General features: G+C 48.8%; 1 protein-coding gene, 1 long non-coding RNA gene and 1 pseudogene across 2 annotated transcripts; 2 read left to right on the top strand and 1 right to left on the bottom strand.

The window, feature by feature from the left end:
* Positions 1-39,101: 39,101 nt before the first annotated feature.
* On the top strand, positions 39,102-79,075 carry LOC104670816. Its single transcript, XM_030941099.1, has 6 exons — positions 39,102-39,166; positions 42,268-42,408; positions 57,631-57,777; positions 58,409-58,487; positions 60,195-60,284; positions 76,758-79,075. The coding sequence occupies exons 1-6, from the start codon at positions 39,102-39,104 to the stop codon at positions 77,205-77,207; spliced, it is 972 nt and encodes a 323-aa protein (XP_030796959.1). The 3' UTR covers positions 77,208-79,075.
* A 7,473-nt stretch (positions 79,076-86,548) lies between these two features.
* LOC104670815 lies at positions 86,549-87,846 on the bottom strand (annotated as a pseudogene).
* Positions 87,847-127,135: 39,289 nt separating this feature from the next.
* LOC115900336 lies at positions 127,136-132,264 on the top strand. Its single transcript, XR_004059968.1, has 4 exons — positions 127,136-127,298; positions 131,007-131,215; positions 131,408-131,582; positions 131,800-132,264. It is a non-coding gene; the product is annotated as an uncharacterized LOC115900336 (long non-coding RNA).
* Positions 132,265-135,238: the final 2,974 nt, after the last annotated feature.

The following is a 135,238-nucleotide window of genomic DNA, read 5'->3' as shown; positions in this document are numbered from 1 at the left end:
GGCCTGTGCCAATGCTCCGGGCAGTGACTCGCTGACTTTGTCAAGGAGGGAAAGAGGTGACCCAGGACAGGGAGCAGGGCCTCGTGGGCCCTGGAAAGGGGTTGGGGTTTTATTTCTTGTGCAGTGAATCTGTTCAGGTTGGGCAGATCCAGGATATATTTTGACATGGAGGCAACAGGACTTGCTGGTGGGATGGATGTGAAGAGGAAGCTCGAAGTAGTCGAAGATGACATTTGAGAGTTTGATCAGAATGACCGGGTGGACAGCAACACAATTTACCAGGATGGGGAAGCCTGAGGAGGGGACTGGGTTTTTTTTTTTTTTTTTTTTTTAAGACTGTAATTTTGCTTTCCAATTTTTGTTTATTTATGTATTTATTTATTCATTTTTGTGGGAGCATGGTGGGTTCAGGAGAGTTGGGTAATGTGTAGACACGGAACCATCTCACTCCTGAACCCACACCCTTTTCACGCCTCCTGAACTGTGGGGGAGGGCATGGGCCCTGCTGCATCTGCCTGCTGGCTTTGCTCCAGCTCTCTACCCACTGGGCTTGGCTCCCAGGACCCCGGCTTCCCAGGGCCCAGCAACTACCTGGCCAACCTAGGACTAGCAGAACCCATGGTATTGATCTTTTTGCCAAGGATGATTTCAAAACAATTATGGCATCCTCCTCATTTTCCTTTAAAAACCATTCTTTTTTTTTTTTTTCACCTCCCTAAATATGCACATAGTTTACTCTGGTATGTGTTTTCCATTGCAATGTCCTGTTCCCGAATAAATAGCATTTCTGTTTAGAGACACTGTTTGTTATTTAGGTTGTCAAAAATTGCATCCAGGCGCTTCCAGAACCCAGAACTAGGCTCTGTCCCTGCTGCGCTACAGGGACAGATTCAGGACAGAGGGAAGTCTCTCCCTGCCCTGCACCTCCAGGCTGGCATCCGTGGCCAGGGAAGGCACGCTGCCATCTAGTGGGGAGTGCAGGGGAGGCGTGTTCAGTGGTGGCCAACACTCCAGGGACATTTTCAGGGGATATCTTCCTAATAGTGAAAATAGGTTTAAAGGTTGTTCTCAATTATTTTAAAAAATAAGTTTCTTTTAACTCCTGGAGAAGCCATCAACCAGGAGCAGAATGGCCATCTATGCAGGTGCCCAGAGCTGTGGCAGGGGATCCTCACTGTGAGACGTCAGTGCTGGCCTGTGTATGGAAAGGTAGACGGTAACCTCCAGGGTGGGAAGCCAGTGCAGCCACAGGCCCACAGAGGAGGCAGCTGAACGCCCTTCATGTAGGTAGGCTGGGTACCCCCTTTCCCAGCAGCTGCCATCACAGGGAGGCAGAAGGCCCTGGTAGGGCAGCCAGATCGCCTGGGTCTACTTTCCTGCCCTGCAACATGAACTGTATGGCCCTGGGCAGGCTCTTCCATCATGCTTCTCTCTAGTTCTCCATCCATATGGGAAAGTTGTCAGAACTAAAATGAAGTCATTTGTACTAAAAAATAAAATAAAATCCATGACAAATAGGGCTAAGAAAGGCTACAAAGAGAGGGTTTATGCCTATATGCCTGGTAATAAAAATATCACAAATAACTTTGCAAAAACCACAACCTTGCACAAAAGCCATTGCAAATTTAACACAAAAAATACTTCCACAGGAACATGTGCCCAAGAACTGCCTGCCCAGCCTTGGACTAGTGTCACCCTTGCTATTGATCTGTTTAGACAAGGGTAATGATCTCAAAACAATTCCCTAATCATTTCTCCTTTAAAAGCCTTTGTCTTCTATTACCTCCCTGATTATGCACATTACTATGGCACACATATTCCCAGTGCTGGGCACTGTTCCTGAATAAGTACTGTTTTCTTTTAGAGAGAAACTCTCTGTTGTTCTGGTTGACACATACAAAGGAATTTCTGTGAGGCTGCTTTGAGGATTCAGGGAGATACTATGCATAAGGCACTTTGCACAATATCTGACATAAGTGTGCAATAAGCGTTAGCTTTCCTTAGAAAGGGGCTGCTCAGTCCCTAAGACACTCCTGAGAAAGCATAACCCAGTGAAAACCGAATTTCCTGAGACCATCCACACAATGCCGATGAGTGGGAACATGGGGATGACAGGCCCAGCTCTTCCTTTGTACTCATGGAAAGGAGGAAAATGGCCAAGAAGCCTCTTGGGGGAAGAGAAGTCATCCTGGGATTAGCACATGGCCCTGGAATTAGATGTCAGTGAACATACTATCATCAGATCAAATGAATGTATCAAAGGGCCACCTGGGAAGATTAAGGAGGATGCAGAAATCCAACTGCACCCCAGGCGCTCAGTGGGGAAGAGCACACGACCCTCCCCAGTACCCAGGGCACAGCGTCTGCCTGGACTGTGCACTTCAGTCAGGCTACTGCACCATCACAGAAGGTCCCCTGATGCCTAACTATTGTCAAATAACAGGAGATTTTTAAAAATGCTATAGCCCTTCCACGAACCAACTGCTCTACACATGTGATTTTGCATAGTTAGGTGCAACTGTGGCTGACCATCTGTAATATGAAAATCCACACCCAAAATGCTTCAAAATCTGACATTTCTTGAGCACCAACATGATGTTCAAAAGAAATGCTCTTTAGAGAATTTCAGATTTCAAATTTGCAGTTTGGGATGCTGAAACATAAGCATAATGCACACATTCCAAAACCTCAAAAAATTTAAAAACTAAAATATTTGTGGTCCCAAGCATCTCAGTTAAAGAATACACAGCCAGCACCATATTGGCTCCATGTTAAACTGAGAAAGTAGAGGCTCAGAGCAGAACACTCATCTGGTCAAGGCGACACAGGCAACGTTTGCCTGAGCCAGGATTCCAGGGCCCAGGCCTACAGGCTGGCATCCTCTCTCAATGCAAGGTAAACATACCCCTCTGGGCAAGCTACTGGTGCACCTGGCCAGCCAGGCTCAGATCTCCAGGAGCTGCCACCATTTCCCAGGAGTAGCCTTGTGGGCTTCGGGTCCTGGGATCTCAAGGGAAGGGGAAACTGAGGCTAAGATGGGCAGATGCAGCTGTGATGGCAGACCCAGTCCTAAACCCAGCCTCACTGAGGGGGAAGCCCTGATCTGAGATGCTCTCTTGGGATTTGTTATTCCCCGATTGGCAGATGAAGGGAGGGGTGGCCGGGCTTCCCAGTGCCTCCTTCCACTTGTTCTCATGGCCTCTAACCCCACCGGGTCCAAGGGAATGGTTGGCAAGGGCTGGGAGGCTTGGCTAGCTGTGGGGAAAGGCAGCACTGTGTGGGAAATACGTGACTCAGAGGCACCGAGGAGACAACTCACCAACGATAGTGCTTTCATTGAAGATAAATCTGCAAATAACTTCATCCTGTTTCTTTAGATTCTGAAAGCCATTTCCATGAACAACCACATGGTAGGGTTCTGCAAGGACAACGTTCAAAAGTCTGAGTGAGGAAGAGTAGGCATCTGCCTCCCCTCTGACCTCCCTGTTCCTGGAGATCCAGCCCCAATACCAAATTCGCAGAGGCTCCCGTAAGGAAAGAGCTGCGTCTGAACCAACATCTATGTGCCCACTGGGTCAAATCTTCATCTGGTGTCACTGAGTGTCCAGGAGGAGGCGTCTGGGCCTCAAACACTCAAGGGCCCTCTCCCTACCATTCCTGAACCAACACGCTAAGGAAAGGCCTTGGTCCCAGCACAGGTAGGCTCAGAGTGCTATTCTTGCCCTGAAATTTGTGGTGCTCCCTCGGGCCCCAGGCGTGCAGGCTGTGCACTCAGCCAGGCCCTCCCTGATGTAAGGTGTAAGCGGAGCCATAATGCTGCCTGAAGACACCATGTCTCATGCACCCAGCTGGGTACCCAGGCCTGGATGCCTCCTTCAGGGCTGCTGAACACTCGGGGTCTCTCCTCCCTGTCTTACTGTGTGCCTGTGGCAGGCAGGACACCCATAGTGGCAGGGCCAGGACTCAGGTGCAGCAGGCGAGTCACCTAAGACCCTGCTCAGGGGAATCCATCACAGAAGCCCTGTTTTAACTGTGATTCCAGAGACCTACAGGTGATTCCTCATCTCCTGCTCTTCCTGAACCAGCGAGGACCACAGGACACCCCCTCTGAGGCTCAGGGAGTGTGTCCTTCCACCACTGTGGCTCCTGCCATGAGCCAAGGACCACAGGGGACACATGCAGGTGAGGGCTGGCCCCAGGAGCCAGCCGGGGTTACCATAGGTCTGAAGCTGCCTAGGGCATTGGCCTCCACCCCTGCCTCCTGACCCAGGCCCCACGCATTCCAATCCCTGCTGATGCCTGGGGTGCCCCCGGTTCATGCACCCAAGGAAAGCTTCCTCTGAACCCTGCTTCCTGCCTTCCTGCAGCATCACACCTTCAAGGCAGGCTGTGAGTGAAGCTGGCCTGCTGACATGCTTTCTGAGGCTTTCAAAATGGGAGCCGGCAGTTCAAAGCCTGAACATTTCCCATAAATATCGAGATTTCCAGCTTTCTTGGAAAATGGGAAATGTAGGCCTCAGTGGGTTGTGTTTCTCCATGTCAGCTCCTGGCTGGGACCTAGGGAACCACGCTCCTCAGATGAGGAGCTCCGAGACCCACCTCACTTCAAGGCCCTCAACGCTGACTGCTGACATCAGCTGGCTGAGCCTGGCCTACTCTTCCTGCTCAAGGTGCCAGCCCGGCCCTCATAGGCACCCACATGATGGATATTATGCTGCCCTCAGAAGAGCCTGGGCCTGGTGGGGGCACTGAGGCTGTGAGAGACAACAGGAAATGCCAACTTGGTGCCCTGTTCTGAGAAACTAGACGCGGGCCCCCGCAGGGCAAGCATGGAGCTCTCTCCCACCGCTAAGGCTGACAACAGCTACTTCCAAATCTGATGCTGCCAGATACTCTCAACGTCTTCCCCACTCAGGCTTCCAAAAAGCCCTGGCCAGCCGGACACTGGGCTCAGTGTGTGCCCGGCAGGGAGTAACTGGCCTGTGGCCTGCGCCCCTTGGTCAGCCCAACTTGGCCACTCCAAGCAGGGCTGAGGGCTGCCCCAAAGCTCCATGGACTGGGTAATTGCAAATTACATCCTGGGCTGCGTTAGGACTATGTATTCTATGTATTGCAAGCAAGCATTTTTTTTTTCAAGGTAGATGGATAAAGAGAGAGAGAGAGAGAGAGAGAGAGAGAGAGAGAGAGAGAGAGAGAGAGAAAGGAACATGGCCAAACATATATTGTAAAATCCCAGTGGTGGATGTAGGTGTGTTTGTGTTCATTGCACAATCCTTTCCACTCACCTATAGGTTTGAAAATTTCAACAATAAAAGGGTGGAAGAAAACCAAAGAACTAAATAAGAAAATTATGCTTAGACATAGACAACCAGAACTCATGATACATCCTGGGTGACAAGTGGGTGACATCCTGATGAGAGGGACAGACCAAGCCCTTGGGCTTCAGGGAGTCAGAGGGGCTGGCTGGTCATCAGGGAAGGCTTCCAGAATGAGGTGCCCTTTGAACAGGGCTGTGAAGAACAGGTGGGCTCAGCCCTTCAAGGTGAGGCAGGGCTTGCAGAGTGCCTATGCCCCACCTGGTCACACCTCTGCACAGGGCGCCCAGAGCAGGGAGTGGCCCCTGGAGGGCCTGGGGTTCCTGCTAAGAGCCTCAGACACCTGCCAGGCTAGAGAGGGAGGTGCCTGTCAAAATCCTCCAGCATGTGTAGGGGATGGGCTCAGGAATGGCCTGGAGCAGTGAGGCCAGCTAGAGGCCTCTCCCAGGCTGAATATGAGTCCAAGGCTAAACGGGGGAGTCTGGGCTACGTGCCTCCCCACCTGGCCTCCTTCCTGGGCTCCCTGGAGCCCTCCTGGCTTCTCGGCGGCAGCCTGCTGACAGGGCTCATTCTGCTGCATTTGGGTTTCAGGCTCCTGCCTTGGCCTTTCCCTGCTGTGACTGTCACCCTCCATGTCGGGCAGCTTTGCCCAAGTTAGCCAACAGCTGACAGTTCAGGGCTGTGACTGCCAGGCCACATGGGCAGAGGCAGAGGGCCGAGCTGGTGGGCAGAGGGCACCTGTCACCTCAACTCAGCTGCTTCCAGCTGAGGAGTGACGACTCACATCCTCACCTGGGGTTGACAGGGCTGCTCAGATGCCACAGCCTGTGCATGTCCAGGGGACATCATCAGAGGAGCACAGCTGTCACAACTGCTGCACGGCTGAGAGGCTTTAAATCAGGAACAGCAGAAAGAGACCCCAATGGGGAGGGGAGCTTTCTCTACTCCACCCCCATCCTCAGCTCTGCATGGGGGAGAGGCAGTCTCGGGGACAGAGCCCAGGACCAGTCATGGAAATGTCAGCCCAGCTCCTGTTTCAGGAACCCACCAGCTCCCAGCCCTGTGCCAGTCCTTGCACAGCCCAGTGCCTTGGGACTCACGACAGACCCCACAGCATCTTTTCTGTTCATGGGAGGCACCTCACTGACAATGGGCAATTTGTTCCTGGTCGTGTGCCCACGGAGAGCAGAGCTCAGACATGGACGGTGTGTCTGTCCCCACAGCCTAGTGCCAGGGCACCCTGCAGTGAGGAACAGGGAGGCTAGAGCCCAGCTGCTGGAGGGCCTGGTGGTTTTGCGAAGGGCCTCGTGCTGTCCCCATGGAGGGAGGACACCCAGGGCTCCCTTCATCTCCCGCAGCCGCAGTTGTGCAACTGCCAGCCATGCAGAGCCCCAGCCTGCACAGAAAGATCTCAGCACAGACAGAGGCATCACAGAGGCCCTCACAGGGCTGTCACCACCATGCTGGGACCCCGGCTGGCAAGAGGACATCCTCACTACGTCCCAGACAGCATGGACAGGCACTGGGATTGATCCTGTAGGATTGAGGTGAGCCGAGGGTGTTTGTGTGGACGCCTTTGTCGGGCTATGGAGGTTTCCTTCTGCTTACAGGATGCTGTGGCATGTTGACGCCCCCACTTCTTGTTCTTCATCCCCTGAGATAACCTCTTGGTTCCTGTTTCCTGTTTTGTTGAAGTGGTAAATTACAGATATTTCAGCTCCTGCACCTGCCTGGCCTTCCTGGGAGGAGCCCTGGCTGCTCCAGGCCTGTAGTCTGGGTTACCTGCTGCTCCATGCCATTTGCTGGTGTTTCCCTGAGAGCTTCTCACACATGTCTTTTCTTGCTTTAAACTTATTGTTGTGAGGTAACAGCACACTAATTGTGCACAGGTACTCATATCCCCACCCCCGCATATTCTCCCCACACCAATAGACACTCATGTTCACAGCCTTGTGGGCTACACATCCATACCCACCCACCCATGCACACTGCACCACAAACACACTCAACCCACCCCGTACCACACACATCACACCACACACCACACACCCGAAGCATACACACCCACACACCACACACACACATAAATAGCAAACACACATACACCAAAAATACCAAAGACACATCACACATCCCATACACACACCACACACGTCAGCAACACACTCCCAACTCCCCATATGACACAAACACACACTGGACTCCACATACCTGCATACCAGACAGCCTTCCCACACACCAGCAGCCTTCCACACACCAGGCAACCTTCCCACACACTCCCACAAAACCCTCACTCATGCCACACACACACACTGCACATACACCACACACACATGCATATATGCCCCCTACATACACTCACACCCCCACATACATATTACACAGCACCTCAGCTCCCAGACAACATACACCCCACAATACAACACACACAGATGCATCACTCATGCATACCCCACACACCACACTCACAGCACATCTACACACTCCGCACAATCACACACATTTCCACAGCACACAGACCACATATTACCCTCTCCCGCAGACTTCACACACATCAAGCCTCCCACAGCACACCTTCCCACACAAACTACACACACTCTGCACCCACACAAACTACACACACACCCCACACACACCAAACACACACACATCACATACACACACCACACTCACACTCCCCACACACATCCTCCCCCATATACATCCTCCCACACACACATCCTCCCCCACACATACCAAGCAAATGCACACACTCCATACACGATTGCACTCATGCACACCACCCTGTGGCTACCTCAGGGCCTCCGCAGCTCTCACCTCCTACACACACAGTGGGAAGCTCCACCGATGTCACGTCAAGACAGACCTTTGACGTGAGCTGGAACACAGGAGGGGTGGGGCGGGGCAGGGAGAGTGAGCTTCCAGCCACAGGAGCCAGGCCCCCAGCCCCTCACCTCTGCCCACTCACAGCATCAATGGTGTTTCTCATGGCCTTGAAGCCATTCTCCACTGCAAACACGTGGTCCGGGCTGTCTGCAATTGCTGTTATCTACGGAGAGCAGAGCTGGTTTGGATCCCCGCCAGGAGGTGAGGATGCAGCAGACCCCAGGCCCAGGGAACAGTGTCTTGCCCCCATGCTTTGGGGGCAGCAGAATGTCAGGCTCTGAATGTTGCAGCCTTCTCCAGCCAGCAGCCCACTCTTGGGGAGCGGGGAGCTCTTCCACCCTCCCCTCTGGCGTGGTGGGATTTGTACAACACGCTGTCAATCACTTCTGCAGTGGCCATGGGTTGGCCCATCTCACTTGGGGCAGCTTAGACAACCGTCCTCGGGGTGGCCCTGGGAAAGCCACCTGGGACGCCTTTCCCCACTAGGCTCGAAAGTGGCACCTGGTCACCTGTTTGGAATTACCTGGTCCAGCTTATAAGTGGCCACACCCACGGTGTAAACGTTGGCCCCCAGTTTCCGAGCCTTTTGAGACTAAGGGAAAGAAGGCATTGAGTATTAGTCATCAAAATTCATGGAGCAAAATGCTGGTAAGTATGAACTGGACTCACTTCTCTGAGAGTGTCCTGAAATGCATGTGCCACCAGTTCTCCATCAGTCATAGCAATAATCATGCTGGGAACCTTGTCTGTAGAAGAAGCAAAGAGTGGCCTGCTCAGCAAAGGCACCAGGAGTGACCTCCAGAAGCTCCGGAACCTCTGCAGGTGGCTGGGCCCACAGCACTGCCCACTCCAGGGCATGGCCAGGTGCCCCCACCTCATCTTCCAGAGGAGAGGCTGCCAAGACCCAAGCACCTGCCACGCAGAGACCCCCTAGAGTAAGGGAGGTCTCAGCCCAGCACCCATTTTACAGAGGAGGGGCTGAAAGGGGCACAGTCTTTCCCACCAGGCTGCCTGAACCCTCACCCACTAGCAGCCTGCACCACCTCTGCCTGAGGGCAGCTCCAGCCAGGACTCAACAACCACAGGCCTGTCCCACGGGCAGGAGGAGGAGCTGCTGGGCCCTCCTGTAGGAGACAGGCTCAGGGAGGCTCTCAGGGGGCTGGGTCTTGCTGTGAGCAGAGCCTGCAGGCAGCCCTGCCAACATCTCTGGGCCCAGGAGTTCAGGACTCCAGGTCAGTGGCACCTAGGCAGGGAACCCCACAGCCACCTCAATGCCTTTCCTCACCAGCCCTGCTTTTTCCTGACAAGAGCTGCAGCGACACGGTGGGGAGGGGAGTTGGGGGCCCTAGACAGCCTTCTGTACCGCATGAGACAGGTCAGGGAATGCAAGTCACTCGGAGGGGAGACATAGAAGGGAGGAGGAAGACTAAGGTGCGTGCAAGGGGGCAAACCCCTTGGCTCTTCTCTTTTCCTTTTCACACAGCCCAGCTGGAGGGCAAGCACCTCAGGGTTATGAGCACCAGGGGTGCACACGCAGATCCCACACAGTTCTCAGAACTCCATGGGGCAGGGGCTTACTATGCTCATTGCACCAGGGAGGGACCTGAAGCTCAGAGCAGCTGAGCAACTTGCTCCAAGAGGCAGGGCAGGTGTGGCCTTGCAGAATCTGCACACAGAGCTCTCTGAGGCTCTCGCCCAGCTGTTTCCCCTTATGGGACCACCATGGGGACGGCAGGTGCTTACTTCCGGAGTTGAACGTTTCAATCTGTTGAATTGCCTGCAAGAAAATGAAGAAATATTGAGCCTGGACAGTGAGATGATCCCAGTGATGCTCTAAGATTTTGTAGGTTAGGGTTAGGGTTAGAATTAGGGTTAGAGTTACAATTAGGAGATCAAGGGGTCTATATCTTTCTAAATCCTGCCTGCATGAATGTGTGTCCTTCAGGTACAATTTTCCGAAGCTGGTCAAGACCATTTTTCATTCTATTCCTGAAAAAAATTTGAAAAGGTGGTTGACCTGGAAAGACATTGACTGTTAAAAATCAGCTCCCAAGTTCTCTGGGAGCCACTGTTCTTTGTGCAAGACCTCCCGGATGAAGGAAGGGGCCAGGCAAGGGCTTTGTCCTGCTCATTCCTCATCATGATTTTGACCAGAGATTTCAAGCCCTTCTAAGCTCATCCCAATTACAGAGAATGCAGGGCTGGGGAACTTCCCCAGGGCCCTGCTTGGACCATCTCTGGTGACAGTGGGAACTTCCCATGGATGAGCAACTGTGAGTCAGGAACTGCACTGAGGTCGACATTCCTAATCCTAACCCTAACCCTAACCCTAACCCTGAACTGGGAATGGGCAACTGAGAGTCAGCCACTGACAACAGGGTTGACATTCCTAACTCTAACTCTAACTCTAATCTTCACCCTAACCCTAACCCTGAACTGGGGATGGGCAACTGAGAGTCTGCCATTGACAATGGGGCTGACATTCCTAACTCTAACTCTAATCCAAACTCTAACTCTAACAAGGACTCTCTTGTGTTGGGCACTCCATCCTTTGGCAGGTAGGGCTGCATTTGGGAAAAGTCATCCTGCTAAGCCCCCAGCCCTGCACCCAGCCCTGACGGCCCCAGACCCCTGACCCTGACTCAGTTTCCTGCTCTATCTTTACCCTGACACAGGAAGTACCAAATCTGCTTAGTTAGACTGCCTGGCCTCCTTGACTTTCTGTGCCCCTGAAACAAAAAGACCAAAGGCTGGAGAGGCAGCCCTGACGGCTGTGCATGCAGGGGCCGAACACTATCTGCAGGCTGGCTGGGGGATGTGTTCTATCAGCTGCTGTTAAAACAGACAGAATGGGCTGGGGCAGCCAGGACTGGCTCTGGTGGCAGGACTGGGGCAGGCCAGGGACTTAGGGTCAGGCTAATCCAATGTGACAGGCTGAGCCTGCACAGCAAGGCTGGGCAGAGCATGGACCCCGAAGGATGGCTTCCCACTGTGGGCAGAGCATCCCTGCCATGGCCGGAGCTCTAAGAGCCCTGCCCTGCCCAGCCCAGGAGGGGAGGAGGCCAGGCCCATCCATACCCAGAAGAGGCCACGGCCTGGCCTTCCTCTGGCCATGCCCAAACCCCACTCCCTGTCTGGGTCACCCACCACCGTCCTCCCCCATAGACTTGCTTTTTACCACCTCACACCCACTCCAGTCTCTCTGACAAACCCACAGCGCAGGACACACAAACTCAAGCTCCCCTACCCTGTATTTTCTCGAAGCTACAAGTGGGGCCCAGTCCCCCATCCAGTCCTCAGTGTCCTCACCTCTCTTCTGCGCTTCACCTCCTCTGGGCCCAGTTCCAGGCATGTGCATTGGAAGGGCCCTCACCTCCCACCAAACAGGAACTCTGCAGTGACCCCTGCTGGGCCTGGGCTCCAGCCCTCTGAGCTTGTTCCTCCTGCCTCCCTCCATTTTCCCAGCCTGCCCTGGATCTCAGAACCCCACCCAGGGACTCCCCAGTCTGGGCCTGCCAGCATTCCTGCACTAAAGCCCCACGACTCTCACCACCAGCTCTGACCCTGTCTCCCTCCCGCACTGGCCAGGACAGGGGGAACAGGCACAGAGCAGCCACCTGCACAGGTGTGTGTTCACAGGACACCCCCATCCCTCCGCCAGCCCCTGCACCCCGGGAATCCTCACAGCCACCTTTCAGGGAAGGAGGCAGGGCAGAGAGAGGGCAGGGGAGCGTGAAGTGGGGGAGGCTGAGAACTGGAGCACAGGGGCCTGCAGGTAACCTTGCAGCCATGGGTAGCAAGGTGCAGGGGAGCCGGGGCTAAGGTCAGGTGGGTACTGTGAGTTGCCCTGACCGGCCTGCCCTGGTTGCTGTCAGGCTCCCAACCAAGGTCTCCGGGAGCCCCTCAGCTCCCTGGAGCTCCCTCTGGCCAAGCTCACCAGACCCCTTGGGGGATCCAAGCAGCATTCACTTGTCTGAGGTGAGTGGCAAGACAGTCTGGCCGTCTGTGGAGTAGGTGATGAAGCACATCCGAATATGTGAGCTGTGAAGGAATCATGTGCTGGTGAGAAGCCAGAGGCACCGGCTCAGAAGCCAGGATGGTGAGGCCAATTCCGCACCTCCTGCCCCAACTCTTCCGCTTTGGAGTCCCTTGCTGGACACAAGGAGGTGAGATAAATGTAGTGAAGGACTCTGAGGCCTGTGGAGACAAGGGCTCCATAGAAGAGAGAGTCAGGATGGCAACTCACTGCATCCTCACACTCCTAACACCCCAAAGACACTTGCACACACACATGCACACACAGGCGCACACACACATGCACACACAGGCACACACAGGCACACACACATGCACACACAGGCACACACACATGCACACACACATGCACACACAGGCGCACACACACATGCACACACAGGCACACACACGCACACACACATGCACACACAGGCACACACACATGCATACACACATGCACATACAGGCACACACACACAGGCACACACACATGCACCCACACACATGCACCCACACATGCACACACTCACATGAACACACACATACAAGGCACCCACACACGGGCACATGCACACACACACAGACACATATACTTTATAATGAACAGGCAGGGAGATGCACACACAGCCCTCCCAGCTGGCCTCCCTTCTACTGGAAAATTCTTTGCCTCTTCACCCCATTCCCTCCTCCCCCTCCTCTCCCTCATTTCTCCTTCATCTCAGAGGAGAGACTCCCTATTGGCAGCCATGAACACAGCCTGCCTTTCCTCTCCCTGACCCTCCTTCCTGCCGGCTGACCCTCAGTGGCCCTCAGTGACAGTGCTGTCATATGTCCCCAGAGGAGCTCCTAATGGCTCCTGCCCTATTGCCCACTCATTTTACCCACAGTCATCAGACTTTTCTTCCTTAAGTGCCATCTAGATCACGCCACTCCTCTGCTCAAGAGCCTTCTCTGGCTCTCCATGGCTCACAGCAGGAAATCTCAGCTCCTTGGCCTGGCACAATGAGCCCCTGTGGCTTTGGCCTCAAGCTGACCTGCCCAGTCCTCTCCCAGCCCTCCCTGAGCTAACCTCATTCCCAGCCAAGCAAGACCACTCACTCCACCACAGGTCCCTGTCTTTTCCATCCTGTAAGACCCAGTTCAAAGACCCACATCCTTGGAAGCCACCGTTGACTTTGTCCTCAGGAGTTCCTGCTTTTTCCTTCAACCTTCCAGGTGAGTTCTTTGTCCCCTACTTGAGCCCTCAGCACTGTGTAACCCGGGGTTCCAGGACTGAGTCACTGGTTTCCCCACCTATTGTCCCTTCCCAGCGTGTGATGTCCCCAAGGGCAAACTGCCTCTCCTGCAATATGCCCGGGCTTACAGGCAGGAGCCAGCCAAGGCTGCTGAGACCCGACGGAACCAGTGAGCGCTGGCCTCATTCCTGCTTCAGAATGCCACCTTGTGCTCTGTGTCCCCCACTGAGGGACTCCCACGCCCACCCCATCTGATGGGATGTGCCTTCTGCCTGCCTTCCAGAGGAAAAGCTCTCTGCAGCTCAGGGGAGGCTGCCATGTGGGAGATCTGTACCTTTGGAACCTCGCCACTGTTTCCTCCACCCACATATAAAGGTCAATCCAGTTGTTGTTCACGCTGCCAGACCTAAAACAAAAGGACACAGGAGACGTGGGTCAGGGAGATGAGTGCATCTGTCAGGTGGGCAAGTGTCTGCCCTGCCCCCAGCCCCCCAGCAGGCTCTTAACAAGCTCGCCTGACCCCAGCACAGCTGAGGCTGGGGTACACACCCCAGTGGCCACTGGATCATCCGAGGTCGTGAGTTTCACCAGTTGAGTGGTCAGCATAAGGTGACCACCCAGCCCCATCTGCCTGGGACTGAGAATCTTCCTGGGATGTGGGGCTTTTGCTGGCCATCCAGGTGGCTGATCAGGTTAAGTGGGGCACTGTGTAGAGTGGAAATGGGAGAGAATGTATTGGCTGGAAAAGCCCCCAATGAACAATCCAAATATGGAAAATCAACCAAAAAAGTTTCGTGTATGATAGCATCAAACAGAACAAAATACTTAAGAATAAATTTAAACAAGGAAGCAAAAGAAGTGTATACTGAAAACTGTAAAACATTGCTGAAAGAATTTAAAGACACAATAAATGTATAGATATTGCATGCTTATGAATCAGAAGGCACAATAATAATATTGTTAAGATAATGTAATCTGTATCAAAATCTCTACAGCATTTTTTTTGCAGAAATAAAAATTTTGCACTAAATTACATATGGAATTTCAAGGGACATTAGTCATATAACAAAAAAAATCTGAAAAAGAAGAACAAAATTGAGGATACACATTTCCTGATTTCAGAATTTATTACAAAGCTACAGTAATCAAACTGTTATGGCACTGACATAAGGACTGACATGTAGATCAATGAACAGAATAGAGAACTCAGAAATAACCTGTCATGTCTGTGGTCAAATGATTTCCAACCAGTGTGCTAAGAACACTCAATGTGGGAAAGAACAGTAGTTTCAAAAAATGGTGCAGGGAAAATTGGATGTCTACATGCAAAAGAATGAAGTTGGACCCTTCTATAAACCATTACAGAAATTAATTCAAAATGGGTCAAAGACCTAAATGTAAAGGCTAAAACTTTTAAACTCTTAGTAGAAAACACAACTTTTATGACATTAGATTTGGGGATTTTTTTGGATATGGCACCAAAAACACAGGCAACAAAATTAAAAATAGAAAAGTTGAGACTGTATCCAGATTAAAAATTTTGTGCACCAAAGACGCTACCAAGGGAGTGAAAAGATAACCTGCAGAATGGAAGGAAATATTTGCAACTCATATACCTGATAAGGGATTAATATCCAGAATATACAAAGAACTCCTACAACAACAATGAAAAAGAAACAACAAAAAAATGCAACAACAACAACAAAAATGGGCAAAGAATTTGAATAGACATTTCCTCAAAGAAGATACGCAGATGGCCAATAAGCACATGAAAAGATGCTCCACACCACTAGTCACTAGGGAAATGCCAAAGAAAGCGGCGAGGAGATACAACTTGACACCCATTGGGTGGCTATTATCAAAAACCAAAAAATAACAAACGTTAGACTTTTGTTGGTGGGAAAGAAAAATGGTGCAATCCCTGTGGGAAATAGCTTGGCATTTCCTCAGAAAGCTAAACATAGGATCACCATAGGATCCATCAATTCCATGCCCAGGTATATACCAAAAGGAAGTGAGAGCAGGGACTCAAAGAGATACGGGTACACCGGTGTTCATAGCAGCATTATTCACAATAGCCAAATGGCAGAAGCAACCCAAGTGTCCATCAACAGATGAAAAGATAAACAGGCCGGGCGCAGTGGCTCACGCTTGTAATCCCAGTGCTTTGGAAGGCCGAGGCGGGGGGATCACGAGGTCAGGAGTTCAAGACCAGCCTGTCCAATATGGTGAAATCCTGTCTCTACTAAAAACTACAAAAATTAGCCTGGCCTGGTGGCACGCCTCTGTAGTCCCAGCTACTCAGGAGGCTGAGGCAGGGAGAATCGCTTGAAACCGGGAGGCAGAGGTTGCAGTGAGACAAGATCGTGCCACTGAACTCCAGTCTGGCAGCAGAATGAGACTACAACCCCAAAAAAAAAAAAAAGATAAACAAAATGTGGTACATATACATACAGAGAAATATTATTCAGCCATAAAAGGGATGAAATTCTGATGTATGCTACAACATGGAATAACCTTGAAAACATTGTTAAGTGAAAAAGGTCAGACAGAAAAAGTCAAATATTATATGTTTGTATGATTATATTGTGTGACTCCACTTACATGAGGTACCTACAATAGGCAAACTCATAGATAGAGAAAATACACTAAAAGTCACTAGGGCTTGGGGAAGGGAGGAATGGGGAGTTATTGTTCAATGGGAATAGAGCTGTTTTGGGTTTTGGTGTGGATGGGGTTTGAGACAGGGTCTCACTCTGTCACCCAGGCTGGAGTGCAGTGGTGTGATCTTGACACACTGCAGTCTTGACCTCCCAGGCTCAAGCAATCCTCCTGTCTCAGCTCAGCCTGAGTAGCTGGGAGTAGAGGCACACATCACCATGCCTGGCCAATTTTTATATGTTTTGTATAGACAGGATTTTGCATGTTTCCCAGGCTGATCTTGAACTCCTAGACTCAAGCAATCCTCTCACCTTGACTCCCAAATTGCTGGGATTACAGGATTGAGCTACTGCTCCCGGCTGAGAATAGAGTTTCAATAAGCAATGATGAAACATTTCTGGAGATGGATGGTGGTGGCTGCACAACGCTGTGAATGTACTTAATGCCACTGAATTGCACACTTAAAAATGGTAAATTTTTGTTACGTATGTTTTCCCACAATTAAAAAATTACTCAAAAAAATACAATGGGTCACTCCCACTTAGAGGCCTAAAAGGTCACCTGGCCAAGAATAGAAGCGCATGGGAGGCTGATTCATTTTCTTCCAGCTCAATCCAATGAATGAACCAATGAATAATGAGTCTCATGAATAAGCTGGACATGAATGACCAAAAAGCCTCCCTGCAGGCAGTAGATGTTGTTCTGCCAGGAGGACTACTGCAAGATTCTCAGGGTCCTGCCCAGCTGCATGGTCTTTGGATGGGCTTTGGAGTCACACAATCCAGAGTTTCAATTCAGCGCCGTGGATGTCTATCTGGAGGCTGTGGTGGGTCATTTCCTGGCCATGGCCTGCCTCATTGCCTCCTCCTTACAATGCGGCAATACCCTTTACCCCTGGCCTTGTTAGGAAGAATCATTAAGGTTGCTTTTGTCTGCTCCCTTTACATCCATTCTAGACACTCCCTCTGCATCCCCCTCATGCAGTCTGTCTGGGATTGCATCAGGGCCTCTGCATTTCCTATGAGTTTCCAGCCTGTGACCCTGCCTTTCCTGGCAGGTCCCTTCATCCCCATCCTCTCTCATTGCCTCTGACCTGCAAATTCTCCCTTCATCCTCATCACACTTGGCAAGGTGAAAATGAAGATACCCTTTTTACAGATGGGAGACACGAAGGCACAGAATGATGAAGCAACTCGCCCAAGACTATGTGGCCAGTGAGTGGAGTCTGCCTGTCTCCAGAACTGAGCTGCTCCTTCCCCAAGAGTAGCAGAGCAGTTACAAACCATAGGAATTGGTGGGCTGGGGTGCGCGTCCCCTAAGCATCAGTATCCGGGGGAATGAAAACATTCAGAGGAACTTCAACCTGCGATGCTGGAAAGAGTGCAGCACAGGAAGCCGGAGTCTTGTCACACCAGCTGTCTCTGGATGCTTCCCCAACCTCCAGGAGCCGCCCTTGTCCAGGAACCAGATAGAAAAATACCTGCACTACTCACAGCCCAGGATTGTGGTGAGGTGCCAGGAGTGCAGGGAAAGGGCTTTGGAGACCAGAAAGTGCTTGCTTTCCAGAAGACTGCACCACTGCTGCTACTGAATAAGCACAGAGAGTATTCCCACCTAGCAGGAGGAGTGGGAAAGGGAACCCAGGCATCTCTCCAAAGCTGAACATTGCCTCTTTCCTTCCTGGTGAGCCAGAAGGTGCCTAATACACAGCCCAGTTTCCCCAGGGCCACCCTGAAACAGACCCAACTGTTCCTGAAAGTGCAGGAACTATCACGTGGCTCCCCAAGTTGTAGAAGAAGCACTTAGAAGCAGCCAACCAAAGGCCTTCTCCAAGCAGTGACATTAGAATGACCAACACAGGCAACAAAGCAATCTCTCTGGGGCCCAGTAAAATAGAAGTTATTTGCATGAAAAACAAACAAGCAAAACAACACAAAAATCCCAAACATCCACAGTGCGCTTCTGAGAACTGCTGAGAAGCAGGTCCAAGCAATCAGCTGTTGCAGCAGCCTGAGGATGAGGATGCTGCCCCAGCTGATGGGTGGATAGGGGATCGTCCAGAACCCCTTTGGTGGCTTTTTTCCTCATCCAGGGGAAGCACCAGGGAAAAGACAGCCATGGCATTCTTTGTGCCTCAGAAAATCAGGAGGCCTAGGTCTGGTCTGACCAAAGGGCTGGCCCTGCTTCTATGACGGAAGCTTGCATCTCTTTGAGTGGCATCCTGTCCCTAGTGAAAAAGAGGTGATGGCTCCTGAGGGTGACCCAGGGCCAGAGCTGGAAGGGACACTCACTTGTCCAAGATGAAGTAGAGGTCAAATGAGCCCTGGCATCTGTGACCTGCTTGCCCCTGGCGCAAGTGCTGCCTCCATCCTGGGCCATGGCGGTGGTGGGCCCTCCTGGAGCCCAGGGCCAGGTGTTGAAACATTCTCCAGCCAGGTCCGTGGTACCGAAGGCTTCCTGCTCTAAAAAGCGGTGGAGGAAGCAGCAGCAGGAAGAGCAGGAAGCAGGGCCCCCAGCGGGCATGGCTCCTCATTATCTGGCCGTCCCTGTGACCGCACCTCACTCTTGGGTGCCTGTGCCACGGCCCAGATAGGCTGAGCACAGACCACCTCTGGCCACCTTCTCTGGCGCCTCCCCTTATGCTCAAGGGCCACACCCTTCCTCCTGCCCTTTCACCAGTGCACACTGTGGCCCTCCACCAGGTACCTCCCCAGATCGCAGGGACTAGGGTCAGTAGCTGGCTCTGGGAGACTTGCCTCCAGCTACTCGCCTGGCCCTTCCTCCACCCTGGGGACAGAATTCCTTTATGGTTGACAGGAAGGTTGACACGGTGACTTTGTGACCTGCAGTTCTTCCCAATATCCTGCATATTGACAACACCAGAGGGGAGGCACAGGACCTTTGGAGGGGCTACAAGAGGAAGCCTCCATTTCCCTTATAATAGCCCTCACAGTGTCCCTTAAAACCACTAGACCCTGCCATTTGTTCACTGGAAGAGTTAGCCCAGGTGACAGGTGAGGACATTGCTATGGGTGAGGAGGTCAAGGACTGGGAGGCCAGAGTGTTGGCAATGGGAGGTTATTTGTATGACACTTAAGTTCCCCAGGAGATGGCAGATCTGGAAGAAGATGGAAACTGCGGTGTTGCCAGAGTCCTTGTGAATGAGGGACATTCCAGTTCTCTACTGCTGTGTAACAGACCACCTACATTTAGGGACACAGAACAGGCGCATTTTATTACGCTCATGGGTTCTGATGATCAGGCACTCAGGGCAGAGTAGGGAGGGCTTCCTCATGTCTGGGGCCCCAGATAGGAAGGCTTGAGCAGCCCGCATGACTTGAAGGATTGGGCACTGGAATTATCTGGGGGCTGCTCCACTCACAAGTATGGCTCCTGGGCAGGAGGGCTCAAAAGCTGGGCTCAGCTGGGACTGTGAATGGAGACCCTGCATGTAACCTCCCCATGTGACCTGAGCTTCCTCCCAGTATGGCAGCTTCAGGGTGCTTGGGCTTTTACAGGTGGCCCAAAGTTCCAAGAGCATTTTCAGTGAGCACGGCAGAAATTGTAGAACTTGTTATGACATCACTTTGGAAGTCACACAGTGTCACTTCCACTGTACTCTATTGGTCCAAGCAGTCACAGCTGCCAAGAGTCAATGGGAGGAACACAGGCCCCCTCTCTAGGGCAGGAGTGTGGATGGGTTCACATCCCAGTGTCAAAACTGCAGTAGGGGCTAGGCGTGGTGGCTCACACCTGTAATCCTAGCACTTTGGGAGGCCAAGGCAGGCGGATCACCTGAGGTCGGGCGTTCGAGACCAGCCTGGCCAACATGGGGAAACCCTGTCTCTACTAAAAATACAAAAAATTAGCCAGGCATGGTGGTGCGTGCCTGTAATCCCAGCTACTAGGGAGGCTGAGGCAGGAGAATTGCTTGAACCCGGGAGGCGGAGGTTGCGGTGAGCCAAGATCACGCCATTGCACTCCAGCTTGGGCAACAAGAGCAAAACTCTGTCTCAAAAAACAAAAAACAAACCAACAAAAAAACAAAAAACTGTACGACCAATGCTTTGAGTGTGTGGAAAAACGTGGGCACTGATGAATGAGATTTAAACAGGACTCAGAAAAGTGAGACTGTGACTGTTAGAAACACCGTAATCGGCTGGGTGCCGTGGCTCAAGCCTGTAATCCCAGCACTTTGGGAGGCCGAGGCCGGCAGATCACGAAGGAGATCTAGACCTGGCTAACACAGTGAAACCCTGGCTAACACAGTGGCTAACACAGTGAAACCCCGTCTCTACTAAAAATACAAAAAAAATTAGCGAGCGTGGTGGCCAGCGCATGTAGTCCCGGCTACTCAGGAGGCTGCGGCAGGAGAATGGCCCCGGGAGGCAGCGCTTGCAGTGAGCCGAGATCGCGCTGCTGCACTCCAGCCTGGGCGACAGAGCGAAACTCGGTCTCAAAAAATAAATGAATAAATAAAATAAAATAAGAAACGTCTTAATCAATTTTATTTTGTATGCACAAGAGTGATATACGAATAAAAATCCTTCTCTAATAAGTCTAAAACATATCTTTCAATATGTGTAACGTACAAATTACAAGTGATAAAAAGTATAGGGTTAGTCTGGTTTTTTGTTATTTGAATTTTTTTGTTTTGGAATTGTATTTAATATAATGGAGTATCTTAAATAAGGGGTATTTCAGAATGAATGAAGCCTGGTATGTTTCCTTCAAAAGCATATTTGAGCTATCTTGCTTCAGCATACTTTAACATTTTTGCCTGGTGGTTAGTCATCTCCTGGTGATTTACTTTTTTATTTATTTTTATTTTTTGTAGAGACAGGGTCTTGCTATGTTTCCCAGACTAGTCTCCAACTCCTGGCCTCAAGGGATCCTCTGGCCTTGGACTCCCAAACGCTGAGATGAGAGGTGTGAGCCACCCTCACTACCCTCTTTGTGGTCTCAATTTGCGATTTCCTAATTACTAATGGGAACTGGTCACCTACTCACTTGATTTTGGTCGTTCATGGTTCCTCTTTGAAGTGCCTAATGACGGCTTTAGATGTCTTGGCTTTAGATGTCTTGGCTTTAGGTGTTCACCATTCTTTGCTTTAGGTGTTTTTCTCCCTCACATTGATTCAATAACAGTCTTTATATATTCTGGATATTGATCCTTTATCACTTGCTGCAAATATCTTCTTTTACTGCGTGGCTTGATTTTTTCACTCCATTTATTGTTTTTTAAACAACGCCTAAGTTCTTAATTTTAAGGCACTTGAACTGTCATTTTCTACCCTGGCCCCCTCCCACCGTACTCCGGGAACAGCTAACTTCCCAGACACCTCTACGGTCTGGGATCGCCGAGCCCGCCTTCCTGGGGGTCACAGCTGGGGCCTGGGAAGCGAAGGCTGCGGGCGCTCCCGGGAGGAGCTGAGCGTTTCGGATGCGGGGGAGATGCAGCTAGCGGGGCCGCCAGGCCGCTCTTGTTGCCCAGGCTGGAGTGCAATGACGCATCTCGGCTCACCGCAATTCTCCCGCCTCAGTGAGGTAAGGAGGGCCGGCAGGCCGCGGGGGTCCACGGCGCTGAGGGTGCAGTAGGCACCGGGCGCAGCCCTCGCCTATCGCTGAGGTCCGGCAGGCCCAGGAGCCAGAGGTCCGGGCGCCCAGGGTCAGAAGGCGGCAGCGAGAGCGGGCACCGCCTCCAAAGGACGCCCTCGCCCTCCTGCAGTGCCGGTCCTGGTGCGAGCCAGCTGGGGGCGGCTCCGGGGAGCTGAGCCGCGGGAGAGCCGGGCCGCCCGGCGGATCAGCAGGGTGCTTTCTCCTGGGTTGCAGTTTCTCTGGCCCACGGCGCCCTCCCCGCCGGGGCCGCCCAACTGCAAGCCCCGCCCCGAAGGCGGGTGCAGCCAGGAAGGCGGGGCTTGGTGTCCTCAGGGCGCTGGCGCCAAGTTCAGAGCAGCAAGCTGCGCTGCGCGTTGGCGGCTGCGTCTGCACCTCCTCCCTGTGCGCCGCCTGAGAGCCCGGGAGAGACGCGCCCTCAGGTTGGCCAAGACCGAGAGCAAGCGGGCGCAGGCAGCAGGGCCCATCTCACTTCCACGAAAGGCAGCGTTCTTGAGTCCTGCCTTTGACGGCAGCGGGGCGTGTTCTTCCCTTCCCTCTGTCAGCTTCCTCCAGCTCTCTCCCATGTCCTCTCTGAGTTCCGTTGCTGTCCCTGTCCCTTGGTTCTCTGCTTCTTGTCTCCTTGTCCTCTCCTGTTTCTCTCTCATCTCTCCCTTTTTCTCGTGTCTGCCTTATTGGCTATTTCCCTGTCCTGCTTTGTCCTTTTTCCCTCTGTCTCTCTTTCAGCCTCTCCCCTCACGCCCTCTTCCACTCTCCCTATAGACTTCCTTCCCTTTTGCAAGCCAAAATTCTTAGGTTTTTCCCCTAAGGTGACTTCTTGGCCATAATTATTTGCATCCCCCCCCCCCCCCCCCGCGCCAATCCCTCTCTCTGTTTATCTTGTAGTGCCCCGTTATTCTCATCCAGGGCTTGTGGTAGGTGCTGGCGTCATCAGCCCAGATCCTTTCTCCAATAGATTATATCCAAAGATCTGCACATGTAACCCGTTCAGTTCCTTTCCTGGGAAAAAATACATAGATGATCAAATTATGAATCTCTGAATTTTCAGGGTCACCTGAAAGAAAATACCTGGTTTTAGATACAAGACAATTGAATCCTTTTCTTGCCATTTCGCCTTTACTCACAGAGGTACAGACAGCACAGCAGGAAGCTAAGCCTTGCAGAAGCTTTTAGGTGACATTGCCACTCACACCTTCTGTGCAATGCCAGGTGCAGGGGAGGGAAGGGACAGGATACAGACCTGGGTTATGGGAAGACGGTGGGAGGCCAGGGCTTTGCACTTGAAACATTTGGGTGAGACTGACTGGAAATGAGAAATAAACAGTAAATTTCTAAAATATGTAGTTGCTTTGCCTCCTTAGAAATAATTGAACCTGATGTTGTGGTATATTGTGATCTTTAATGATATTGCAGCTTTTGACCAGCTTCTGTGGAACATCTCTACCCTGCCCTGCAGACTACCCTGTGACTGCTGGAAGTGCAGGCCTTTTGTTGCATGGAGAGGATGCAAACCACATGCTGCAGCTCCCATGCCCTTTCTGAGCAGATTCCTCAGAGGGGGTGCCTGACATCAGAGATGAATTTCAGCCACTGTCTCCTAAAGAGGCAGATACAGAAACGTCACTCCTCTCAATGACCCTGAGCAAAGCACTCAACCTCTCTGAGCCTCAGCTTTCCATCTGTAAAATGGGCTCGGGCTAAGTTGTCTCTCCAGTCCATCCCAGACCTACACATGTACGACTAGTTGGATGAAGCCAGTTCTCCCCCTTTTTCCAGGAAAAACTGGTCTGCTTGAAGCCCCATTGCTGAGCTTCCATGAGCTCCCACAGAGAGACATATACACTCACACACATACACTCACACATACAGTCACATACACAGACACACACACAGTGACACACATGCACTCACACATACACACACATATACATATACTCAGAGACATAAACTCACCTGCACACACACAAATTTACACACATATGCATATACATTCACACACATGCAATCACACATACACATATACATACATGCACTCCCTTACACAGGCTTGCAAACTCATGCTCACTCTTTTTCTCACACACACACACACACATATCTCCCCAATATAGCTAGTATTGTTCCTAGGTACAGCAGCCTGCCTGTGTCATCCTTCTGGTTCTGCTGCACCTGGCACCACCTCTGCAGGCGCCCCGCTGGGCTGCCTTCATGGCTGAGACAAAGTTTGCCAACCACAGCCATGCGGCCCTGAACAGAACTGTCCAGCATGCCCTGAGTTAGGATGTGACAACCCTCTTCTCAGCACTAAAAATGGGGACACAAGGTCTCACAGCAGGACAGAACATTTGCTATCAGGATGCTTCATGGTATAAGATTAAGACTTATCATTTATTGACTACATAAGTGTCTACATGACAGATGCTCCTGCACCTTATTTTATTTAATTTTCACAACAACCACATGAGGTCTTGATCCAAGTGAATTTATCTTCAACCTGCCAAATGTCATCCTGATAAACTCAGGGCAGCATCCCAGCTTTTAGAGACCATCGTGGATTTGGTCACTGCCAACTGCTGATTTAGATACCCCACCCAGCTTCACACTCCAGTGCTAACATCCAGATCTTAGTAAGAAGAATGAGGAGGAGGAGGAGGGAGCAAAGGAGAAGATGAATACATAATGATGAGAAAGAGAGGGAAGATGAAAAAAGGAAGGGGAGACATAATAATAGCAACGAGGAAGAAAAGGAGGAGAGAAAATTAGGAACTATCTGGGGACCTTTCATCCCACCCAGGACCCGCGAGGGTCACTGCTGTTGCTGCATCAGCACCACATGGAGTAAGGTCAGAGAGACCAGGGCACAGGATGTCCTCCAGAACCCCAACAGAACAAGGGCCAGATCGAAGTCCCTCAAGGTGGAAAATGACATGAGTCTTGCTTCCCCTCATGTCCGTCTCTCCCTTGCCTACAGACTCACAGCCTTCTGCTTACTCTAGGATCATTCCCAGGGTTAACATCAGATTTGAGTCTCACCCACCTCCAGGCTTCATCCCCAGTGCCTCTCCCACAGCACCTCAGATGGGGGATCTCATTCCAGGTCACACCATGCCCTGGCCAGGGTGTTCTCTGGGTCAGGGCCCTGAGCACACACAGCAGCCCAGCGCTGCCTGGCTCCTGCTTTCCTCCGGGGACCCACCTGTGCCCTTTGCACCTGCAGATCCTCCTCTGTCCAGACCACTGTGGGCGTAGTGCGGCTGCGCCCTCCTCCCCTTCACAGACACCAGCTGCCCTAGACGGCGATGGATCTATGAAGCCCTATTCTCCTTGCTCCAAACATGATATGAAAAGATGCTTTGTGATCGTCAACTCTCCTCAGTAGGCTCCGTTCACGCCTGCGCTCTCGCCCCCAGACACTCTTTACTGACCCTCGTCACTCCATCATTATGAGTGTCCTGGGAAGGGCTCCTCTTGGCTCTCGTCCCTCTGACCTCAGCAAGACCTCCCTCTGAACCACACAGACATCTCTCATTACCACCCCACATCCTTCCTACTTGAAAGATCCAGATTTAATTCCAGGACTCCCCCACTGCTTTCAGAGCCCCCAGATCACAGGAAATCAAGTGATGATCTTTGAAACTTTCTGAAACTGAGCTCCCCAAGTCTACAGGAGATCTAACCATGCCTGGCCTTCCCCACCAACACAGAGCACATCTCCCCAAGGCTCCCAACCCACATGGGCCACAAATTGGGGTCCGCTATTACCCAACTCAGCAGGTGTTGCAGCCTGGGAGATGAAACCTCACCAGCCCCACCATGTTAAAAGCTCGTGGTTCTTGGTTTATCACCCATCCCCTGGGCCCTGACTGTATACTGATCATTCACTCATCTGGGAACCACTGGCCACATTCTCCCACATTATACCTTAACCAGGTTGTTCCAGGTAACCGAGACTCCAATCCAGCTCTGCTGTATCCAACCTGTGACCTTGGGCAAAGTGTGGATCCTCTCCATGCCTCTGCTTTCTCACCTGTAAAGAGGGTCACCTTGGCTCTCTCTTCACTGGATTGTTGGAAAGATTAGATTGATTAGTATAGTAAAGTGCTAAGGAGCCTGGCTCAGTAAATGTTAGGGCGATCAGTTCTTATCACACTGAGTGCAAAGGGATAGAGTCCACTCCATGGAGGTCTTCCCATCACTCCTGAGCTCTCAGGGACCAGCGACCAACAATGTTTAATGAATGACCAAATGGCGTGGGCATTTTTCTTCTTCCCGCTCCAACTACAGAAGAAAGAACTCTTGGCAAACAGCTGGATAACCTCTTTTTCCTGAGATGTCTGAAGGCACCCGCCCCAAGCCAACTGGCCAGCCTCCAGCTGTTCTGAGCTGCAGGTCAGGCACCAGATCTTATTCAAAGACACCATATACCCCCGACCCGCCACCCAGTGCTTTGCTGCATCTACCTTTCTCTTCAGCTAAAACACACAAGAGCAGAAAATACCTCCTGTCTTCCAATCCTTTGGTGTCCCTAGTCTCTGGAGAAGCTTCCCAGATTCTTTTGGAAGATTCCAGAGGACAATCATCTATGGGTCTCTTCTGCCTATGGATTATAAGGTTCTGGGGTTTCCTAAGAAAGGGAATACACCTGTTATCCTCCTGGCTCTGGCATATTGAGGAAACTAAACACTGAAGGTGATCCAGGCTTTTCCAGAGGCTGGCTGGTGGTGCTGGGGAGATGAGCACTTCCTGGCCAGCCCCTGTAGGCTCCGTGGCCAGCTATGCCTGGACCTTCTAGCAGCAATGCCTGCTGTACTCCAGCAAAGCCAAGTACAGGAGTCCCAGGATAAGGCAGCCCCCAGTCCTGCAGTGAGGGCGGCCCTAGTACAACACAGCTTGGCCACATGGACCTTCATAGGGGTGGATGCGATCCCATTACCCACTCAGATGCCTGGGACTGTGCAGAAGCAGGGCCAGTGAAAGCAGAAGGCAGATCCAGTGCTTCAAGGGGGCCCTGCTATGCGGATTGAGAGTCTGCCATGTACATGGCTGAAGATGGCCAGGACACAGAACAGGGAGCAACAGCAGTACTCATTGCCTATTGCCCAACAACGCCAACAGGCAATGAGTGGTGCTGTGTGGAGTGATATATCAGACATAATATGTGCTGAGGCTAAAGCAACATGGAAGTCACATAATGGGACTGAGTTAGCCCTCAGTGCTCTGCCTCCAGTGCCCTGCCACTCACTACCTGCCTGACCTCAGGCAACCACTCTAGGCCTCAGTCTTCTCATAAGTAAAACAGGAACGGTGATCTTCACTTCAGGGGCTCACTGACAGGACTCAGCAGGGCTCTGCACATGCCAGGCAGCAAGAGCACAGGAACAGCAGCTCTCTTCCTAATACAACTAGAGAATAAAGGTGGAACCCAAGATAGTGGTCCCAATTCCACTGGCAGCCTTCAAGGAAAAAGTCCGTGATTTTACTTCAGCTACACCTTCTGACCTTCCCAGGTTCCTACGATAGCATCACCCTAGGATAAAAAGTGCTGAAGCCCAAGACTTAACCTTGTAGTTAAAAAAAAAAAAAAAAAAAAAGATGTGATTAAATCTTTACAAAATGTGCTACCCCCTGAATTTCTGAAAAGAAATCTGCTAAGCCAAGCAGATACGATGATTAAAATTATTTGAAAAGTATACCCCTTTCCCTAAAATTTTGATGTGTCGGAGGTCAGTGATTAGATGATTTAAAAGGGAATTTAACTCTTTATTCCAGAAAAAGTCTCATAAATCAAAGTTCCATGCACAGACCTATGATTTTGTCCAACACTCTTTGATCTAAAGTGAGCAAATTCTTTCATTAAACACACTTCAATCTACTTCCATAATATTTAATCTCTATTCATTTCTGTGTGATTTCTCTATGACCATATTTCCTTTTCTGCATCAACTAGAAAGTTAAATTAGCTCAACGATCACAATAAACTCCATCATCAGGTTAAACTATTTCTAAGAATCCCAACTTCAAGCTTTAGCTGGTTATTAACAAGATACACACACACACACACACACACATATACACACACAAATATATGTATGGTGTGTGTTTGAATATATAGACACATATATCATAAAAACTCATTAAAAATGAAACCACATCTCTCTGACAGGATTACATTTTTTAACAAGCAGCAGCAAAAAATGCCTTGATGTATAATTCTTCTGTTTTATCCCTCATAAATGAATCTGACTTGCTTTTCTAGATTTTTTTCATTTAGTATGCATCAAGACAAGTTTTTGTATTAATGTAAAATATTTTTATCTTGGTCTTCCTGATGTACACAAAAACATTAATTTCAAATGCCAAAATTATTGTTATAAAATGTCTAATGTCTCTCTGAGGAGTAATTAGGCAACTTCATTTCCATACATCAGTGGCATTGGCAACTACATATTTTAGAAATTTACTGTTATTATCTTATTTCCAGGCTCCCTCAAATGTTTCAGGTTGAAAGCCCTGGCCTCCCACTGTCTTCCCACAACCCAGCTCTGTATCCTGTCCCCTCCCTCCCCTGCACCTGGCATTGCACAGAAGGTATGAGTCTCCTTTAAATGCTTCTGCAAGGCTAGCTTACTCCTGCAATGTCTGTGCCCATTAGTAAAAGGCAAAATGTCAAGGAAAGAATGCAATCAAGCTGTGACTCTAAAACCATATGTTTTCTTTCGGGTAACTCTGAAAAGTCAGAGATTTATAATTTGATCATCTGTGTATTTTCCCTCTGAACAGGTTACATGTCCAGATCTTTGGATATAATCTATTGGAGAAAGGATCTGGGTCTGATGCATGGTTCTTACCCTAGCAGCCAGCCCAAGAAGATAATGGAGCAACATGTCATGAACGGAGGGATGGGTGGATGAAGAGAAACGCAGCCCAACATGTCTCCCTACAAGAAAAACTAAATCAAAAGGAGAATTCTTGCTTGCAAAAAATGAGCGTTGGATAGGGAGAATGAAAAAGGGAGAGGGGGAGAGACAAGACAAGGAAATAGCCAGTAAAGCAGACACAAGAAAAAGGGAGCGATGAGAAAGAAACGGGATGGGACAAGGAGACAAGAGGCAGAAAGACAGGGGACAGGAACAGGAATGGGACTCAGAGAGGACCTGGGAGAATGCGGGAGGAAGCTGGCGACAGACGGAAGGGAAGGACCCCACAGTCAAAGTCAGGACTCAAGAGCGCTACCGTGAGGAAAGGCAGTGGAAATGAGATGGACCCTGCTGCCCGCGCCCACTTGCTCTGGGTCTTGGCCCACCTGAGGGCGCTTCTCTCCCAGGCTGTCAGGCGGCGCGCAGGGAGACGGTGCAGACGCGGCCGCCACCGCCAAGCGCCCAGCGCGCGGCTCTGAACTTGGCGCCAGAGCCTTGAGGACACCAGGCCCCGCCTTCCTGGCTGCACACGCCTTCCGGGCAGGGCTCGTGGGTGGGCGGCCCCGGCGCGGGAGGGTGCTGCAGGCCAGAGAACCCGCAACCCGGGAGAAAGCCTCTGATCAGCTGGGCAGCCCAGCCCTCCCCGGGCTCAGCTCGGCGGACCGCCCTCTGCTGGCTCGGTCTGGGCCGGGCGCCGACGCCTGCGGGAGGGCGAGGGCGTCCTTTGAAAGCGGCTCCAGCTCTCGCTGCCGCCCTCTGGCTCTAGGCGCCCCGACCTCTCACTCCTGGGCCAGGGGGGCCTCGGCGATGCGCCCCGTTGTCTGTGGCTCCTTTTTCGCCGAGGACCCCCGTGGCCTCCCGGCCCTCCTTTCCCGCGCAACCTGGAGGCCCCGCTAGCCGCACCTCCCCAGCGCCCAAGTAGCCCAGCTCCTCCGGGAGCGCCCCGACGCCTCCGCTTCCCTGGCCCCAGCTGTGACCGCTCAGCACTTTGCCAGGAAGGGGGGCTCCGCGACCCTTAGAACATAGAGATGTCGGGGACTTAACTGCCCCTGGAGGGTGGGAGGGGGCCAGGGCAGAAGGGCATGGTCTGGACGGAATGACCGTGGGTAGGTGGAGACTGCGCTGGGATTTGGAGGACCTGGGGTTTCCCCTGCAGTGGGGAGTGAGGGTAGATGGGGTACAGTCTCAGGTAATTACACTTCTTGGAGCTGTTGTAGGCAAGTGTGCATGGGTTACCTTGCTTGAGCCCACGGTGCGAAGCGGCTTCGTTTGAGAAGGGAGAATTCTTGAAGTTCTGAAAGGGAAACCACCCCGAGTCCCTGCTCCCTCATTCATTAATTCCATCACTCAGTGGGTGTTCTGACATGGTAGGGGTGAGTGGGTGCGGGGAGATAGGCTTTGGAGGGTCTGTTGCAAAGATGAGATCCTCAAGTACAAACATAAGTCTGAGGAGGGGGAAGTTGGGTTCAGAATATACATCGAAACCTTAGAGATGGTCCTGTTACCGGAAAGGGGTCCCCATCCAAACCCCAAGAGAGGGTTCTTGAATCTTACTCAAGAAATAATTCAGGGCGAGTCTGCAGTGCAAAGCAAAAGCAAGTTTACTAAGAAAGTAAAAGCTACTCCATAGAGTGTGGGACGTTCCCGAAAGCAAAAGGCGTAAAGCCCCCATCCTAGGTACAATGCTTGTGTAGATGGGTAGATGTGCTCTGCAAAAGAGTTTGTGATAAAGGATTAATTTTCTTAATTACTATATTTTGCAAGAATCAATATTATCTTTAAAGCAAAATTAGGAATGCCTTTGTTCTCCAGATATTGGGATATCTGAATACTCCCAAGTCTGGATCTGTTTAGTAAACTTTGTTAATTTGTTCCCTTAACTGTGAACATCTAGAGGCTAGGAATGCCTAGCTTTCTGAGAATGCAGCCCAGCAAGTCCCAGACTCATTTTCCTAGCCCTCACTCAAAATGGAGTCGCTCTGGTTTGACTACCTCTGACAGTCCTAAAGCAAAACTTTACTTTTATGGAAGAGATAACATTGAGGAATAGAGACATCAAATGCGAAATGCAGAACATCAAAGATAAATAAAACAATTTGAAAGTCACCAAGCTCAAAACACAGATTTCCCAGGAAAGACTGGCGGTGAAACAGATGATAAAGTTGCCACGGCCACCAGTGATATGTCCTTGGGTGTCTCAAAACTAGAATTCTGTATCTATCTAGAATACAAAGTGTGAGCACAAAATGAAGGTATTGTCAGATGTGCAGAGTGTGAGTTTATAACCTGTACAACCTTGATGAAAGGAGCAAGAATGTATATTTCAGAAAGAAGGAAACAACTTGGAAGAGTGGAGTTCAAGAAACGATGGTGAGCAAAGAAGCTGGGAACACGCTGATTAAGGTGACTGGCTAGATACGGAAAATAATGACCATCACCAATATGGGGAGTTTTCTGAAAATAAAACGAAAGAATAATTTCAGAGTGGAGACCAGTTTCAGGAAAGTTTATCCAAGCAGCTGGGGAGACCTTGAGCCATCTGAGGAGTCTGAGCTTTCCTAGGCATGGGCCTGCCTTCATATCCCTGCTGGCCTCTGGCTGGAAGAAGCCTGTGAGGGGTGTGGTCTTTCTGTGAATGTGGTGGCCCACTGTGGTGGTAGAGAGTGGATTCCCAAAACACTCCCTTCCCCCAGTCACACTCCCCACGGTCAGAGATCTGATTGGTGTAGTTTTGTGCTCCCCACAATGTACTCAACTTGCCATTTAAAATCAGAATTTGTCTGCTAAAATCCAATCCAGCACCGTGGCTTTTGCCTGTAATCCCATAGCTCTGGGAGGCAGATGTGGGAGGATTGCTTGAGGCCAGTCTTTGCAACATAGCAAGAACCTTTCTCTCAAAAACAAACAAGCAAACAAACAAAACAAAACAGAAAAACAAAAAAACACAGAAAACAAAATTAGTTCGGTGTGGTGGCGCACACTATAGTCCTACTTACCGGACTGTGGGAGGCAGGAGGATCACTTGAACCTAGAAGTTCCAGGTTACAGTGAGCTATGAGTGCACCACTGCACTATAGCTTGGGCAACAGAGTGAGACCCTGACTCTTAAACAGAAATTGGCTGGGCACTGTGGGATCACACCTGTAATCCCAGGACTTTGGGAGGCCAAGGTAGGTGGATCATTCGAGGTCAGGAGTTCGAGACCAGCCTGGCCAACATGGTGAATCCCTATCTCCACCCCAAAAAAAATACAAAAACTGGATGTGTTGGTGCGCACCTGTAGTCCCAGGTACTCAGGAGGCTGAGGCATGAGAATGTCTTGAACCCAGGAGGCGGAGGTTGCAGTAACCCAAGATTGCACCACTGCACTCCAGCCCAGGCAACAGAGTGAAACCATGTCTCAAAAAAAAAAAAAAAGCAACAAAAACAAAAAATAGCTATATACTTTAAAAAGACACATCTAATACGTAAGGACATAAAAAAGTTTAACATAGAAGGATGGGAAAAGATATAGAGATATGACCGGAATGCTGGGGAAACCAAAAGGAAGTGGGAGTCTTCAGCACAGAGAAAACGTGACCAGGGTTTGAGAGGATCAGTTCCCAATCAGCTGCATTTTACAGACAGCCGTAACAATTCTAAACTTGCATGTGCCTAATAAAATAAAACAAAAAACATAAACTATAAGGAGAAATTGTGAAACCCACTATGCATTTGAGAAATTTCAACATGCATGTGTCGAGTAGACACAATGTTTCTAAAAATTTGGAAGATTTGAACAACACAATTAATAAACTTGGTTTTAATGATCTTCTAAAGAATCCTCCCCCAAATCATGTATTGAAACAAATCTCAATAAAATTCAAAGAAATAGTGTCATACAGACCATGTTCTCTGATTATAATGCGATTAGGTTGGAAATCAATGACAAAAAGAATTTTTTAAAACCACATAAAATTGGAAGTTGAAAATTGAATGTATCAAAGTAGAAATCAACACTGAAATTAAAATATTAAAATCAACTGATAATAAAATATTACATATGAAAACTTATGAGATTCAGCGAAAGAGAAACTTAGAGGGAAATTTGAGGCCTATTAGGTTTATTTTGCAGCAAAGAGGGGTGAAAATAAAGAGCTAATAATCCAAATGAAAATATGAGAAAAAGAGTAGCAAAATGAACCCAAAGAAAGTGAAAGGTAGAGGATATTAAGTAAATAACTATAAATAGAAAACAAAAATACAATAGAGAGTAATAACAAAACTAAAGGTTATTTGAAAGGTTTGCTAACATAGACAATACTCGAGTGAAATTGATCAGAAAACAAGACAGTGCTTCCTATCCTTTTTTGTTTTTCATTATAATCTCCCCATCCTGGGAAATGTTTTAGGCTTTATTTTTCTTAATAACCTCTCCCCACTAACCCCCAAGAAATTTTGATTCCACATATATGCTAGATTGCCCTTTATGTACTGTATACATATCTGTGCTTTATATTTTAGAAGAGTATGTACTGTATACATATCTGTGCTTTATATTTTAGAAGAGTAAGACCCACCCAAGGCTAATTTTCACTCCTTTAGGGACAATATCCTCCCTGTCTAGAATGCCTAGAAAAAGAGAAGCCACAACTAAGCAATAATAGGAATTAAAAAGATGTAACTACAGATAGAGCAGAAATATAAGAATTAAACATTCTGAACAATCTTATAATAAGGCATACTAATAAATGTTCAAATTCCTAGAAAAATATGTCATATGAATTGGCAGAAATAGAAACACTAAATAAGTGTTAGGGCTGGGCATGATGGCTCATGGCTGTAATCCCAGGACTTTGGGATCCAAGGTGGGCTTATCACTTGAAGTCAGGAGTTCAAGACCAGCCTGGGCAACATGGTGAAACCCTGTCTCTACTAAAAATACAAAAATTAACCAGGCCTGGTGGTGCACCCCTGTAATCTCAGCTACTCTGGGGGCCGAGGCAGAAGAATCTCTTGAGCCTGGGAAGCAGAGGTTGTAGTGAGCCAGCATCATGCCACTGCTCTCCAACCTGGGCAACAAAGTGAGTCTCCGTCTCAAAGATAATAATAATAATAATAAAACAAATAAATGTTAGTCTGCTCTGGGTGTCATAAGAAAATACCACAGGCTGGGGGGCTTAAACAATAAAAATTTATTTGCTACCAATCCTGGAGGCTGAAAGTAAGGTCAAGGTGCCACCTGGATTGGTCTCTGATGAGACTCCTCTTCTTGGCTTGCAAATAGAGACCTTCTCATGGAGTTTTCACATGGCCTTTGCTCTGTGCGTGCTTGAAGAGAAAGCTCTGGCGTCTCTTTCTCTTCTTGTAAGTACATCAGTCTTATTTGATTAAGGCCTTACCCTTATGACTTCATTTAACCTTAATTACCTCCTTAAGGCCCCTATGTCCTAATACAGTCACATCAACTGGTTAGGGCTTCAACATACACATTTTGGGGGAGACCGAATTCATAACATCGAGGAACTATTAAATTATATCATTTAAAAGTCTTCCCAAAAGAAAACACAAGGATGATATCATACCAGATATTCAAAGAGCAGATTATATTTATCATGTTCAAAGTCTTTCCTAGGAGAAAGAGCAAACCTCCAGGTGCGTTTTATGAGTCTCCTATGACCTAATACCAAAAACAGATAAGGACAGCACAGAAATCGGAAAGTATGGACCCATCTCTCTCATGATCATAAATAAACAAAAAGTTCTAAACTATGACTAAACTCTAGCATGTTTTAAAATATCATGGCCAAGTTAGGTTTATTTATAACATTTTAAAATTGGTTTTGCATGCATTAATGTATCTAAACATACTAAATTTAGATTACTGGACAGAAATACATGTTCATCACAAAATACCAGAAAAAGCATTTAGATAAAATTCAACACTTGTTTGTGACTTGTAGCAAACCAAGATTAGTAGAGAAACTTTCTAATCTGATAAAGAATTTCTACCGAAAGCTTTCAATGAATATCATTGTTAATTGTGATGGTAGAAACATTCTTTTTAAAATCAAGAGTGCCTCCATCACTAGTCAACATTGGATTGGAGAACTAGTCAGCACAATGCTTATTCTTTTTTTAAAAAAAATTATATTTTACAAGAAATCAAAATGAATCTACAGACAAATTCATAGAAGACAGTTTAGCAAGGTAGGTCAATATATAAACATGTAAGTACATTTCTGTATATGATACACAGTTTAAAAACTTTTAAATTATCATTTACAATAGTAGTAAAATGTAGCGTATTTTGGGAATGCACTGGACAAATGAGGTCAAGACCTTTGTAGGGGAATGTATATGAAAGGCATTGGAAAAGACCTGTGTAAGCGGACATGTGCCATGTGTCATATTCACTGATAGGACAACTCTTACTGCAGACCTGTTTCTTCCAAATGAATCCATACATTTAATGTTACTGTAGTCAAACATTAACAAGTTTTTGGGAGAGAGGAGACTTGATGAGCTGATTCTAAAATTTATGTCAAAGAGCAAATAGCCAACAATTACCAGAAGTAAAAAAGGTGGATGATTGACCGTATTGTGTGAAGAATTGCTGTAGAACTTTGTGTATGTGTCAGATGAGTCTAGGTTATCTTCCGGTTACCCCCTTCCCTCTCCCCATTTAATCATCTGAAAGGCACAAACTGTATTTCTCATGTGTATATGTCATTCTCCCACGTATCCACGCCAGGTTCCCAAGGGAACGCTGCACATCCTAGTTGCTCAGGCACCAGGCTGTTGGGGCCACCTGAGTCATACCTAGACTCTTAAACATTTTCTGTCCAGAAGTGGCACACATTACTTCTGTTAATTTTCCACTGGTCAATCAAAACCTGCCACGTGGCAGGGAGCACAGTCCTTCCCTTAAATGGAAAGGGACAGTGATGGACGGTAATACAGTCTTCCCCCATATAGTCATTAAGATAGTGTGGTATGGATGCTGTCAATACAAGTCAATAGATAAAGAGATTGGCAGCCTGGCCAACATGGAGAAACCTAGTCTGTACTAAAAATACAAAAATTAGCCAGGCACAGTGTGTATGTGAAGAACTGTGTGTATGTGTCAGGTTACAAAAATTAGCCAGGCACAGTGTGTATGTGAAGAACTGTGTGTATGTGTCAGGTGAGTCTAGGTTATATTCCGGTTACCCCCTTCTCTCTCCCCATTTAATCATCTGAAAAGCACAAACTATATTTCTCATGTGTATATATCATTATCCCATGTATTCATCCCAGGTTCCCAAGGGAACACTGCACATCCTAGTGCCTATAATCCCAGCTACTCGGGAGACTGAGGCATTATAATCGCTTGAACCTGGGAGGCAGAAGTTGCAGTGAGCTGAGATGGTGCCACTGCACTACACAGCCTGGGCAACAGAGGGAGACTCCATCTCAAAATAAATTAATAAAAACAGATTCAAATATATATGGAACTTGAAACACAAGTAGTGACAAGATCAGTGGGGAAAAAATGGAATTGCTGGGACAATTTGTTATCTACATGGCAAAAAATGAAATCAAATATCTGGCACAAATCACACTTATAAATTAATTCTAGGTAGAATCAAGACTTCAATGTGAAAGGCAAATCTTTAAAACTTGTAAAATAAAATGTATTTCACCTGTAACAGGGAAGAAATTCTTAAGATTCAAAATAGAGTAAATATTAAAGTTTAAGAAAATGACAAGCACTTTGGGAGGCCGAGGCGGGTTGATCATGAGGTCAGGAGTTCAAGACAAGTCTGGCCAAGATGGTAAACCCCATCTCTACTAAAAATACAAAAATTAGCTGGGCGTGGTGGCGGGCACCTGTAATTCCAGTTACTTGGGAGTCTGAGGCAGAGAATTGCTTGAACCTGGGAGTCAGAGGTTGCAGTAAGCCGAGTGCACCATTGCACTCCAGCCTGGGCAGCAGAGTGAGACTCTGTCTCAAAACAAAACAAAGCAAACAAGCAAACAAGCAGCCCACCACCACTAACAACTAACAACAACAACAACAAAACAAAAGAAAAAGAAAATAACAAACAACTGGATTAAAATGAACAGCTTTTGCTTTACTAAGAGACAACAAATAGAGTGAAAAAACAAGCCACACCATGCAAGAAGATATTTGCAACAATTGATAAAGGATAAGTATTCAGAATTTAAAGAATGTGAATGAATCTATAGGCAAAAGACAAACACCCAAATCAAGAATGGACCCAGGCATGAGTAGGCACTTCCCAAGGAGGGAACACGAATCACCCAAAATCATGTGAACAGATGAACAATCCTTTAGTAATTAGGAAACTGCAAATTAAGACAATACTTTTGTCTATTGATTAGACATCAAAAAATAATTAGAAATAAAAAATCTAAAATATGGCGCTACCAAGAGTCATGAAGGATGTGAAGCAAGAAAACCTAATATGCTTTCAGAGGAATTACACCAACTTTACCCATTTTAAAATACCACTTATTTAAAATAATCCATTATTTTAAACACCACTCCAAAGCAAGACAAAACCCCCCAAAGTCCACTAACCCAGAGCTTTTTATCACTAGTAATTTCTTTTTTTTTTTCTGGAGGAAGAGTCTCACTCAGGCTGGAATGCAATGGTGCAATCTTGCAATCTACAGCCTCCGCCTTCCAGATTCAAGTGATTCTTCTGCCTCAGCCTCCTGAGTAGTTGGGATTACAGATGTGCACCACCATGCCTGGCTAATTTTTGTATTTTTGGTAGAGATGGGTTTCGCCATGCTGGCCAGGCAGCTCTCAAAATCCTGACCTCAAGCCATCTGCCCTCCTTAGCCTCCCAAGTGCTGAGATTACAGGCATGAGCCACCCTGGCTGGCTGTCACTTGTAATTTTTGTGTTAAATATGTTGAAAGATCTATTTTAGACTTATTGAAGAAGGATTTTTTTTTTTTTTTTTTTTTTTTGAGACGGAGTCTCGCTCTGTCACCCAGGCTGGAGTGCAGTGGCCAGATCTCAGCTCACTGCAAGCTCTGCCTCCCGGGTTCACGCCATTCTCCTGCCTCAGCCTCCCGAGTAGTTGGGACTACAGGCGCCACCACCTCGCCCGGCTAGTTTTTTGTATTTCTAGTAGAGACGGGGTTTCACCATGTTAGCCAGGATGGTCTCTATCTCCTGACCTCGTGATCCGCCCGTCTCGGCCTCCCAAAGTGCTGGGATTACAGGCTTGAGCCACCGCGCCCGGCTGAAGAAGGATTTTTAATCATATATCACTTCTGCATACAAAAATGAAGAAAATAAAATTAAGGTGTTTCTAACTATCACAGTCTAACTTTTCTGAGTCCAACTCGAATCCCATCATCAGTGCCCAAGTTTTTCCACACACTAATGTCTCTGCCATTCAAAGTGTTGGTCATACAGCAGTTTTGACACTGGGATGTGAACTCGTCCACACTCCTGCCCTAGAGAGGGGGCCTGTGTTCCTCCCATTGACTCTAGGCAGCTGTGACTGCTTGGACCAATAGAGTACAGTGGAAGTGACACTGTGTGACTTCCAAAGTGATATCATAAAAGGCTCTACAGTTTCTGCCTTACTCACTGGAAATACTCATTCTTGGAACTCTGGGCCACCTGTAAAAGCCCAAGCACACTGAAGCTGCCATGCTGGGAGGAAGCCCAGGTCACACGGGGAGGTTACATGCAGGGTCTCCATTCACAGTCCCAGCTGAGCCCAGCTTTTGAGCCCTCCTGCCCAGGAGCCACACTTGTGAGTGGAGCAGCCTCCAGATAATTCCAGTGCCCAATCCTTCAAGTCATGCGGGCTGCTCAAGCCTTCCCATCTGGGGCCCCATACATGAGGAAGCCCTCCCTACTCTGCCCTGAGTGCCTGATCCTCAGAACCCATGAGCGTAATAAAATGGGACTATTCTGTGTCCCTAAATGAGGGTGGTCTGGTGCACAGCAGTAAAGAACCAGAATGTCCCTCATTCACAAGGACTCTGGCAACACTGCAGTTTCCATCTCCTTCCAGATCGGCTATCCTCTGGGAGACTTCAGTGTCACACAATGACCTCTCACTGCCAACACTCTGGCCTCCCAGTCCTTAATCTCCTCACCCACAGCAATGTCCTCACCTAAGTCACCTCGGCTAACTCTTCTAGTGAACAAATGGCAGGGTCTAGTGGTTTTAAGGGACACCGTGACGGCTGTTATAAGGGAAATAGAGGCTTCCTCTTATAGCCCCTCCAAAGGTCCTGTGCCTCCCCTTGGCGTTGTCAACATGCAGGATATTGGGAAGAGCAGCAGGTCACAAAGTCACTGTGTCAAGCCTCCTGTCAATCATAACAGGGAATTCATAACAGAGTTGGGGTGGGAGGTGGGGAATTGGCATCACTCGCCCCGGCTTCTGAGCCGGTGCCTCCGGCTTTTCACCAGCACTTGATTCCGTCTCAGACCAAATATGCGGATGTCCTTCGTCACCTACTCCATGGACTGTGACACCGTCTTGCTGCTCACCTCAGACAAGTGAGTGCTGCTTTGAGCCCCAAAGGGAGGCCTGATGAGCTGAGCCAGAGGAGCTCCAGGGAGCTGAGGGATTCCTGGAGACCTTGATTGGGAGCCTGACAGCACACAGGGCAGGCCGGACAAGGCAATTCACAGAACCCACCCTGACCTTAGCCCCGGCTCCCCTGCATCCTTCTACCCATGGCTGCAAGGTTACCTGCCAGCCCCTGTGCTCCAGAAGTTCTCAGCTTCCCCCACTTCACTCTGCCCTGACTCCTTCTCTGGGAGGTGGCTGTGAGGATTCCCGGGGTGCAGGGGCTGGCGGAGGGGTGGGGGCGTCCTGTGAACACACACCTATGCGGGCTGCTGCTCTGTGCCTGTTCCCCCTGCCCTGGCCAGTGCGGGAGGAAGACAGGGTCAGAGCCGGTGGTGAGATTCCTGGGGCTTTAGTACAGGGATGCAGGTAGGACCAGACAGGGGAGTCCCTGAGTGGGGTTCTGAGCTCCAGGCCAGACTGGGAAACTGGAGAGAGGTAGGAGGAGCAAGCTCAGGTGGCTTGAGGTGGCCTAGAGAGGTGCCCAGGCCCAGCAGGGTACGCTGCAGACTTCCTGTTTGGTGGGAGGTGAGGGCACTTCCAATGCACATGCCCAGAACTTGGCCCAGATAAGGTGAAGCACAGGAGAGGTGAGGACACTGAGGACTGGATGGGGGCCTGGACCCCACTTGCAGCTTCGAGGGGATACAGGGTGGGCTGCCACATCTTGAGCTGGGGGAGGCTTGGATCTGTGTGCCCTGCACTGTGGGTTTGGCAGAGAGGCTGGAGTGGGTGTGAGGTGGTAAAAAGCAAGTCTATTGGGGAGGACTGTGGCAGATGACCCAGACGGGGAGCGGGGTTTGGGCATGGCCAGAGGAAGGCCAGGCCGTGGCCTCTTCTGGGTATGGATGGGCCTAGCCTTCTCCCCTCCTGGGCTGGGCAGGGCAGGGCTCTCAGAGCTCTGGTCATGGCAGGGACTCTGGCCAGAGTGGGAAGCCATCCTTCAGGGTTCATGCTCTGCCCAGCCTTGCTGTGCAGGCTCAGCCTGTCACATTGGATTAGCCTGACCCTGAGTCCCCGGCCCGTCCCAGTCCTGCCACCAGAGCCAGTCCTGGCTGCCCCAGCCCATTCTGTCTGTTTTAACAGCAGCTGACAGGCCACATCCCCCAGCCAGCCTGCAGATAGTGTTCGGCCCCTGCATGCACAGCCGTCGGGGCTGCCTCTCCAGCCTTTGGTCTTTTTGTTTCAGGGGCACAGAGAGTCAAGGAGGCCAGGCAGTCTAACTAAGCAGATTTGGTACTTCCTGTGTCAGGGTAAAGAGAGACGAGGAAACTGAGTCAGGGTCAGGAGTCTGGGGCTGTCGGGTCTGGGTGCAGGGCTGGGGGCTTAGCAGGATGACTTTTCCCAAATGCAGCCCTACCTGTTAAAGGATGGAGTGCCCAACCCAAGGGAATCCTTCTTGGGTTAGGGTTTGGATTAGAGTTAGAATTAGGAATGTCAACCCCATTGTCAGTGGCTGACTCTCAGTTGCCCATCCCTGGTTCAGGGCTAGGGTTAGGGCTAGGGTTAGGGTTAGGATTAGGGTTAGGGTGAGAGTTAGAGTTAGAGTTAGAGTTAGGAATGTCAACCCCATTGTCAGTGGCTGACTCTCAGTTGCCCATCTCTGGTTCAGGGTTAGGGTTAGGGTTTGGGTTAGAGTTAGATTTACAAATGTCAGCCCCATTGTCAATTGCCCTCAGTTGCCCATCCCTGGTTCAGGGTTATGGTTAAGGTTAGAGTTAGGAATGTCAAGCCTATTGTCAGGTGCTCTCAGTTGCCCATCCCCCGTTCAGGGTTAGGGTTAGGGTTAGGAATGTCGGCCCCAGTACAGTTCCTGACTCACAGTTGCTCATCCATGGGAAGCTCCCACTGTCACCAAAGATAGTCTAAGCGGGGCTCTGGTGAGATTCCTCAGGCCTGCATTCTCTAGAACTGGGATGAGATCAGAAGTCCTGAAATCTATGGTCATCATCACAATGAGGAATGAGCAGGACAGAGCCCTTGCTTGGCCCCCTTCTCCATCCAGGAGGCCTTGCACGGTGAACAGTGGCTCCCAGAGAGCTTGGGAGCTATTTTTTTTTTTTTGAAACAGAGTCTCACTGTGTCACCCAGGCTGGAGTGCAGTGGCGCGATCTCAGCTCACTGCAAGCTCCGCCTCTCAGGTTCATGCCATTTTCCTGCCTCAGCCTCCTGAGTAGCTGGAACTATAGGCGCCCACCACCACACCCGGCTGATTTTTTGTATTTTTAGTAGAGATGGGGTTTCACCATGTTAGCGAGGATGGTCTCTATCTCCTGACCTCGTGATCCACCCACCTCGGCCTCCCAAAGTGCTGGGATTACAGGCTTGAGCCACCGCGCCCGGCCAGGGAGCTAATTTTTAACAGTCCATGTGTTTCCATGTCAACCACCTTTTTGGAGTTTTTTTCAGGAAGACAATAAAATAGGGTCTTGATCAACTTCAGAAAATGGTGCCTGAAGGACACACATCCATGCAGGCAGGATTTAGAAATGTATACACCCCTTGAGCTCCAAGAATCGATTCTAGTTTACAAGGTCTTAGAGCATCCATGTCCAGGTTCGCTATTTCTTCATTTTCTTTCAGGCAATTCGGCAGACGGAAAATTTCAACTCCACATATAAGCACCTGGGGAAACAGCTGGGCGAGAGCCTCAGAGAGCTCTGAGTGCAGATTCTGCAAGGCCACACCTGCCCTGCCTCTTGGAGCAAGTTGCTCACCTGCTCTGAGCTCCAGGTCCCTCCCCGGTGCAATGAGCATAGTAAGCCCCCACCCCATGGAGTACTGAGAACTGTGTGGGATCCTGCGTGTGCACCTCTGGTGCTCATAACCCTGAGGTGCTTGCCCTCCAGCTGGGCTGTGTGAAAAGGAAAAGGGAAGAGTCAAGGGGTTTGCCCCCTTGTACACACCTTAGTCTTCCTCCTCCCTTCCTCGTTTCCCCTCTGAGTAACTTGCATTCCCTGAATGTGTCTCAGATGATGCGGAAGGCTGTCCACAGCCGCCTACTCCCCTCCTCACTGTGTGGCTGCAGCTCTTGTCAGGAAAAGGCAGGGTTGGTTGGGAAAGGCATTGAGGTGGCCGTGGGGTCCCCTGCCCAGGTGCCACTGACCTGGAGTCCTGTATTCCTGGGCCCACAGATGCCTGCAGGGCTGCCCACAGGCTCTGCCCACAGGTGAGCCCAGCTTCTCCTCCCCCTCCCCATGAGACAGGCCTGTGCTTGTGGAGTCCTGGCTGGAGCTGCCCTCAGGCAGAGGTGGTACTGCTGCTAGTGGATGAGAGTTCAGGCAGCCTGTTGAGAAGGCGTCTGCCCCTCTGAGCTCCTCCTTTGTAAAATGGGTGCTGGGCTGAGACCTCCCTCACTCTAGGGGGTCTCTGGATAGCAGGTGCTTGGCTCTTGGCAGCCTCTCCCCTGGAGGATGAGGCAGGGGCACCTGGCCATGCCCTGGAGTGATCAGTGCTGTGGGCCCAGCAGCCCGCAGGGGTCCTGGAGTATTAGGGTGATCAGACCCAGCACCAGATCATGGGAGTGATGAAGTGTGGTGGAGTCAAAGGAATGAGAAAAAGACAGTTTGAGACAGAAAGTGGGACCAGGGGGCCATCACGAGTGTGGAGGCTGCAAAGGCCCTGGCTCTGGGAGTCCATGCTATTTATTGGTGCTCAAACGAAGAAACAGGTGGTGAGGATGCAGGGGTTGAAAAGAAACAGTGTATCAAGTGAATGAGAAACATATAGCCACTTGAGATAATGAGAGTGCTAGAAGCAAGGAGCTAGCAAGTCTAGCAGACATGCAAGCCCTGCCTCAGCTTCTCTCCCAACACTCAGCTTTTCTCCCAACACCAGCCTTTGCTGAGCAGGCCACTCCTTGCTTCTCCTGCAGACAACAAGGTTTCCAGCATGATTATTGCTATGACTGATGGAACAATGATGAAACATCCATTTTTGGACACTCTCAAAGAAGTGAGTTCAGTTCGTATTTATCAGCATTTTGCTCCTTGTATTTTGGTAATTAATACTCAATGCCTTCTTTCCCTTAAGCTGAAAGGACTTGGAGCCTGGGGGCCACCATTTATACCCTGGGTGTGGCTGATTATAGGAAAGACCTGGTAATTCCAAACAGGTTAACCAGGTACCAATATGGAGCCTTGTGGTCAGGTTAGGGTTAGAGTAGGGAAGGGCGTCTCAGTGGCTTTCCCAGGGTCCCCCTAAGAAGGGTCGTCTAATCTGCCTCAAGTGAGTTGGGCCAACCCATGACTATTGCAGAAATGACAGCATGTCACGTAAATCCCACCACACCAGAGGGGAGGGCAGAAGAGCTCCCCCCACACTCCCTGAGAGTGGACTGCTGGCTGGAGAAGGCTGTGGCTCTTAGAGCCTGGCATTCTGCTGCCCCCAAAGCATGGGGGCAGGACACTGTCTCCTGGGCCTGGGGTCTGCTGCATCCTCACCCCTGGGCCGGGGATCCAAGCCAGCTCTGCTTTCTGTAGATAACAGCAATTGCAGACAGCCCTGGCCATGTGTTTGCAGTGGAGAATGGCTTCAAGGCCCTGAGAAGCAACTGTTGATGCTGTGAGTGGGTGGAGGTGAGGGGCTAGGGGCCTGGCTTCTGTGACCGGAAGCTCACTCTCCCTGCCCTGTCCCACCCCTACTCATGTGTTCCAGCTCACATCAAAGACCTGTCTTGAAGCTATGTTGGTGGAGCCTTCCTCTGTGTGTGTAGGAGGTGAGAGCTGTGGAGGCCCTGTGGTAGCCAGAGGGTGGTGTGCATGAGTGCATGCTTGTATGGAGTGTGCGTTTGTTTGGTATGTGTGGGGGAGGATGTGTGTGGGGAGTGTGTGAGTGTGTTGTGTGTATGTGGTGTGAGTGTGTTTGGTGCGTGTGGTGTGTGTGTGTAGTTTGTGTGGGTGCAGTGTGTGTAGTGTGTGTGGGAAGGTGTGCTGTGGGAAGCTTGATGTGTGTGAAGTCTGCGGGGGAGGGTAATATGTGGTCTGTGTGTTGTGTAAATGTGTGTGTGATCTGTGCGTGGGGTGTGTATATGGGCTGTGAGTGTAGTGTGTGTGGGATATGCATGAGTGATGCATCTGTGTGTGTTGTGTTGTGGGTGTATGTGGTGTGGGAGCTGAGGAGGTATGTGTTGTATGTATGTGGGGGTGTGAGTGTGTGTATGGGGCATATATGTATGTGTGTGTGGTGTATGTGCAGAGTGTGTGGCATAAGTTGGGGTGCTGTGGAAGTGTGTGGGAAGGGTACCTGGTGCGTGGTGTCTAGTGTGTGAGTTTGTTGTGTGGAGGAGTCGGGAGTGTGCTGCTTGTGTGTGTGGTGTGTGTGCATGGGATGTGTGCTGTGTGTTTGCTGTTTGTGGTGTATGTGTGTTTACTATTTATTTGTGTCTGTGGTGTGGGTATGTACAGTAGGACTAGAGTGTTTGGATGTGTTGTGTGTGTCATACGTGGGTGTCTGCATGGGTATATCTTGTGCGTGTGGCATGAGGGGAAGGAAATGGTGTGATGGCATGTGTGTATACTTTGTGCATTCAGTGGGTGGTGGGTGTGTGTGCCATAGCTGTGTGTGTATGATATGGGACGTGTAGGTATGTGCTTGGTATTTTTGGTGTATACATGTTTGCTGTTTATGTTGTGTGTGTGGGGTGTGCTGGGTGTGTGTAAGGGGAGTGGTGAGTGTGTGGTGTGTGTATGATGTGTGATGTGTGTGTTGTGTGTATGGGATGTGTGGTGTGTCTTTGGTATTTTTGGTGTACGTGTGTTTGCTATTTATGTGTGTGTGGTGTGTGGGTGTGTGTGCTTTGGGTATGTGGTATGTGGTGTGGTGTTTATGGTATGGGGTAGGTTGAGTGTGTTTGTGGTGCAGTGTGCGTGGGTGGGTGGATGTGGATGTGTAGCCCACATGGGTGTGAATGTGAGTGTCTGTTGGTGTGGCGGGAATATGCGGGGGTGGGGGTGTGAGTACCTGTGCACAATTAGTGTATTGTTACCTCACAACAATAAGTTTAACTCTAAAGCAAGAAAAGACGTGTGAGAAGCTCTCAGGGAAACACCAGCAAATGGCATGGAGCAGCAGCTAACCCAGACCACAGGCCAGGAGCAGCCATGGCTCCTCCCAGGAAGGCCAGGCAGGTGCAGAAAGTGAAATAGTTGTGAAATTTACCACATCAGCAAAAGGGGAAACAGGAACCAAGAGGTTATCTCAGGGGATGAAGAACAAGAAGTGGGGGCGTCAACATGCCACAGCACCCTGGAGCAGAAGGAAACCTCCATAGCCCAACAAAGGCGTCCAAACACCCTCGGCTCACTTCAATTCCACAGGATAAATCCCAGCATCTGTCCCTACTGTCTGGAATGTGGCAAGGGTGAGTCCCAGCATGGGTGGTGACAGCCTCGTGTGGTCCTCTGTGATGACTCCTGTCTGTCCTGACCTCCGCCTGTGCGTGCTGGGACTCTGCCTGGCCGGCATTTACGCAACTGCGGCTGCTGGAGAGGAAGGAAGGCTTGGTTGTCCTCCATCCATGGGGACAGCACAAGGCTGGGTGCTGCTGGCCCCAGAGCAGCAGCTGGGCTCTGGCCTCCCGGTTCCTAACTGCAGTGTGCCCTGGCAGTAGGCTGTGGGGACAGACACACCGTCCATGTCTGCGTTCTGTTCTCCATGGGCACACGACCAGGAGCAAATTGTCCAATGTCAGCGAGCTCCAGAGGTGCCTGCCATGAACAGAAAGGACGCGTTCAGGCCTGTCGTGAGTCCCAAGGCACTGGGCTGTGCGGGGACTGGCACAGGGCTGGGAGCTGGTGGGACCCAGAAACAGGAGCTGGGCTGACACTTCCATGATTTGTCCTGGGCTCTGTCCCTGACCCCGCCTCTCCCTGATGCAGAGCTGAGGGTAGGGGTGGAGTAGAGAGAGCTCCCCTCCCCCTCGGGGTCTCTCTGCTACTCCTGTTTAAAGCCGCTCAGCTGTGCAGCAGTTGTGACAGCTGTGCTCCTCTGATGATGTCCCCTGGACATGCACAGGCTGTGGCGTCTGAGCAGCCCTGTCAACCCCAGGTGAGGATGTGAGTCGTCACTCCTCCCTGGAGGCAGCTGAGTTGAGGTGACAGGTGCCCTCTGCCCACCAGCTCGGCCCTCTGCCCCTGCCCATGTGGCCTGGCAGTCACAGCGCTGAACTGTCAGCTGTTGGCTAACTTGGGCAAAGCTGCCCGACATGGAGGGTGACAGTCACAGCAGGGAAAGGCCAAGGCAGGAGCCTGAAACCCAAATGCAGCAGAATGAGCCCTGTCAGCAGGCTGCCGCCGAGAAGCCAGGAGGGCTCCAGGGAGCCCAGGAAGGAGGCCAGGTGGGGAGGCACGCAGCCCAGACTCCCCCGTTTAGCCCTGGGACTCATATCCAGCCTGGGAGAGGCCTCTGCTGGCCTCACTGCTCCAGGCCATTCCTGAGCCCATCCCCTACACATGCTGGAGGGTTTTGGCAGGTGCCTCCCTTCCAAGCCTGGCAGGTATCTGAGGCTCTTAGCAGGACCCCCATGCCGTCCAGGGGCCACTCCCTATCCTGGATGCCCTGTGCAGAGGTGGGACCAGGTGGAACATAGGCACTCTGCAAGCCCTGCCTCACCTTGAAGGGCCGAGCCCACCTTCCTTTGCAGCCCTGCTCATAGGGCACCTCCTCCTGGAAGCCTTCCCTGATGACCAGCCAGCCCCTCTGACTCCCTGCAGCCAAGGGCTTGGTCTGTGCCTCTCATCAGTCACTTGTCACCCAGGATGTATCATGACTTCTGGTTGTCTATGTCCAAGTATAATTTTCTTCTTTAGTTCCTTGGTTTTCTTCCACCCTTTGTTGTTGAAATTTTCAAACCTATAGGTGAATGGGAAGGATTGTGCAATGAACACAAACACACCTCTGTCCACCACTGGGATTTTACACTGAATGTACGCCCATGCTTCTTTATCTCTCCCTCTCTCTCTCTTTTCATCCATCCACCTTGAAAAAAAAATGCTTACAATACATGGAATACATAGTCCTAAGACAGACTAGAATGTAATTTGCAACCACCCCGACTGAAGCTTTGGGGCAGCCCTGAGTCCTGCTCAGGGTGGCCGAGTTGGGCTGACCCAGGGGTGAAGGCCACAGGCCCAGTTGCTCCCTCCTGGGCACACACTGAGCCCAGGTCCGGCTGGCCAGGGCCCTTTGGACACCTGAGTGAGGAAGATGTTGAAAATGCTACCTGATGGCATCAGATTTGGAAGCAGCTGCTGTCGGCCTTAGTGGTGGGAGAGGACCCGATACTTGCCCTGAGGCAGGGCCAGGTCTGGTTGCTCAGCACAGGGCACCAAGCTGGCCTTTCCTGCTCTCTCACAGCCTCAGTGCCCCCACCAGGCCCAGGGTCTTCTGAGGGCAGCGTAGTATCCATCAAGTGGGTGCCCACAAGGGTTGGGCTGGCACCTTGAGTGGGAAGAGCAGGCCAGGCCTAGCTGACTGATGTCAGCAGTCAGTGTGCGGGTCTTTGGAGTGAGGCAGGCCTGGGAGCTCCTCATCTGAGGAGCGTGGTTCCCTAGGTCCCAGCCAGGAGCTGATGCGGAGAAACACAAACCCACTGAGGCCTGCATTTCCCATTTTCCAAGAAAGCGAGAAATCTGGATATTTAGGGGAAATGTTCAGGCTTTTAACTGTGGGCCCCCATTTTTGAAAATACTTGAAAGCCTCAGAAAGCATGTTGGCAGGCCAGCTTCACCCACAGCCCCCCTTGAAGGTGTGACGCTGCAGGAAAGCAGGAAGCAGGGTTCAGAGGAAGCTTTCCTTGGGTGCATGGACCAGGGGCACCCCAGGCATCCACAGGGATTGGAATGAGCGGGGCCTGGGTCAGGAGGCAGGCGTGGAGGCCAATGCCCTTGGCAGCTTCAGACCTGCGGGAACCCCAGCTGGCTCCTGGGGCCAGCCCCACCTGTCCTGTGTCCCCTGTGGTGTTTGTCTCAGGGTGGGAGTCACAATGGTGGAAGGACACACTTCCTGAACCTCAGGGTGGGTGTCCTGTGGTCCTTGCTCGGTCAGGAAGAGCAGGAGGTGAGGAATCACCTGTAGGTCTCTGGAATCGCAACTGAAACTGGGCCTCTGTGATGGATTCCCCTGAGCAGTCCTGGCCCTGCCCCTGTGGGTGTCCTCCCTGCCAGAGGCACACAGAAAGACAGGGAGGAGAAACCCCAAGTGTTCAGCAGCCCTGAAGGAGGCATCCAGTCCTGGGTGCCCAGCTGAGTCATGAGACATGGTGTCTTCAGGCAGCATTATGGCTCTGCTTACACCTTACATCAGGGAGGGCCCGGCTGAGTGCACAGCCAGTACCCCTGGGGACTGAGGGAGCACCACAGATTTCAGGGCAGGGATAGCACTTTGAGCCTGCCCTGTGCAGGGACCAAGGCCTTTCCTGAGCGTGTTGGTTCAGGGGTGGTAGGGAGAGAGTCCTTGAGTGTACTCAAGGCCCAGCTGCCTCCTCCTGGACCCTCAGTGAAACCAGATGAAGATTTGACCCAGTGGACACATAGATGTTGGTCAAACACCGCTCCTTCCTTACAGGAGCCTCTGCAAATTCAGTTTTGGGGGAGGATCTCCAGGATCAGGGAGGTCAGAGGGGAGGCAGCCCTCCACTCTTCCACACTCAGACTTTTGAATGTTGTCCTTGCAGGATCCTACCATGTGGTTATTCATGGAAATGGCTTTCAGAATCTAAAGAAACAGGATGAAGTTATTTGCAGATTTATCTTTAATGAAAGCACTACCATTGGTAAGTTGTCTCCTCGGTGCCTCTGAGTCACATATTTCCCACACAATGCTGCCTTTCCCCACAGCTAGCCAAGCCTCCCAGCCCTTGCCAACCGTTCCCTTGGACCCGGTGGGGTTAGAGGCCATGAGGGCAAGTGGAAGGAGGCACTGGGAAGCCCGGCCACCCCTCCCTTCATCTGCCAAGCGGGGAAGTAACAAATCCACCTGGGCCCCAAGAGCATCTCAGATCAGGGCTTCCCCCTCAGTGAGGCTGGGTTTAGGACTGGGTCTGCCATCACAGCTGCATCTGCCCATCTTAGCCTCAGTTTCCCCTTCCCTTGAGAGCCCAGGACCCGAAGCCCACAAGGCTACTCCTGGGAAATGGTGGCAGCCCCGGAAGTCTGAGCCTGGCTGGCCAGGTGCACCAGTAGCTTGTCCAGAGGGGTATGTTTACCTTGCATTGAGGGAGGATGCCAGCCTGTAGGCCTGGGCCCTGGAATTCTGGCTCAGGCAAATGTTGCCTGTGTCACCTTGACCAGATGAGTGTTCTACTCTGAGCCTCTATTTTCTCAACTTAACATGGAGCCATATGGTGCTGCTTGTGTGTTCTTTAGCCAAAATGCTTGGGACCACAAATATTTTAGTTTTTAGATTTTTTTCACGTTTTAGAATGTGTGCATTATGCTTATGTTTCAGCATCCCTAATCCTAAAATTTGAAATCTGAAATTCTCTGAGCATTTCTTTTGAACACCATGTTGGTGCTCAAAAAGTTTCAGATTTTGAAGCATTTTGAGTGTGGATTTTCATATTACAGATGGTCAGCCACACTTGCACCTAACTAAGCAAAATCACATGTGTAGAGCAGTTGGTTCATGGAAGGGCTATAGCATTTTAAAAAATCTCCTATTATTTGGCAATAGTTAGGCATCAGGGGACTTCTGTGATGGTGGAGTGGCCTGAGGAAGTGCACAGTCCAGGCAGACGCTGTGCCCTGGGTGCTGGGGAGGGTCGTGTGCTCTTCCCCACTGAGCGCCTGGGGTGCAGTTGGATTTTTGTATCCTCCTTGATCTTCCCAGGTGGCCCTTTGATACATTCATTTGATGTGATGATAGTATGTTCACTGACATCTAATTCCAGGGCCATGTGGTAATCCCAGGATGACTTCTCTTCCCCCAAGAGGCTTCTTGGCCATTTTTCTCCTTCCCATGAGTACATAGGAAGGGCTGGACCTGTCATCCCCACATTCCCACTCATCAGCATTGTGTGGATGGTCTCAGGGAATTCGGTTTTCACTGGGTTATACTTTCTTGAGAGTGTCTTAGGGACTGAGCAGCCCCTTTCTAAGGAAAGCTAATGCTTATTGAGCACTTACATCAGATATTGTGCCAAGTACCTTACACACAGTATCTCCCTGAATCCTCAAAGCAGCCTGACAGAAATTCCTTTGTATGTGTCAACCTAAATAACAGACAAGGGCTCTTTACAAGAAAACGATGTTCATCTGAGAATGGACATCACAGTGGGAATGCGCATCCATAGGAAACTACATGCATATTCAGGAAGGTTCAATTTGACAGGAGATGTGAGGAGGATTGCATAATTGTTTGAGTTAATTCTTCTTGGCTACTAAGATCAATAATAATAGAGATGACCTCAATGTGAGGTTGCACGGGCAGTAGCTGGGCAGATGTCCTGGCAGAAGTATTTTTTGTGTAAGGTTGCAATGGTCTTTGTACAAGGTTGTAGTTTTTAGAGATTTGTGGTAGTTTTTGTTATCAGGTATACAAGCTTGTGAATCTTCTCTTCATAAACTTCCCCAATTCAGCTTGCCAGGATTTTTTTGTTGTTGTTGTTTTTTAACATGTTAACTCCATTTTGATTCTGACAACTTTCACAGTTTCTCCCTTTTGATCAAGATCTTTCTGCAAATGCCTCGCAAATCAATCATTCTGTAATTAGGTTTTGACTGTCCCCGGATAATGGGATGGGCCTGTCCTGGTTGCATGTCTTGGTTCATTTTGGAGGGGGCAACTGGTAACTAGGAGTAAATGTCAAACTCTTTCAGCCGCATTTGACCTTTCAAGGATATTTGAAAGGAGTGACTCTCAGGCTAAGTCTATCTTGAGTCCATTATTAAGTTCAATTTTGTGGGTTCCATAGTCTTGCTGTTGTCTCAAAGTGATGGGCTAGCATTATTATAGCAAAGTTGTACTTCTGCAAAAATTTAACAAGTAACATATAAAAAGTTTAAAAATGGAAAATACAGTTTGCATAATAGTTTTGATCCATGAACCTAGGCTTAAAGACAACTGTATTAGTTTGTTCTCATGCTCTTAACAAAGACATAGTTGAGCCTGGGTACGTTATAAAGGAAGGAGGTTTAATTGACTCATAGTTTCAGTTGGCTGGGGAGGTCTCACAATAATGCTGGAAGAGCAAGAGACATCTTACATGTGGTAGGCAAGACAGAATGAGAGCCAAACCAAAGGAGAAACCCCTTATAAAACCATCAGATCTCCTAAGACTTCTTCACTACCACAAGAACAGCATGGGGGAAACCACCCCCACGATTCAATTATCTCCCACTGGGTCCCTCCCATAACAAGTGGGAATTATGGGAACTACAATTCAAGATGAGATTTGGGTAGGGACACAGCCAAACCACATCAGTAACCCATCGAATGAATCAAATGATCATAAGGAATTAAGTGAGATCTGTTTTAACCATGTGGCCTGTTTTCTTACTCTGTGTATATTGGTATTGACTTTCCCAGCGGAATTTATCCAGGTATGGCATGTAGTATCAGCAATTGTACAGACATTTTCTTATTTAACCAATGTATACCAAAAGATCTCTTAGGTCAGGTTCTGTCAAGTTACAAGCAAAAGGTACTAACTGTGAAATTTTTTTTTTTTTTTTTTTTTTTTTTTTTTTTTTTTTTTTTTTTTTTTTGAGACGGAGTCTCGCTCTGCCGCCTAGGCTGGAGTGCAGTGGCACGATCTCAGCTCACTGCAAGCTCCGCCTCCTGGGTTCACGCCATTCTCCTGCCTCAGCCTCCCGAGTAGCTGGGACTACAGGCGCCTGCCACCACGCCCGGCTAATTTTTTTGTATTTTTAGTAGAGATGGGGTTTCACCGTGTTAGCCAGGATGGTCTCGATCTACTGACCTCGTGATCCGCCCGCCTCGGCCTCCCAAAGTGCTGGGATTACAGGCGTTAGCCACCGCGCCCCGCCTAACTGTGAAATTTCAATGACTCTGTTATCTTGCCAAGTGAGCAAGGTAGCCCTAAGGAGTGTAAGAGTCTCATTATACTATGGAGTCTTTGCCAATGTCTTGAAAAAAGCTGTCTGCAGTGTGCAGAGGTCAACTTCTCTTCCTGATTTGCAGTTTGTCGCTGGTCATGGCATCGAATGGTTTGGCTAACTTTTTATGTGCCCCATACGTCAGGCACAAGGCTGGTGTCTTAAAATTCATCTAGTTTCAGCTTATAGGGCTTTGGGAACAGAACAGTTTTCCATTTATAGTAATTCCATGGAAGAAGTTTGGATTGGAGGAACATAGAATAATTCGGGATGTGGTCTAGTCTATAGACAGATAACAAGAACTTGGACAACAACCGAGTGTAAATGCTTTTTGAGTAGAATCCAAAAAACTTAGAATAGCCATGGTTAAAAATCTGATAAAAGTTCACAATCGACAAGAAAATTTAGTTGTTTCCATTACCTGCAGAAATTTAAGATATCAACCATAATCATGACTGATAGCATCATATCACAAGTATCAGACTTATAAATTTCATATAATGTTTAGAATACTCACATCAATAACATAGCCATATAAGTAAAACTTTAAAGAAGTTTTAACATAACAACCCAAATTATGACTGATAGTATATTAGATTTTGTTATGTAATTTTTAGAACATTCCTATCAATAGCCTACCCACAAATGTGACTAAAAGAAGATGTAGCCTCATGTCTCACTTGACAATCCTTGTCATATGATTTACCAAATAAGCCTAATCATTTAATATCTCTATAAATTAAAAGATATCTTCTTTGATATTCTCCAGGGACCCAACTGGAAAATCTCAAAGTTAATTGCAGTTCAAAAAGACTTAATTTAGAATTTTGATCCAAGAGAAGCCCACCAAAAATGTCAAGAGATTCAAAGCCCTAGATCAAAATAGAATCATAAGTCACTGTTAAATAATAGTCATTCATTTAACTTGAGTGATTATCACGAAACTTCAAAAGCAATACAGAAAGTTACAAAGATTTTAAAACCTTAACCTGTTCAAAGCTCAGTTTTCTTAAGTAATCGAAAATTTAATAAAGACAACACAGAAAATTATCTTGGTAAAATATAAATATATAAATTGCTTGTCTTTTAGGTCAGTTACCAAAAGGTAAAAAAAGAAATCTCCTGCAATGTAATTGCTTCTTCTCATGGGAAGCCCATTCAGTCTGGAAATTGAACCTGATGAAAGGGTCCTGAAATTCAGTTAGAGATAAAATAACATATCCAAGGGTTATGAGTGTACACTCATAGAAGAGTGTAAACAAGAAGACTAGTACCTTGAGCAGAGGAATATAGAGCTCTTAGATAAAGTAAAAACACGTGAAGTTTCTTGGTAGCATGGAACAATTCACACATATCAAGAAAAGCCAAGAATACGTAATCTAGTTATATTAGAGGAAAACATTGTTTTTCTTGGCCTTCAAAATAAACATTATAGTGCCAGGCCATAAAAGCCGAGTTAGAACTGGAGGAAAAAAGTTAGAGCAACTGATGAAAAAGTTGGAGAAGAGAGTTATCACCTCAGCCAACCAAAAAGCTGCAACTTTTCAGAGGAAGAGAGTAGGAGCGCTGCAGGCTATGGTGTATGGCCTGCAAACCATGTGCAGTGGGACGCAGCAGAAACTGAACTTCTGAAATAAGAATCTGAGGAAGATTCTACCTTAATAAATAAAATTACCATTCTTCATGAAAAAGATTGCATTCCTTACCTGAAACTGGGGAAATTAAACGGATCTCAGGAAAAAATGTGCCAGAAATAGAAACTGATGCAGTTTAGAAGATGGCTGTTAAAGAAAACAGAAGTCAGAATTAAAAATCACAACCTCTTGCAATTTTACTAATAGCAAATCAATATTTCAAGAAAACTTTGGTATTCTAACATAGGAGACCAATTTTTTAGTTTAGTATTACTGTATTTTTAATACCAGAGCTCAATCTTTATGAAGACTTATAAATAATTTTATTCTGATTATTACCAAGTCAATTACATGCGAAATTTTTTTCATCAATTTACCTGCCATAAACATTTTTGTTTTTGTTGCATTTGCTTTTGGGTTCTTGGTCATAAAGTCTTTGCCTAAACCAGTGTCTAGAAGGGTTTTTCTGATGTTATCTGCTAGAATTTTTATAGTTTCAGGTCTTAAATTTAAGTCTTTGACTCATCTTGAGTTGATTTTTGTATAAGGTGAGAGATGAGGATCCAGTTTTATTCTTCCACGTGGTGGCTTGCCAGTTATCCTAGCACCATTTGTTGAATAGGGTGTCCTTTCCCCACTTTATGCTTTTGTTTGCTTTGTCAAAGATCAGATGGCTGTAGGTAAGTATTCGTGTTTATTTCTGGATTCTCTATTCTGTTCCATTGGTCTATGTGCCTACTTTTATACCAGTACCATGCTATTTTGGTGACTATAGCCATGTGTATAGTTTGAAGTTGGGTGATGGGATGCCTCCAGATTTGTTCTTTTTCCTTAGTCTTGCTTTGGCTATGTGGGCTTTTTAGGTTCCATATGAATTACAGACACATGGAACCAAACCAAAATTGTTGTTCACAGGGATTTTAACCCAGGTGTGCAGATCAAACAAATATTTAATTAGGCATGCAGAACTAAAAGTGAATTTGCCAGAAAAGACATGCCTCACAAACAAATGTAAATTATGTAGAAACAAGGGTGCTCAAATCAGAAGAACACTTGTCATTATACCAGAAAGAATTTACCAGAAAAGACAAAACATTGTTATCATTTCAGGAGGGATGTAAGGTCTTTGGTTACAGTGGCCTTATCCAAATCAGATGCTGAATGAAGTCAAGAGCTTCTACCCAAAAGTAGGAGGCTCAGCCTGAGAGAAGACTCTCCAGGGCAGAAAAGGCAAGCACAGAAACAGAGAGCTCCAAGGGCTCAAGTGACGACTGCACATCAGTTCCAAGAATGGCTGATTTCTTCCAATAGTGGTCCTACTCCAGGTCCTATGTCTGGACACCATTTATGTCAACCTAAACAACAGAGTTTCTCTCTAAAAGAAAACAGTACTTATTCAGGAACAGTGCCTGGCACTGGGAATATGTGTGCCATAGTAATGTGCATAATCAGGAAGGTAACAGAAGACAAAGGCTTTTAAAGGAGAAATGAGGATTAGGGAATTGTTTTGAGATCATTACCCTTGTCTAAACAGATCAATAGCAAGGGTGACACTAGTCCAAGGCTGGACAGGCAGTTCTTGGGCACATGTTCCTGTGGAAGTATTTTTTGTGTTAAGTTTGCAATGGCTTTTGTGCAAGGTTGTGGTTTTTGCAAAGTCTTTTGTGATAGTTTTTGTTATCAGACATATAGGCATAAAAACCCTCTATTTGCAGCCTTTCTTAGCCCTGTTTGTCATGGACTTTAATTTTTTTTTTTTTTTGAACACAAATGACTCCATTTTTAGTTCTGACAACTTTCCCGTATGGATAGAGAACTAGAGAGAAGCATGATGGAAGAGCCTGCCCAGGGCCATACAGTTCATGTTGCAGGGCAGGAAAGCAGACCCAGGCGATCTGGCTGCCCTACCAGGGCCTTCTGCCTCCCTGTGATGGCAGCTGCTGGGAAAGGGGGTACCCAGCCTACCTCCATGAAGGGCATTCAGCTGCCTCCTCTGTGGGCCTGTGGCTGCACTGGCTTCCCACCCTGGAGGTTACCGTCTACCTTTCCATACACAGGCCAGCACTGACGTCTCGCAGCGGGGAGCCCGTGCCACAGCTCTGGGCACCTGCATAGATGGCCATTCTGCTCCTGGTTGATGGTTTGTCCAGGAGTAAAAAGCTTGTTTTTAAAAATAATTGAGAACAACCTTTAAACCTATTTTCACTATTAGGAAGATATCCCCTGAAAATGTCCCTGGAGCGTTGGCCACCACTGAACACGCCTCCCCTGCACTCCCCACTAGATGGCAGCGTGCCTTCCCTGGCCACGGATGCCAGCCTGGAGGTGCAGGGCAGGGAGAGACTTCCCTCTGTCCTGCATCTTTCCCTATGGGGAAGCAGGGGCAGAGCCTGGTTCTGGCTTCTGGGAAGCACCTGGATACCATTTTTGTCAACCAAAATAACAAACAGAGAGAGTGTCTCTAAACAGAAATGCTCTTTATTCAGGAACAGGGCATGGAAAACACATGCCAGAGTAAACAATGTGCATATTGAGGGAGGTGAAAAAAAAAAAAAAAAAAAACAGAAAAATTTTTACAGGAAAATGAGGAGGATGCCATAATTGTTTTGAAATCATCCTTGGCAAAAAGGTCGATACCACGGGTTCTGCCAGTCCTAGGTTGCCAGGCAGTTGCTGAGCCCTGGGAAGCCAGGGTCCTGGCAGCCGAGCCCAGTGGGTAGAGAGTTGGAGCAAGGCCAGCAGGCAGATGCCCATGCCCTCCCCCACAGTTCAGGAGGCGTGAAAAGGGTGTGGGCTCAGGAGTGAAAAGGTTCTGTGTCTACATGTTACTGAACTCTCCTGAGCCCACCACGCTCCCACAAAAATGAATAAATAAATATATAAATAAGTAAACATTGGGAAAGAAAATTACAGACTTAAAACAAACAAACAAAACCAGTCCCCTCTTCAGGCTTCCCCCTTTTGGTAAATGGTGTCACTGTCCAGCCCGTTGTTCTGGTCAAACTCTCAAATGTCATCTTCGACTCCTCCGAGCTTCCTCTTCACATCCATCCCACCAGCAAGTCCTGTTGCCTCCATGTGCAAAATATATCCTGGATCTGCCCAACCTGGACAGATTCACTGCACAAGAAATAAAATCCTTTCCAGGGCCCACGAGGCCCTGCCCCCTGTTCTGGGTCACCTCTTTCCCTCCTTGACAAAGTCAGCGAGTCATTGCCCAGGGCATTGGCACATGATCTTTGCCTGGTTGGCTCCTCATCTTTTAAATCTCAGCTGAAATGCCACCTCTTCAGAGATAATTTATTATTCATGGAAGTTTTCAACAGTATACAAAATAACAAGAATTGTGCAATGAACCTACTTTCAATAATTCTCAACCTGTCCCCACCTGCTTTCCTTGGTACCCTTACCACAGAGTATTTTGAAGCAAATCCCTGGCCTTGCATCATTTCATGATCCTCTAGACCAGAAATTGTGGCTCTACAAGATAGGAGAAGTCACACATAATGAGGTGGCTGTCCCTTCCCCTCTGGTCCCCTCACCTTCTCTGGTCATGGACATCACAGCACATTGCACTCTTTGTCATCTGTTTTGTCCTGTTTATTTTATTTTATTTTTTAAAAATTTTGTTTTCTGTGTCCCATGCAGTCTCTAAATGTGAGTCCCTTGAGAGCAGGGACTCTGCCTGCCTGTTCCTGTTACACAGCAGAGCGCTGCACAGGGCCTGGGTGTGGCAGGTGCTTGCAGGGGTCTATGCAATAGGAAGGCAGAGCCCACATGCCAGTCCTGGGCCACAGGGTCAGCCCTGCATGCTGAGGACACACATGGGGAGGAACAGTGGACAGACAGGTGCGTTGACATTCTTCTCATGTCATTTTCTTTTAGATGAAAAGCCAATCAGTATGGACAAGACTTCCAAAACTTGCCCTGGACCAAAGACAGAAAAATCTGGCAGGAGGCCCTATAGGGTAGGAGGCCAGGGTGTCAGGGTTGGGCACAGTGAGGTATACAGAATGTGGATGTCCCCCCCACCGCCACCCTGCTGGGGCTGCACGTGTCTGCCACTGGGCTAAGGGCACTTTCCCCACCTTCTATCATTGGTGGCCCCAAAGGTATTCAGGGATCTGCAGCGTTCTAGGGTCTGTGAGGGGGACAGGATGCAGGAGATGATTGCCCGAGGAATGGTACCTTTGCTTCAGGTTGCCTCTCAGAGTTAAGCCAACAGATTCTGTAAATACAGAAGAGCCAGGATGGTGACACCAAGCAGTGGTCCCTGGTCATTTAGGACACGGTCACAATGGCATGAGACCCCATGCAGGGCCCCTCACTGTCTGACCCACTTACCCTGTGGTCATCATTGCTGAGTTGACCTGCAAGTGTTTGGGGAATGACCTCTCACGATCCATGCTGTCCACTGGCCAAGGGCAAGAACTGCATCTCTCCGGGCTGGCTCTCACCATCTGCGTTTTCTGTGCTTTAGGGAGTACTTTATTGAAGTCAGCTTGAACAACGGCAAAACATTCTTCAAGAGCAATGTCAGCGTCACCAGCACCACATGTGTGAGTACCAGGATGGGGTTGCAAACACGTATGAGGACTGTCCAGAGCCTCTGCACTAGGAGAAGAGATATACCCTGGGGAGGACAAAAGGGCGGGCAGTTCCCAGGCAGTCCCAGCAAGTAGTGTGTGCAGCAGGCACCTGAGGCCACTCCAACCAGGCTTCCAGATGGTGCAGGTGGGTGAAGCTAGGAGGCTATCTGCCAGAAGCCAGAGTCCAGCACCTCCTGAGTGTCCAGCTTCTCCACATGGACCTCCCAGGCCCAGGAGTTCTGGAGGATTCCACACACTGCAGTCAGGGTGTATGTGTGCTGCTGAACTGGTGCCCTAGCTGCTGATCTGGTCCTAAACCCGCTCATGACCCTGGCCCCCGAGCCTGCCTGGTTGTAACCTGCTGTCATTGCCCAGATACCTTGAACCTTTCTGTCTCTGCTCCTTGCTTGGGTCCCTGAGATGTCCCTCTCTGCTCCCTTGCTGAGTTCTGCATTTTGTTCTCTCCTGCTGGCTGAAGGGGAGGCTCTCGGGCACTGGGACCTGGGCTCAGCTCCAAGAGGCCCCTGGGAATGGAGGTACTGTGTCCTAGGAGTCTGCCCTTCAGAGCTCCACATCTTTGGGCAGCTTGGCCCAGGGCCGCATAGGCAGGAGGATGTGCTGGAGGGATGGGCGGGAGGCCTGAGCCCACTCTACTGCCTTGTACCCAGTCTTACTTGTGAGGATGCACCAGTGTTGACAGTCCTCCCTCTGGGTCTACCCCTGCCTGTCCCTGCATATCCAAGCATGGATTAGCAGACTGAACACACACATTCCCCATCAGGAAATCCACCCACTAAAGGCTCCACAGTGACAGGCACATCAGGAGCAGCCCTGGGGCTCCAGCCTCACCAGCGGCCTTCATGCTCAGCCTCAGTGGTTCCTCTCCTTCAGCCAGCTGGGTTCTCAGCACAGGCCCCCTCTCCTCCTCTCCCCTTCCCTCCCCGCCCTCCCCTGCCCTCCCCATCTTTCTCTCTAAACAGAGCTCTGGGTTTGGGGAAGGCCTGGGCAGCTTGTATTCACACGGATGCCGCCCAAGTTCCCTTCATCGTGAAGAACACCCAGAGAAGAGTTCCTGTTGCTTACACCCCATGTGGCCCTGGTTCTGAGCCAGGACTTTCTCTGAGCTTTCTAAACCTCACAAGTGCCCCCAGGGAGGGAGGCCTATTCTCTTTGCAGAGGTGTGGAGGCTGAGAATCAGAGCTGTGTGTGGATGTGCCCACAGTGCAGAGCCTGGAAGTGGGGATATAGGCTATTGGGGATGGATCTGGGTCTCCTGTCCTTGCTCCTGCACCTGCACCTCTCTTGGCCACAGCACCCCCACCCTTGCCCATCGTTGTACCTGGAGATTTTGGGGTCCTCCCAGAAGTCTTGTGCTGCAGGCAAGGTGTGCAGTGAGGGTGGGTTTGTCAGACAGTGTGAACTTCCAGGACTTTCTTGACAGGGCTCTTGGGCAGAGACTTTCAGCAGGGCCAGAGGAGGGGTTTGTAGTTCCCTTGGGAGCATCCCTTATCCCCGACCCCACTATTGTGCCTTGAGGTGGGACCACCTGTAGAGAAGGGGGAGTGGGCAGATAGGCCCCCAAGTGGTGGGCACCAGGATGAGGCTACCCAGGCCCTCCCAGGCCTGGCATTCCTCTGTCCCTTAGGCGTAGTTCATGGTGCTCTCTTTCTCCACCAGGGCATTTTTCGCAACTGGCTCTATTTTGTGCCTCTCCTGCTGCTTGCACCACTGCTACTATGTTGTGTCTGGCGGCTGTGCTGCAAGAAGGCAAGTGATTTTTCCCCACCCAGCCCTGGGGCCCAGGTACAGGCCCGTCCTCTGAGGGACTCTAACATGTGACTGCCCCATGATCCCGCCTGTGGGAAGTTTCCCTCAGCTCCTGGCTCATCACATGAGCCCAGGGAGTGGCAGACCTGTCCACACGTTCCCAGAGCCTAGCAAGCCTGGGCTTCTGCAGGGCCTCCTGTCCCGGGCTGGCCACAGAGAGCTGGCCGGGGATGCCCTGGACAAGCGGGTGAGGCCTGCCCTGGCTCCTAGAGAAAAGTGACCCCAGAACCCCTGAAACCAGGGCTGCCTCAACAATCCAGACTTTCGGAAGCCTCAGATGGACAGGGCCAGGAGGCGGCCTCTGTGTGGAGGGAGGAAGAGAGGGTCCCCCATGAAGTCCTGATGGCCCAAATGGAGGACGGTGCTGTAACCCCCAGCTGTCTGTGACTTGAGAAACCAGCGTGGATCTCGGCACATGTCTGGTGCCTTCCCCATTCCTTCATCTGTCTTTACTGAGTTCCGGCTTCCCCTGGGCCCCATGCTGGGCTGGGGAGGGACAGAAATGAAGCTCCCCACGGGCAGCTCACAGTCTTGGTTTGTCGGGGCTGGGGGTGAAATGTCCACTCCACAGAAGTGGGAAGGGCTCCCTATAAGGCAGAGCAGGAGACAAAAGCAGAGACGGAGCCCAGGGCAGGGAGGGTGGAAGGGGTGCTGGGAGCTGGGGCGGAAGAAGCCAGCCCAGAGAGCTGCAGACAGAGGATAGAGCAGAGGGAGGAGAGGACAGAGCTCAGCCCCGTCCCCAGGCTTCGGATGCGGGTGTGGCTCCGTTTGGCTTCTCTGGATCCCTGTCTCCTGGCAGGGATGAGGGGCTGGCTGGGGTTAGCTTCTAGGGACTGCAGGGCTGAGGGGTGAAGGATTCCTGGCAGGCACCAAGCTGGGAGGGACACAAGCCCAGTGAACACAGGGACCAGGAGTCTGGGAGCAGGCTGTGGTTCACCTGGGCTGGGGACCCACCCCAAGGGCCATATGCAGTGGTGAGTAACTGAGGCAGGAGGTCCTGGGCCTCAGACAGGGTGGGAATAGGCCTCCCTGGTCAAGGATGGCCTCTGCAGTGCTACATAGTGGGCCCAGGGAGGCTGCATCTGCAACCAGGTGGATGCAGACAGTCACCTGCAAATGCTGGGACCATTGCACAGCCCCCAGGGCAGGCCTCCTCCAACAAGGCTGGCCTCGAGAGAACCAAGGCAATTGGGACGAAGTCGTTAGTATTCAGGGGAAGAGGCATGTCTGCAAACCAGGAAGAGTTTGCGTGTTTCTCACGTGAAGGACGGTCCCCTGTGGTGTGGGCTTCTCACTGGTCCTTTCACTCTCCAGACACACATCTGGGAGTGGCCAGCACTGTGCCCGGTGCTGTGGCAATGACACCATATCCTTGCTCTTAAGAGTTGTCTGAAAAGTCAGCAAACCATTGTTTTTTTTTTTTTTGGTGTTAGAGCAGGAGATACCACCATCTCCACCACCACAACTTCCGCATCCACTGCCTCTGCCCCCCGCTCCTGTAAACACCTGCCCCACCGTGATTGTTGCTGTGGGTGTCAAGGAGTGTGTGGGATGAGAGGCATAGAGGTGAGAAGCACAGTGGAGAGGGGCTGCAACCCCCAGGCTGGGACTACAGGAGGAGGGGGCAGCTGGGTCCCACTGCAGAAGCCTGGGCCCTGGAGGAAGGCAGGCTCTATGGAGAATGGACTTTGGTCACCTGGTGCCAGGAGAAACCAGAGGTCCACCTCATGCTAGTGCCCCAGTGGCAGGCATATGTGAGGGCTCCTGTCCCCTGCACCACCAGGTCTGTCCCCACACATTGAACTCCCTCCCTAGAAGGATCTGTTTCTGTACAGTGGCAGCTTTTGATGTCTGACCGGTCCCTGGTTCCCACAAGGGTGCCTCAGCTCTGGCGGTGGCCCGGGGCTTTAAACCACCTGCCTGCAGGTGCATGGGTCAAGCAACCTGAGTCACAAAAGGTCATGTAGATCAAAAAAAAAAAAAAAAAAAAAAAAAAAAAAAAAAAAAAACAATAGAAATGACCAGTCCTGACACGCATTCTCACCACAATGAACACTACAAGGATGCCAGGGCCACCTGCCAGGCCGGGCAGCAGGATCTTCAGGAAGTGAGGAAAGCTGTCCCTGAGTGGGCTTGTCGCCTGCTGAGATGGGCTGACAGGCACTGCAGGGAGTGGGGGAAGTGGAGACCCGAAAGCGCCCTCACAAGACACCTGTGCAGGAGCTCGTGCCCTGGAGCCAACACAACAGCCACTCTCCCTGAGGAAACCTCCTTCATGGGCAGGTACAGGGCTCATCTTGCTGAGGGGAACCCAGCCAGGCAGCAGCACGGGCCCTGCACAGGGGTAGAAAAGGCTCCTGGGTGGCTGGTGTTGAGGGAGAAGGACCCCAGAGTTCCTGCCTAGCTCTGCCCCTCTCCCCCTTGGTCCTGGCTCTGTCTGTGGTCGGATCTCTTGCTTCCTCCTGGGAGTGTCAGGTTCCTCTGCAGCCTCAGTGGGTATCTGGGGAAGCCAGGCCTGTCTCTCCCCAGAGTGTGGGGCACAGAGAAGCCGAAACACAGCCTCCAGGGGCAGGAGGTCACCTGCCAGCGGCCTGCACTGCCTTGCAATGCACGGCCCTCATCCCATCCCCACCAGGGCCCAGAAAGGCCTGACTGCAGCAACCACTGGCCAAGGGGCTGCCCGCCGTAGGTCCTGGGCTGCTTTCTGGCTTGTTTTTCTCTGCCTTCCTCTTCTCTCTTCCCTGGTGTCAGGTACCTACCCCCTGAGCAGGGCATGGTCCTCTCACCTGCCTTCCCCTTGTGTGCCCCCAGCAGCAAGACTCCTCCTCCCTCCTGCCCAGGCCCCCATGCTGGGCCCCCGGACCTAACTCATGCTCCCCTTCAGGACCTCTGCTTGGAACCACAGGCTCCTCCCACCTTTAGACTTCTCCTGTGAATCTGCCCCTGGCTTTTCTTCTTTCTACAACCAAAGTACTTTTTGGTTCAGATTCCAAAACTCTCTGTGGCCACAGTGACCACGTCTCCAACACACAACCCTGCCAGGCCCCTCCTCCAGGGGGAAATGGGAGCTTTCTCTGGGTGTGTTCCTTGGAACAGAGCCATGGAGGGCTGAGGAGTCCTGAGAAGGCATCCAGGCTGCATGGCTTCATTGTGGCCACACTGCTTTTCAGGGCAATCTAGATACCTTTTGTGACCTCTCTCACCCAAGCTGCCGCCAGGTGCCATGGATGTGGTGTCAGCACAGGAGCCAGGTGAGCCAGGCCTGTCTCTCGCCTTTTGAAACCTTGTTTAGTTGCTGGTTTTGGCAAACCCAAACATTTTTGCATTTCAGCACATGATAATGCAGGAAATTCTCAAAGGCTTAGTTTACCAAAAACCTCAACATTTTTGTGGTAAAAGCAGTCAGTCTTGTTTACTTTCAATTTTTGTTTTAAATTGAGTGTGTCTCCCTGCTCCATCACCTTCAGTTCCCTGAATAAATTTTTTGATAGTGTCCTCTTCCAGGCCATCCCCACTACACATTCATACAAAACGAAGCAGCAAGACTCTGAGGCTCTTGAGTCAAACTCTACCTCCCATCCATGCTGACGATTCTCCTTCACCTTATCCTGTGGATGCTCATTATGTTAATGGGAAACAGTATTGCTAGATCCATCAGGAAAGTCACGCTAATAATGTGAAACCTTACCCTCTGTCACCAAATGTGGTGGCCACAATGATATAACAGCCTTTCCAGTGAGTTTAATTCGTTTGCGCACCACAGCAGGAAGCCCTTTAGAAACTGGATCTCATTTCATTCTCACAACACCCAGGAAGGCTCATAGCTGCCATTCATATAGATCTTAAGGTGCGCAGACACTGTTGCAAGTACATTCCACAAACTAACATATGCCATAACTCTATTGTGGGGAGGAAGCTAGAGGCTCTACGAAGTTAGGTAACCTACCCAGGGTCACACAGCCGGGAAGCAATGGGACAAGCATCCAACAGCCTGGCTCCAGATCCTTTTTGTGTTCATGGCCACCTATCTGTCCTGCAAGATAGTCACTACTGTCTGCATTTCACAGCTGTGGACACCGAGGCTCTGATATTTAGTGATAGGCTCAACGTGGCAGGATCGTTGAGTGGTAGAGCTGAGCTATGAACTGACCCGAGGGGAGGCTCATGTCTGAGTCAGGTTCCACCCCATGTCCTGCTGTCAGAGTGATCTATGGAAACACCTGCAAGTGCATCTCTCTTCAGTGCAAAATGTCACACAGCAGGTCCTCAAATAACGTTTCATTCAACGTCATCTGAACACTGAGTGAGAAATGATGATGCTGATCAGAAAAAAATCCGTTCCTGGCTGAGGTCACTGTCTGTATGGAGTTGGTGTGTGAAAAATGACATAGGTATTTTGTTAGTAATTGCATCGAATCTGCAGATGGTTTTCGGTAGTACAATCATTTTAGCAATATTAACTTGTCCAATTTGTGTAAATGGGATGTCTTTCCATTTGTTTGTGCCCTGTTCAATTTCTTTTATCAGTATTTTATAGTTTTCCTTATTGAGATCTTTCACCTCCTTGGATAAATTTATTTCTAGGTTTTTTTTTTTTTTGGTAGTTATTATTAATGGGATTGCCTTCTTGATTTCTTTCCCAGCTCTGTTATTATTGGTGCTACTGAATTTTGTATGTTGATTTAATAATTTTTTAGAATGATAATAGAGATGAGTGTCTCACTATGTTGTCCAGACTGGTCTTGAAATCCTGGGCTCAAGCAATCCTTCCACCAAAATGCTGGGATTACATATGTGAGCCACTGCATCCAGCCTATATGTCGATTTTGTATCCTGAAACTTTACTGAATTTGTCAGATCTAGAAGGTTTTTGGTGGAGTCTTTAGGTTTTTCTAAGTATAAAATCATGTCATTTGCCAAGAAGGAAAATTTGACTTCCTCTTTTCCAGTTTGGGTGCCTTTTATTTCTTTCACTTGCCTGATTGCTGTGGCTAAGATATCCAGTACTAGTTTGAATAGGAGTGGTGGAAGTGGGCATCCCTGCCTTGTTCCACTTCTTAGAGGGAAAGCTTTCAGCTTTTCCCCATTTCATGTGATGTTAGCTATGAGTTTGTCATATGAGGCCTTTATTATGTTCAGGTATATTCCTTCTATGCCTAATTTGTTAAGAGTTTTTGTCAAAAAGCATTTTTTGGGGTTTTACCAATTGCTTTTTCGGCATCTATTGAGATGATCATATGGCTTTTATCCTTCATTCTGTTGATGTGATATATCATGTTTATTGATTTGTGTATGTTAAATCATCCTTGCATCCCCAGAGTAAATCCCACTTGATCATGGCAGGATTATCTTTTTGATGTGTTGTTTTATTCAATTTGCTAGCATTTTGTTGAGGATATTTTGTGTCTGTGTTCATCAGGGTTATTGGCTTGTGGTTTTCCTTTTGTGATGCATTCTTGTTTGGTTTTGGTATCAGGATAATGCCTCATTCTATGAGGTCTCTTCTATTTTTTTAGAATACCTTGAGGAGAATTTGCATTAGTTCTTCAAAAGTTTGGTAGAATTTGGCAGTGAAGCCATACAGTCCTGGGCTTTTCTTTGTTGGTAGATTTTTACATTACTGATTCAATCTTGTCACTCCTTATTGGTCTGTTCAGGTTTTCTGATTCCTCTTGTTTCAATCTTGGTAGGTTGTAAGTGTCCAGGAATTTATCCATTTTCTATAGGTTTTCCATTTTTTTTGGCAAATAGTTGTTCACAATAGTTTTTGATGTGTTTTGTATTTCTGTAGTATTAGTTATTGTGTCTCCTTTTACATTTCTGATTTTGTTTATCTGGGTCTTATCTCTTTTTTTTTTTGGGTAGTCTAACTAGCAGTTTATCCATTTTATCTTTCCAAAAAACTTTCTTTTCATTGATTCTTTGTATTTTTAGCCAATTTCATTTAGTTCTACTCTGATCTGATTTTCACTGTTTCTTTCCTTACACTAATTTTGGGTTTGGTTTGTTCTTGCTTTTCGGATTCCTTGAGGTGCATCATTAGATTGCTTACTTGAAATGTTTCTACTTCTTTGATGTAGGCCTTTTTTGCTCTAAACTTCTCTCCTAGCATTGCTTCTGCTGTATACCATATGTTTGGGCATGTTGTGTTTCCATTTTCATTTGCTTCAAGAAATGTTTTGATTTCCTTTTTAATTTCCTGATTGACACAATGTTTGTTCAGAATAACATCGATTAATTTCCTTGTACTTGTACATTTTCCAAGTTCCTCTTGTTATTGATTTCTAGCTTTATTCCATGATGGTCTGAGAAGATATTTGGTATGATTTTGATATTTTTAAAATTTGTTGAGACTTGTTTTTGTAACCTGATTTATGGTCTATCTTGGATGATGTTCTATTTGCTGATTGGAAGAACATATATTCTGGAGTTGTTGGAAGAAATGTTCTGTAGATGTCTTCTAGGTCCATTTGTTCTAAGCTGTAGTTTAAATTTATTTTTTCCTTGTTGGTTTTCTTTCTAGATGACATGTCTAATGCTGAGAGTGAAGTGTTGAAGTCCCCAGTAATTGCTGTATTGAAGTCTATTAGATTTAATAATATTTGTAATATGTATATGGGGGTTCCGGTGTTGGGTGCATATATATTTAGAATTGTATTTTCTTGCACAATTGATCCCTTTATCATTATATAGTATGACCTTCTTTGTCACTTTGTAATGCTTTTGTCTTAAAGTCTGTTTTATCTGATATAAGTATAGCTACTTCTCACTTTTGGTTTCTATTTGTGTGATATATCTTTTTTCATTCCTTTCCTTTTAGTCTATATGTGTTTACATGTGAAGTGAGTTTCTTGTAGGTAGCATATAGTTGGGGCATTTTCAAACTTCATTCAGCCAGATTTTATCTTTTAAGTGGAAAATTTAATCCATTTACATTCAAGATTATTATTGATATGTGAAGACTTATTTCTGTCATTTTGTTATATTTTTTTCTGATTGTTTTGTATATTTTTCCTTTCTTTCTCTCATAGTTTATCATTATGTTGTGGTGGTTTTCTATAGTGGTAACATTTGAGTTCTTTTTCTTATTTCTGTGTTAGCTCTACCAGCAAGTTTTAGACTTTTGTATGTTTTCATGATGGTAGATATCATTCGTTCACGTCCAGGCATAGGACTCCCTTAAGTATTTCTTCTAAGGCTGGTCTAGTGATGATGAATAAACATTTATTTCACATTTTCAAATAAAGAATAATGTTGTTAGGGATAGTATTATTGGCTGACAGGTTTTTCCCCCTTTTAGCACTTTAGATGTATTATGCCATTCTCTCCTGGCCTATAAGGTTACTGCTGAGAAATTGTTAGTCTGATCTGGCTTCCCACACATGTGACCAGAGCTTTTTCCTTTCTCTTGCTCTTTTTAGAATTCTGTTTGACTTTTGACAGTTTACTATAATGTGCTGTAAAATAGACCTTTTGAGGTTTTAATTACTTGTGAATTTCTAAACTTCCTGTATCTGAATGTTAAATCGCTTACCAAATTTGGGAAGTTTTCGGCTACTATTTTGTTAATTAGGTTTTCTATACCTTTGGCATCTTCACCTTTTGGAACACCCCCAATTTCTGTTTTTGGTTGTTTTATAGTGTCCCATATGTTATGTAGGTTTAGTTCATTTTTTAAAATTCTTTTATGCAAGTGGGGCATGGGGAGGGGGGCTCTGGCTGGGTTATTTCAAAAGGCCTGCCTTCAAGTTCTGAGATGCTTTCTTCTTTTTGTTCCACTCTACTGTGGAAGCTCATGAATACATTTTTATTTTATGCATTGAATTCTTCACTTTCAGGATTTCTGTTTGATTCTTTTTTCTATTATATCTATTTCTCTGGTGAATTTTTTATTCATATCTGTCAGGCCTCTGAGCCCAAACCAAGCCATCGCATCCCCTGTGACTTGCAGGAATACGTCCAGATGGCCTGAAGTAACCTAAGAATCACAAAAGAAGTGAAAATGCCCTGCCCCCACCTTAACTGATGACATTCCGCCACAAAAGAGGTGAAAATGGCAGGTTCTTGCCTTAACTGATGACATTCCGCCACAAAAGAGGTGAAAATGGCAGGTTCTTGCCTTAACTGATGACATTCCGCCACAGAAGAAGTGAAATGGCCGATCCTTGCCTTAAGTGATGATATTATCTTGTGAAATTCCTTTTCCTGGCTCATCCTGGCTCAAAAACCTCCCCCACTGAGCGTCTTGGGACCCCCACTCCTGCGCACTAGAGAACAAACCCCCTTTAACTGTAATTTTGCTTTATCTACTCAAATCCTATAAAATGGCCCCACCCTTATCTCCCTTCGCTGACTCTCTTTTCGGGACTCAGCCCACCTGCACCCAGGTGATTAAAAAGCTTTACTGCTCACACAAAGTCTGTTTGGTGGTCTCTTCACACGGACGCGCATGACAATATCCTCAGTTGATTTCTAACGTTTTGTATTTGTTTATATCCTCTTGTATCTTACTGAGCTTTTATAATATCATTTTTAAAAATTATTTTCCCCACATTTCATACTTTTTTTCCAGTGGAATTTGTTGCTAAAGAATTACTGTAATCTTTTGAAAGTGCCGTATTTCCTTGTTTAGTCATGTTTCTTATGTTTTACATTGATATCTGCACATCTTTTGTAACAGTTGCTTCTTCATATGTTTTGGATTGGTTTTTTCCTGAAGATGTATATATGGTTTTTATTGGGTCAGAAACTTTAGCTTTGCTTCTGAGTGTGTGAAGCAATGTGGTCTCTCTATGATTTCTTCAACTCTAAGCAGCATCAGTGGTGTGTGATTTCCCCAGTGGCTCAGGCTGTGGTTGTTGGTGGAGGTTATGGTGATGTTTTGCTGGGGTTGGGGATGTTAGGTGGGTGTGCCCTCAAACCCTGATGGTGGTGAGGAAAGAGAGAGACCCTCTCATACTGTTTTATATTGTTTTATACTCAGTACCTGTTTTAAGGAAAAAACAAGGAAGTAAAACCAAAGACAGGCAGCGGCGCCAGGCCCAAAACCAGGCCTGGGCCTGCCTGGCCTAAACCCAGTAGTTAAAAATCAACTCATAACTTAGAAACCGATATTATTCATAGATTCCAGGCATTGTCTAAGAGAACGTAGTGAAACTCCCTGCCCTGTTCTGTTTCTCTCTGACCACCGGTGCCTGCAACCCCTGCCATGTACCCCTTGCTTGCTCAAATCAATCACGACGCTTTCATGTGAACTCTTTAGTGTTGTGAGCCCTTAAAAGGGACGGAAATTATGCACTCAGAGAGCTCGGATTTTAAGGCAGTAGCCTGCCGATGTTCCCAGGTGAATAAAGCCCTTCCTTCTACAACTCAGTGTCTGAGAGATTTTGTCTGTGGCTCGTCCTGCTACAGTGGCAGTGGCAGGGTAAGTGTACCTGTCCTTGGGACCCCAGGTGGTGTACACAGGCACTAGTGTCAGCAGGTACAAATGGGCAGATCTCAGGCCTCCATGTGGCTGGCTTGGGTGCTGGCAGTCATAGTGGTAGGCCTGGCTGGGGCAGGTCCTTCCCTTGGCAGCATGTGTGGAGCGAGTGTTGACAATAGCAACGACACAGCAACCCTAAGTCTCTAAAGCAACACACGTCAGTGTTAGTGATGGCTGGGTAGGCCAGTTCCCTAAACCCAAAGTGGTACATGCAAATGGATGCTGGCTGTGGTGGTAGTGGTAGGCTGGGTGGTCCATCATCAGGTCCCTAGGAGGAGTACATAGAGGCGAGCAATGGTGAACAGAGTGGGGGTAATCCCTAGGCCCCTAGGCACTATGCTTGGGCACTGAGGTACAGTGTCAGGGTGGGTGGGAGTATCCTCATGCCCCCCAGTGGAACACTCAGGTGATGGCTGTGGTTGGCCAAATGGAGGGATCCCCAGGCCCGCTGGCAGAGTGCTTAAGTGACTGTGGCAGTGACAGCAGTGGGTCAGGGGAAACTGTCCTCAGGGTATGTGCAAATGGCTGGGCCATAATGGGCAGGTTGCTTACAGTGGCTCCAGCCATAAGCAGGAGTTCTTAGGCTCTGGGTAGTGTGAGATTCAGCCCCCAGCTGTTGTGGGGTGGCAGCAGCAGTGGTAGCAGCAGCAACAGAGAAAACCAGTAGTAAGGGACATGCAAGTATGCAGTGGTTCTGCTGCTGAAAAGGGCAAAGTCACTGTCAAGTGGCATGTGCTTGGGCCCCAGTGACGGCAATAACAGATGCAGTGAGCAGCAGCAGACCCTGCCCTCAAGGCATGTGCATGGCAGTCTTACTGCTGGGGTGGGAACAAGGTTGCTGTCCATGATAGCTGCCCCAAGTAGACAGTTTTCAAGCTCTAAGCAACCCACACTTTGGCTTCTTTTTCTCTGAGGGCAGCTTCTCAGCACACTGGGGAGGCAGCCTCCCTATTGTGCTGCACTGTCCATTCCCCAAGATGCAGTACACTGTGTGTGCTAGAGTGCTGGGGAGGCTCTGCTGGGTCCAGTTGGCATTGCACTACTGAAGCCCTACAGGTGAACACAGGGTGATGTCAGTGGAGCTCTAGGGATGTGGAAATGCAAGGGCTGTTGGTTTCCAGGGCAGGATGCAGTTTGGTGGTGGCTGGGCTCTCCAAATGGCAGAGAGCTACAGTTGCCTAGGACCTGGGGGGTGGGACCCACATGAGCTCCCCCTGAAGCGATGCTGTTTGATAGTCTCTAGGCACCTTCCTATGCTAGTCTCAGGGCCTAGAGGGTTGAGGGGTTTTCCTTTGGCTATGGTTATAAAATCCATGGTCAGAATGTCAACCACTGTGGATCTCTCACTTACCTTTTTCTTGCACTAGGGAGCCACTCTGGGTTCCCAGCCAATCCCAGCCAAGCTTGCTGCCTCACTTTCTTCCATTTTCATGCCTCAGATGTTTCCCATCATTTATCTATTGAATTTCAGCACTCACTCTTAGATGTTCTACTTGAAGTGTGATTACTTGCTATTTTTATTTTTCTTTGTGGAGGAGGTGAGTTCTTAATGCCTCTAGTCAGCCATCTTGAAGCCTCTCAAGCCTTTTGCAGTTTTGCTTTTTATCTTCTGACACCAAATCTGTTAAAAGAAAAATTTAAACAAATTAAATTTAACAGAGTTTAACTGATCAAGAAAAAAATGTGAATCAGGCAACGTCAGAATCAGAACAGATTCACAGAGAGTCTGTGGCTACCATATGGTCAGATATGATGTGCGGTCAGAAAAAGAAATGACATACAGAAAATGAAAGTGAATTACAAACATCTGGATTAGTTACACCTTGGCATTTGCCTTATTTGAACATGGTTTGAACAACTGGCTCCCTATGAGTGGTTGAAGCATGGCTGCTGTGATTGGCTAAGACTCAGTTATTGTTACGGAAGCCAACTTCTCAGTTAGGGTTTCAGTTTGTTAGGTTGCAGTTCATGTGTGAGAACTCAAGTATGCGATTACAGAAGTTTTCTTAGGTCAAATTTAGTTTGATTTAACACAAATGTTTTTGTAAACTTTGGCAAGCTATTAGGGAAAAGCTCAGATAAAAGCCTTATTTCACAATACACTAAAATATATACAAAATAATTTAAATGTATATGAGATATATATACACACACACATATATAATTACTAATAATAACTAGAATAAAGGCAAGTTTGATTTCATTATCCATGAATCCTTATTCTAGAGGTCTAGGTAAGCATAAAAGCAGTGAAAATTTTTTATTTTTTTCTTAATTTCAAGACCAGCTTTGTCACAAGGAAAAAATGTTCAAAGGAAGATATTCACAGATCTATTCATATTCATTAATTCAGCAAAAATGTATTCCACAGCAGGTGCTGGGAAGACAAAATGAACCAGACGAAGAATGTCTCACTTTCAAGGCAGGGTTTGCATTTTCTTAGGGAGAGTCAGATGGTGACAGAAACTGTCCAGAGGATTTAAAGTCATGAATGTGTCAACAAATGCCTGGCTGGCCAGAGAAGACTCTCTTGGGAGAAAAGGAGAGGAAGAGGGAGGGAGTGACAGTTAAACTGAGAAAAAATGATAAGAAGTCAGTGGAGTGAAAATCTGGGGGATTCCTTTCAAGTAGAAGACACAGCCAGTGTGAATATTTTGGGGAAGCTTAGAGTTGGTGAACCAAAGGTAGGACATCAAATACTGTTCTTGTCAATCTGTTCATGATGACAGTCAGTGTCACATGGATGCAGGGTGTGGAAGACAGACACGTCCCAGCCCTGCAGGTCAATGTTGACAGGAGTATGTTTTCCACAAGTAGCTGTTGTCTTGCATCTGGGTTCACAGATACAGGGCTCTCTGTTGAAAAAATGAATGAGTATTTCTAGTGAGACACGGTCCTGTCAATATACTTTTGGTTATTTCTCTGCTTCACAAGGAAACACTTCAGATCTGACATGTATGAACAGGAACCTGATTTGGGCATAACTGTAGAGAAGTGAGAAACCCCTTTGGCATTTTCAAGGGTGACCATAGAAGAACATGGCCCAACCAAGTTGAGTGGCTTAGCTTCTCCAACTTTCACCTTTCTTGTGTCAAAAATAAGGATAAAATGAAATGCAGACACAAAGAATGCTATATGGCAAGACTAAGGGAATGGCAAGGTGAGGCTGTATAGCCAGATGCAATCCAGGCCTGTCTGCCAGTGGTCTGCACCTGGTGGCAGTTACCCACTGCAGCATCAGCATGAATGTGGACGGTTCTGGCTCATCAGCTGTCCAGGACACCAGGAGAGCACCAGCACATCTAAGAACCTCCTGTGCAAATGCATGCCAGACTCCTTTTAGTGCTTGACAGGGAGAATACTGGGAGGGGAACCTACCCTTTATCCCTCATCCTGTTGTGGAGAAGAGGTGGCCAGCTGTGTCCCCCCTTGCCTCATCCTCTCTCCTCACACCTGGAAAGATGTCCACCTTAGCCCCCAACCCAGGAAAAGCATGGATCACCCATTATTTGTGTTTCAGTGTTCCTGTAGGGCTTTACTCTGAAAAGTGAAGAATAGGTGTGTAAAGCACCTAGCATAGAAAAAGAAAGAGGAGCTCTGGAAATAAAGAGAAACATAAGGAGGAGGAAGGAAGACAATACAGGGTCTGATGTTGGAATGTCCCTGGGAGGACTTCTGTCTTGCCTAGGGACCCAGCACTTGCGTCAAAATTGAGGGAAGGCAGGGAGAAATGAGTGGCTGGCAGTCAGCAGGCCCCTAACGCCCTGGAGCCCCATAGCTGGCACCTCCCCCTCCCACAAAAACGAGCACAGGCAGCCCCTCACAATGTCACCACAGATGCCCCAGGCTGTGTTGGCAGTGCCAGGAGGAGGGACTGTCTCCTGGGAGTGGCATTATCCTTTCTGGTTCCCACCATGCCTCCTAACCATGCCAGAAGAGGGTTTGAACACAATGGCCTTGCTGCACACAGGGGTTGCTTAGAGGCAAGAAGGTTGAAGCTGAGGCCTGAGTGGACAGAGGAGAGTACTGACCAGCAGGTGAGATCTTGCCTGGGCCTTATAGTCTGGGTGGTGCCAGGAGGAGTGAGGTGGGGCTTTGAGGACCCTGACAGAGCCACCTCTGTGAGGCCAGGACTGTGGCCCAGACATCCTGATGAAGTGTCCTGTGTTCTGGGTCCAGTTGGCCTGTAGTCAGGGGGCAGTGGCAGATGGAATACGGTGCTGAGACTTCTTGGGCCCAAAGGAGAAGTGGAAAGAAATTGTCCCTGCGTCTCCAGACTGAGGTCTGGGCCAAGCCCATGAACTCTCTGGTCGTTCTTGCTCTGTGCTCAGCCTTGAACTTGGTATGTGACCTGGGGCAGGGAAGTTGAGGGTTTCATGATATGAAGGAGCCCCCAGTTCTGTGCTGCAAGGAGAGAGAGAGGCTGTCTGGAGAAAGAGAAAGAGGCTCAGCTCTAGTGCTGTGGAACTTTGGGACCAGGGTGCTCCCCTTCAGGGAAGGCAGCTTGTCAGAGGCAGCATCAGAGCTGAGGCTGAGGCTCAGGATGGCTGGGCTTAGCCATACAACTTGGAGAGGTGAGGAGCAGAGCACTTAAGGCAGAGGAGCAGAGCCCTCAAGGCAGAGGAGGAAGGGAAGGTGCCAGGGCATGGCCAGTTCTTCTAGTAGCCGGGCTATGATTGCCTGAAGGCAGGGTGTGGAGACCCCAGGAGCCTGGCAGGGGATAGTCTGGCATGCAGGCTGGTTGGAAGGACTGGATCCTGCCAGCAGTGCAGAACTTCTCTGGAGGATGTGAGCTGGGAGGGAAGATGGTCCTGGGAGGACTAAATTTGGGGATGGGTGGAGCCAGGGAGAGCAGGATGACACACTTGGGTTGTACTAAGAAGGAAGCCTGAATCCCTGAACAGGTGGCAGGAGCCCAATCAGTCACGGAGGAGGGTGGACAGGCAGCTGCAGACACAGGTGGCTCAGGACAGGATCTGAGGGGGCACAAAGGGAAAGTGAGCATCATCCTGGATGGGGACTAGCAGGGCAGGGGCAGGAGAGGGCAAGTCCCAGGACGGGGCCTAGAGGGGAGAAGGGCCTCTGTCAGTAAGAGAGAGACCATCTCTTTAAGGGAATCCAGCATTTGAGGCATTTGTCACTCACATGCCCAAGGGGAGGCTTTATGCATGAATGACAGGTTCAAGCAAGCTCAAAGTCTGCACGCTCTGGGGAACACCGGTGAGGAATGGAGGGTTTCCTGGGGACCATCAGGCTGAGACTGGCCTGGCAGGGGACCCCTGGGATTCCAGACAGCCTGGGAAGGGTGGCCTTGAGTGGAGAAGGAGCTGAGCAGGCCCCACGCCAGGGAAACCACAGGCGTTGATGGGCTGCTGCTCCTGCCGTGGTCTGTGGGTATCGTCAGCGCCACATCACAGATGGGGAGGTGGAGGCGAAGTGGCGTATGCCCACCGGCATCCTGGGAGCCTGCTGCAGCCCTCCAGCCACAGATGCGGAAGGGGATGCAGTTACAGTCCTCATGCATGCAGAGCAGGGACAGGTACATCTAGAAGGACAGGGCAATTCCCACAACAGGCTCAGCCTTCTGCCAGCACATGACCAGAAAGACCAAGAAGGGCAGTCACTTTAGCTGGGAGCAAGGGTAAGGAGCTTCCTGGAGGAGGCCACTCGGGAGCTGAGTCTGAAAAGGTGAGCAGCAGTTCGCTGGGCAGACAACATTAGGAAGAACATTCCAGAAACAGAGGACATCCTATACAAATTGAGAAATGGGAGAGCTGAGGGGCTCTGAGAAAGACTGTTATCTAATTCGCTGTCTGCTAAACCCCCAAGAGAACAGCCTTGGGGAAACCGAACAATTATCCTTGAAAAGGCCAGGCTTTCCATTTGCTTTCGTGCTTACAAGATGGTTTTTGGAGCTCCAGGCATCACACTCATACTCCAGGCAGAAAGAAGAAGGAAAAAGGGAAAGCAGCCTTCTTTAAAGCAATGCCCAACAATTCCCATTTATACTCCATTGCCAGAATGCATTCACGTGGCCATGCTGTTTAGCAAGGGAGACTGGGAAAAGGTCATTTTACATTGCCTCTCTTAACAAAATCAGGTCTCGTTAGTAAGGAAGACAGGAAGAATAGACTTGGGGTGACCAATCAGTGTTTAGTATTGCTGGACCCATTTGAGAGATGGAAAAGCCATTCCCAAGAGGCTGAGTGAATTGCCTGTGGTTGAAGGCTGGAATGAACCCCAGTCCCTTTGACCTTACTTAGAGTAACCCTGAGGGCCTTTTTGAAAGGCCCTGATCAAGTCTTCAGACAGGGTTGCCCTGATCATGAGCATAAGAAACCAGCAGAGAGAAAGGCATCGCAGACTGGCAGCTGTGTGGGTGGTGGGTTGGCTACACTGGTGTGTGCCCAGGATGAAAGCAAAGTAACTGGTCCTGCAAGACAGAATTAGCTGTTCCTACGGGTCTGGATCATCCTCTTCCCAAACCAAGGGAACCATGGAGCTGCTGCCTTCTCAGCTCGTCACCCACCCAAGGGTCCCTGGAGCCAGCCTTGAGGGCTGTGGTGAGCGCTCATCCCTTCCACATGCTCACTAGAGCCTTCCGGGCCATGCTGGAGCACAGAGGTAATTGGGGCCTCCTCCTGACTCCCAGGGGGAAGAAGACAAGTTCAACCCCAAGTGAGGGAGTCTAGAGTCAGAGACCCAGGGCTGCCCGGAGAGGAAGAGGGGACTTTTGGCACTTGAGCTGGGTCTGGAAGGAGGAGTCCAGGCTGGAGGCAGTACCTAGGGGAGAGAGGAGGAGCACAGCAAGGCCCACCCTGTGGGTCCCGATGGGTCCTGGCCCCACCCCTTGAGCAAGGCAACTGCAGCCTTCTGAGCCCAATTCCAATGCCGTCACAGTGACCTTCTCTCTCTTCTCTTTCCTACAGGGGAGGTACCTCAGCTTAGCCCTTGCACAGTCCCAATATGCACAGGTTCCCTGCTGCCCAAGGATCTGCTTTCCACACAGCCAGGAGTGCCTTTCCCTACCACAGGCTCCCTGCCGCCCAAGGATGTGCCTGAGACACAGCCTGGAGTACTTTTCCCAAGCAGACTCTGCAACACAAAGAGCTGCCTTCAACCCATCTGGGAGTGCCTCCCCATCACCTGCTCCTCCAGGTGCCACCTCCTCCCCGCTACATGCCCGAGGCCTCCCTCCCGAGGATGCTACCACTGCTCCCTGCTCTTCTCGGGCACACTGCAGAACCCCCTTTGTCACTGCCTCCCCCAGAGCCCAACTTCTAAGGCACCAAACACCTAAGATTAACAGGCCTTTGTTGCTGAACTGGACATACACATTGAGCCTTTGTTTGTGGTCAAAGGTGTTGAATTCTTGCTGATCAACCAAAGAGTTTGTCACCAGGGAGCTTGTCCTCTGAATGAGCTGGATTTATACTGCACCTGCCAGAATACAGCTCCCTGGTGCCATGGGGATGCCAGGCATGGATGCATTCCACTCCTAACAGCCCCAATTTCATCTGTCACCAGGGGGTGGGACCATGAGGTCTTAGGCCAAATTCCTCTCTAAAAAAAGCCCCAAAGTCTTTGAAACGTGAATTCAATGCTGTATCTCCCTCCCTAGCTTTTTTGCAATGAAAAATACTTGTGTATCTTATTTTCTATACTCTTCACATCCTTGTCCCTGCTTTCCATTTCTTTGGCTATTCAAATTCTGAATGTGTCCCAGAAGGCAATGAGGGTCTTTCTGGAAATGTGAGTTCTCTTTCTAGATACCCCACACTGTCCCCAAAACCAAGCAAATTTCAGCAGATTTTCCTCATTTCATTAGAGAAGATAAACTTCCCCTCTTAGTCATTTGTCCCCAAAGAAGGAAGCACAGTCCCAACAGAGATGAGTGTCAACAGACAGGATCCTACCATCCAGCATGTGCAGACAGTGGCTGCAGGATGGCCCAAGGTGCCACCCATACAGGCCAAGGGCACCCCACATGGGGCCCCTGAGCGCATCAGGAGGGGATCCCCTGGGGGCCTGTGGCTGAGGTTGTCCAATCATACCTAATCTATCTTGAGAGTAAATCAACTGCTCTCCACCTCCCCCATCTACTAGAATGCAATATCTATGCTTTTCCGTAGAATTTTTGAAAGGTAAGTACAAGTTAAAAATATACCAGGTTTAGGTTTTATTTGGTTTTAATTTGGATGGCAATGTCCCCGCTCCATGTTTTTTTTTTTTTTTTCTTTTCTTTTAAGGCTTCAATGCAATGGCTTGCCTCTGTGTATAGGGCTTTGGGGTTTTCTCCAGGTCACATGACTTTGACCTTCAATGCCATCATCCTGAGGAGTTACTCTTTCTTGTCCCCCTTCTCTATCTTGCACCCTCCTGTCCTGCTGCAGCCTGGACTCTGCATCTGGGTCCTGCCAGCTGCCATGATGGGAAGCAAGCCTCTCCCACCCTTCCCCAGCCTCTCCCCTCTGTGTCTGTACATCTGTCTCCCTAGCTGGTTATGGGAGGCTTTTCCAGGCACACAACGCCCTGGCCAAGGCATCCAGAGAAATAAGCCAGGTCAATGTTGAGGAAATGGAAGAGGGTGCTAGAGCCCCTGGGGGTGGACGGGACCCAGTCATTTGGTTTTTCTCCATTTGGAGGCTCATTCTCTGAGCAACCGTGGGTGCTAAAAAGAACATGCCACCCCTCCACACTTCACTTCTCAACATTCTTCCTGCAGTGGGAGGCCTAGCTTCATCCATTTTTTTGTCTTGTTTTGTTTTTTAGACAGTTTTTGTTTCACAAAATACACACACTTCTGGTCCTGTAAATACAGAGATTTTCACAAAGAATTGAGTGTTCCCACCTCATTGCTGGACAGGTGGAGTTATTTATGACAAGGGTGCCTGGTGCCTGGCGAGCAGGTGCATGGCCTGTGTGCGGCCCCATGGGCAGGGTACTGAGAGGTGGGTCACATGTCCGTGCAGGTGTGGGAATGGATGGACAGCCAGACAGTGCACCCTTTGGCTCTAGACTGCCTGGCCCAGCTGCCTAATGCCTACGGCCATATACAAATGTGCCCAGAGCAGCCAAGGCAACTTTACAAGGTGCCTGGAAATGTGTGTCTCTCAAGACTCAGGGAGAAAATGTTCACTGTACTCATGACACCAGGAAAAGCGTGGGGAAGCTTTCATTAGGCAGAAAGGGAGGTCAGGCATGGTGGCTCATGGGAGGCCTGTGGGAAGCCAAGGCAGGCAGATTTCTTGAGTCCAGGAGTTCAAGACCAACTTGGACAACATAGTAAAACCCCTTCTCTACCCAAAATATGAAAATTAGTCAGGCATGATGGCCTGCCTGTGGTCCCAGCTACTCAAGAGGCTGAGGTGGGAGGATTGATTGAGCCCAGGAGGTGGAGGTTGCAGCTAGCTGAGATTTCACCACTGCACTCCAGCCTGAGCAACAGAGCGAGACCCTATCTCAAAATAAATAAATAAATAAAAAGATAGATAGATAGATAGATAGATAGATAGATAGATAGATAGATAGGATAAAGAAAGGGAATTAAAATAACCTGAAAGTATAGAGAGATTTTATTTCTTCCCCAGACTGGGTTGTCTCTAACTAATGACAATTATGTTTCTGCCCTGGGAGGTTCAAGCCCACTCCTCTGCAGCTGGTCTGTGCTCCTGTGTTAACCCATGTGTAAACATGGAGATGCTGCTTTCCATCTCTGTGGCTCTGAGACCCCATAAGGAGAAATGCATGTGCAATTTAATGAAGAGCTTTATGTGATCCTGGTGAAATCAACATATGTTTGTTAATGGGGTTTGAGAGCCTTTGGAGTTTAGCCAATGCAAACTCAGGTTAGGGCCTGTCATCCTTCCTCATCCCTCAAGGGAGGAAGTGAGAGATTAAGAAGGCAAGTTTAGAGGACATCAGAGGAGAGAACCCCTCCACCCTGGTCACCCACAGGGACCCTCCCAGGCTTTCTGTGTTGAACAGTGACAGCAGGGGCAGGCAGAGGGAACTTTGCCAGCCACCCTTCTGTGGGCCACTCCTGCCCTGCCTCTTCCTCTCCAGCTGAGTAGATCCCCCAGGTTTGGCATCAGTCAGGGGCTTCTCACGCTGGTGAAGGGGGAAAAGGGGCACAACCCTTGGTCATGCAGGTGGACTGAGTTGCAGGTGGGCTGCCTTTTTAAATTTTAGATTCAGGGGGCACATGTGCATGTTTGTTTCATGGATATATTGTGTACTGGTGGGGATTGGGCTTCTAGTGTACCCATCACCCAGATACTGAAAATCGTTTCCAATAGGTAGTCTTTCAGCCTCATCCCCCTCCCACCCCTTCCTGTTTCGGAGTCCACAGCCTCTCTTATTTCCATTCTTATGTCAATATATATGTATTGTTTAGTTCCCACTTACAAGCGAGAACATGCAGTATTTGTTTTTTTCTTTCTGAGTTAGTTCACTTAGGATAATGGCCTCCACCTCCATCATGTTGCTGCAAAGAACGTAATTTCCATTTTTATGGTTGCATAATATTCCATAGTGTATATATACCATATTTTATTTATCTGGTCAACCAATGATGGACACTTAGATTGGTTCTATGACTTTGCTATTGTGAATAGTGCTGAGATAAATGTAAAAGTATAGGTGTCTTTTTTATATAACGGTTTCTTTTCCTTTGGATCGATACCCAGTAATTGGATTACTGAGTAACACAGTAGTTCTATTTTTAGTTCTTTGAAAAATCTCCAAGCTGATTTCCATAGATATTGAATTAATTTACATTCCCACCACCAGTGTATGAATGTTTCATTTTCTCTACATCCACACCTACATCTGTTGTTTTTTAACTTTTTAAAAATAGCCATTCTGACTGGTGTAAGATGATATTTCAGTGTGGTGTTAATTTGCCTTTCTCTAATAATTAGTGATGATGAGAATTTTTTGATGTGTTTGCTGCTTTTGAGAAATGTGTGTTCATATCCTTTGCTCAGTTTTTAATGGAGTTGCTTGCTTTTTTCTGTTTAGTTGTTTGACTTCCTTATATACTCTGGATATTAGTCCTTTGTTGGAAGCATAATTTGCAAATATTTTCTCCCATTCTGTAATTGTAAATGTATTCTGGGTTTCTTATATTTTGAAGTCTACTTCTCTAGCAAGATTAAGGAAATTTTTCTGAATTATTCCCCTAGATATGTTTTCCAGTTTGCTTACTTTTTCTTCTTCTCTCTCAGGAATGTCTATAAGTTATAGGTTTGGTGAAAATCCCATTTTTCTTTGTTCTTTTTTGTCTATGTTAGCAAAAGACCAATCTTCAAGATCTGAAAATTTTTTCTTCTGCTTGGATCATTAAAGCTTCTAACTGTATTTTGAAATTGTTTAAGTGTATTTTTTATTTCCAGAAGTTCTGTTGTTGTTGTTGTTTTAAAGGTATTTATCTCTTCCTTCATTTCCCGGTTTTCATGGTTTCTTTGTGTTAGTTTTCAACTTTCTCTAGGTTCTCATTGACCTTCCCTGCAACCCGTACTTTTAATTCTTTATCTGTAATTTTGGGGTTTTCATTTTTGTTGGGGCTCTTTGCTAGAGACCTAGTGTGATTATTCAATGTTGTCACAACATTCAGATCTTTCATGGTGCTAGAATTTTTACGCTGGTTCCTTCTCATCAGGAGGAGCTGACACTTCTTATATTTGAATTTATTTTCATTTATGTGGGATATTTTCTCTGTTATCTCCCCCTTCCCCCGCGTTGCGGGTGTCGCTGTATAGTATGTTGGTAGGTGTTTTGGACTTTCTCCTGCAGCCCTGTGCACTTCTGTTTTATATTGGGCCATGCAGTTCAACCTGCAGGCCAGTAGGTGGCACTTACAAATAAGAGCTGGCTTACTTGACTTATCTATCACTCACTTCTTTCCTGTGTTAGGGAGCCCCTTTTCGGTCCATGGGGGTCCCAGCTCGGCAGGCTTTACTCTCCTCTCCTGTCTGTGATTCCTGTCATGTCTCTGGTGAATTTCAGCGTGCTCTCTTAAAGGATCTATTTGAAGTGTTAGTATTTACTCACTGTTTTGTTGCCTGAGAGGTGCTCACTACTGGCTGTGGCATAAGCCCATGGGTATATTTGACCTTTGCTCACTGAGGTGCTCTCTATTGTTTCAGGTGATGGACTGGACAGCGGAATGCCAGCTTCCCTGAGCTTCCTGCTCAGAGTAGATTGGGAGGGTGGAAGAGAGGATGCAGCTGGGCAGAGCTGGAACCCTGGCATTCCCACAAATACCCCCAGTGATAAGCACAGGCACCAGCCCTGATGGGGGTGGCTGGGGGAGCTCCTGATGAAATGCACAGAGGTCTCTGTGGTGGGATGAGGGGGCTGCACTGGCTCCATTTCCTAGATAGGCAGGAACGCAATCAGCTTCCCTATCACACCCTTGCTCTGGGGCTGGTGTCTCTCAGTTCAGGTGCACACTGTGGTCTATCTCCAGGCCACAGTGTGGCTGAGAGACATGGAAAATGCCTGTCCTGTGTGCCTCTCCGCAGGAGTGGCTTCAGGGTGGAAGGTCTTCACTCAGCCCAATGCAGGCAGTTGTACGGCACACCTGTTCTCCAATGTGGTAATGTTCTCCATGTGGTAATCCCACTGCCTCATGGGGAGACGGGGAATGGCTCTGCCTATCAGCCATGTGGGTGGGAGTCATCATGGTGGTGTTGGCTGCTTGGGTGGGCCCAAACTCAGGCCCAAGGAGGAGTCAGGTGCCAGCAATGTTGGACTGGGCTAGGTAATTCCCAAACTCCCACATGTCTCAGTGACCCACTAGATGGCATGTAGGAGTTCTGATGTGACTGGACCAGGATCCAGCCAGCCCAGAGTTCAGGTGCTGGCTGTGATAGGGAGGGGTGGGCTGGTCCCCTGGAGCCTGAGAACAGATCACAGGACTGTGGGGGCTGGGCATTCCGAAGGGCTCCAGGCCACAGCTGCAATGTTCAGGCATAGCAGGGTGGCTGTGCTGTGCACCTTTCACTCAGGAGGGCAGGACCCTTCAGCTGGGGCAATGAGCGATGGCAGTTGTTGGGCTCATGGCCCACTCACACTTCTCTCCCAAAGCTGGATTTTGCTGTTAGGAGCTCAGGAAAGTACCTGAACTTCCTGCTCCCTCCCTGGCCTGGGGCAGCAGAGGCAAGCCTGTGGTGGAAAGGGTTAATGGGCAGCCTCTAGGGGTTGGGCTCTCAGAAGAACACTGAGCTGTGGCTGTCATGCTCAGGCAGGGGTGGGCGGTGGCACTGGCAGCCTGTCACCAAAGCAGGCAAGTCTCCTTTGGCAGAGAGGAGCAGCAGAGGGAAGCCATGCAGAGCATTGTCTACCCACTCTTCCTTACCACAGCTGTGGTATCTGTCTTTGGGGCACACGAAAGTGCCCAGTTCCCCTCCATGGCGGGCAGCAGCGGCTGCACCAGGCAGATCAGGGATGAAAGGCCTGTGGGATCCATGTAGGCTTGAGCAGTGCCTCTGCACCATCTCCAGCAGGCTCCCTGTGTTCATCTGGAGGCCTGGGGGCGATGAGGGGGGCCCCTGTGACTAGGAATGCAAAGATCCATGCTGGAGGTGTGAAATTTCAGGGTTCTCTCACTTGCTCACCTCTTCCCTGTGTTATGGAGCCCTTTGTGGCTCCTTGGGGGGGTCCCAGCTCAGCAGGCTTCCCTCTCCTCTGCTGTCTGATTCCTGTCATGTTTCTGGTGAATTTCAGTGTGCTCTCCTGGAGGATCTATTTGAATGTTAGTATTTACTCACTATTTTGATGCCTGAGAGGTGCCAACTAACTACTTCTACTCCTGGGCTGCCATTGTTCCATTGCCCTTCCTCAGAGGGGAGCAGCATACTTTCAGAAAACAAGTCTCACATCAGAGCTGCTTTTTCCTTACTTTTGACTAAGAGAACACATATTTCTGAGGGTCTACTGGATGTCACGTAAAGCACCCCTGTAGAGCTAGAATGAACCAGAGCAGGTGAGGTTATGAGTAGCCCCATATGGAACAACCAAGTTCACATGAAGCCAAGGTGCTTCTCACCCGAGTTGGCACAGAGAAGGTCCAGGCCTCCAGGGGCACTGCAGGCCTCCATTGGTCATTCAGGGACCTCAATATGCAGGGGAAGTTCTGCCAGGCAAGAGCATTCTTTTGAGATCAGCTTCTAGTCAGCCAGACAGAAGGAGCAGGGCTAGGCTGGGTGACAGGCATGTGCACCTGCCACTGCCATAAGCTCAGACAGAGCGTGCTAAGTTGCAGGGGAGGCTACAATTTAGTAGCTGTGCATCCAAGAAAGAGTTGGGGATAGATTTGTGGACAGTGTCCAGTCCCTGCTAGGGTGCCAATCACTGAGGCAAGGACCCTGGAGCTTTAGCTCTCCTACTGGTTTCCCCAACTAGGGAAGCCTCCCTTGATGGCAAGACCCTGGTGGGACTTTTGGAGGCAAATGTGCACACCTGGTCTGCACACGTATATTAGCTGAACCTCTTACAGAGGCTTAGAAACAGACTGGAGAGGAAAATGTGCAAGTAGAAGGTTTATTTTGTTAGGGAGTCCTCTGGGGAGCACCATGGTGAGGGGGAGAATAAAGGCAGGAACCAGACCCACATAGGATGTGCTACAGCGAACATCTCCAATCAATGGGAAAATAAATGGCTATTCATTTGCAGGAAAGTGTTATTCAAGGCACTTTTCCTGGGGTCCTGAAACTCCAACTGTCAACCCACAAGCCCCAGCAAAGAGGCATGGAGGTGATTGGGACAGGGATCGCCTAATGACAAGGTGAGCCCTTAGATCCCCCACCCTGCACCCACCACCAGGGGCTCGAGCCTCTGTGAGAGGAGGCATCAGGTGGGTTGAAGTGTTGGAAAGTGTAGGAGGGCTGGGCTGGGCTTTAGCAGCTGAGTCTTCTGACTCTAGCTCAGAGCCCTGCGCACTTCTGCAGGTTGCCCTCTTCCGCAGTCGGGAGCTGAACCACCAGGCCCTCCCAGATGGCTGCTTCATGGTGAAGCTGCCTTAGTGCAGCACTCTGATCATTTATCATTAAAGTGGGCACAGCCAGAACTCCCAGAGCTCAATGGGGCCTTGATACATCCTAAGCGTCTACTCTGTGCTAGACCCTTGGTCCTAGGAGGTGGGGACGTCACATTAGAACACTGGGGAGTTTTGTCAACTTTGTCTTATCCTCCTTGGGGATGTGCTGCTGATCACCACGGGTGAATTGTTTTAGACTCACTAATATTTTGTGAGCTTGACTTGCTTTCTTCACATTGGATAGATTAGGAAATTACAGGTCTGAGAATTTATAGCAATTTGCTTAACATCCCACAACTTTTAAGCGGAAGAACCAGGAGTCAATGCAGAGCAGCTGTCTGTAGAGGTTCTGGGCATTCGGTTTCTGTCCCCAAATGCAGAACCTGCAACCAGGAGTGGGGATATGGGGGAAGTATCCACCCACCTCTCACAGAGGCTCACAGCCTAGAGCATGTCCTCAGCCTCCTGCCAGGTCATCACTGGAGCCTGAAGGAATCCCTCCACCTGGCAGGCCAGTGGACCCAGCTCTGGGCTGGGCCGAGGCTCCCTCACCACTGCTGGTTGGGTGGACTGTCCTCCTGGCTGGCCTGGGCTATTCCTGAGCTTGCTGCTTAGCCCCTCCCTCCAGTCCCTCAGCTCAAGTCTCCAAGTCTGGGCTAGTGGCTTGGACTCTGAAGCCAGGAGCTTCCCCTAGACTCCCACCAGGCGTGGCTGCAGGACTCCTCTGCATGCACACATATACAACCACACATCCATAAGCCTGTGTTGAAGCTTGTGGGCCTACACAAAGCTGTGGTCTTCATGCAGTTCCCCTGACCTCTTCTGCGAACACCAGAATTCCCTGAGTAGGCCCAGCATGTAGAGGGAGACAGAGGGGCAGAAGGGAACTCTATGTCTCAAGCACTGCCTAGTGTTTCTGCCTGTGCTATGCTGGGTAATTTGCATACCTGGTTAGGTATCTATTGAAATATTCATTCTGTTTTGTGTTCTCCCTCTCTGATTTTTTTTTTATGGCATTGAGATTTTTATTTACCTACTTCCTGCTTTCTTTTAACATTATAAACATTATATAAACATTATAAACCAAATTACTCTCTTTTTGACCCAGGGTTGTGATAGGAACCATCTCGTTACAAAGTAGTGGCCAATCTATGCCTGCTTTTGTGCTTTTCTGGCCTTTCTCAACCTCTGGCTGTCACTTCTCTCTTCTTTCTCAGTTGTCCTTAACAGTATATTCTAACCCCTGTGAAACAGGGACTGAAAGTACCAACCTCATTGTTATGAGGTTTAAGAGAAGGCCCAGGACTAAGCCAAGCTCTCAGGAAAATTGAAACAGTTCCTCCTTGCCCTTCAGTACAGCTCCTTCTGTCAGGAGCTGAGGAACCACTGAACCTGTAAACCGAGCACACGGTATAAGTCTACAGGCCAGGTGAAGGCCTGGATGGTAAAGTACATGGGCTTTGTGACTCCACTACCAACTTCAGGCTAAGGGAGGACTGACTTAGTGAGCAGTTCCAAGATCCCTGAGCTCACAGTTCCCTGTGGCTGTCTCCCTTACACCTCCGCCGTGACCAGGGCTTGAGGAGGGGCCTCTCAGTTCCCGACACACTTGGAATAGTATGAGGGTGCAACAGAAGCCAAAAATTGAGTGACCAGCCCTGAGGAGTTGATGGGGGATGCTGACAAACCAGTCACAAAGTTGGTGCTATTTGCTCTTAAGAAGGAGAGGCAGAGCCTGGGCAAGAACAGCAGCTGGAAGGTGAAACACAGGTCTGACTCTCAGTAGCGGTAGTGATCACACTTGAAGGGGCCATCAGGGGACATGCCCCAGGTACTGGGCCTGCTTCTCAGTCAGCTTGGTCAATTTCATGTTCAGCTTGCCCAGGTGGGCTTCAGCCACTGCCTCATCCAGCTTCTTGGACAGGACAGGAACCCCAATGGGGTACTTCTCTGGGTGGGTTCACAACTCAATCTGTGCAGTCACCTGGTTGATGAAGGAGTCACTCGTCACAAAGCCAGGATGGCCCATGGCACAACCTAAGCTGACCAGCTGACCCTCAGCCAGCAGGATTGTGCGGTGCCCATTCTTCAGCCAGTACCCGGCCACTTGGGGCTTGATGGTCACCTTCTCCAAGTGTTCTCGCTGAGCCACTTCACGTCGATCTCCACATCAAAGTGTCCAGTGTTACACATGATGGCATCATCCTTCACCTGTTCAAGGTACTGGCCAAGGATGATGTTGACACAGCCTGTGGTGGTGATAAAGATGTTGCCCTCCTGACAGGCTTCGTCCATGGTGGTTGCCTCATAGCCCTCCATGGCAGCCTGCAGTGCATTGACAGGGTTGATCTTGGTGATGATGACGTGGGCCCCAAAACCCTACAGGCCTGGGGACAGCCCTGGACCACGTTGCCATAGCCTGCTACCACTGCTACCTTGCCGGCAATCATCACCTCTGTGGTCCACTTGATGCCATCTATGAGGGACTCCCAGCAGTCATAGAGCTTGTCGAACTTGCTCTTGGTGGTGGAGTCATTGTCATTGATGGCAGGCACCTTCAGGATCCCACCGATCTGCATCCTGTGTGGTTTGTGGACCCGTCATGGTCTCCTCGGAAGTGCCTCAGACGCCTAGCAAGAGCTGTGAGTACTTCGTGTGGAAGAAGTTGGTGAGGTCGCTGCCATCCTCCAGAATAATGTTGAGGGCCCATCCTTGAATTACAGTGACTGCTCGATACACTCTGGGAACTCCTCATCCTTTTGCCCTTCCAGGCATGTACTGGAATGCCGGCCTTGGCAATGGCAGCCAACACATGGTCCTGGGTGAGGAAGATGTTGCTGCTGGCGCACCCAGGGTGATGAGGGTCTCAGTGTGGATGACCGTCTCCATGGTCGTGTGCAGGTGCCCTCTAGTAGCTTGGAGGCTGAGCACAGCTCCGGCATATGCATCAGGCCTGGCATCTCATTCTCCACAATGTTGAGGGCCTTGTGTCCCCAGGCGGCCGGGCCAATGTCAATATCTTTGTAGGCCAGTTTGTCAGACAGGCTGGTGATGCTTGTGATGGAGACGGGCGAAGGGGACTGGGCCTTGGTTTGGGGCCAGGCACTTGGCAGGTGGCTCTGGGCAGGGTCTGTGTGTGTGTGTGTGTGTGTGTGTGCGCACGCGCGTGCGCATGTGCGTGCATGCGTATGTTTTCTATTTTACATTTCAAGCAGATAGCCAGGCCCTTGGTATTGCACAGGTACTTGCAGTGTGTATTAGCCAGAGTTATCCAGAGAAATAGACCAACAGGATATATACAGGTATATGTAAGAGGAGAGTTATTATGGGAATTGGCTCAGGTGTTTATGGAGACAGAGAAGTCCCGCAGTTTGCTATCTGCAAGCTAGAGAAACAAGAATGTCAGTGGTGTGACTCAGTCTGAGTCCGAAGGCCCAAGAATTAGAGGGGTGGAGGTGGGACAATGGTGTAAGTCCAAATGCTATGACCTGAAAGTTAGTGTCCCCTAAAGATTCATATATTGAAATCTTGAACCCCAAGAGATGGTATGAGGAAGTGGGAGTATGGGGAGGTGATTAGGTCACCAGGACGGAGCCTCATGGATGGAATTAGTGCCTTTATAAAAGAGGCCCCAGAGGGCTGCCTCCCTCCTTCCACAGTGGGAGGACACAGGAGACATTGTTGGCCAAAAGATGCTAACAATGAACCAGAGAGCTGACCCTCACCAGAAACCTAATCTGCCTTGATATGGACTTCCCAGCCTCCAGAACTGTTTAAAATAGATTCCTGTTGTTTAAAAATTATACAGTTTGTGGTAGTTTCTTTAGAGCAGCCCAAATGGACTAAAACACAGTGGGAAACAGTGGCCTGAAGTGAAACTCTCTTCCAACTTGTATTAAGATGGAAACTCCTAAGAGGTGACACTCAGTGTCTCTGAATGAGGGAGTGGGCAGGGAGGTAGAGAAGGCAGAGGCCAGGGGGTTAGAGATGTAGCTTGCACATCACTGGACCCCCAAGGGGTGTCTAGATGGTGCCAGGCCAAGGGACCCAGCCTCATCATGGCCCCGGGACTGAAGGGCCCATGCAGGCTGGACACTGGGTGGTCGGGGAAGCCAAGAGGACTGCTGACCAGGGGGCTTCTGGACACAGGACTTTGACCCAACCCTGGAGAAGGAGGAACCCTTTGGGTGTATGTGAAAAGTCTCCCTAACTATCAAGAATTCCATTTCAAAATTATGAATCTTTTAGATGAACCACAAACCTTGCAAAAATTTTACAGACCACTTGAGAATGTGGCCCCAGCTTGGGGTGTTTACTTCTTCTATCAGCTGGAGAATTTCCATGGAAAGTGTAAGAAAGCCTGCCTTAGGGTCCGTATGGATCCCAGTCTGAGCCTGGCTACAGGCTGTGCAGAGGCAGGACCCAAGAGGAGACCAGAAGGACAGGGCTGTAGTGACTATAGGTTGCCGGCTCATGATCACAAGGGCAGCCAGGCCTCAGCAGGACCAGACATTGGAAAGCCCACAGGACCCCTGTATGGGGTCTCCTTCAGGTTGCCCTGCTCCTGGGCCATGCGGCCTCAGCTCTGCTCCCTTCTCCCCACCTCTGCCTCTCTGCACACTTGGCTGCTAGCAGCCCTGCAGTCTGTGGTTGCTCGTCCTCTCTTCAGAGACCCCATGGCCACGTTGCTGGGGAGAGATTCTGACCCCATAGTCTGGGTCAAGCTGTGCCTGCCTGATCTCACCACCAAGGTCATACCATACAATCAGGGCTGCTGCTGGACCCTGCATGGGGTATGGGGAAGTCTGAGGGTGTGGCAATGGCTTTATCAGGTGCCCCCAAAATTGTCCCCAGCATGTGGAGGAGCCTGCCCATCTGTCTCCCCATGAGTGGCCCCTGTCACCTTGCTTCCTTCACTCCTGCTCCCGATGTTTCCACGAAGCCAAGCCACATGAGCAAGTGAGCATCCCTTTGCCGCCCTCACTGCCTCAGCACCGCCCCTTCCATCAGGCCCCACTCCCGCCTGCTGCCTGCAGCCTACCCGGTGAGCTCGGAGACCAGGGCTGGGCCTGGGCAGAGGGGATGAGGGAGTCCCATGCCTTATGTGCAGGAAACCTGGGTCTGGGCTGTTAACAGCAAAGCCTTTGTATTTATCCACTAGGCTGTTAACAGCAAAGCCATTGTATTTGTCCACTAGAGGGCAGAACAAAGTTCTATGCACTGATTGACAAAAAACAGACACTTTTCCTGAGAATTCTGCAGGCTGCAAGTCCAAGGTCAAGGTGTGGGGTCGTTTGCTCTGGGTCTCATGGAGCCGGGTTTGCTGATGGCTGCCTTCCTCCTGCGTCCTCCCATGCTGTTCCCTCTGCGCATGTCTGTTTCCTAAACTGTTCCTGTAAGAACACCAGTCGTACTGGATTAGGGCGCACGCTAATGACCTTGTTTAACCTTTACAAATCCTCTCCAAACACAGTACAGCTGCATCCTGAGGAACCAGGGGTCAGGACTTTAGTATATAAATTTTGGGGAGGACACAATTCAGTGCATGCCAGGCTTTATCAGCAGCACTACCCTCCCTAAGTGGTAATTTCTAAAAGACAATGGGGCTCTGGGGAAAGACTCCAACACGTTTTGAAGCCAAAAGGCCCCAGTTCTGGCTGGACTGCATCGTTATGGATAGTTTGGGAGCCAGAGACCCCTGGCCTCTGCAGAGACCACAGCTGTCCAGAGTGAATGAGATTCCATACAGCCCCCCTACCCAGCACAGCCGGGAGCTCCTCCATGGCTGCTCCTGCAGGATGAGCTCCAGGCATTTGATGCCATGCTGGGTCAGGACCCTATGGCTCAGGCCAGCCTGTGACACTGGAGGGGATCTTGGAATCTCGTCATTTCCTCTGATGAGTGAGGAGCCAAGGTGGACCATGTGGGTGCTCTCATTGTTCTGGGGCAGTGACCCCCTGCTCATGATCCCTGTGGAGGTTCTGGGGCTCCAGGGACATCCAGGCCAGAATGCCCAGCAGTTCAGCTCATGAGTCCAGAGGTAACCTGGGAGTCTCAAACTCACGGATGCAATCATTGCAACCAGAAATCCGGGTCCTTCCTTCCCTATATCCCTGCTTCTGTGGGCGGGTGGAGGCATCCCAGGAGGAAAACTCTTGTTCAGAGAGCAGATGGCCCTGGAGGTGTTTGTTTGACAGCTGGGACTCCATGAAGGGGAGGGCGGCCCAAGCTCAGGCTGTCTCAGAAATGAGAAGGAGCAAAGTCTGCAGAAGCTCTACCCTGGGGCCCAGGGGACAGCAGGCACAGGGGCTGAGAGGCATCTCTCATTGACCCTCCCCCCAGGGTCTTCCTGCCTTGGTGGCCTCAGACTTCAGTGACCAGGGGCCTCCCTGAGGACTGGGATGAAGATGAGAAGGCGGGGTGTGTGCCAGTCCATTGTTCCAGGAGACACATGTGTTACATTTGTTTACTAGGCCGATGTTACAAACTGATTTTAAAACAATGTTTGCAGAGTCACAGAACAAATACCACGGAGCAGCACCTAGCACAGAAGAAGGCCTCTGCCCTGGGCATCTGTGGGAAACCGGGGCCCCAGGTCAGCAGTGACTGGTGCAGAAACTCTGAGCTCAGGAGCTAACATTATACCCATCTGCACCTGAGGGAACCTGCCAGGTTCCAGCAAAACCAAACAGGAAACTCTCCCCAGGAGACACTGTCCTCATCCAGGGGAACCAGGATTCTCACGGAGAATCATTTCCTACTGAAGAGGAGCTCAGAGGAAAAACTCCCAGGTATGTCCCCAAAGAGAGGCAGCAGATACAAGAAACAAGGAGTTTCAGGGCCCAGAGAGTAAAGAGAATAGAGTGACCTAAAAGGAATATTAAAATAAGGGTGTATAAAGTGTTCAAAAAAGATAAAGGAATAAAACTATATGACCAGAACAGCTAATTAAGACAAAAGCAGAGTTTTAAAAGGACCAAAGTTCTAAAATTCATTAATGAGAAATGAAACACAAACACAGAGTTTAAGACAAACAGTGGAATAACTCCAAAGACCTGAGCAACATCCGTGCTGCGGCACTGCTGACCAAGACGGAAACCAGAAACAGGACGTTGTGCACAAGGAGCAGATAAGGAATGTCTAGCAGGACAGCTCACTCCAGCATCCTCAGCTCACTACTTTGGGGGAGGCAACCGCTGAACTCCCTCTGATTTTTCTCATTCCCACTGGATGCTGATGCTTAGGTAATGCAGACCCCAGCCCACCAACTTCCAAGCAAAGCCAGCAATGAGGGGAGCTCCCTGCTTGCTGGAAGGGGAGTCCCTCCTCCCTGCCCAGTCTAGGGACTTCCAAGATGCACTGGACAGGTCTTGTGCCCTTGATCCTTAGCACAGCCCTGAGGGTGGTGATTCCCCACTTTGGCATCTGGTTGGACAATGGATGGGCTTCTCTGAGGGCTGGCAGCCTTGTTGAGCCCGTTCTTCCAGAGAGTGGGAGTAAGGGTCCAAACGGTCCTCTCAGTCACCCCCTGCTACATGCATCTGCCCACTCTCCTAGGGTTCTGCTGGGGACCCCAGTGGGGGCAAAGCTGAAGGCTGGGATGGATGGGGAAGGTCTCTGGGCACAGGTGGAGAATGTGAAATAATATGAATCCAGAACTTGCCATGTGCCAAGCAGGATGCTGAGCACATCTAAACCCCGAAGGACCTAACCATACTTATATGCTAGGAGGGGAGGCACAGAGCATTCCAGCGTGTGCACACGGTCAGGACTGGATGGGCCCCTGGGTCCTGGCTGAGCCCTGCTGTCCTTCCATTCTCCAGTGCTCCCGGCTTCCAGCACTGGGCGGCAGGTGCTGGCAGGCTGCCCCACACATCGGCCTGCCCCAGGCTGCCCTTGCACTAGATAGTTCTGCTTACGGGACTCCAGGGGCCTCTCCCCAAACTACTCAGGACCCCAGCAGCTCACTGGACCCTCTAGATAGGTGGTGGCCCCAGAGGGCTTTTGTGGTCTGACCTCAGTAAACACATGTGATGGGAAGATGGTGTGGGGAAGCTGTGGGTTTGGCCTGAATTGTACTCCCTCTGCTCTGCCTTGTTGCTTGGTTTCTGAGGTGGAGGAGGGATGAGGAAGAGGAGAGAGGAATGGGGTGAAGAGGCAAAGTATTTTCCAGTAGAGAGAGACCAGCTGTGAGAGCTGTGTGTCCATCCTCCTGCATGTTCAGCGTGGGGTGTGTGATGTGCGTGTGTGCATGTGTGTGCACATGTGTGTGCATATGTGTGTGCGGTGTGTGTGCACGTTTGTGTGGTGTGTGTGTTTGTGTGTGCATGTGTGTGGTGTGTGTGCATATGTGCGTATGTGTGTCTGTGTGATGTGTGTTTGTGTGTGTTTGCCTGTGTGTGTGTGGCGGTGCATGTGTGTGGTGGGTGTGTGTGTGTGTATGTGTGTGTGTGTGTGGTGAGTGCGAGTGTCTTCGGGAGGTGCTGGGATTGTGGGGATGCAGCGAGTTGCCATTCTGACTCTCCTTTGTGGGCCCCTCATCTCCACAGGCCTCAGAGTGCTTTGCTACATTTATCTCACCTCCCTATATCTAGCAAGGGGCCCCAAAGAGGAAGAGTTCGGGTGGGAGGTGGCGAATGGGCGTCACCCACTCTGGCTGTTTCTCTGGCTTCTCAGGGCCACGTGCTTCCTCTCCAGCCCGAGAACACGACTGTCCTTCATCACCTACTGCACGGAGGGCAGCATCGTCCTGCAGCTCACACTCACCAGGCAGGGGAGTGCTGTTTTGAGTCCCCAAGGGAGGCCTGAGGGGCTGGGCCAGAGGGAACTCCAGGGAGCTGAGGGGCGCCCTGCGACCTTGGTTGGGAGCCTGACAGCACACATGGCAGGGTGGTCAGGACACTACTCAGTGCCCACCCTGATCTCAACGACTGTTTCCCTGAACCCTCCGGCCCCTGGCTGCATTGTTACTGCAGGCCCTTGTGCTCCCAAAGTTCTTGGCCTCCCTGACCTTCTCCCTCCCCTGCCCTCCCTCTGCCTTGCCTCCTTCCCTGGGAAGTGGCGTGAGGATTCCTGGGGTGCAGAGGTTGGCAGGGCAGGTGTATGTGTCCTGTGAACACCTACCTATGCTGGCAACTGCTTTCTATGTGTCTTTCTCTGCCCTGGCCAGTGCGGGAGGGAGACAGGGTCAGAGCCACAGGGAGTGCTGAGGCTTTAGCGCGGGGAAGTTGGTGGGCCCAGACATGGGAGCCCCTGGGTGGAGTCCTGAGTTCCAGGTCAGGCTGGGAAGCTGGAGGGAGGCAGAAGGAACAAGTGTCCATGGTGCTGGAGGTGGCACAGCCCTAGGGCACTGCAGAACTCCTGATGGGCGGGGAGGTGAGAACACTTCCAATGCAGATGCCTGGAACTGAGCCCAGAGGGAACGAAGCACAGAAGAGAGGTGAGGACACTGAGGATGGGAGGGGGCCTGGGCACCTCTTGCAGCTTTGATGAGGAGCAGGGAGGAGGCTTCCCCTCTGTGGGAGACGGGGAGGCTTGGGTGTGTGCCTCCTGTGCTGTGGGTTTGGGAGAGAGACTGAAGTGAGCATGAAGGGGAAGAAAACAAGTCTATGGGGGAGGACTCTGGTGGGAGATGCAGAGAGGCAGTGGGGGCAAGGCCCTTCAAAGTCTGAGTGAGGAAGAGTGGGTGGCTGCCTCTCCTCTGACCTCCCTGTTCCTGGAGGTCCTCCCCCAAAACTGAATTCCCAGAGGCCGCTGTGAGGACGCGGCTATGTCTCAACCAATGTCTGTGTGTCACTGGGCCACATCTTCACCTGGTGTCACTGAGGGTCCAAGAGGAGGCGGCTGGGCCTTGAGTACTCAAGGGCCCTCTCCCTACCATGCCTGAAGCAAGTAGTCCAGGAAAGGTCTCACTTAGCCCTTGCACAGGGTGGGGTCAGCGTGATGTTCCTGCCCTGAAATCTGTGGTGCTCCCTCAGGCCCCAGGAGTGCAGGCCGTGCACTCAGCCAGGCCCTCCCTGCTGTAAGTTGTAAGCGGAGCCACAAGGCTGCCTGAAGACACCCTGTCTTGTGCCTGAGCTGGGCACCCAGGCCTGGATGCCTCCTTCAGGGCTGCTGAACACTCGGGGTCTCTCCTTCCTGTCTTTCTGTGTGCCTGTGGCAGGCAGGACACCCACAGGGGCAGGGCCAGGACTCGGGTGTGGCAGGTGAGTCTCCAAGGACCCTGCTCAGGGGAATCCATCACAGAAGCCCTGTTTTAACTGTGATTCCAGAGACCTACAGGTGATTCCTCATCTCCTGCTCTTCCTGAACCAGTAAGGACCACAGGACACCCACCCTGAGGCTCAGGGAGTGTGTCCTTCCACCACTGTGGCTCCTGCCATGAGCCAAACACCACAGGGGACACAGGGCCGGTGGGGCTGGCCCCAAGAGCCAGCCGGGCTTCCCACAGGTCTGCAGCTGCCACGGGCATTGGCCTCCATCCCTGCCTCCTGGCCCTGGCCCCACTCATTCTAATCCCTGCAGATGCCTGGGGTGCCCCTGGTCCATGTACCCAAAGAAAGCTTCCTGTGAACCCTGCTTCCTGCCTTCCTGCAGCGTCACACCTTCAAGGTGGGCTGTGGGTGAAGCTGGCCTGCCAACATGCTTTCTGAGGCTTTCAAGTATTTTCAAAAATGGGAGCCCACAGTGAAACGCCTGAACATTGACAGGCACGGTGGCTTATGCCTGTAATCCCAGCACACTGGGAGGCTGAGGTGGGAGGATCGCTTTAGCCCAGGAATTAACCAGCCTGGACAATATAATGAGACCCTGTCTCTAAGAAAATTTTTAAAATTTAGCTGCAGTGAGCCACGATCATGCCAGTGCATGCTGGCCTGGGCAACAGAGTGAGACCCTGTCGCAAAGGACAAAAAAAGCAAGAACACTTCAACATTTTTCTAAAAATGCAAATTTCTAGATTTTCTGTAAAATGGGAATGGCAGGAATAGTGGGTTTGTGTCCCTCCATGTCAGCCCCTGACTGGGGCCTGGGGCTCCACCCTCCTCACATGGGGAGTTCCAGGGCCCACCTTCATTCCAAGGCCTTCCAACTGCCGACCTCAGCTGGCTCGCCCTGGCCTGTTCCTCCTCATGGTATCTCCTGTTTGGCCTCTGAGGTCACCTGTCCAATGGCCATGACGCTTCCTTAGGAAGAACCTTGTGGGGGCACTGAGGCTGTGAGAGAGACGACAGGAAAGGCCAGCTTGGTGCCCTGTGCTGAGCTCCCAGGCCTGGGTCCCCTCAGTGCAAGCATTGGGTCCTCTCCCACTGCGGAGGCCAACAGCAGCTGCTTCCAAATCTGATGCTCCCGGGCTGCACTCTCAATATCTTCCCTGCTCAGGCTTCCAAAGGGCCCTGACCAGCCGGACACTGGAAGGTACATCTGAGCCTGGGTAGTGCACACCTTGGCCAGCCCAACTCTGCCACCCTGAGCAGGGCTGGGGACTGCTCTGGACCTTCATGGAACGAGTGGTTCCAAGTTACATTCTGCCTCCCTCCCTGGCCTCCTTCCTGGGCTCCCTAGAACCCTCCTGGCTTCTCAGTGGCAGCCTGCTGAGAGGGCATATTCTGTTGTATTTGGGGTCAAGTTTCTGCCTTGGGCTTTCCCTGCTGTGACTGTCACCCTCCATGTGGGGCAGCTTTGCACAAGTTGGCCAACAGCTGACAGGTCAAGGCTGTGACTGCCAGGCCACATGGGCAGAGCCAGAGGGCCGAGCTGGTGGGCAGAGGGCACCTGTCACCTTGACTCAGCTGCCTCCAGCTGAAGAGTGACGACTCACATCCTCACCTGGGGTTGACAGGGCTGCTCAGACGCCACAGCCTGTGCATGTCCAGGGGACATCATCAGAGGAGCACAGCTGTCACAACTGCTGCACGGCTGAGCGGCTTTAAATCAGGAGCAGCAGAAAGAGACCCCGAGGGGGTGGGGAGCTCTCTCTACTCCACCCCCATCCTCAGCTCTGCACTGGGGAGAGGCGGAGTTGGGGACAGAGCCCAGGACCAATCATGGAAGTGTCAGCACAGCTCCTATTTCTGGGACCTACCAGCTCCCAGCCCGTGCCAGTCCCTGCACAGCCCAGTGCCTTGGGACTCAAGACAGGCCTGACCTCATCCTTTCTGTTCATAGGAGGCACTGCAGGAGCTTGCCGACACTGGACAATTTGCTCCTGGTCGTGTGCCCATGGGGAGCAGAGCTCAGACATGGATGGTGTGTCTGTCCCCACAGCCTAGTGCCAGGGCACCCTGCAGTGAGGAACAGGGAGGCCAGAGCCCAGCTGCTGCTCTGGGGCCAGTGGCACCCAGCTTCGTGCTGTCCCCATGGAGGGAGGATGCCCAGGGCTCCCCTCCTCTCCAGCAGCTGCAGTTGTGTAAATGCCAGCCGTGCGGAGTCCCAGCACTCACAGGCCGAGGTCAGGACAGACAGGGGTCATCACAGAGGACCACACAAGGCTGTCACCACCCATACCAGGACCCTGGATGGCAAGAGGGCATCCTCACCATGTTCCAGACAGCAGGGATGGATGCTGGGATTGATCCTGTGGGATTGAGGTGTGCCGAGGGTGTTTGTGTGGATGCCTTTGTCGGGCTATGGAGGTTTCCTTCTGCTCACAGGGTGCTGTGGGATGTTGATGCCCCCACTTCTTGTTCTTCATCCCCTGAGATAACCGCTTGGTGCCTGGTTCCTGTTTCCCATTTTGCTGATGTGGTAAATTACACAGATATTTCAGCTCTTGCACCCTCCTGGTCTTCCTGGGAGGAGCCCTGGCTTTTCCTGGCCTGTGGACCGAGTTAGCTGCTGCTCCATGCCACTTGCTAGTGTTTCCCTGAGAACCTCTCACACATGTCTTTTCTTGCTTCAGAGTTAAACTTATTGTTGTGAGGTAACAACACACTAATTGTACACAGGTACTCACACCACCCCCCCCACATATTCCCCCCACACAAATAGACACATTCACACCCATGGGGCCACACATCCACACCCACCCACCCATGCACACTGCACCACAAACACAACCCACCCCATACCACACACATCACACCACACACCCAAAGCGCACACACCCACACACCACACACATAAATAGCAAACACACACGCACCAAAAATACCAAAGACACACCACACATCTCATACACACACCACACATCACACATCATACACGCACCACACAAAGAGCACAAATTCCCCACTCTGCCACACAACACACACACCCAGCAAGCACCCAACACCATACACAGCACGCACACATCACACACACATACCACACACACTATACACCCAACACATACACATACCCACACACCATAGACACATATACTTGATACACACAGAACACACCACACACAACACACCACAAGATACGTATACACAGTGACACTGCCACACACACCACATATTACATACACAGCAAGTACACACACATCGCACATAGCCCTATACATGTACACAAGCACCACACTCACCACACACTATACACACATACCACATGCACATTACCTATCACACACACCCACTACACACACACACACACGCAATGCCACACACATACTACACATCAAACACCCACACATCACACATGACCCTCTACACACACAGCCACCACACACACTACAAACCATGTGCACATATGACACACATACCACTTATCACACACCCCCAACACACACATTACCACAAACACACAACACATTACACAAAAATAGCACACACACAGTACACCACACACCACAGAAAAGCACACACTAGACATGAAACACACACACATTGACACACACACCACACGACAAATACACCAAACTCACATACTGCACACCCCTATGCACACACACAGACATCTAACCATACTACATACATGTCACATACACACCACACACACACATCATACGCAGCACATGCACACCATCACAACACACACATACTTCACACCACAAACGCACACTACTTACACATGTGCCATACCACACAGAAAACACACACATATGCCCACCACATACCACACACATATAGTACACATACACCCACACACCACAAAAACACATACATCACATACACAGGCAACACACACAAACCGCACCCTTTTCCTCACCGCCAGACACAGACACAGACGTTTCTGCCCTCAGCAGGGCCTCCTCAGCTCTCACCTCCTGCACACATGGTGGGGGATCCACAAACCTAACTGCAGTGCAGGCCTTTGACGTGAGCTGGAACACAGGAGGGGTGGAGCAGGGCAGGGAGAGTGAGCCTCTTGCCATAGGAGCCGGGTGCCTCAGCCCCTCACCATCAGCCCACTCCTGGCATCAGTGGTGTTTCTCAGGGCCTTGAAGCCATTCTCCACCACAAACACATGGTCCGGGCTATCTGCAATTGCTGTTATCTACAGAGATGGGAGGTGCCTTGGACTCTCGGCCGGGGGTGAGGATGCAGCAGATCCCAGGGTCAGGGAACAATGTCTGTCTGCTTTAGGGGCAGCAGAATGTCAGGCTCTGAGGGTCACATGCTTCTCCAGCCAGCAGCCCACTCTTGGGGAGCAGGGGAGCTCTTCAGCCCTCTCCTCTGGTGAGGTGGTATTTATACAACCTGTGGTCAATCACTTCTGTAGTGGCCATGGGTTGGCCCAAGTCACTTGTAGCAGGTTAGATGATGGGGTGGCCCCTGGAAAGCTGCTTGGGGTGCCTTTCCCCAGTAGGCTCCAGAGTGACGCCTGCCACCTGTTCTGAGTCACCTGCTCCTACTCACATTGGCTCATACCCATGATGTAAATGGTGGCCCCCAGGCTGAGATTATCAGCCCAGGAGAAAGAAGGTGCTGCGTAGAAATCACCCAGGGACTCTGGTATTCCCCCTACATGACCACCATGGGGACAGCAGGTGCTTACATCCAGAGTTGAAATATTCCATCTTCTGAATTGCCTGCAAGGGAACAAAGAAATATTGAGCCTGGACAGTGAGGTGACCCAAGCAATGTTCTAGGAACTTAAGAAACTTGAATACATTATCTGTGCTCTAGTGGTCTGTGCCCTTTCAAATCCTCTCAGCATGAACGTTTCTCCTGCTGGCAAATGTACAAAGAGCCCTACATATTTCTTTTTGAAAAAAAAAAAAAAAGTAAAAAGAGGGTTGACTGTTAAAAATCAGCTCCCAAGTTCTCCAGGAGCCACTGTTCATCGTGCAGGGCTTCCTGGATGGAGGAGGGGACCAGGCAAGGTCTCTGTCCTGCTCATTCCTCACTGTGACATTGACCAGAGATTTCACAGCCTTCCGAGCTCATCCCAGTCTCAGGAAACACAGGCCTGAGTGACCTCACCAAAGGTCCCACCTGGACCATTGATGGTGAGAGGGGAAGCTTCCCATGGATGTGCAAAGGGAACTCAGGTCCTCCCAGTGGACCGGCATTCCTGGTCCTAAGCCTAACTGCAACACAGGGATGTGCAGCTGAGGTCAGGGACTGGCAATAGGACAGGACTTCAATAGGACAACCCTAGCCCTGTGGGCTCTCTTCTATTGGGCCCTCTATCCTTCAACAGGCAAGGCTGAGTTCAGGAAAACCCAACCCTCACAGCCCCATACCCCTGATCCTGACTCAGTCTCCCTTTGTCTCTTTACCCTGCTATAGGAAGCAGCAAACCACTCAATTAGAGTGCCAGGGCTCCCTGACTTCCTGTGCCCCTGAAACAAAGACCAAAGGACTTTGTTCCTTACTTCTCTCCTTATTGCTTATATTTGTGATTGGGTTGTTTTATCTAATGATTTTCCTTTCTCTTTCTCCTTTGTGTATAAGTTATACCAGTGAGTTTTATAGTTTTACATTTTTTCATCATGGTGGTTATTATCTGTTCATTTCCAGATGTAAGACTTCCCTGAGCATTTCTTGGAAGTCAGGTGTAGTTGTGATAAATGTCTAGTTTTTGCTTGTCTGTGAAAGATTTTATTTCTCCTTCATTCATCAAGAGTAACTTTGCTGGGTATAATATTCTTGGTTGTTAGTGGCTTTCTTTCAGTATTTTGAATTTATCATCCCACTCTCTCCTGGCCTCTAAGGTTTCTGCTGAGAAATCTACTGTTAGTCTAATGGGTATTTCCTTATATATAACTTGACTCTTTTCTCTTGCTGCTTTTAGAATTCTTTCTTTGTCTTTACTATTGACATTTTGACAGTAATGTGCCTTGGAGAGGATCTGTTTGAGTCGAATCTGTTTGGGGTTCTTTGAATTTCCTGGACCTGGATATATCTTTCTCCTAAGACTTGAGAAGCCTTCTAATATTATTTCACTAAATGTATTTTCCTCATCTTTCCCCTTCTGCTTTTCTTCTGGAATTCTCATAATATTAATATTTGTTCACTTAATGGTGTCCTATACATCCTGTAGATCTTTGTCAATCTCTTTTATTCTTTGTTGTGTGTATCCTATGGATATATAACAGTACTATTTGTCAGTGTATTAGGCCATTCTTGCATTACCATAAAGGAATGTCTGAGACAGGGTAATTTATAGAGAAAAGAAGGTTAGTTGACTTGTGGTTCTGTAGCCTTTAGAGGAAGCATGGTGTGCTGATGTCTACCCAGTTTCTGTGGAGACTTCAGGAAGCTTCCATTCATGGCAGAAGATGAAGGGGAAGGAGGCATGTCACATGACACAAGCAGGAGCAAGAGAGAGACAGCAAGGTGACACACACTTTTAAACAGCCAGATCTTGTGAGAAGTCACCACTATTGTGAGGACAACCCCAAGAGGATGGCACTAAATCATTCATGAGAAATCCACTCCCATGATCCAATCACCTCCTACCAGGCTTCACCTCCAATACTGGAGATTCCAATTTACCATGAGATTTGTGTGGGGACACATATCCAAACTACATCGGTTGGTTAAAAAATAAAGTATATAGTACAGTGTCTATAAAAAAGACTGGAGTGGGAAGCCAAGTCAAAAAACAGGACTTGTATAGATGATGTTGTCCCAAATCTGGAAGGGCCCCCAGGACTGAGGTGGGTCCTGAGGTGTTGGGACCACAGGGCTGCTGGTGCATGCTGCTCTGCACATTTATAAGATGAATCTATCCTGTACTAGATTTGAAGGGGGATGCTCTACCTGGCTCTGGGGACATATCTCTAAATGGATGGCATTATATGACATTTTTTTCCCCCAAGCGCTGGTTCCAAACTTGTCCACATCATTAAGGTGACTAATGTACTGGATAAGTGTGATGATGAGACTTGATGGCAAGGACCTTGTTTTCCACCCAATACAGGCTGCAGGGCAAACCATTTACATAACATAAAAGAGGTTTCTAGGAAAGACAGTATCAAAAAGGGTGGAGGAAGGGGAGACAGATGGTTCCAGATACACCAGCTACCCATCTCCAGAGGTCACCCTACTGAGTTCACACCCTTTAAAAATGATTCCCCACTGCCTGCAGGATCCAGTCCCCATACCCAGCCAGGAAGCAGCAGGGGGCTTCAGCACAGGGATGAAGGGCGTGCTTGAGTGGCCACTGTTGAAGGGGAAAAGATCCCAGAGTTCTTGCCTGGCTCTGCCCTCCTCCTCCTTGGTCTTGGCTCTGTCTGTGGTCAGATCTTTTTCTTTCTTCTGGGAGTGTCAGGCTCCTATGCAGCCTCAGTGGGCATCTGGGGAAGCCAGGCCTGTGTCTCCCTGGAGTGTGGGGCACAGAGAAGCCAAAACACAGGCTCCAGCGGGAGGAAGTCACCTGCCAGAGGCCTGCACTGCCTTGCAACACACGGCCCTCATCCCATCCCCAGCAGGGCCCAGAAAGGCCTCACTGCAGCCCCGAGTGGCCAAGGGATGCCCACTGGGCTGCTTTCTGGCCTATTCTTGCCTTCCTATTCTCTATTCCCCAGTCTCAGGCACCTTCCCCCAATGAGCAGGGCATGGTCCTCTCACCTGCTTTACCCTTGTGTGCCCCCCTAAAGCAGGGCTCCTTTCCCATTCTGCCAGTTCCTGCCTAGGCTCCATTCCCACCTCACCTTTCAATTCAAGACCTGTACTCAGCCAGCACATGTCCCTCTAACTTTTGTACTTTTCCTCTAAAACTGTCCCTGGCTTCTCCTCCTCCCACACCAAAAATACTCTTATTTCCAGATTCCAAACTCTCTGTGGCCCACAGTGGCCATCCCTTAACCCATAAGGCTGCCAGGACCCCTCCCCCAGGAGGAGACTGAAGTCTTATCTGGGTGTGTTTCTAGGGACAGAGCTGAGGTGAGCTGAAGGGTCCTGATGCCTTCTGGAGGCAGTGTCTAAGCTGCATTGCTTCCTCATGACCACATTGCTTTTCAGGGCAGTCAGGATACTTTGTGCAACCTCATTCACCGAGCTGCAACCAGGTGCCATTGATGTGTTCCCAGTGTAGGGGCTGGGTGAGCTGGGGCACAGGGACCTTCCCAGTGGGCTGAAGGCCACAGCTTTTGCCCTTGACAATTGCCCTCTGGGATCATGGAACAGAGAGCCATGTCAGGCATCTGCTGAGGAGGGCAGCACAAGGCACACTGAAATGGTGCCCATGGGGCCCCAGACTGTGTCTGGACCTGGAACCCATGCACTTCCTTTGCAGGCCACTTGAGGCCAGGAATGCTGCTGGGTGTGTTTGACAAGGTTGTGTGGGCAACCCTGACTTGTTCTAATAGGGAATAAAGATACCCTCCTTGGTCGTCACCTTGGAACCATCAGAAAGCAAATTGTTAAGATTGCCCTCCTCCTTGTAACATAATGAGAACTAATACATATTGAGTCTTTCTGTGGGCCAGTTGCTAGACTAAGAACTTTCCATGTTTTCACTATTTTAATCCTCCCAGTAACTGTGCAAATAAGTGCTCCTATTATCACAGTTTACTGAAGAAAACTGAAGCACAGAGAATTTGAGTTACTTGCTCCAGGTTACAAAGCATGAGAGTCATAAAGCTGGATGTGAACTGGGCCTGGCTCCTGCTCTTCACACTGCCCTGCCCCGCTTTGGACCAGCATTCAAGACCTGGTGATGGTTACTCCCAAACCACCGGAGAGCTTCCTTGCTCAGCCCCTGGGGCCCTGGAGAACCCTGCTCCTGGGTTTGCCTGGAACTCATCTTCCTGTGCTTCCCATGGTCAGATCCTTGGCCCAGACTAAGCTGGGAGCCTGAAGGACAATCTGATCCCCAGGGTCTGTGGTGAGGGCTGGACACATTCCCTGGATCAGCCCAATAAAGAACAGAGGACAGCACTAACCAGGAAGGAAGGCCCTCCTTGGGCCTAGGTAGGGTGCCGCCCCTGGAGTGTGAAGAAGGGGCTTCAGGCTCCCCGTGATTGAGCCACTCCAGGAAGGCATAGACTGTGTCCTGATACATCCTGGTGGTTATATTCTGGGCTCTGGGTTCAGCTGACTCATAATTAGGAGTGGTGGTGGAGGTGGAATGTGCTTTTGAGCCTTCCTGAGCCCTGAAAAGAGGAGGAGAGAGGCTGTTCTTGTACCTCCAGGCTGAAGTCTGGGCCAAGTCTATAGACGCTCTGGTCATTCTTGCTCTGAATTCAGCTCTGAGCTTGACCTGGGGCAGGGAAGACATTATTGCTCTGAATTCAGCTCTGAGCTTGGTGTGACCTGGGGCAGGGAAGACAATGGTTCTGTGAGGTGAAAGAGCTCCCAAACCTGTGTCAGAAGAGGAGAGAGAAAGAAAAAGACAGAAAATATCTATCTTTAATGCTGGGGAAAGAGACTCAGCCAGTGTCCATGCTCTCGGGCTTTGAGACCAGGGTGCTGTCTCCCTCAGAGCTTCAGGGAAGGCAGCTTATCAGAGGCCGAATCAGAGCTGAGACTCAGGCTCAGAAGACAGCTGAGCCTTGGCTTGCAAAATTAGTAGATGCAGAGAAGAGCCCTCAAAGCAGAGAAGCGAAGAAGGGTGCCTGAGACATGGTTGGGTCTTCTAGGGTCTGGGATGTGAGTTCCTGGAGCTCCTGCTTTCAGATCTCCATCTCAGCCCCTGCTCTCTGCAGCTCTTGTAAGCTCATCTCAGCTACAAGGCCCAGTTGGTGAATATTTTTCCTCATTCTGCCCAAAGAGCTTGCTTCCAGGGCTTCAGGTGCCACCAGCATTTCCCCAGAGTTTTCATGGCAGTAAGAACGTGGCTCATGACTGATTCTTTTCGTTTTTGTAAAAAATAAAATAAAATTTTATGACTTTCTAAATGTATTATGCCAAAGGGGATGCTAAGCCCTGGAAACTGAGTCATGTAGCATGTTTACAATTCTGCTTCTTAGATTATAGCTTAACTCTCTTCCTCATTGTTCTAGTTCTATAAATGACTAGGAGAGACCAGAGATCAGACATCCCCCTGTCCAATCACTGATCTTTGTTATCAGTTACCTGCCTCCTTTATTGTCCTGTTTCTGAAACCAGACGGTAACCAAAATCCCTTGATATTTACATCTTCACTGTAGAATGTTAAATCTACCTTTCCCAAAGAGAAAGACCACCTCAACTAATCAGACCATTGTAAATATGCAGTACACCTTTTTAAGATTCTGTTAAACTTCCCTGAAATTTGTCGATAGGAATGATCCCAAACTTCTACACTTTGGAATACTGACCTCCATTCTTTGGACTCTGTGCTTCCTGGTCAACCTATCCCTAAACTTTAAACTATATTTTTACCCTTTGATTATTTTAGATTGACATTCAGCCACCTTGAAGGGACTCAAAGTGAGCCTCAAGTGATCACTCCTGTTGTGTCATCGACCAAGGCCTTGGTGCCAACATGAATGTCTTTTCATTCACCCAACTTTGCCAGGACTGACAGGGATCTCTGCCATGGCTCCTCTTGGGTTTCGAATCTGTCTAATTTTGGTTTGAGATTCAGACTTTATTTGAGTGATCCAGTTCCACATTTGATGCAGCTAGAATTGAAGCTCTGCTTTTAAGGTAGGAGTTTCACACACACACACCCACACACAACATTAGAATATATATAATATTAGAATATTTCTATATATATTAACAATTTTGCTGTTCATGGATTTGTGATTTTTACTTTTCTCTAAGGTTGCAGGTTGCTCGTTGAACTACCCTTTAGAGTTTGTACGTCCTTTCCTTTCATCACAGTTTTGGTCAGGGAGGGAAATAGTTTCCTTCTCTGAAAAGAAGAGGTGAATGTTTCATAGCATAAGAAATATTTAAGAAGTATTTAAGGAATAAATACTTTTTATTTAAAAACTGACTGAACTCTGAAGCTTCATTCATTTGGCATATCTAAAGTCCCTTTAAGAGTGAGCCAAACCAATGAGAAACTTTCTTTGAGGATGAAGATGAGTCCTGGGATAAGGGAAAGTTTCCTTCTTTGCCAAAAGGCACCTCAAGCAATTAAGGTCTTGCGGAAGTGTTTGACTTCATTGCTTGTAACATGCAATTGAGTTCATGGCTTGTAACATGTGATTGTCCCCCAGGGAATCTCCAAGAAGAACATGCAGGGAAGCTTGTTTACCCTGGTGGGCACATAAGAAGGGTTGTTCTTCTAGTGCCGTAACTGCTCGTGATTCCTGGATTTAGTGAGCCATGTAAAAGGGAAGAAGTGACACAAGAGTGACACCTTGAGGAGTAAACCCCCTTAAGCAGCACACCAGATCCAAAACATCTTTCCCTTTCAGTCTTTGGTCACTTGAAAAGATAATCCATTTTTTTTCAAGATGGCGGACTAGGGACGTGGGATGCCAGATCTCCTTAGGAAGAAGGTCTAAGTTACTGTTAAATGAACAAGTTCTGAACTGAAAACAGAGGGAAAAGAGCCAGGGCCTGTCATCATGCCCACAGAAAGAAGCTGAGGCATGGAAAAGGAAAGCAGCAAGAGTCTGGCCGAGATCAACCCCCAAGGAACTCAGAGCCCTGTGGAAAGTGTAGGTGGGAGTGCTTCTCTGCTCTTCTCTCCCCTGTGACAATTTACTGAACACCTAACTTTTGGAGAGCACCTCTTTGCTCTTGACCCAGGGAAACACTATTCGTAGCTATTTGAGAACTCACCAGGGACAGCAAACTAGTTGGCCAGTTTGTGCAGGCGTGCCTACATTGCCCTCAGAAGCAAACTGAGATTGTGGGCACCATACTGAGTGTGCATCGATGGTGCTACTGCCCTGCCTGAGGATTTTCTGCCCTTCAGTCACTATACCACCATATCTCCCCTGCTCTCACTTTGGCTAGCATGGCAGGTCCCCATGGAGTTGTGGGACTCCCTAGAGGTCTAACCCTTGGGGTGGGCTGCCCTTAAAGGAAGAGGAAAGGAAGCACATCCTGCCAAAGGCCCTGTTAGGATAAAGAGAATGTGGGGCAGTGGGGCCCAGTGCTGCAGGGGGCATCATTGATGACTGGGAACAAATGTTAGGAAGGGGGTCATCTCCCACTTCCCCCACCATACACTGTTGTGGATGCAAAGGTGGTCCTTCCTGCTAGGGATGGTGAGCATGAAGTCAAGGAAAGTGCTCTTCATGGTGGCACCACCCCTGCTGAAACTGAGCCTTTTCCTGCTTCCAGCTTTCATGAAGGCAAGGACCTAACTCCTTCATCCTACACAGAGCAGCAGCATGCTGGCAATGGAGGACAGACCATGGAATTGCCTACCATGGACTAGGGGAAGAGGCTCTGCTTCAGGCCCCATTTTATTGATATTCATCAGAGACGCATATCCACAGCCTCCAGCCACAGTGTGGCTGGGAACCAAAGGATGAATGAAGTCTTTAAAAACAGAAGGTCATTGGTCCTGTGACAGGGGCATCATAGGAAAGTGGATTGCATTCCTGTCGGCTCAGGATGGAGATTTGTAGCACCCATCTTTTCTTTGCCTCAGGACCTCAATGCATCCCATCATAATCTCTTCCTGATGTATTCAGGGCGAATGCATCCATTCAGCACCAGCCACCTTGCCGGCTCTTACTCTTAAGTGCCATCTACTGGACAGCAGCCTGAATTGCATGAGCAAACAAAAATCTGCCACCACAAGGGCTTAGTGCTAGTCCATGAAATAAGCCTGAAAGCAGGAACTCCAGGCACCCACATCCAGACCCTAGAAGACCCGACTATGTCTCAGCCACCCTCCCTCGTTCCTCTGCTTTGAGGGCTCTTCTCTCCATCTACTAATATTGCAAGCCAAGGCTCAGCTGTCTTCTGAGCCTGAGTCTCAACTCTGATCTTGCCTCTGTTAAGCTGCCTTCCCTGAAGCTCTGAGGCAGGGAGCACCCTGCTCTCAAAGTCCCAGAGCACTAAAGATAGACATTTTCCGAGGAAAACTGGATAGAAAAACATGAGACCCAACATTCTGCTGCCTTCAAGAGACCAGCCTCACATGCAATGACACCCATAGGCTCAAAGTAAAGGCATGGAGAAAAATCTGTCACATAAATGGAAACCAAAGAAGAGCAGGGGTGGCTATTCCCATATCAGATAAAACAGATTTTAAACCAATATTAAAAAAAAAAAAAAAAAGAAAGAAAGACAAAGAAGGGTATTATATAATAATAATGAGTTCAATTCAACAAGATTTAAGTAATTTAAATATATATGCACCCAACATCAGAGCACCCGGATTTATAAAACAAATACTACTAGACCTAAGAAAAGAGATAGATGTCCATACAATAATAGTGGGGGACTTTAACACCGCACTGACAGCATTAGACAGATCATCAAGGCAGAAAACTAATAAAGAAACTCTGGACTTAAATTTGACACTTCACCAAATAGACCTAAGGGATATCTGCAGAATACTTCACCCACAACCACAGAATAGATATTCTCTGTTCATGAAATTCTCTCGTATTAATCACATGCGAGGTCATAAAGCAAGTCTCAATACATTTTTTAAAAAATGACATCATATCAAGCATCTTCTTGGACCACAGTGCCCCAAAATTTGAGATTAATATAAGGAAGATCTTCAAGACAACACAAATGCAGGGAAATGAAATAACTTGCTTTTGATAACTTTTAGGTAAACAACAAAATTAAGTCAGAACTCTAACAAGTGGAAACAGAGACATGACATACCAAATCTCTGGGATGCAGCAAAATGTTAAGAGGAAAGCTCATAGCACTACATCCTTACATCAAGAAGGTATAAAGATCTCAATTTAATAATCTAGTATCACATCTAAATGAATTAGAAAAATAAGAACAAAGTAGACCCTAAGCTGGCAGAAGAAACAAAGCAACTAAGATCAGAGCAGAACTAAATAAAATTGAGTCCAAAAAACCCATACAAAGGATCAGTGAAGGGAAGAATTGGGCCATTAGACCCATTGAGAAACTGTTAGCTAAATTAGCCAAGAAAAAAAGACAGAAGATCTGAATAAACACAATCAGAAATGACAAAGTGATATTACAATTGATACCACAGAAATACAAAGATCTTCAGAGACTACTATAAACACCTCTATGTGCACAAACTAGAAAACCTAGAGGAAATGAATAAATTCCTGGAAACACAGCCTCCCAAGATTGACCTAGGAAGTACTTGAAATCCTAAACAGATTAATAATGAGTTAAGAAATTGAATCAGTAATAAAAATCTACCAACCAAAAGTGTCCTGGACTAGAGGGATTCACAGCCAAATTTTACCAGATGTACAAAGAAGAGCTGGTACCAATCTTAATGAAACTATTCCAAAAAATCGGGAAGGAGGGATTCCTCCCTAACTCATTCTATGAAACCAGTGTCATCCTGATATCAAAGTCTGGCAAGGAAACAACAACAAAAAAGAAAATTGCAGGCCAGTACCCCTGATGAACATAGATGCAAAAATCTTCCACAAAATACTAGCAAACCAAATCTAGCAGCACACCAGAAAGATAATTCTTCACAATAAAGTGGGCTTTATACCTGTGATGCAAAATGATTCAACACAAGCAAATCAATAAATATAATTCACCACACAAACAGAATTAAAAACCATATTATCATCTTGATAGACCCAGGAAAAGCATTTGATAAAATTCAACATCCATTCATGATAAGAACCCTCAACAAAGTAGGCATCAAAGTAACATACTTCAATTTAAGAAGTCCCATGTATGGCAAACTACAGTGAACATTATACCGAATGGGCAAAAGTTGGATGCATTTCTCCTAAGAACTGGAACAAGGCTAGAATGTAGACTCTCACCACTCCTACTCAACATAGTACAGGAAGTCCTAGCCAGAGCAGTCAGGCAAGAGAGAAAAATAAAAGGCATTCAAGTAGGAAAAGAGGGAGTCAAATGATCTGTTCCCTGATGATATAATTCTATACCTAGAAAACACTTAGGGTTCCTCCAAAACACTCCTTGACCTGATAAACAACTTCAGTAAAGTTTGAGAATACAAAATCAATGTACAAAAATCAGTAGCATTTCTATACAGTAATAATGTTCAACCTGAGAACCAAATCAAGAATGCAGTCCCACTTATAATAGACAACACACACACACACACAATATCAGGGAACACATTTAACTAGGAAGGTGAAAGATATCTATGAAGAGAACCACAAACACTGATTAAAGAAATCATGCATGACACAAACAAATGGGAAAACATTCCATGTTCATGAACTGGAACAATCAAAATTGTTAAAATTACCATGCTTCCCAAAACAGTCTACAGATTCAATGCAATTCCTATCTGATTCCCAACATTGTTTTTTCATGGAATTAGAGAGACTAATTCTAAGATTCATGTGGAATTAAAAAGTCTAAATAGCCAAAGCAATCCTAAGCAGAACAAACAAACAAAGCAAAGCCTGAGGCTTTTTTCTTATTACCCAACTTCAAACTATACTACAAGGCTATAATTACCAAAACAGCATGGTACTGGTACAAAAATAGATACATAGATCAATGGAACAGAATACAGATCCTGGAAGTAAAGCTGCATACTGACAATTAACTGATCTTTGACAAAGTTAACAAAACAAACAATTGGGAAAGAACACCATATTCAATAAATAGTGCTGGGAAAACTGGCTAGCCATATGCAGAAGAATAAAACTGAATCCCTACCTCTCACCATATATAAAAGTTAACTAGAGATGGATTAAAGACTTAAATGTTAGACCTCACATTATAAAAACCCTAGAAGAAAACATAATAAAAACTCTTCTGGACATTGGTCTAGGTGAAGATTTATGATTAAGACATTAAAGGCAAATGCAACAAAATCAAAAACTGACATATGGGACCTAATTAAACTAAAGAGCTGGAGGATTGCTGGCAAGATGGCCAAATAGCGCTGTGGTCTATAGCTCCCAGCAAGATAGACCCAGAAGGTGGGTGATTTCTGCATTTCCAACTGAGTTACCCAGTTCATCTCACTGGGACTGGTTGGACAGTTGGTGCATCACACAGAGGGTGTTCCAAAGCAGCGTGGGGCATCATCTCATCCAGGAAGTGCAAGGGATCAGGGAATTTTCTCCCCTCCCCAGGGAAGCTGTGAGGGACTGAGCCTGAGGAACTCTGGCACAGATACTGTGCTCGTCCCATGGTCTTTGCAACCTGCAAACTAGGAGATTCCCTCTGGTGCCTACCCCACCAATGCCCTGGGTTTCAAGCACAAAACTGGGTGGCCATTTGGGCAGACACTGAACTAGCTGCAGGAATTCTTTTTTTCCTATACATCAGTGGCACCTGGAACGCCAGTGAGACAGAACCATTCACTCCCCTGGAAAGGGGTGCTGAAGCCAAGGAACCAAGTGGTCTGGCTCAGTGGGTCCCACCCCCACAAAGCCTGGCAAACTAAGATCCACTGGCTTGAAATTCTCACTGCCAGCACAGCAACTGTCTGAGATGGACCTGGGACGTGCAAGCTTGGTGGGGGGGAGGGGCGTCCACCATTGCTGAGGCTTGAGTAGGTGATTTTATGCTCACAGTGTAAACAAAGCCGCTGGGAAGTTCAAACTGGGCAGTGACCACTGCAGCTCAGCAAGGCTGCTGTGCCTAGACTGCCAGCTTTCTCTTCTGTGGGCAGGGCATCTTCGAAAAAGGGGCAGCAGCCCCCGTCAGGGACTTATAGATAAAACCCCAATCTCCCTGGGACAGAGCACCTGGGAAAGGGGCGGCTGGGGGTGCAGCTTCAGCAGAGTTAAATATCATTGCCTGACAGCTCTGAAGACAGAAGTGGACCTCCCAGCACAGTGTTCGAACTCTACTAAGGGTCAGACTGCCTCCTCAAGTGGGTCCCTGACCCCCGTGTATCCTGACTGGGAGACACCTCCCAGTAGTGGCCGACAGGCACATCATACAGAGAGCTCTGGTTGTTATCTGACAGGTGCCCCTTTGGGAGGAAGTTTCCAGAGGAAAACCCAGGCAGCAATCTTTGCTGTTCTGCAGCCTCCACTGGTGATACCAGGCAAACAGGGTCAGGAGTGGACCTCCAGCAAACTCCAGCAGACTGGCAGAAGAGGGGCCAGGCTGTCAGAGGGAAAACAAACAGACAGAAAGAAATAGCATGTCTACTGAAAGACCCCATCTGAAGGTCACCAACATCAAAGACCAAAGGCAGATAAATCCACAAAGATAGGGAGAAACCAGCACGAAAAGGCTGAAAATTCCAAAAGCCAGAATGCCTCTTTTCCTCCAAAGGATCACAACTCCTCACCAGCAAGGGAACAAAACTTGATGGAGAATGAGTTTGACGAATTGACAGAAGTAGGCTTCAGAAGGTGGGTAATAAACTCCTCCGAGCTAAAGGAGCATGTTCTAACCCAATGCAAGGAAGCTAAGAACACTGAAAAAAGGTTAGACTAATTGCTAACTAGAATAACCAGTGTAGAGAAGCACATAAATGACCTGATGGAGCTGAAAAACACAGCATGAGAATTTCATGAAGCATACACAAGTATTAATAGCCAAATTGACCAAGTGGAAGAAAGGATATCAATAAGATTAGAGAAAAAAAGAATAAAAAGGGATGAACAAAGCCTCCAAGAAATATGGGACTACGTGAAAAGACCAAATCTATGTTTGATTGGTGAACTTGAAAGTGATGAGGAGAATGGAACCAAGTTGGAAAACAGTTTTCAGGATATTATCCAGGAGGACTTCCCCAATCTAGCAAGACAAGCCAACATTCAAATTCAGGAAATACAGAGAATACCACAAAGATACTCCTTGAGAAGAGCAACCCCAAGACACATAATTGTCAGATTAACCGAGGTTGAAAGGAAGGAAAAAATGTTAAGGGCAGCCAGAGAGAAAGATTGGATTACCCACAAAGGGAAGCCCATCAGACTATCAGCGGATCTCTCTGCAGAAACCCTGCAAGCCAGAAGAGAGTGGGAGCCAATAGTCAACATTTTTAAAGAAAAGAATTTTCAACCCAGAATTTCATATCCAGCCAAACTTTGAAAGTGAAGGAGAAATAAAATCCTTTACAGACAAGCAAATGCTGAGAGATTTTGTCACCACCAGGCCTGCCTTACAAGAACTCCTGAAGGAAGCACTAAACATGGAAAGGAACAACTAGTTCCAGCCACTGCAAAAACATACCGAATTGTAAAGAAAGCCTAAATAGCCTAAACTATTTACAGTTTATGAAGAAACTGCATCAACTAACTGGCAAAACAACCAGCTAGCATCACAATGACAGGATCACATTCACACATAACAATATTAACCTTAAATGTAAATAAGCTAAATGCCCCAATTAGAGGACAGACTGGCAAGTTGGATAAAGAGTAAAGACCCATCAGTGTGCTGTATTCAGGAGACCCATCTCACGTGCAAAGACACACATAGGCTCAAAATAAAGGGATGGAGGAATATTTACCAAGCAAATGGAAAGCACAAAAGCAGGAGTTGCAATCCTAATCTCTGATAAAACAGACTTCAAACCAACAAAGATCAAAAGAGACAAAGAGGGGCATTACGTAATGGTAAAGGGATCAATGCATCAAGAAGAGCTAACTATCCTAAATATATATGCACCCAATGTGGGAGCACCCAGATTTATAAAGCAAGTTCTTAGAGACCTACAAAGAGACTTAGACTCCCACACAATAATAGTGGGAGACTTTAACACCCCACTGTCAATATTAAGACAGATCAACAAGACAGAAAATTAACAAGGATATTCAGGACTTGTACTCAGCTCTGGACCAAACAGGACTAAAAGACATCTACAGAACTCTCCACCCCAAATCAACAGAATATACATTCTTCTCAGCACGTCATTGCACTTATTCTAAAATTGACCACTTAATTGGAAGCAAAACACTCCTCAGCAAATGCAAAAGAATGGAAATCATAACAGTCTCTCAGACCACAGTGCAATCAAATTAGAACCCAGGATTAAGAAACTCACTCAAAACCACACAACTACATGGAAACTGAACAACCTGCTCCTGAATGACTACTGGGTAAATAACGAAATGAAGGCAGAAATAAAGGTGTTTTTTGAAACCAGTGAGAATGAAGACACAACATACCAGAATCTCTGGAACACATTTAAAGCAATGTGTAGAGGGAAAGTTACAGCACTAAATGCCCACAAGAGAAAGCAGGAAAGATCTAAAATTGACACCCTAACATCAAAATTAAAAGAACTAGAAAAGCAACTGCAAACAAATTAAAAAGCTAGTGGAAGACAAGAAATAACTAAGATCAGAGCAGAACTGAAGGAGATAGAGACAATGCAAAACCCTTCAAAAAATCAATGAATCCAGGATCTGGTTTTCTGAAAAGATTGACAAAATAGATAGACTGCTAGCCAGGCTAATAAAGAAGAAAAGAGAGAAGAATCAAATATATGCAATAAAAAATGATATAGGGTATATCACCACTGATCCCTCAGAAATACTAACCACCATCAGAGAATATTATAAACACCTCTACACAAATAAACTAGAAAATCTAGAAGAAATGGATAAATTCCTGGACACATACACCCTCCTGTCTAAACCAGGAAGAAGTCGAATCCCTGAATAAACCAATAACAAGTTCTGAAATTGAGGCAGTAATTAATAGACTGCCAACCAAAAAAAAGTCCAGGACCAGACGGATTCACACCCGAATTCTACCAGAGGTGCAAAGAGGAACTGATACCATTCCTTCTGAAACTACTCCAAACAATAGGAAAAAAGGGAATCCTCCCCAACTCATTTTATGAGTCTAGCATCATCCTGATACCAAAACCTGGCAGAGATACCACAACAAAAAAGAAAAATTCAGTCCAATATCCCTGAGAAATATCAATGCAAAAATCCTCAATAAAGTACTGGCAAACCAAATCCAGCAGCACATCAAAAAGCTTATCCACCACAATCAAGTTGGCTTCATACCTGGGATGCAAGGCTGGTTCAACATATGCAAATCAATAAATGTAATTCATCACATAAGCAGAACCAATGACAAAAACCACATGATTGTCTCAATAGATGCAGAAAAGGCCTTTGACAAAATTCAACACCCCTTCATGCTAAAAACTCTCAATAAACTAGATATCGATGGAACATATCTCAAAAGAATAAGAGCTATTTATGACAAACCCACAGCCAATATCATACTGAATGGGCAAAAACTGGAAGCATTCCCTTTGAAAACCGGCACAAGGCAAGGATGCCATCTCTTACCGCTCCTATTCAACATAGTATTGGAAGTTCTGGCCAGGGCAATCAGGCAAGAGAAAGACATAATGCGTATTCAAATAGGAAGAGAGGAAGTCAAATTGTCTCTGTTTGCAGATGATGTGATTGTATATTTAGAAAACTCCATCATTTCAGCCCAAAATCTCCTTAAGCTTATAAGCAACTTCAGCAAAGTCTCAGGATACAAAATTGATGTGCAAAAATAACAAGCATTCCTATGCACCCATAACAGACTAGCAGAGAGCCAAATTGTGGGTGAACTCCCATTCACCATCGCTACTAAGAGAATAAAATACCTATGAATACAACTTACAAGGGATGTGAGGTTCCTCTTCAAGGAGAACTACAAACCACTGCTCAAGGAAATAAGAGAGGACACAAACAAATGGAAAAATATTCCATGCTCATGGATAGGAAGAATCAATATTGTAAAAATGGCCATACTGCCCAAAGTAATTTATAGATTCAATGCTATCCACATCAAGCAACCACTGACTTTCTGCATAGAATTGGAAAAAACTACTTTAAAGTTCATGTGGAACCAAAACAGAGCCTACATAGCCAAGACAATCATGAGCAAGAAGAACAAAGCTGGAGGCATCACGCTATCTGACTTCAAACTATACTACAAGGCTACAGTAACCAAAACAGCATGGTACTGGTACCAAAACATATAGACCAATGGAACACAACAAAGGCCTCAGAAATAACACCACACATCTACAACCATCTGATCTTTGACAAATCTGACACAACTGAAACTGGACCCCTTCCTTACACCTTATACAAAAGTCAACTCAAGATGGGTCAAAGACTTAAACATAAAACCTAGGACCATAAAAATCGTAGAAGAAAACCTGGGCAATACCATTCAGTACATAGGCATGGGCAAACACTTCATGTCTAAAACACCAAAAGCAATAGAAACAAAAGCCAAAATTGACAAATGAGATCTAATTAAACTAAGGAGCTGCTGCACAGCAGAAGAAACTATCATTAGAGTGAACAGGCAACCTACAGAATGGGAGAAAACGTTTGCAATCTATCCATCTGACAAAGGGCTCATATCCAGAACCTACAAAGAACTTAAACAAATTTACAAGAAAAAGGCCAGGCGTGGTGGCTCATACCTGTAATCCCAGCACTTTGGGAGGCTGAGGTGGGAGAATTGCTTGAAGTCGGGAGTTCGAGACCAGCCTGACCAACAGGGAGAAACCCTGTCTCTGCTAAAAATACAAAATTAACTGAGCCAGGTGATGCATGCCTGTAATCCCAGCTACTTGGGAGGTTGAGGCAGGAGAATCGCTTGAACTTGGGAGGCAGAGGTTGTGGTGAGCCAAGATCACACCATTGCACTCCAGCCTGGGCAACAAGAGTGAAACTCCATCTCAAAAACCAAAAACCGAAACAAAACAAATTTACAGGAAAAAACAAACAGCCCCATCAAAAAGTGGGCAAAGGATATGAACAGACACTTTTCAAAAGAAGGCATTTATGCAGCCAATAGTCATATCAAAAAATGCCCATCATCACTGGTCATCAGAGAAATACAAATCAAAACCACAATGAGATACCATCTCACACCAGTTAGAATGGTGATCATTAAAAAGTCAGGAAACAACAGGTGCTGGAGAGGATGTGGAGAAATAGGAATGCTTTTACACTGTTGGTGGGAGTGTAAATTAGTTCAACCATTGTGGAAGACAGTGTGGTGATTCCTCAAGGATCTGGAACTAGAAATACTATTCCACCCAGCAATCCCATTACTGGGTATATACTCAAAGGATTATAAATCATTCTACTATAAAGACATGTGCACACATATGTTTATTGAGGCACTATTCACAATAGCAAATACTTAGAACCAACCCAAATGTCCATCAATAATAGACTGGATAAATAAAATGTGGCACATATACACCATGGAATACTATGCAGCCATAAAAAGGGTGAATTTATGTCCTTTGCAGGGACATGGGTGAAGCTGGAAACCATCATTCTCAGCAAACTATCACATGAACAGGAAACCAAACACTGCATGTTCTCACTTATAAGTGGAAGTTGAACAGCAAGAACACATGGACATAGGGAGGGGAACATCATACACTGGGGCCTGTTTGGGGGTGGGGAGGCTAGGGGAAGGATAACGTTAGGAGAAATACCTGATGTGGGTGACGGGTTGATGGGTGCAGCAAACCACCATGGCACGTGTGTACCTATGTAACAAACCTGCATGTTCTACACATGTACCCCAGAACTTAAAGTATAATAAAAAAAGAAAAAAAAAAAACACAAAAACTAAAGAGCTTCTGCACACACACACACACACACACACACACACACACTAACACACACACAGAAAATACCATCAACAGAATAAGCAGACAACCTAAAAAATGGGAGAAAATATTTGCAAACTAAGCATCCTTCAAGGTATTAATATATGGAATCTATAAGGATCTTAAACAAATCAACAATAAAAACCCCTAAATGACTCCCTTATCAAATAGACAAAGGACATGAACAGATGCTTCTCAAGACATACAAGTGTCCAACAAACATATGAAAAAATACTCAACATCGCTAATTATCAGAGAGATGCAAATCAAAACCACAATGAGATACCACCTCACATGAGTCAGAATAGCTATCATTAAAATTTTTTTAAATAACAGATATTGGTGAGGATGCAGAGAAAAGAGAATGTTTATACACTCTTGGTGAGAATGTATATTAGTTCAACTCCTATAGAAACAATATGAAGATTTCTTTTAAAGAAATTTTTTTCTGGAGCATATGTGCAGGTTTGTTATATAGGTAAAGTGGTATCATGAGGGTTTGTTGTACAGATTATTTCATCACCCAGGTATTAAGCTTCGTACCCAATAGTTATTTTTTTCTGCTCATCTCCTTCCTTTCACCTTCCATCCTCTAGCAGATCCCACTGTCTGTCATTCCCTTCTTTTTGTTAATGAGTTCTCATCATTTAGCTCCCACTTATAAGTGAAAACCTGCAGTATTTTGTTTTCTCTTCCTGCACTATTTTGCTAAAAATAATAGCCTCTAGCTCCATCCATGTTCTTGCAAAAGACAGCATAATGTTTTTTATGGCTGCATAGTATTTCATGGTGTATATGTACCACTTTTTTAAAAAAAATCTAATCTGTCATTGATAGGCATTTAGGTTAATTCCATGTCTTTTCTATTGTGAACACCGCTGCAATGAACATTCACATGCATATATCTTTATGGTATAATGATTTATATCTTCCCCAAATTAAGGGCATCTGGAATATAACTGTTACTGTGGAAGTGGCAGAAGGTCTGTTAGATGCCTCTGGGACCCTCTTCCCAGGAAAACTCTGGGTTTACTACCAGTGGTATTCACTCAGCTGTGGGTGCAGTGACTGTTCTGTATTCATGAGCCAGCAGTCTTGCCTTCTGGAGTGGGGATGGGGATTCCCAGAAAAGAGGGGCTGGACTCCTCTCTGTATGGTGGCTGCAGTGTGCTGGAAGTGTCAGCATAATGACTAGGCCCTTTGCTCCTTCCCAGTTCTAGGGCTGTTAGGGCTGCGCCACTGCAACTGTAGCGGCAGAGGGGTTGTGGCTTCACTCTGGGATTTCCTCCTTGGGGAATGCTGGGCTCCCTCTGATTGTGGTGATCAGGCAGAGGCAGGGTGGTTGTACTGGAATCCAGGTCGGGTGGCCCTGCCCAGTGAGAAGTAAGAACTGGAATCTGCATGGAGAATAATCTGGCCACTTTTCTGGGAGAAGGTTGTTCTCTGCTAGGGGTCTGGACCAGCCCCTGGTCCCCACAGACTCTTCCACACCTGGAGACAGCAAGGGCAAGGGTTGCAAGACAGCAAAGATGGCAACTCACCCCTCCCACTAGGAGCTCTATCCAGGGAGTTGCAGAGCTGCTCCTGGCTCCATAGCCCTGGTGGGGGGTGGCTGGAGGCCTGGGCCTTAAGCATCTTCCCAGTGAGGAGATATTGGAATGGGCATCCATGTAATAGTCTGTCCACTTTTCCTTAGGGCTGCTGCAGTATGCTGGGGGTCCACTCTAGGCCCCAGTTACCTCTGATTTTCCAGTACTGTCTCCCTGGATGGGGGAGGTTTCCCTGGCTCCATGTGTCTTCCTGGTGGGCTGTGTCTTGCCTTACTTTTCTCCATTTTCTGTGGGTAAAGTTGTTTTCTTGATTAGTCCCAATGTGTGTACCTGGATGTTTCAGTTGAAGGTGCTGCATTTACTCACCCTTCCCGTTCCTCTCTGTGAGAGTGGTACACATTAGCTGCTTCTAGTCAGCCATCTTGACCACTTCAGAATTGGAGATTTCTTAAAGAATGAAAAAAATACCACTACTGGGTATCTATCAAAAGCAAAATAAATTTTTTCTGTCAAAAAGAAACCTGCAATCATATGTTTATTGCAGCACTATTCACAATAGCAAAGTCATTGAATCAACCTAAGTGCCAATTAGGATTGAATAAAGAAAGTGTGGCACATATATACCATGGAATATTATGTACAACAAAAAGATTGAAATGTCCTTTGCAGCAACATGGATGCTGCTGGAGGCCCATTATCCTAAACAAATTAAAACAGAAACAGAAAGTCAAATACTGCATGTTCTCACTTGTAGGTGGGCACTAAACATTGGATACTCATGGACATAAAGATGGAAAAAAAAGACAACTAGGGACCCCGAAAGTGGGGAAAAAAGGAAAGCAAGGTGTAAAAACTACCTATTGGATACTATGTTCACTATCTGGGTGATGAGTTCAATAGAAACCTAAACCCCAGAATTATGCAATATACCTGTGTAACAAACACGCTCATACATTCCATGAGTCTTAAAAAAAAAAGAGAGAGAGAAAGAGAGCTCAGATTATGGGCAATAATCCCTTTACGTCCAAGTCATTCTTCTTGATGAGAGATCCCCCTTTAGAAACTCCAGTTTGATTCATGTATAGTATTTATGGCACCATCTCCTGTCAGTATCTAGAAAAATGTTCTTAACCTATGAAGACTTAAAACTAAAAAGGTCTAAATGGGATACCTTTGAAATATCTAAATTATTTTATTTATGTGCAGTGATATGTACCTCCATATCTTGTTAAAATAAAATAATTTATATTTTGATTTGGAGGTGATAAAATATCACTGCACATAAATAAAAATTATTAAATAAATTAATTAATTACTAATTATTAAATAAAATAATTTTTATTAATGTGCAGTGATGTTTTGTCACTTCCAAATCTCATGTTGAAATGTGATCCCCAATATTGGAGGTGGGGCCTGGTGGGAGGAGTTTCTGTCATGGGGATGGGTCCTGCGTGAATGGCTTAGTGTCTCCTCACAGTAATGAGTTCTTGCTCTGAGTTCATGTGAGATCTGGTTGTTTAAAAGAATGTGGCACCTCCCTCCTCTCTCTCTTGCTCCCACTTGTGCCATGTGATATGCTAGCTTTCTCTTCGTGTTCTGCCATGATTGTAAGATTCCTGAGGCCTTCCCAGAAGCTGAGCAAATGCTGGCACCATGCGTCTTGTACAGCCTGCAGAACCACGAGCCAATAAATCTCTTTTCTTTAAAAAGTACTCAGTTTCACATATTTCTCTATAATGATGCCAAAATGGGCTGATATGAGTCTCATGCCCTTTCCAGTAGTTCTGATATTTCATGATGAGTATCTCCTCTCTAAGGACAAGGTTGGGTATAATATCAGAAATGTATTCATGCTTTGGCCGGGCACGGTGGCTCATGCCTGTAATCCCAGCACTTTGGGAGGCTGAGGCGGGCGAATCATGATAGCAGGAGATCAAAACCATCCTGGATAATACAGTGAAACCCCATCTCTACTAAAAGTACAAAAAGTTAGCTGGGAATGGTGGCATGCACCTGTAGTCCCAGCTATCCGGGAGGCTGAGGCAGGAGAATTGCTTGAACCTGGAGGCGGAGGTTGCAGTGAGCTGAGATCGTGCCACTGCACTCCAGCCTGGGCAGTGAGACTCCATCTCAAAAAAAAAAAAAAGAAGAAGAAGAGGAAGAGGAAGAGGAGGAGGAAGGAGGAGGAGGAAGAAGGAGGAGGAGGAGGAAGAAGAAGAAGAAGGAGAAGAGGAGGAGGAAGAAGAAGAAGAGGAAGAGGAAGAAGAAGAAGAAGAGGAAGAGGAAGAGGAAGAAGGAGAAGGAGAAGAAAGAAGAAGAAGAAGAAGAAGAAGAAGAAGAAGAAGAAGAAGAAGAAGAAGAAGAAGAAGAAGAAGAAGAGGAGGAGGAAGAAGGAGGAGGAGGAGGAGGAGGAGGAGGAATGTATTCATGTTTCTGTAAACAGTCATAGATGCTTGACACTAGCGTGACTAAGGATAAAGTATGCTACTGGCCTATTAATAATACTTTACAGAGTAAAGAGCATGCAAAGAGCTTCTCAGTATAAGAAACTAGTTCGTTACCTGATATGGTTTGGATTTGTGTCCCCGCCCAAGTCTCATGTTGAATTGGAATCTCCAGTGTTGGAGGAGGAGCCTGTTGGGAGGTGATTGGATCACGGGGGCGGATTTCTCCCTTGCTGTTCTCATGTTAGAGAGTGAGTTATCATGAGATCTGATTGTTTATAAGTGTGTGGCACCTCCCCCTTCTCTCTATTCCTTTACTCTGGCCACGTAAGACATCCCTGCTTCCCCTTCGCCTTCCACCATGATTGCAAGTTTCTGGAGGCCTCCTCAGCCATGCTTCCTGTACATCCTGCAGAACCATGAGCCAATTAAACCTCTTTTCCTTATAAATTACCCAGTTTTAGGTATTTATAGTGGTGTGAGAATGGACTAATACATTACCTTTAACACTGATGGTGCCCCAACAGAGGGATGAAACAGCACTGCCTCATTTGAGAGATAAGACAACTCAATTTCAGGTTAGTATAACACAAATTTGGGACTGTTTTATCTGGCTTACCCTCTGCTGTGGTCAGCTCAGTCAGCTTGCCCATTTGTTTTGTGAACAGATAAATTATACCAAAGATACCTTACTCAAATAACGCTGAAGATGTGGGATTGATATCCAAAGAATGATATATCCACACTATTACATTACAAAGTACTGATTGGCATGATGGTGAACAGGCACAACGAGCAAGTATTTATTGGTTAGCTCCAAATGGAATGTCTTGGCTATGTAGTACTAACTTGTGGCCATGGTTATCCCCAGGATAGGCTAAGACTGTGTTCCTTGGCTTATGCTTGGGCACAGGGCTAAGTAGTTCATACCCTGTCAAAATCTGCAAATTTTTCTCATTCACAATCTCATTGTGTTCATCCTGCATTTCATTGGTATGATCATTTAACTTTCATCTTTGTACCACAAATCAGGTATTGAGAATATCATTTGTCATGCAGAGATCCTAACCAATTATACACAAAAGGCCCTAAATAATAGCTCCCTGGGTATGTCATCACTAAACAAGTAAGTTGCTTTTATGAGAACTGCTACATTACAGAAGAGTATGGCTTTAGACACACTCAGTGCAGTCTGAGGAGGAACTTGTACATCAGAAAATCTCAGTGTTGTGTCTCTACTCCAGATGACTCGAACAACATCATGAAATTAATCACGGGTATACAAATTCAAATAACTAACTTTTCAGATTCAGTACTCTGATTAGTTATGCAGCTGGTTTGTATCTTGCAGAACTTGGTATAAAAAAACTTACTAATTCTGGGAATTGTAATCATTTGTTGTGTTTTGTCCTGTTTTTGTCTACACTGCTGTTATGGCACATGTTTGCAATTGAGTCAATGCACAACCAAAAAGGCTAGAATAATGGTTGCTCAAAGAACTGCTTTGAATGAAGAGGCAGTCATGTGGCCTGAATCAGATTTGAGGACCACTTCTCCCTTGTTTACTTTATACATTGGCTTTGCTTCTTTCTAATTCTTCCCCATTGGACATGACTTCCTAGGAACGAGCCTTCCTAGTAGGATGAGATTTTGACTTAAATACATGATTCTTCTGCCACGTTTTCTCTGAAATAATTTGAAGAAAAGGAAGAAATATAAGAGAAGTAAAATGTCCTGACCTTCTAAATTTATTATGCTAAGGGGGAGTTAAGCCCTGAAGACTCAGTCACATACCATGTTTGCAATTTGGCTTCATAGATTATAGCTTAACCTCTCTCATTGTTCTAGTTCTGTGAATGACTAAGAGAGACCAGAGACCAGAACGCCTCCCTTCCCATCATTGATCCTTGTTATAGATTACTTGCCTCCTTTGTTGTCCTGTTCTTAACTGAGAACAGAGGGTGCCCAAGACCTCATGATAGTTACATGTTTACTGTGGAATGTTAAATATACCTTTCCCAAAAGAGAAAGACTATCTCCACTAATCAGATCATTGTAACTATGCATTAAGCTTCACATGGACAGATGTTAAAATTCAGTTCAACTTTCCTGAACTTTGTCTGTATAAATGGTCCCTAACTTCTCCACTTTGTAATACTGACTTGCTTTTTGGAATCTATGCTTCCCAGTTGGTCCATCCTCAATCTTTTCAAGTGAATAAATTATCTTTAATCTACATTCTGACCCTTTGATTATTTTACGTTGATATTTTACTGACCTGCGGGAGACTCTTTGTGATTCAGTTTGTTTGACTCATCAACCCGCAGGCCACTGGTTTGAAACCTAAGCCACTACCAGAGCTGATTATAACCCCTGGGAGAGCCAGGACTGCTCAGACGTCACTAGTTGCTATGTCCAGAAACCTGGATCCTTCAAAGAGGAAACTCCTTGTGCTGGGACAGGCCTGGTGGTGCAGGGGACAGGAGCCCTCATACTTGCCCTCCAGTGGGACACTAGGGTGAGGTGGGCATCTGGTTGCCCCTGGCATCAAGTGACCCAAGGCCAACACCCATAGAGCCTGCCTTCCTCCAGGGCCCAGGCCTCTGCAGCAGGACCCAGCTGCACCCTCCTCCTGCAGTCCCAGCCCGGGGGTCACAGCACCTCTCCACTGTGCTTCTCACCTCTATCCCTCTTATCCTGCACACTCCTCGGCACCCACAGCAATAAACAATCACAGTGGGGCAGGTGTACACAGGAGGCGGGGGCAGTGGTGATGAAGGAAGAGGAGGTGGTTTCTCCTATTCTGGCTTCTAAAAAAGGAAAAACAACTGTTTGCTTCCTTTACGGGCAGATCCTGAGTGCAAGGCCATGGTGTCATTGCCCCAGCACCAGGCACAGTGCTGACCACTCCCAGATGTGTGTCTGGGGAATGAAAGGACCAGTGAGGAGCCCACACAACAGGGGAGCATCTTTCGTGTGAGAAACATGCAAACTCCTCCTGGTTTGCAGACATAGTTTTTCCCCTAAATGCCAACGACTTCGTCTCTGTCCCTTTGGTTCTCCCGTGGCCACCCTTGTTGAAAGAGGCCTGCTCTGAGGGCTGTGCAATGGTCCCAGAATTTGCAAGTGGCTGTCCGCATCCACCTGGTTGCAGATGCATCCTCCCCGAGCCCACTCTGCAGCAGTGGACAGACTTGGTCAGGGAGGTCTGTTCCCACCCCATCTCAGGTCCAGGGTCTCCTGCCTCAGCTGCTGCCCTCACCACTGCCCATGGCCCTTGGGGTGGGTCCCTGTCCCAGGAGCCTGCTTCCGGACTCCTGGCCCCTGTGTTCACTGGGCTGGGTGTCTCTCCCAGCTCGGTGCCTGCCAGGACTCCCGCATCCCTCAGCCCTACAGTCCCTAGAAGCTAACGCCAGCCAGCCCCTCATCCCTGCCAGGAGACAGGGATCCAGGGGGGCCAAATGGACCCACACCCACATCCGGAGGCTGGGGATGGGGCCAGATCCCTAAAACATGGGGCTTCTTTTCCAGAGCGCTCCATCCTTAGCATCTTATACATGCTCTGTGGGTATTGTCAGAAGAGCCCCATTTACTCAGGAGAGATCATCACAGTTGCTGAAACTGGCCACCCCAGGCTGTGAATTGGTGAGAAACCTCATGTTGAGGGGTGTGGGAAGCGAGAAGGGTGTGCTGGGGACATCACTGTGAGTCCCCACCCTTCTCAGGCTCCACTCTGCCCCTCTGTCACCTTCTTCTCTTCCCAAGCAGGTGGAGGTCATGGGGCTCAGGCTTCATGGCACTCTTGGTGAAGGTCAGTGGACTCCTTGGGATGTGACAATATCGGGACTGGAACCGCGACTTACCTTTTCTGGTTTCTGCAGAGGTGGTGGATCCTTGACAGTCTAGAATGTTCAAAAGAGACAAACACGGGCTGGATGGGGGTGGGCAGGCTCTGCCTTGGCCTGGTACACAGACCCTGGTCTGGAACAAGGCTGGATGGGGGTGGACTGGCTCTGTCTTGGCCCTGCACACAGCTGGGACCCTGGTCTGGAGTAGAGCTGGATGGGGGTGGGCTGGCTCTGCCTTGGCCTTGTACCCAGCTGGGACCCTGGTCTGGAGCAGGGCTGGATGGAGGTGGGGCAGCAGGACAGAGCACGGTCTTTAGGGTGTCACCTGGGCACACTTTAGGGTGTCACAGCAGGCTCTTCCTCCCAGGCCTTAGCCTCCAACCTTATCCAAGGGGAACCCCTGTACTGCTGCTGTGGGGTTCCTAGGGGTCAGCCAGGCCAGGGATCAGGTCCCTAGAGAGGCCTAGCCCCTGCAAGTGTCCTTCTCTGCCCACAGCCATATGGAAAAGATAGTGCCCGCCCCTCTTCTCTTCCTCAGGGAGAGCCTGTCTAACCCTGGGAGCCTTCCCTGACCTCCCAGCCTCATGGCTGAGTCCCCGGCTTCCTCCCCTCGTGGCTCCCTGGGCAGAGATGAGCCCTGCGTGTTCCCTGGGCTGGGCTCTGTCCTCTCCTCCCCCTGCTCTGTCTGTCTGCAACTCTCTGGGCTGGGTCTGTCCACCCCAACTCCAAGGCCTCTATTGCCCTCCCCGCCCTGGGCTCCGTCTCTGCTTTTGGGTCCTGCTTTGCCTTACAGGGAGCCCTTCCCATTCCTGTGGGGTGGACATTTCACCCTCAGCCCTGACCAGGCAGGACTGTGAGCTCCCCATGGGGAACAGTGGCTGCTTCATTTCTGTCCCTCCCCAGCCCAGCATGGGGCCCAGAGGAAGCTGGAGCTCAGTAAAGACAGATGAAGGAATGGAGAAGGCACCAGACATATGCCAAGATCCACGCTGGTTTCTCAAGGCACAGACAGCTGGGGGTTACAGCACCGTCCTCCATTTGGGCCAGCAGGGCCTCATGGGGGACCCTGTCTTCCTCCCTCCACACAGAGGCCGCCTCCTGGCCCTTGTCCTTCTGAGGCTTCCGAAAGTCCGGATTGTTGAGGCAGCCCTGGTTTCAGGGGTTCTGGGGTCACTTTTCTCTAGGAGCCAGGGCAGGCCTCAGCCCCATGTCCAGGGCATCCCTGGCCAGCTCTCTGTGACCAGCCAGGGCAGGAGGCCCTGCAGAAGCCCAGGCTTGCTAGGCCCTGGGAACGTGTGGACAGCTTCCCTTGGCTCATGTGATGACCTGGGAACTGATGGGAAACTTCCCACAGGTGGGATCACACGGCAGTCACATGCTGAAGTCCCTTGGAGGTTGGACCTGTGTCTGAGCCCCAGGGCTGGGTGGGCAGGGAGCACTTATTCTCCTGCCACACACCTGCGAGAAACCACAAAGCAGCAGCAGGGTCAGGAGCAGGGCCGGCAGGACCTGGATGATTAGTGGGTTGTTTGTCCAGCCCTTTGGTTGACTTGCCTCCTGTGATGGACCAGTGTCCTATGATGGACGAGTGCTCTGTGGCAGATGGGTACTCTGTGATGAACAAGTGGTCTGTGATGGACGGGTGCTCTGTGATGGATGGGCAGTGTGTGATTAACGGGTGCTTTGCAGTTGATGGGTGGTCTGTGGTGGACGGGTGGTGTGTGATAGATGGGTGGTTTGTGGTGAATGAATGGTCTATGACAGATGAATGGTCTATGATGGACGGGTGGTCTTTGGTGGATGGGTGGTATGTGATAGATGGCTGGTTTGTGGTGGAAGGGTGCTCTGTGATAGATGGATATTCTGTGGTGAATGGGTGGACTGTGGTGGACGGGTGGCCTGTGATGGATGGGTGGCCTGTGATGGAAGGTTGGCCTGTGATGGATGGCTGGCCTGTGATGGATGGGTGTTCTGTGGTGAACGAGTGGCCTGTGATGGATGGCTGGCCTGTGATGGATGGCTGCTCTGTGGTAAATGGGTGGCCTGTGGTGAATGGCTGGCCTGTGATGGATGGCTGGCTTGTGATGGATGGGTGTTCTGTGGTGAACGAGTGGCCTGTGATGGATGGCTGGCCTGTGATGGATGGGTGCTCTGTGGTAAATAGGTGGCCTGTGGTGAATGGCTGGCCTGTGATGGATGGCTGGCCTGTGATGGATGGGTATTCTGTGGTGAACGAGTGTCCTGTGATGGATGGCTGGCCTGTGATGGATGGGTGTTCTGTGGTGCATGGGTGGCCTGTGATGGATGGGTGCTCTGTGGTGAATGGATGGCCTGTGGTGAATGGGTGGCCTGTGATGGATGGGTGGCCTGTGATGGATGGGGGCTCTGTGGTGAATGGGTGGCCTGTGATGGATGGGGGCTCTGTGGTAAATGCATGGCCTATGATGGATGGGGGCTTTGTGGTGAATGGCTGGCCTGTGATGGATGGGTGTTCTGTGGTGAATGTGTGGCCGGTGATGGATGGGGGCTCTGTGGTGAATGGGTGGCCTGTGGTGAATGGCTGGCCTGTGATGGATGGGGGCTCTGTAGTGAATGCATGGCCTGTGATGGATGGGGGCTCTGTGGTGAATGGCTGGCCTGTGATGGATGGGGGCTCTGTGGTGAATGGTTGGCCTGTGATGGATGGGGGCTCTGTAGTGAATGGGTGGCCTGTGGCAAATGGCTGGCCTGTGATGGATGGGGGCTCTGTGGTAAATGGGTGGCCTGTGGTGAATGGCTGGCCTGTGATGGATGGGGGCTCTGTGGTGAATGAGTGGACTGTGGTGGATGGAGGCTCTGTGGTGAATGGGTGGCCTGTGGTGAATGGCTGTCCTGTGATGGATGGGGGCTCTGTGGTGAATGGGTGGCCTGTGGTGAATGGCTGGCCTGTGATGGATGGGGGCTCTGTGGTAAATGCATGGCCTGTGATGGATGGGGGCTCTGTGGTGAATGGCTGGCCTGTGATGGATGGGTGTTCTGTGGTGAATGGCTGGCCTGTGATGGATGGGTGTTCTGTGGTGCATGGGTGGCCTGTGATGGATGGGTGTTCTGTGGTGAATGCGTGGCCTGTGACGGATGGGGGCTCTGTGGTGAATGGGTGGCCTGTGGTGAATGGCTGGCCTGTCATGGATGGGGGCTCTGTGGTGAATGCGTGGCCTGTGATGGATGGGGGCTCTGTGGTGAATGCATGGCCTGTGGTGAATGGCTGGCCTGTGATGGATGGGGGCTCTGTAGTGAATGCGTGGCCTGTGGTGGATGGGTGCTCTGTGGTGAATGGGTGGCCTGTGGTGAATGGCCGGCCTGTGGTGGATGGGTGCTCTGTGGTGAATGGGTGGCCTGTGGCAGATGGGTGTTCTGTGATGGATGGGGGCTCTGTGGTGAATGGCTGGCCTGTAGTGGATGTAGGGGCTGTGATGGATGGGTGCTTTGTGGTGAATGGGTACCCTGGGATGAATGGGTGCTCTGTGCTGAATGGGGGCTATATGGTGAAAAGGTGGCCTATGGGGAATGGGTGGCCTTTGGGGAATGGTTGGCCTGTGGTGGATAGGTGGCCTGTGATGAATGGGTGCCCTGGGATGAATGGGTGTTCCGTGGTGAATGGGGGCTGTCTGGTGAAAAGGTGGCCTATGGGGAATGGGTGGCCTGTGGGGAATGGTTGGCCTGTGGTGGATGGGTGGCCTGTGATGAATGGGTGGCCTGTAGTGGACAGGTAGTCTGTGGTGGATACATGTTCTGTGATGGATGGGTGTTCTATGGTAAATGGGTGCTCTGTGGCGAATGGGTGGCTGTGGTGGATGAATGTTCTGTGGTGGATGGGTACTGTGTGGTGAATGGGTGGCCTGTAGTGGATGGGTGTTCTGTGGTGGATGGGTGATCTGTGGTGAATGGGTGCTGTGTGGTGGATGGGTGCTCTGTGGTAAATGGGTGGCCTGTGATGGATGGGTGGCCTGTGGTGGACGGGTGTTCTATAATGAATGGGTACTCTGGGGTGGATGAGTGGCCTGTGGTGGACAGGTAGTCTGTGATGGATGCGTGTTCTGTGATGGATGGGTTGCCTGTGGCGAATGGTGGTCTGTGGTGGACTGGCACCCTGTAGGAGAAAGGTATTAACGTGCACTATGCCTGGTAGACAATGCAAATGTCAGTGGCCTGGGTGGCCTCTTCCCAGTGCCCACCATTTGGTGACCCATCTGCCCACTCCTCGCTCTTCCTAGCTGGTCCCTCCTCCATGTACCAAAGTGAGGCTAGTGGCCAGGGCTGGTCCCCAGAGAGTTACAGACTCCTCCTTCGGTCCTGCTCAAAGGCGCTGCCCTAGAGCATTGCCAAGAAAGTCCCAGAAGTTTCTGTGATCTGATGAACCTAGCCTCACTGAACACCTCACTTGCCGCACAGGGCTTCTTTGAGGACAACTAAATCTACAGGTACAAAGATAAGTGAGGGTGGGGGTACCATGGCTGAGAGAGGTGCAGGTGCAGGAGCAGGGGCAGGAGACCCGGGTCCATCCCCCACAGCCTCTCTCCCCACTTCCAGGCTCTGCACCATGGGCACATCCACGCACCGCTCTGAGCTTCAGCCTCCACACTTGTGGAAAGGGAATAAGCCTCCCTCCCTGGGGACACTCGTGAGGTTTAAAGAGCTCAGAGAAAGGCCTGGCTCAGAACCAGGGATACATGGGGTGTAAGCAACGGGAACTCTTCTCTGGCTGTTCTTCACAGTAAAGGGACTTTGGGCGGCATCCGTGGGAATGCAAGTTGCCCAGGCCTTCCACCTCTGCTTAGAAAGAAGGCTAGGGAGGGGAGAAGAGAGAACATGTGCTGGCCTGAGCTGGGCCTGAGCCTGGCCTGTGTGCCTGACAGCCTCCCCATCAGCAGCAGGAGGGGACATACTGCAGAGCTCGGGGAGGGAGCAGAGAGGGGCAGCTCCGGGGCCCGAGCGGGGAGGAGAGGCAGAAAGGAGGCTGACAGCATCTGGGAAATGACAGCAGATGACCACCAGGCAGGCTGGGGGGATGGGGTTGTAAGTGGGTTTAGGATCAGATTAGCAGCTGGGGCACTGGTTCAGCGGCACGCGCATCCTGAAGGTAGTGCGTGGAATTCTCCAGATCCCCTGGACCTGGGAGGCCCATGTGGAGAAGCTGGAGACTCTAGAGTTCCTGGATTCTGGTTCCTGGCACACAGCCTCCAAGCCTCACCCCCCTGTGCCAGCTGGAACAGGATCACGCAGGCTCAGGTGTCTGCTGCACATGCTACTTTTCTGGGACTGCCTAGGAACTGTGTGCTCTTTCTGTCCTCCCCAGGGTGTATCTCATTCCAGTGCGGGGGCTCTGGACAGCCCAGGTTGGTGGCATCCCCACCCTGGTACTCACACAGGTGGTGCTCTTCAAAGTGATGTCATTAGAAAAGACATTTCTGCCATTGTTCAGGCTGGCTTCAACAAAGACCTCCCTAAAGCACAGAAAGCGAAGATGGTGAGAGCCAGCCCAGGGAGATGCAGTTCTTGCCCTCGGTGAGTGGACAGCATGGGCAATGCTCTCATTCCCCAAAGCACTATGAGGTCTACCTCAGCAACGATGGCCAAGGGGGATGTGGGTCCAGCAGCTAGGGGCCTTGCATGAGATCTCATGTCATTGTGACTGTGTCCTAAGTAACCACGAATGGCTGCTTGGTGTCAACCATTCTGCCTCTTCTGTATTTACAGAGTCTGTTGGCTTAACTCTGAAAGGTGAACTGGAGCAATGGTACCATTCCTCGGGCAATCATCTCCTGCATCTTGCCCTCCTCACAGACCCTAGGATACTACAGATCTCTAGGACACTGCAGATCCCTAGGACACTGCGGATCCCCGAACACCTTGGGGGCCACAAACAAGGGAGGTGAGCAGTGTGTCCTTAGACCAGCCGCAGACACGTGCTGCCCCAGCAGGGGGACATCCACATTCTGTACGCCTCACGGTGCCCAACCGTGACCCCTGGCCTCCTGCCCTCTAGGGCCTCCTGCCAGGGATTCTTACTGTCCAGGTTGTTTTTAATCTTTGGTCTAGGGCAAGTCATGAAAGTCTTGTCCATACTGATTTATTTTTTTTTCTAAAAGGAAATGACTTGGGAAGAATGTCGATGCACATGTTCATCCACTGTCCCTCCCACCTCTGGTCCTCACACAGAGCTGACCCCATGGTCCACGACCGGCATCTGGGCTCTGCTTTCCTATTGCAGAGACCCCTGTGAGCACCCAGCACACCCAGGCCCTGTGCAGTGCTCTGCTGTGTAACAGGAACAGGCAGGCAGAGTCTCTGCTCTCAAGGACTCACCTTTAAGGACTGCGTGGGAAACAGACAACAAAATTAAAAATAGAGAACAAAATAGATGGCAGAGTGCGATGTGCTGTGATGTCCATGAGCAGAGGGAAGGAGAGGCATGGAGGGAAAGGGACAGCCGCTTCGTCACAGGCGACCAGAAACATTCGTGTGATGCTCCACAGTTTCTTCAATCCCATTTCATTTTCTTTTTCTTCCATCATGTTTAAGCAAAATTAAATTTATTATGCTGTAGTTGAAAATGTTAATAGCACTTGTCTTTGGGTTTGGGATTTGGGGTAATGTTTTTATTCATTATGTTTTGTCTGTTTCTTTTTTCTACATTGCATGATTTTTATAATAAAATATAATTAACACTGTAAAATAATTGTACAAATGTATACCAAAATATAATACAATTTTATAAATTAAAATTTCTTGTATACATAAAAGTAATTTCTATTGTTTTTCTCTTTTTCACGTAGGTCAGGGTTACTATGGGCAAAATGATTCGTTTCCACATGGAACAACTTGTTGGCCTGAACCCAACTGTCAGATTAGCCATGAATTTCTAAACTGTTGACCTCTTCCTTGGTGCTGATAAAGATAACGATCAGGAAAACATGGTTAGGAAACAGATTTACTTTGAGAGATGGAAAGATTGGGATTGCTGGGTTAAAAATCCCCAAGAGGTGTGATCTGACTGCAGTATGGCGTTTGGGACAGCTCAGGGAGCTCCAGGGGAGGGCGGGTGGCACTGGCACCCTGAGGCCATGGTTCAGGGCCAAGATGGGCACAGGGCCCAGCAATACCAGGCTGCTGGAAAAAGAGTTTTCAAACAGATTAACCGATTAAACCCATACTTCAGTCACCATATTAAAAAATTTCTTAAATTACAAAAATGTAGCCTAGAAAGATGGAAAACATGAAGCATATAGAAACATCAAGCTCTGAATATGTCTTCTTGCTTCCTTATTTCTAAAATGTTTCACGAATGTTTTCTTCAGAGGAAAATGTAATTAATGACAAAGTCACTCCTCAGTGCATCTGAGTTCCCTGCAATACACAGCTATGCCCAGTTACTTCTGCACAGTCACCAACCGGGAGCAGTGTGGCCGTCTGCAAGAGGCACCCAGGACTGTGGCATGGGCTTTCCTATGTGAGACCTGGTGCTGGCCCACCTTGGAGAAAAAACTAGTGCCCTCCAGGAAACCAGTGCACCCACAGGCGGGCAGAGGACGCGTCTGATTGGACTTCCTGGGGATAGGTAGGGCCATGCCTTCCCCAAAAACCATCATCTCAGGGACACGGAATGCCCCCACTGGGCAGACAGATCTGGGTCTACTCTCCAGGTGTGTGGCACTGGGAAAGCTCTTCCGTCACCCCTGCCCTGGTTATCCACCCATGCAAAGGAAATGCAGTAAGGCTGCTTGGAGAATTCATGAAGACAGTGAGTGTAAGGCACTTGGCACAACACCTGATATAAGAAGTATTCAATACCCAGTAGCTCTCCTTAAGAAGGGGCTGCTCCGTCCCTAAGTCACTCCCATGAAAGTATACGTCAGTGGAATCTTAACGGCCTAAGACCACCTACACAACTCTGCCGCATGAGACTGTGACAATGACAGCCTCTGCCCCATTCTATATACTCAGGGACAGGAGGAGAGATGGCCGAGAAGAATCCTGCAGGGAGAGGAGTCATTCCAAGTTTGCCAGATGACCCTGAATAAGAGGCCATTGAACATAACATGATCAGATGGAATGAATGTATCAAGGGGTCAAGAGGGAGAATTGAGGGGGATGCAGAAAATCCAAATGCACCTCAGGCACTCAGCGGGAAACAGCACACTCCTTCGGTACCCAGGGCACAGTGTCTGCCTAGACTGGGGGCTTCCTCAGGCCACTCTCCAATTGCAGAGGTCCCCCGATGCCTGAGTGTTGCCAAACGATAGGAGAGTTTAAAATATTATAAAGTCCATGCTTGTGCCAGCTGCTCTACACAGGTGACCTTGCTTAGTTAGGTTGAGTATCCCTAATCCGAAAATTCAAAATCCAAAGTGCTCTGAAATCTGAAATTGTTTGAATGTCACCGTGATGCTCAAAGGAAAACCTCATTGGATCATTGCAGATTTCAGAGGAGGCTACTTACCAATGACTTTTGTTTTGCTAAACTGGAATCTGCAAATAACTTGGTCCTGGCTCTTTGCATTATTAAAGTCATATCCATGAATAATATCTTGCTTGGATTCTGTAAGAACAACACTCAAAAGTCCAAGTGAGGAAGAGTGGAGGGCTGTCTCCACTCTGACCTCCCTGCTCCTGTGATCCATCCCCAAAACTAAATTCCCAGGGGGCTTCCCTACAAGGAAGTGGCTGTGTCTGAATGAATATCTGTGTGTCCACTGGACCAAATCCTCATCTGGTGTCACTGAGGGTCCACAAGGAAGTGGTCGGGCCTTGAGCACACAGGAGGACTCCCACACCCTTCCTAATCCAAGGAACCCAGGAAAGGCACCCTGCCTCAGCCTCCGCACAGGGGCAGTTCAGCTGGAGCTTCCACCCTGAAATCCTACAGCGCTCCCTCAGGCCACAGGGGTCAAGTCCTTGCAGTCTTGAGCAGTGTTGTAGGGCTGACAACTTACCAGAAGAGCAACAAGACACAGATGGAAGTCACCTGTGCTGGGGGAGTGGGGCAGTGGGGCCTGGGACTCCCACACGCTGCTTGGTGTGGCCTCCTGGACAGATAAGCAACACTACTGAAGAACGTTTCACAAGTGTGTGCCCTTAATGCAACAATTCCACTTCTTGTCTCAATCCCAGGGAACTACTGAGCCACATGCACAGAGAGTTCTGAGGGGATTTTCTGGGGCTGTGGTAACATTCCACATCTTCACAGGGTCTGCGGTTACACAGATGTGGTGTGCTCTCGTCTAAACTCATACAGATGACACACTTAAGATTTGCGTGCTGTAAAAAGAGAACTTAATAAATACTGTTCTCTAGTGAAAGATATACGAACTGAAGGGTTTAGGGATAAAGTACCCTGAGGACTATAAAATACTTTGAATGCATCCAAAAATAAGATGAATTGGTGGAGAGAAAGATAGACAGAGAGAGGAAGAAACACATAGAGACAGGATAAAGCAAGCATGGTCAACCATTAATTAAAAATCTCCATGATGCAAACAGGCGTGTACATTGCATAATCCTTTCCACTTGGCTGTAAAGTTTGAAAAA

This window comes from Rhinopithecus roxellana, chromosome 11 (assembly GCF_007565055.1).
Source record: "Rhinopithecus roxellana isolate Shanxi Qingling chromosome 11, ASM756505v1, whole genome shotgun sequence".
Classification (NCBI taxonomy): domain Eukaryota; kingdom Metazoa; phylum Chordata; class Mammalia; order Primates; family Cercopithecidae; genus Rhinopithecus; species Rhinopithecus roxellana.
The sequence above is the reverse complement of the archived record's forward strand: the minus strand, read 5'-3'. Positions and strand labels throughout refer to the sequence as shown.

Bases quoted from the DNA above. Each gene is read 5' to 3' on its own strand.
- LOC104670816 (XM_030941099.1), top strand. From the start codon at position 39,102: ATGCGGATGTCCTTCGTCACCTACTCCATGGACTGTGACACCGTCTTG. The intron at 42,409-57,630 runs GTGAGCCCAGCT...TGTTCCTGTTAC, and splicing joins CCCACAGGCTCTGCCCACAG to ACAGCAGAGCGCTGCACAGG. The intron at 58,488-60,194 runs GTGAGTACCAGG...TTTCTCCACCAG, and splicing joins GCGTCACCAGCACCACATGT to GGCATTTTTCGCAACTGGCT.